Source organism: Cloeon dipterum, chromosome 3 (assembly GCF_949628265.1).
Source record: "Cloeon dipterum chromosome 3, ieCloDipt1.1, whole genome shotgun sequence".
NCBI classification, from domain to species: domain Eukaryota; kingdom Metazoa; phylum Arthropoda; class Insecta; order Ephemeroptera; family Baetidae; genus Cloeon; species Cloeon dipterum.
This window is the reverse complement of record NC_088788.1, coordinates 1-111,214: the sequence shown is the minus strand read 5'-3', so window position 1 is coordinate 111,214 and position 111,214 is coordinate 1. Positions and strand designations below refer to the sequence as shown.

Sequence of the window (111,214 nt, the reverse complement as noted above, 5' to 3'; positions counted from 1 at the left end):
TTCGGTCAATTTCAAAATTCTAATTTTTAATATTTTGATTTTGGAGCATGCAAATTGGTTCAAATTTGCTGGAAAGTTAGAAAATAATATTTAAAATAATGTAATACTGTTTGAAAGAATTACTCTAATACAGTAATTGCCCTAAGAATTTTAAATTTTCGAGTTCGGTCAATTTCAAAATTCTAATTTTTAATATTTTGATTCTGGAGCGTGCAAATTGGTTAAAATTTGCTGGAAACTTAGAAATTAATATAAGGAATTATTTCATACAGATTGCAAGCATGGATTTAATCCAGTAATTGCCCTAGGAATTTATAATTTTCGAGTTCGTTCAATTTCAAAATTCTAATTTTTAATATTTTGATTTTGGAGCATGCAAATTGGTTCAAATTTGATGGAAAGTTAGAAAATAATATTTAAAATAATGCAATACTGTTTGAAAGAATTACTCTAATACAGTAATTGCCCTAAGAATTTTAAATTTTCGAGTTCGGTAAATTTAAAAATTCTAATTTTTAATATTTTGATTTTGGAGCATGCAAATTGGTTCAAATTTGCTGGAAAGTTAGAAAATAATATTTAAAATAATGTAATACTGTTTGAAAGAATTACTCTAATACAGTAATTGCCCTAAGAATTTTAAATTTTCGAGTTCGGTCAATTTCAAAATTCTAATTTTTAATATTTTGATTCTGGAGCGTGCAAATTGGTTAAAATTTGCTGGAAAGTTAGAAAATAATATTTAAAATAATGTAATACTGTTTGAAAGAATTACTCTAATACAGTAATTGCCCTAAGAATTTTAAATTTTCGAGTTCGGTCAATTTCAAAATTCTAATTTTTAATATTTTGATTCTGGAGTGTGCAAATTGGTTAAAATTTGCTGGAAACTTAGAAATTAATATTTAAAATGCGTTAATAGAGTTTCCAAGGTTGAATATAATCCAGTAATTGCCCTAAGAATTTTAAATTTTCGAGTTCGGTCAATTTCAAAATTCTAATTTTTAATATTTTGATTTTGGAGCATGCAAATTGGTTCAAATTTGCTGGAAAGTTAGAAAATAATATTTAAAATAATGTAATACTGTTTGAAAGAATTACTCTAATACAGTAATTGCCCTAAGAATTTTAAATTTTCGAGTTCGGTCAATTTCAAAATTCTAATTTTTAATATTTTGATTCTGGAGCGTGCAAATTGGTTAAAATTTGCTGGAAACTTAGAAATTAATATAAGGAATTATTTCATACAGATTGCAAGCATGGATTTAATCCAGTAATTGCCCTAGGAATTTATAATTTTCGAGTTCGTTCAATTTCAAAATTCTAATTTTTAATATTTTGATTTTGGAGCATGCAAATTGGTTCAAATTTGATGGAAAGTTAGAAAATAATATTTAAAATAATGCAATACTGTTTGAAAGAATTACTCTAATACAGTAATTGCCCTAAGAATTTTAAATTTTCGAGTTCGGTAAATTTAAAAATTCTAATTTTTAATATTTTGATTTTGGAGCATGCAAATTGGTTCAAATTTGCTGGAAAGTTAGAAAATAATATTTAAAATAATGTAATACTGTTTGAAAGAATTACTCTAATACAGTAATTGCCCTAAGAATTTTAAATTTTCGAGTTCGGTCAATTTCAAAATTCTAATTTTTAATATTTTGATTCTGGAGCGTGCAAATTGGTTAAAATTTGCTGGAAAGTTAGAAAATAATATTTAAAATAATGTAATACTGTTTGAAAGAATTACTCTAATACAGTAATTGCCCTAAGAATTTTAAATTTTCGAGTTCGGTCAATTTCAAAATTCTAATTTTTAATATTTTGATTCTGGAGTGTGCAAATTGGTTAAAATTTGCTGGAAACTTAGAAATTAATATTTAAAATGCGTTAATAGAGTTTCCAAGGTTGAATATAATCCAGTAATTGCCCTAAGAATTTTAAATTTTCGAGTTCGGTCAATTTCAAAATTCTAATTTTTAATATTATGATTTTGGAGCAAGCAAATTGGTTCATAATTGCTGGAAACATAGAAATTAATATTTAAAATGCGTTAATAGAGTTTCCAAGGTTGAATTTAATCCAGTAATTGCCCTAAGAATTTTAAATTTTCGAGTTCGGTCAATTTCAAAATTCTAATTTTTAATATTTTGATTTTGGAGCATGCAAATTGGTTCAAATTTGATGGAAAGTTAGAAAATAATATTTAAAATAATGCAATACTGTTTGAAAGAATTACTCTAATACAGTAATTGCCCTAGGAATTTATAATTTTCGAGTTCGGTCAATTTCAAAATTCTAATTTTTAATATTTTGATTTTGGAGCATGCAAATTGGTTCAAATTTGATGGAAAGTTAGAAAATAATATTTAAAATAATGTAATACTGTTTGAAAGAATTACTCTAATACAGTAATTGCCCTAAGAATTTTAAATTTTCGAGTTCGGTAAATTTCAAAATTCTAATTTTTAATATTTTGATTTTGGAGCATGCAAATTGGTTCAAATTTGCTGGAAAGTTAGAAAATAATATTTAAAATAATGTAATACTGTTTGAAAGAATTACTCTAATACAGTAATTGCCCTAAGAATTTTAAATTTTCGAGTTCGGTCAATTTCAAAATTCTAATTTTTAATATTTTGATTCTGGAGCGTGCAAATTGGTTAAAATTTGCTGGACACTTAGAAATTAATATAAGGAATTATTTCATACAGATTGCAAGCATGGATTTAATCCAGTAATTGCCCTAGGAATTTATAATTTTCGAGTTCGGTCAATTTCAAAATTCTAATTTTTAATATTTTGATTTTGGAGCATGCAAATTGGTTCAAATTTGATGGAAAGTTAGAAAATAATATTTAAAATAATGTAATACTGTTTGAAAGAATTACTCTAATACAGTAATTGCCCTAAGAATTTTAAATTTTCGAATTCGGTAAATTTAAAAATTCTAATTTTTAATATTTTGATTTTGGAGCATGCAAATTGGTTCAAATTTGCTGGAAAGTTAGAAAATAATATTTAAAATAATGTAATACTGTTTGAAAGAATTACTCTAATACAGTAATTGCCCTAAGAATTTTAAATTTTCGAGTTCGGTCAATTTCAAAATTCTAATTTTTAATATTTTGATTCTGGAGCGTGCAAATTGGTTAAAATTTGCTGGAAAGTTAGAAAATAATATTTAAAATAATGTAATACTGTTTGAAAGAATTACTCTAATACAGTAATTGCCCTAAGAATTTTAAATTTTCGAGTTCGGTCAATTTCAAAATTCTAATTTTTAATATTTTGATTCTGGAGCGTGCAAATTGGTTAAAATTTGCTGGAAAGTTAGAAAATAATATTTAAAATAATGTAATACTGTTTGAAAGAATTACTCTAATACAGTAATTGCCCTAAGAATTTTAAATTTTCGAGTTCGGTAAATTTAAAAATTCTAATTTTTAATATTTTGATTTTGGAGCATGCAAATTGGTTCAAATTTGCTGGAAAGTTAGAAAATAATATTTAAAATAATGTAATACTGTTTGAAAGAATTACTCTAATACAGTAATTGCCCTAAGAATTTTAAATTTTCGAGTTCGGTCAATTTCAAAATTCTAATTTTTAATATTTTGATTCTGGAGCGTGCAAATTGGTTAAAATTTGCTGGAAAGTTAGAAAATAATATTTAAAATAATGTAATACTGTTTGAAAGAATTACTCTAATACAGTAATTGCCCTAAGAATTTTAAATTTTCGAGTTCGGTCAATTTCAAAATTCTAATTTTTAATATTTTGATTCTGGAGCGTGCAAATTGGTTAAAATTTGCTGGAAAGTTAGAAAATAATATTTAAAATAATGTAATACTGTTTGAAAGAATTACTCTAATACAGTAATTGCCCTAAGAATTTTAAATTTTCGAGTTCGGTCAATTTCAAAATTCTAATTTTTAATATTGTTATTCTGGAGCGTGCAAATTGGTTAAAATTTGCTGGAAACTTAGAAATTAATATAAGGAATAATTTCATAGAGATTGCAAGCATGGATTTAATCCAGTAATTGCTTTAGGAATTTATAATTTTCGAGTTCGTTCAATTTCAAAATTCTAATTTTTAATATTTTGATTTTGGAGCATGCAAATTGGTTCAAATTTGATGGAAAGTTAGAAAATAATATTTAAAATAATGTAATACTGTTTGAAAGAATTACTCTAATACAGTAATTGCCCTAAGAATTTTAAATTTTCGAGTTCGGTAAATTTCAAAATTCTAATTTATAATAATTTGATTTTGGAGCGTGCAAATTGGTTTAAATTTGCTGGAAACATAGAAATTAATATTTAAAATGCGTTAATAGAGTTTACATGGTTGAATTTAATCCAGTAATTGCCCTAAGAATTTTAAATTTTTGAGTACGGTCAATTTTAAAATTCTAATTTTTAATAATGTGATTTTGGAGCGTGCAAATTGGTTTAATTTTGCTGGAAACTTAGAAATTAATATTTAAAATGCGTTAATAGAGTTTACAAGGTTGAATTTAATCCAGTAATTGCCCTAAGAATTTTAAATTTTCGAGTTCAGTCAATTTCAAAATTCTAATTTTTAATATTTAGATTTTGGAGCAAGCAAATTGGTTCAAAATTGCTCGAAACATAGAAATTAATATTTAAAATGCGTTAATAGAGTTTACAAGGTTGAATCTAATCCTGTAATTGCCCTACGAATTTTAAAACTTAGAGTTCGGCCGATTTCAAAATTCTAATTTTTATTATATCGATGGCCCAAATTCGTTTATTTTTAAATCTACGGCTTGTTACGGGTGCAACAACGTGCTTGTAATTTTTATATTATTTATACTAAAAATTAATTGTTACCTTTCGTGTAAATTCGACTCATTTTGATTAATTATAAATTAGAAATAAAAATTCGAGTTTGGAAATGGCCCGAATTCGAAATTTTAAAAATTCGAAGGCTGGTTTTGGCTGTAATAACGTGCTTGCACTCTTTAATAATTGATTCAAAAAATTATTTGAATTAAACTTTCCTGTAAATTTGATTCAATTTAAACAAAATATTAGAAATATAAATTAGAATTCGGATATGGCCCGAATTCAAAATTTTAAAATATCCTAGGCCGGTTTCAGCGGTAACAAAACGTGTTTGCGCTCTTTATTAACTTTTTCTTTAAATTAATTGCTAACTTTCCTGCAAATTTGAACTCTCCAAAATAAAAAAATAAAATATTTGAGTTTGGAAAAGCATGAATTTGAAATTTAAAAATTCTTAGACTGGTATCGGCGGTAACAAAGTGAATGCATACTTTAATAATGATTCTAAAAATTAATTGCTAATTTTCCTGCAAATTTGTACCAATTTGAACTCTCAAAAAATGAGAAATAAATATTAGAGTTCGGAAATGGCCTGGTTTCGAAATTTTAAAATTCCAAAATGCAGGGAAGTCAGCAATTATTAATTTTTAGAAAAAAATATTAAAGAGTGCAAGCACGTAAATACATCCAAAACCTACCTTAATATTTTAAAATTTCGAATTTGAGCCTTTTCCGAACTCTAATAATTTATTTCTCATTTTTGGAGGTTTCAAATTGGCTTGAATTTACAGGAAAGTCTGCAGTTTATTGTTAGAATACATAAATTTCGTTTGCCAGCACGTTCCAACCTCTGAAGACACCGCTAGAATTGTTTTCTTTTAAATAGTTTTGAAATATTGCGCCTGCTTGACGCTTTGCCTGCTGGGCGCTTGCTTGGCGATTGTTCCCTCCCCCTCTCTCGCCGTTCTCCAGCTAGCCGCTTGCCGTGCCGCCATCCCGCCATGCTTTTGTTTTCCTTGATGAGTGGCGAGCAGTGGCGTGTGCTTGCTTTGTTAAGTTCAGTTTAGTTGTGAAAAATGGACTGTTTCGTGCTGTTATTTCATCAAAGTCGAAGATTTGGACCGATTTGGAATGACGCATCGCTTAATTTGGTACGTATTGCATAGAATGAGTATCCTTTTCGGTCCTCGTTGCCCTTTACTTGGCTCTCGACCGCCAAATTCCGCAAATTCCTTCCGGCGTCAGCAATGCATTAGCCAACAAGCAGTTAACGCGTTCACTGCTCGACAGATTTTGCTAAATTTGGTCTCATTTTGATCAGTTTGACTCGGCCGACGTTGTGACCGATCTGTCTGCCGAAATCGGCCCTCCGAATGGCGATTATTTTCGGCTTCTCGGCCCGTCTCTGGCGGAGGAAAGGAGACTTGTTTTTATTTGAACGCGCGGGAAGCAGGAAAGTTAGTTCCATTTTTTGCCATGGGCCACCCTGTGTCCTCTCTTGAGCCGGCACTGTCGTTGCCTCTGTTCTCTGCTTTCAAAAGTCGAATTTTTTTATTTAAGCAGACAACATTTTCTCTCGCCACTCACTGTTCGCGAGGCGCGAAATGCAAATTTTGCTTGTTTTTGGTCGTCGCAGATTGTTCCGCGAAATTGTTCCGGTCGGAAAATTCGTGCACCGATTAATTGTGCGGCGGCCAGCTGCCTGCGAGCAAAGAGAAAAATCTCTTTTAAATATGTATCCACGCGATGGTATTAAATTTGCATAAATATTAATGTGTGTCTTGTGCTCTTGTTTTTAGGTTTTCGACGAGTTGGACCGAGCCGCGAGATGAAGGCGATTGTCAGTGTCGGCGCCACCGCCAACGGCAAGCCTCCGCTGGACGACTTGAGACAATCGAGGACAACAAACCAGCAGTCGTCAACAGGGTGAGTGTTTGCTTTCTCTTTTCATTCGGGGCCGTAATAGGAGTGATCTGGGAGTAAAGGGTTCTTTGAAAAAATATTAAAGTGACCCGTATTCGAGTAACATTGCGGACGGCACATTTTTTTGATTATTTATTGCGTCCGATTATTGTGCGTCGGCGGCAGACGAGACTGCACTTAATGGCTGTCGATGCGTTGTTAGCCATTTCTAGCGTTGTCTCTGCAGCTGCCGCAACTCGGAACATTTTCCTATTCACTCACGCGGCCGTTTTGATTTAACTTTTGTTCGACAAAACTTCAACTTGAATTTTTGTCACTTTTATATTAGTACACGCGGTTCGGATCCGGATCGGCTACATACGCGTATGCCGTGTCCCGGGCTAATTTCTGCGTGTGTTATATGTACATGCAAAAGGGGCAATTAGCCTTGCAGAGCGGGTGAGCCGCACCACAAGAGAGTACGTCTAACAACTAACGAAGCCCTGATTGCGACGCTGCTCAAAACAGAGAGAGGGCACTTCTCAACAAATTAATCCTTTTCACGGTTTTTAAATTTCATTCAATTGTAGGTAGACCCTGCTTGACGAGACGAATCGATCAATCGTGGCATTGTTTGCTTTGCGGAAAATTCCTCAGATATTCTAGACTTTCGCCAGCATAATTAATCTGTAACGTGTTATAATATTATGTGTTGCGCAAGCATAGAATACACCCACCCAACGCAATGTCTTTTTAAATGGAAACTTTGGCAGTGCCGAGTTGTCTGCTCAAAGACACATTCCCGTGAGAGAGCATCGACTTGATCTATTAACAAAAAACCTCAACTTTAATTTAGTTTACCTCTATGGTATTGAAGGTTTCATTATTTTCCAACACAATACTTTCTTTCAAACTCACCTGATATTAAATGGAACAAAAAATGCATCTCTAAACTAATTTTGACGTGTTTATTTATTTAAAACATCCGTGTTTGCTAAAATTGCTTATTCGAACTTGGTTCGCAGCACGCTAGGCCACGCGAATTGAAGTATTTTGATCGTTTCACCACTGTCAGTAAAAAAGCAATTCTTTTTGGTAATTGGTAATTGGTCGTCCCCAGTAAAAAGGAAATTCGCAGGAATTACACGATGGAAATTGAAAAGCCGCGCGCGGTAGATTGCCATTTGAATAAAACGTGCAGTGAAAAGAGAAGAAAAATGGCTATACTCTGCTTGCTCATCTCGCCGCATTATTTCGCGATCATTCGTGCACTTTTCAGCCGCACTGCGAAACGTGCAAATTTAATCAATCAATGCGCGCTGCCATTCTGCCCGCGCCGACAATGGCCTCGCACAATCAACGCCGGCCGCACTTAATTAAAACACAACGAACGCAGAACAGCATTTTTGGGTTTTGGGGGGCACCGAGTTTGCGTTCGTGCCGAGCGCCGAGCCGCCGAACATAGTGCCGCACGGACGGACGGACGGCTGAACGCGCGCCTAATCTAATTTGCGCGAGTGCACGCGCGCTTTGTGCTGCTCTCGCTCTCTTCAAATAAATGATGATGCCCGCTAATTTAGAGGCATGCGCTGCTAATTATCCCCAAGTGCTGCCTCGATTTTGAAGAGGGTGCGCCGCGCTATACGCACATTTATGCTTCGCTCGACATGTGTGTAGCTCTCACTTGATGAAAAATGCTAATTGCCTCTAATAGGCTGAGACTGCTTCTCACGCAATGGCCTGTTTGTTGCTCCGCGCGTGGATGAGCTCTCGCGGAACAATGCCTGCCGCCCAAGATTTTATTCCGCTGCCAAGTGCTTTGAGTGCTTCCGGGCCGACAGATTTAATTAAGGATCGGCCCAAAGCCAGCAGAGTGGCTGTGACGCAATTTTTCCTGCTTACTTGCTTTGTAGTATAATTTCATCCTAATTTAACTTTAAACTCAGCTTATTCTATAATTATGCTATTAAAATTTTCATTTTCACAAAATTAAGTTTAGTATTTTAGTTAGTATGTCGACACTTGCGGTTAATTATTATTCCATATATTTTAATCAAAGGGAGGATTAAGTCCGTTTTCGTTAAAATATAATTAGTATACCAATCTTTTCACTTCTAAAATCTAATTATTTATTACTTTAATGTTCTTGATAATCGAATCTGGTTTCTGAAAAAGAGTTATATCATAAACATGAAATTCAAAACAAAATAATGCAAATAAATGGCAACAGCGCTTAGGTTTTAAGTAGAGTTTACATTTTACACCCTGATAAAGACATAAAAGGTGTGTTCGTCGTTGCTAAAATGCACAGAACACAGATCGACAAGACTAAGTTTAGCTTTGACTCAAAAAACCGGGAAACTTGTCAAGTACCATAATTATATGTGCCATACTGCAAATTCACAACTTTAAATGCCAAAGTTAACTGTGCAGGATTAGTCAGTCAGCAGGACAACATTATTCCACACATTCAAAGGAAGTTAACAATATATTTATATTTGATATACGAACCCAAGTCAAAATAATCGAGCACTTTGATACGATTTGATTAAAAAGACATTGCACCAAGATGCAGAGATGCAGTGTATGAATTTCAGCATCCAGTTTTTTCTGCGTCTTCACGTAGAATGCAGGCATATAAAGAGCACGACGAAGCCCAAGCTTGGGGGATGAAGAGATTCATTGGCGGCATTTTTCTTTCCTTTGTCGTTTGCAGTTATGACCGGCGGAGGGACAAACAGGCTGCAAACTGCAGTAAAGATAAGAGCGAGCAGAGAAATATAATATTTCGCGGACGAAGAATGGTGCTCGCAGCAGTTTCGCAAAATTGGGCCGTTTCTCCTGTGTGTCGCACTATAAATATTTTTTACGGCCGTTTAACCTTCCACTTTTCCGGCCGTACAGAAATATATATTTCAGGCTGAATCACCTGATAAACCATACACATACGTGTGTCTGCCGCGAAACAAAAGTTTGGAAGTAATCAAAGCTGCGAGAACTGCAAAAGTTTGCGGCAGCGCCGGCGGGCGGTGCGGAGTGCGGAGGCCGTGAGAGAGAGAGAGAGAGAGAGAGAGAGAGAGAGAGAGAGAGAGAGAGAGAGAGAGAGAGAGAGAGAGAGAGAGAGAGAGAGAGAGAGAGAGAGAGAGAGACGCAATTGCGCATCGGGGCCATAAATAAATATTTGCCGGGAGATATCGAAATCCACTTTGCGATTTTTGGTCCACAAATCACGCGGGCGAGTGCTGAATTTGCATAAAAGCGACGCTCCCCCGTTCTTTTTGCGCTGACACACACGTGTGCGTGCGTCTGTCTGTTTGCGATATTAAAAAAAAAAACGAATGTGGTGTAGGAGCAAGTGTTGGGCAGGCGAGGGAGAGAAAGAGAGAAGAGAGAAAGGCCAGCCGGCTCGTCACTTTTAAGAGCCACGCCGTCCGTCCGGAATAGTGATTTTACACGCGTTCGTAATAATTTGCCGGTTGCGAGAACGGCGCCAGGCCGCTTTTCTCTCAAGGGAGGTGTAAGTATACGACTCGCCGCCGCGGAACAGCAGTTTCCCTGCACCGCAATGTTGAGCTATTATTTTGTGTGCGGCAACACAGCACAGCTTTCTGAATTACAAGCCTCCTCCGACGCGGCCCAAGATTGCTGCTTTCTCGAGGCAAAGAGAATGGAAAATAAGATTCTAGTCATTAAATTTAATATGACCGATCAGGCGATGACAATAAAATATGTATACAACCAAAGAGAGAAATTAACTGCAATGTTAATTATTACAAGTTTGCACCACAGGAAAAAGAGATGTCGTCATAATATGAAACCCCCTAAAACCTTCGACTAGTTGAAGATGATTAGAAGATGTAAATGAGTAATCTAATTTAAAATAAAAATAAATCTAAAAATAAAATAAACTTATGTAACCAAAAAAGAGCAACTAACCAAATTTTATTCGAAACTATCATTTGCTTGTATTCCACTACCCGCAGCTGCAAGAGATTCCGGGGCTGCTGCTCAATTTATCTCGGCGACGCTGTGAATAATTATGCTCGCACAAAGCGTGGCGGTAGGCGCTACCAAATTTCATTAATACGCTTTAGCACTACACGCGCGTTTAATCTGTCGCGCTGAGCAATTTTGCAATTCGTGCGATACCTGCAGTGCGTATTCGTGCGTGTCGCGCTTCACGCAATTTGATTCTGATTGCGAATGCGCGCGAGGCGAGGCGACGAATTCTCGATTGTCTTTAAGACAATATTCAAAAGCGCAGCGGCTCACAATCAGCTGTGGCGAGGCAATTTGTTGCTTCTAGTAAACACCGGGCTGAGTATTAAATTCTCAGATCCGCATTTATTATTGCAAAAACGAGATATTATAGGAAAAACAAACTTTTATTTTGCTTTCTTTGGAAAAAGCTTTAACTCGAAGGAGTTTCGGAGGAAATGGGGATGCAAAAAATGGTTGAAACCCCGGCAAAGTTACTTAAAATTCGTTCATGTTAAAGAATAATTAATTGTAAAATTGCGTCAGGCAACACAAAAAATCGTGATGGTCTTAACTATTCGATTTGGAGATGACACGAAATTGGAACACACTATTATGTCTCTAGGAAGTTCTGGTAAAAATATTTTTACTCCCTTTTCTTTCACAATCTTTTAAAAAGCAAAAATGGATTAAGTTTGTAAGTTATGATTGAGCACAGCGTGTGGAAATATCTAGCTCTATTTGAAAGCGTCAGCAAAGTTGGCTCGCACCTTTTTGCAGCAATAAATTTACGTGTGGAGGGACACATCGCGGTGCAGTCAAAATTTTACGACGCAAATGCTGCAACACGTGTGGCGCAAAGATGGCAGTTGTAAAAGTGCAATTAATTCGCGCTAGTGAGGCCAACTGTTGACGCACTAAACTGTTCATTATGAATCACCAAAGTGAATTGCCGGCTACAAATCAAACAGAGTGTTAATAATCCTCCTTTAGCGGCGACCGCAGACTCGAACGTGCGATTGTGCTTCTTGCTTCTTTCCTTTCCTTTCCTTTCCTTTGCTTTGCTTTGCTCGCAATTTGCCCGCGCGCAGAAAGAGAATCATGTAAACACTTCACAAGCGCTACGAGCGCTTTCGTTATTACCAGCTTGCAAACGCGGATAATAGTGAGTAACGATGTAATAACATACACACACGACTCGGGCGCGCACAATGAGAATAACGACAGCGCGGAATCGAGCAGACGATTACTCGCTCTGCCTTTATTTGATTGTGCGACTCGAGTACTTTGTTTGCCTCGACGACTTATTTGTTGCTGCCTGTTAGTATCGATGATTGCAAAGAGCGCTTGCACATTGAATTGAAAAAGACGTAATTTCGCTCGTGCTCAAGCATTGATTCAAACTTGTTTGACAGAAATTTATATTGCAAATCTTGTGCATATATTTTAAAGCCTACGCGGTTTTTACGGAAATAGTGTACCAATGCAAAAAGCTTTGTTCACTCCATTTCCATTACGTCTCTCAGCTTGCTGCTGTTTTCGAAACAAAATTGCTACTTGATTTTCAAGAGAAATGAAGTAACGCGCGGTGAATTATTTTTTACGCGTGTATATTTAAAAAAACGTGCTGCAAACAATCTGTTTTGATCAACACTCTGTCCTCCAGCTGTTTGTGAATTCGAAATATCTCTGGCGCTAGCAAAATTAATTATAGATGGCAAAATATGAATAACCAACGCGCGCGCGAGGCCTCTTTTTTGCTGTTCGCAGATACGAGCAAACAAAAACATGCGGCATTTCGTATGAACACGCGTCACTGCCAAAAATCAATGAACTCGCGCGCAAAATTTAGATTTGACGACCAACTTTCTGCCCACAGCTGGAATTAAAACAAAAGCAGAGGAAACTGCGGGCCCAACTTTGGCCTGAGCTAATTTCCTAGTCGTGTTTCTTAATTTTCGTCCACATATTTGCATAATTAATATTTGCAAATGAAGCACGATTCAGCCTGCGGAAACAAAGGAAAAACTTGCCGCAGGTGCTGCTTGATTCTGAATTAAAAAAACCAGGCAGAATTGTGTTAGTTTTGCTCGTAATTTGCAGAGGCGCTCATTTCACCCGTAAATATTTGCGGGCAAAAAGCATAAAAAGAGCTAAAGCAGGGCAAAAGAAGCAAATTAAATATTCATCGTGCGCCTGAAAGCAAAGCTCGGCAGAACCGAAAAAGTCGAGAGGCGAAAAATAAAACTTTTTGTTTTAATCTCGCGCGGGCCGGCGCGGCACATCGCCGGAAACCAATTCATCAAAAGTTTTCGCAGAGAGAAGGTAAAGTTGCACAAGTACAAAGTATCAACGTCTCGAAAGAAATCAAATAAAAAGTTTTATATAAAATGCGTGCTCACTGCGTGCAATAAGAATATTCTTTCACTCGCTTCCAGCAAAGAATTAGAAAATCGCCGGCTCGTAAGAAGATCGGACGCTTCATCTGGCTAAGAAGAAGCCACGTGATCGATGTTGTTTGCACCGCAAAATATCAAGTTTCTCTGTCCCATCGTTCGTATGTGGCATTATGCACTTGCTCCCGCAGCAGCAAATAAACGAAAATACGTCGGCGTGACCGAATCGAGTGTCGCTTTTCACATGCCAAGTTGTGTCCCCGTAGCACAATTTTCTCATGCTGTCGCGCAGCGCGTGGGAACTGCATCCTGCCTGGGACCGGGAATGCAAAACGAGTCCCGACTATCAAACGCGTCAGAGTGCGTGCGTGACGCAACATGCAAAACCGCAAGCCCTTTGAACTTTGAAGCCGCCGCCGACCAGCAATACGGCGCCGGCCGGAGCCACTATTGCTCTAGCCGCTCCAAATTCTTGACCCTCCTCTTTAAAGTGGTGCAAAATTCGGAGAACCATTCCAACGTTTACTAAACACGATCTTTTAATTTGGTAGAACTAAAATTTGTCTGGATGAGTGCTGTTTAAATTTCCAGCAATAATTTATTCAAGCGGGGTGAGCTCTCATTCGCCTTTCATCGCCTTTTACAGAATTTAGCTCATAATTCGTACACCGTTGGACAACGACGAGAAATTGGAAATTTAACTGTCACTTTGGTCTAGATTTTATTGTAATAAATATCGTGGACTTCGTTTTCTAGATTCCAAAAACAAAAAATTCAGTGGACTGCTAGCTACGGCCAAAAATAATAATTAAGGTACGTTGCTATGATCATTGATGTCCTGTAAATATCCAATCAATGATCAATTCCACCCGCGCTGTTCACTGACATTGAGCTCATTATTAAAAATCGAATTTGGTGCATATAGCAAAAGAAAAAATTAATTTTTGCGCAGGCTAAACGTCTTTTTCTCACTTTATTTGCAAGGCAGCGATTTTAAGACGCGCAAGTTCGATCCGATTGGCGCAGCATGGCTTTTCGTCGGCTCGTGTTTCACTCACTCAGTTGTATATTTATATCGACAGCGGACGCTGATATGGCGCTGACAAGGCCCTGTTCATCTTTAGGAAATCCGAGCCCCCAACCTCGCGCTATGGCTCAATTTCACGAGCAAAAAATATCTTTGCCGTAATTTCTATTTCTCACATCTGTTTCATTTTTGGAGGTTAACGACCATCGATCAATAAAACCTTTAAGTACAAAAAGATGCTTCATCGCAATCACCGCATTTAGCTTATTTTTTACTCTGCCTCTCTCTACATTACAGTTTATTGCAAAACGTATGTGATATAACGGACGGAGCGGAGCGGAGCCATCGAGAGCATGTGCGCACGCGGTGGGTGCGGGCAGGCGGGCATGGCGTATCAGCGATTTTTTATCGGCTCGTCGTGTCTCTGCTGCATTATGCCAATGGGCGCCGATGGCCGAGGCCGGAGGAGCGATTTGTCACGCAGAGCGGCAAGCCCCGGCGCCACTTTTTGCCCCAAAGAGGCCTATTTAAATGGAAATTCGCTCGCCCGCCCGCCGGCCGCATCATCAGGTTTCACGCGTGCCCTACACCTGCGCGCTGACAAAATCCGCCGGCCGGCCGCCGTTTTAATTTGGCTATCGCAAAAAGGCGTGTGCCAACGACTGGTAATGCCGGCAGATGCGCTCCCTCGAGGCCGTCGCACACAATTTCACTTTGAATTCATCACGTTCATTGTGTCGCGTGCTACCGATCCCTTTTATTCCATTTAATCTGCGTTGCTTTAATCAATTCGGGCAGATTTCAGTTTGGAAAATTACAAAGTGTGCAGCTCATTTCTCTCATGTCTATATTCGCAGTTGTGACTTGTCCAAGTGAGCAGTCAGAGAGGAAATAATAGTAAAAAGACAATAAGCTGGATTGAAAAATACCTTAGAACAACAATGAGGGTAGTTTAATCTTAAAGAAGCCGTTGCTGTAAGAATGGAAATTAGTTACGCTTGTTTGTCCGAGCTTAGGTGACCACAAACGAAATTTCAGTTTGGACCACCGAGCTACTAAATCAAGTTGTGATGAAGTCTCGCCTGCCAAACAGCAAACCGGCATGCTTTTGCTTTGATCATTTCACAATTTCAAACATTTTCAAGATTCTTAAACCTTACTATGGGACTGATATGGGAAATGGATTAAAACATTTATCTAGATTTAGATAAGGAGAAGAAATATCGTGCATCGAGTGCAAAGTGAATAGTCGTCTGCTCTTGCGGCTCTGAACGCCTGCCAGGAAGGAGAGTATGCAACCGGGAGAGCCTATGTATAGCAACGAGAAACACGCCGAATCCAAGCCCGCAGGTGCTGAAAGCCTCCTCTCACGCTCCCATATGTGGTGGTGAAAAAAACCCGGTGCTCACGTCGTTAAGTGTGAATCCTTCAAAATGTGCTGTCGCGGTTTCCCCTGGCCGAGAGAGTGGTCGGTCGGCTGGCCGTTCGGCCGGCAGGCTGCTGTGGCGGGAGTAAAAAGGGAAGCTGGGGCGCAAAATTGTCGCGCGCTCGCTCGGCCATCCGGCAGAGGCGAGGCACGAGTGCGAAAAAGACACATCTGTACGTGAATTTTACAACGCAGCAGCCGGCGCACCCGCGCACTCTGTCCAAGTGCCAAATTTATTTACTGACCCTTGTCACTCGCGTGTCCACCCAGTGAGTGAGCGATTGTTTTTTATGAGCTCTTTTACGCTGCAGCCTCTTCTTTTCTCACCACGCACCACCGAATTTTTATCAACGCACACACACCTTTTACACGGATAACGCGCTTTTCAGCAATGATTGCACACGTCTCGTAATCTTTGCACTGAATCAAAATATTTTTCGTTCAAATGTGTCTGCACAGAAAATCGTTTATCACAATTCAAATTTAGACTAAGCACATCAAAGCTCTTTTTCTTCGCTTTCGATCGATGTTTAATTCGACACGGGTCGTGCTAAAAAACGAAGCAAAGCATCGAGCCAAGACTCTTGGTGCCAGTCGACACGATAAACAACTTTCTCTTTTTAAAAAGGTGTCAAATCTCGACTTCTTGCTTAATGTAGCTCGAAAAACAGGCCGAGAAAGAAATCAACTGACTGATCCAGTTGCAAATTGACTTTGAATGCGAGCGGCGCTTCATTAGAACGAATTGCCGCACGCGGAAGACGATCCTTTTGCAAGGCGAACGTGCGGCCCGAACAAACAAACGGCGCGTTTATATTATACGTATTGGTGTGGCTGCTCCCTTTGATTGGAGACGGAGCACAAAAGCAAAAAGCGTGCGTCTCATATTGCGCGGAGGGCGAGCGGGCGTTTCAATTTTTCACATCGACAGCGCCTTGTTAGGGTGTTCTGCTCGGCAGCGACTTTCTCATTATGGCCTACTTGTTGCTTCCGCGCAGCAGCCCGGCCCTCCCCTTCCCTCCCCTTCCCTACCCTGCCCGGCCCTGCCGGGTTAAAAGTGCCGCTGCCGAAATGAATGCACGACTCTGAAATCGCGCTAGATGAGCGGGAACGATAAAGGCGGCGCAAAAATTGTTTTACGCGCGTCTGCTGCGGGCGCCTTCATTTATTTTTGCGCATCCGTCCGCCGCCTCGCCGTGCCAAGTGCGCATCACGAGCGAGATAATGTGCGTCGTAATTAGCACGACGGGACACTGCTCCGCCAGCCTCCGGTCTGCTCTTCCAGCACTCGGGATTTGCCCACATTATTACGAGGATTATGCGCATTTCAAAGACTTTTCTCTCCAGCCAGACAGATTCATTAAAATGAAATGTGTGTAGCACTTCACCCTTCGCTCCTCTCCGCTCGGCGCTTTCCCTCTACACTATTTTATACATTAAGCTCGTTTGCGCAACTAGAAAAGGTAACGTGAGCATCAATGCTGCAAAACACGCTATTTTCCAGCGCTTCTATAATTTAAATTTTTCTCAACTCAAGGGCTGCTGCTAAAAGGAAAAGATGCAATTAGTGATTGAGAAACGCCAACTAAGAGGGCTTTTAACTATTCATTTTCCACGCCTCAATTTAATTGATTAGTGTTCGACAGTGCGGCACGAAGATTGAGAAAATTGTAAAAATTAAATTTACAATTATTAGCTTTCCAAGTTGTTTCAAGCCCTGAAAAATAAGACTTAGGGCCCTGCTCGTGCTGCTTGTGTGCCGCAAAGACTGGTGCAAAATTTAAAAACTCTATTAAAAATATCTATAGAAGAAATCTAACTCTTAGAAGTCGTTTAAAGCGTCTTTGATGTGTGCAAGAAACAAACATTCATTAATTACAGCTAGAGCTAACCGCAGAAAAGTGGGTTTCCTGTGTTAACTACATCAAAAGCTGGACTGTTACATTCAGATATTTAAAATAAAAACGCTGGAAAGACTTGTTGTCAATATTCCAGCCTGATATTGGCTACTCCGATATATTGTACATTCATTTCATTAAAACATCCACAGAATTTGAGCACCCAGAAATGGAGTCTCAAAAATAGTAACCAGTTGTTGCTTTTTCAGAAAAGAATAAAGGAATAAATTAGCTGCCGCAACCAAACTAATTAAAAACGTCATAAAATAAATGCAAACAATAAAGCCTGGAACGCGGGCTACAAATTGCAAATTTCCCTTTCGCCTTAAGCTTAATATTAAAAAAGCATGGAGCAGCGATTAAAATGCAGAATCCAGCTCGCGGGGAAAGAAAAGAAGCGTCGTCGAGTTTTTTTTTTACCTCCGTTTCCCTTATTCGCGGGCGTATATAGTTTCTCAGTTGCGAGAGCGTGTTTGCTCTTGTCCTTTCTTCCTCCGAGGACATGTGTATCTATTTGAGTTCGGCTCAGAGCAAATTCGCAGCCGACTGACTGAAAACAAAAGCAGTGCAAAGAAATTCGCGTCGCGTGGCGCAATAAGAGAGCAGCGCAATTTCCACGCTAGAGCCTTGGCTGCTCCGCTCGAGTGGCGTCGATATTTTGCATCGCTTCTGCATTTATGGTAATAAGAGCGCCGCACGCCGAGATCGTCAGCTCGATATTCGCCCGTGCGCGCGCGGGGGTGGGGGTGTAAATTGGAAAGACTCATGCAAGATTTCTCAGGCTCGTGGCATTAGCTGGCCAATAGGTTCACGTGTGTCACACAGCACAATGCAGATCGGCTTCATCTCATTTTGATGACCCGTGTTGCGGCTTACGTCGACTTTGCCTTCGGCCTTCGATATCCGCGCGCCATCTTTGCATCCCGGCGCGCGAGTGCTAAGATTACTAATGCTCTTTTGAGAAGCGATTTATGAAATTCAGCAAAGAAGGAAAGGTCGTCGCGCATGAATGCGGATTAGCTTCAAGCTATTCTATCCTATTTATTCATTTGGTTAACCAAGTAATTTAAAATTTGCAATAACGCCATATCGGTAAAAGATTGTCGGTATTTATGGGAACGAAGGCCAAAATAATAAAAGCACTCATGATTGTCATATTAATTAAATCAAATTAAATTAATGTAGAGCTTAACAGGCAAACAAAGTAAATTATTAATTAAATATTAAAAACTTTGCGATTACAAATAAATGTATTTTAAAACCAATAATTTTTAACTAATGAATTATAATGTCGCATTTATAAATTTGAGCTATCATAGTTTTCAAAAATGAGTTAGAAAAATAAAAAACTTTTATCGCCATAAAAAAATGTGTTTGTTCTTTAACAGTGGCGAAAATTACGTGCAGCTTGACATCCTAAAAGAGATTAAAAGAAAAATTGCTCGCCGGGTAAAGGATGGTAAAACGGCGTTGATACATTCAGCAAACAAGGCTTCCCTTAATTATGTTTGCAATTCTCCATAGACGCAAATCGCATCGCTGCCTGGCAAACGCGACCGGCTTCAAAGCGAGCAACGAAATAAAGAAATACTTTTGTTCAGGCCAAGTTCAAAGAGCGACGTCGTCGTCGGATCGCAAATTGCGCGAAAAAATTAGCTGGGCATCGCAGGCGGGGGCCACGCGAAACCAGACAGAAGAAACAAAGTCGTCTGGTGCGCGCGCGATTAATGCGTCGAGATAAGCGGCGCAGTCTTTGCGCCCGCGATTGAAAAATTGCCCCTCGGCCGACAGAGGCCAAGTGTCACACACAACTCCATTCACTCGCTTTTCTTCCTTTCGCCAAACGCAAAAGCCGAATCAATCATTCGCCGCCACCGCCGTCGCCCTTTCCGTCGCCACCTCCGCCTTGTCCTCTGCTGCCGCTCCTTCCGCCGCCGCCACCTCTGCCGCCGACGAACCCGTCGCCGCCGCCCCTTCCGCCGCCGCCACCTCTGCCGCCGACGAACCCGTCGCCGCCGCCCCTTCCGCCGCCGCCGCCTCTGCCGCCGACGAACCCGTCGCCGCCGCCCCTTCCGTCGCCGCCACCTCTGCCGCCGACGAACCCGTCGCCGCCGCCCCTTCCGCCGCCGCCACCTCTGCCGCCGACGAACCCGTCGCCGCCGCCCCTTCCGTCGCCGCCACCTCTGCCGCCGACGAACCCGTCGCCGCCGCCCCCACCTCTGCCGCCGACGAACCCGTCGCCGCCGCCCCCACCTCTGCCGCCGACGAACCCGTCGCCGCCGCCCCCACCTCTGCCGCCGACGAACCCGTCGCCGCCGCCCCTTCCGCCGCCGCCACCTCTGCCGCCGACGAACCCGTCGCCGCCGCCGCCGCCGCCGCCACCTCTGCAGTCGCCGCTGACTCCGTCGCCGACGAACTCGTCGCCGCCGCCGCCCCTTCCGCCACCACCACTGACTCCGCCGCCGACGAACCCGTCGCCGCCGCCGACGAACCCGTCGCCGCCGCCACGAACTCGTCGCCGCCGCGCTCGACGGCTGCTCGGCCGCGTCTGACCTCGTTCCCTCGTTGATCCGCTCCATCCGTGTCCGGGGTCTTCGGGTCCGTCTCTTCGCTGCTCCTCTCCTTCCTTCAGTCCGCCAGTCCTCCACCTCCAGTCCAGTCCCTCGCGTCCTCCAAGTCCTCCAGATTCAGATCCATTCTAGCCTATGGGAAAGCAGCTCCTTTTATTCATTTAGCCCGACATCTTCATCTAGTTCACAAATACATTCAAACAATCATAACAATTACAATAAATTATAATTAATTTTTCATTCAATGCAAATTCGCTTCAAAAAATTTTTAAAACAAAGATCATCTTGCTAAATTTTATTATAAAGTAAATAAATTTAAATTAAAAAATTTTTAAATTTCGTAAAATTATTACAATCTATAGCTGCTAATAATTTAGGAACTAAATATTAAAGCGAACAAAAAAATATTTATCCAATTGTATTAACCATTTGAAACAATTAATTTTCCTTAGAATTCAATATATTAAAATTCAGAGGCTTAATTGATATTTTGCTGAAATCAAATAAATAAATAAAATATTTTTAATATGATTATAAATAAATAAAACATTAATTAATAAATTAAAACTTTCTTAAAATAAAATGTTTAACATTAATATTAATTCGAAAAATTATAATTCTGTTGAAATGTTTTTCGGTGTTTCTGTGAAGTGCAATTTTCAGTTACCCACTGCCATAATTGCACAAAATTGTTCTTAAGCATCATTTTAAATTCTTCCTACGTAAAATTTAATCTGAAATCTACAGTTATAAAATTATATTACCTTAGTCGGAATTACATTTTTTCCATTTTGAAATCTCCAAGTTATTAAAACAAGATTAATTATAACGTTAAAAACAGTTCTGCGCTCCAGAGGAGATTGAGAAGAGTCTATAGCGGTTGATAGATTTTGAAATTCTGGTTTTTAAATCCCGAGATTAGGAATTTTAAAAGTCACAAAAAGTTAAATAGATTTCTTTTTTGCGCGTTTTTTTAAACTTCGAACCTCAAATCTCAGGTTCTGAGCATCTCAATTACCATATCTAACTACCAATGGACTCGTCTCAATCTCCTCTGATCATTTGGAGGGTTTGAAAGGCGCTTAAACTCATCCCCTTTGATCCCCAATGCCACAATTTTAATAATAAGCGACCGCCGTTCCTGTCGTCGCTACTTTTGTTTTGCATCTTTCGAGCTGTGTGACATCTTATGTGTGGAGAGCAAGCTCCCTAAAACCAATTTGTTGGTTAGAGCAGTTCAATACGAGTGCAACGGTGGGTAATTTCTTCAATTGTGACCCTTAAAACCCGAGTTTTGGAGTTGGAAAAATGACGAAATGAAACAGAAATGTGCAGCTTTTTGAGATTTTTGGTATTTCCACCTACAAATCTCGTGTTCTATTGAACAGACTTGCAGAAACTAACAACCATTGCACTCACCTCGACCATCTCTAAGTAGCTAGCGGGTTAAGGGGTGTTTGGTCTCCATCCACAAGTTGGCATACATCATTAAAGATGCAACAGTGAGCGGTAGGCCCTCTTTTTCTAAATTGTATAGCAATGGGGATGAAGAGGGATGAGCGTTAGCACCCCCTAAACCCTTCTGCTGCTCAGGGGGGATTGAGGCAAGTTATACGGGATGTAAATTTTGCATTTGTGATGCTCAGAACCCGAGATTTGGAGGTTCAAAGTTACGAAAAACGCGAGAGAGAAATCAATATTTTTCATTTTTTGTGATTTGTGCGATTTCTAATCTCAGGTTTTAGCAATCATAATTTCAAAATCTCCTCAGGAGCACAGATGGGTTTTTGGCGTTGTAAATAATATTGTCTAAATAATTTGGAGCTTTCAACATGGCGACAAACGTACTTTCGCCTATAGGAAATAAAATTTTGCGAATGTAGATTTCAGATTAAATTTTACGTAGAAAAAATTTAAAATGACGCTATTGCACTTTTTTGTGCAATTACGGCAAAGGGTTAGTAAACTGAAAATTGCACTTAAAGGATATCCCGAAAATAATTTTACCAGGATTAAAATTTTTCTAATTAATTTTGACATTAAACATTTTATTTCAATTTATATAATTTATAAATGAATCGATTTATATTAATATTGTAGTTATTTATTTTTATTTATTTAATTTCAGCGAAATAATAATTGTGCCTTAGAGTTTGAATAAATTGAATTCGAAATAAATTTAATTACTTCAAATGGTTATGAGAATTGAATAAATGTGTTTTTAGTACCATTTGATATTTAGTTCCGAAATAATTAACAGCTATTGATTTTAATTTATTTAGCGACATTTAAACATTTTTTAATTCAAATTTATTTATGAATTAATAAAATTTAACAGGTTTTTCTTTGTTTTAAAAATATTTTAAAGCGAATTTGAACTGAATGAAAAATATTTTTTGATTTCTCGTAATTTTTATGATTTTTTGAAAGGATTTGTAATCTAAATTAAGATGTCTGGCTAAATTAATAAAAGGAGCTGCTTTCCCATGGGCAAGAATGGATCAGGAGGACTTGGACGACTCGTGGGACTGGACTGGAGGTGGAGGACTGGCGGACTAAAGGAAGGACAGGAGCAGCGAAGACGGACCGGAAGAAGGAAGAACCCGCAGAGAAGGACGGAGCGGATCAACGAGGCGCAGCAGGCTCTGACGAAGACCAGGTCGGACGCGGCAGCGGTGGCAGAGGTGGTGGCGGCGGCGAAGGAGAGGACGGCGGGGAGCGGCGGCGAAGACCAGGTCGGACGCGGCCGAGCAGCCGTCGAGCGCGGCGTCGGCGAGTTTGTGGCGGCTGGTGGCGCCGGTAGCGGCGGCGGCGAAGTTGGCGGAGATGGACGGAGCTGATCGACGAGGCGCAGCAGGCCCTGGCGAAGACACGGCCGAACAGCCGGTCGTGCAGGAGGATGGTCACGACCGGAAATTGTGGTGCGGCAGAGCGAGGGGAAGAGTTTGGCGGCGGCGGCGAGTGAGGCTGGAGGAAGCCGCGGAGGCTGCCACGGATGTGGCGGGCAGCGTGCAGATCCTGAAGGCGGCAGCGAGGCCACGTCCGTCAGCTGGAGACTCAGGAGGCGCTGGACCACCGCGGAGAAGGCCAGCACGAAGAACTGGTGCACACGAGACGTACTCGCCAGTCACCAGCTGCAGCTACGCGCCCTCAACAACACCACGAAATTGCAAAACCATCGGTACTCAAGGAGCGAGATATAAAAACCCGCAATTTAAGTCAAATAATTAATTTGACACCTTGTCAATGCAATTTAAATTAAAAATTCGACCGTTGCATAACCATTTTTTCAGTCTGAACAATTGTCTCACATTGGAAAGCACAAAAAATAGTTCGTCAACGCTTTTGATCCAATTAAAACCATTAGAACCCGCGTACCTGATCCCCGCCAGCCCCATTTTGAACGTATCAAAGGGAGATAATTATGCGACCACTGCGCAAACGCGCGGCCGCTGGCCTCCAGCTACTCGGCAGGCCTCCTGCTTCCAACCGATCAATCATATAGCGGCTGACCTCGCCAGGTCACGCCACCCGAGCCCACGTTCCGCGTGATTTTTTTAATTTGACGATCGGTATTGAAAATTCCAAGGGCCAAACAACAAGAAATGCGTCCCAAAGCCGAGAAAATAAAAATAATGTTAAAAATGGGACAAATTTACAAGATAAAAATTCAAAGAGTGGTTTCTTTGGTGGCTAGTTGCTAGCATTAATGTTTACACTTTGTTCTATATTTAATTTATTGTTTTTAAACTTATTAAGAACGAATGCAAGCACGTATACCCACCCAAGAAGCCAATTTTTATTTTCAAATTCAGCCCATTTTCGAAATATAATTTTACTCTCTCGAGTTAGGGCTTTCGAAAGTTGTTCATATTCACACGAATAATTAAAATTATGTGTTTGAACAGTAAAATTACAAGTTTAAGCTTTTGTTGGACACTAATCGCGATTTGGAAAGCAGAAGTGAGCAACACTTGTCCAACGCGACGTCTCGGGTCAGCGCCAAGACTTGCAAAATTGGCACGGTGGTGCGGTCAAGGCCAAGCTGCGGTCCGGACGAGATTAAAAACCGTCGTTGCGATGCTGGGAACGAGTGTAACACACCGATTTCACCCTTTCGAAATCATCAATTCGGCCTCGTAAGGTCACAGATAAATAATGTTGTATTTCATGAAATGTATGAATTCGTTTATGTTATTTTACTTGAAGTCGGACCAAAAGGATTGAGCATTCTTAGGTTAATATAAGTCTGCATAAAATTATTTCTAAAGATTTGTTGATTTGAAACCGGATTTATTTTAAAAGTATTCATCGGAAAATGCCTTTCATGCGCAAGCAGGTCGGTTTCGCTTGCTCCTGATAATAAGCAGGTCTCGAGTTGCCTGATCGCATGCTTTTCAATTAAAACCGCAACGCTGCAGCACAATGGCCGACGCTAGAACCCTAGTTCGTCCTCCGCGCTTATACACATATTAACCCAATGAAGAATAATTAGAAGTGAACTCGGCAATTTAACCTTCACCTGGGGCGAGAATTTTAGGTACTGTCTGCCCAATAACCTTTATATGGTCGCAGTATTTGTAAAAATTTTTTATTAACTGGGCTAAATTACGTTTGTCTCCATTTTAAAAGCTCCAAATTATAAAAACCTTTCATGGCATCAGAGAAGGTTGAGATAAATCTAACGGGGGTTTGTTTTTGAAATTTTGATCGTTAAGATCCTAGATTAGCATTTGCAAAAATCACAAATTGTAAAAGATTGCTTGTTTTCGCGCGTTTTTCGAAACTTTGAACCTCCAAATCTCGGGCTCTGAGCATCTCAAATGCCTACAGTTGGACTCTCCTCAATCTCCTCTGACCAGCTGAAAGGCTTAAAAGGTGCTTAAGCTCACCCCTTTCATCCCTGCAATGCCACAATTTTAACAATAAGGGACCGCCGTTCCTTTTGTCGCTCCTTGTTGCATCTTTTGAGCATCTTATAGGTGTTGAGCAAGCTTCCCAAAACCAATCTGTTGGTTAGAGCAAGCCAAGACGAGTGCAACGGTCTTTAGTTTTTGATATTCTGATCCTTCAAACCCGAGTTCTGGAGTTGGAAAGAAAGACAAAATGAAAAAGAAGCATTTTTTTTAATATTTCCACCTCCAAATATCGGGTTGTAAGCATCAGAATATTAGAAACCAGCCACCGTTGCACTAGCCTCTTCCAACTCTAAGTAGCTGAAGGATTTAGGGGTGTTTGCTCTCCATCCACAAGTTGGCATATAGCTTTAAAGATGCAACAGTGAGCGGCGCCAGGGACGGTAGCCCCTCTTTTTCTAAATTTTATAGCAATGGGGATGAAGAGGGGTGAGTGTTAGCATCCCCTAAACCCTTCTGCTACTCAGGGGAGATTGAGGCGAGTCCAAAAATAAGTAAATTTTGCAATTGAAATGCTCAGAACCTGAGATTTGGAGGTTCAAAGTTTCGAAAACGCGAGAAAATAATTAATTTTATTTTATTTTTTTGTGATTTTTGCACTTGCTTAACGCCCACGGAAACCTGTTGCAGCATCTGAGCCGATTTTCAATCAGCGTCGCAGCCAGTATTAAAATTAAAATCGGCACGTGGTCGTGTCGGTCGAGTACTTAAAATGCACACACGCGAGTTGCAGTGACCGCGTAATTACTTATTTGTTTGTATTCGAGAGGCCCTCTCGCACACAATAATTAATGCTGGATGATTAAAGCCGTGCGAGTCTTTTAATTAACAAGTTTTTTCTTCTCTCGCCATGCAGTTGCCGCAGTGTGTTTAATTTGGATTTTCTATTGCTTTTCCAGGTACTCGGAGGAGCCCAAGTTTGCGCTCGACCTCCGCCGGCGAGGGTGACACTGTGCAGATCACCACTGCGAGGTGATCGGCGACCCCGCGCCGTCTGGCTCAGGGTGAGTACAAAGTCATCTTTTTTGTTTTCATTCTGCGGCTTTGTCGATTTATTTTGGATCACGTGGCTCGCGAAAATTGCACTAATTGGCGTGTGATATTATTACCTTAGCAGCTTAAACGGCCTGCAGATGGGATCGCGGCTTGCGTTGGCTAATCTTGCGTTTCCGTTCTTGTGAAATTATCGAACGATTTTACGGATTTGCGAAATGCAATTATTGCTGCAAAATTATTTGTGCTATTATCAGAAAAGTTTATAAATTGAATAATTATTTTTTTATATAATGCTTATATCAGGCATCATCTACTTTTAAGAACAATGAACTTCTTGGATCAATAGATTTTGTTCACAATTGTAACAATCCTCTACACAGGAAACGATATAAGTATATCAATCGCATAGGGATATATCAACTAAAAAGCAAAATTCAGCATTGGCTGTCCAGTCCTTTGCTTTTTTTAATTTTTAACTGCATTCAACTCTTAAAAAGGCATATTTTAATAGCTCTGCGCAGTGCTAGCGAAAATAGTTTTCCTCCACATTTATTTTTTTTAGATATTTCGTCCAATCCTCACATCAGGACTTAATTCAATGGTCATTAGAAACTTGCGACTGTCACAGGAATCGACTTTGAGTGCCCGGCGCGCAGCTTTTGTCCTTTTGAAGCGACTATTTTCCGAGCCTGATTGTGAGAATGGCCGGCCGGCAAGAGTGAATTTGAATGAATTATTTACTCAGATTGTGTGTGTCTAGTTGAATGAAGATTTTATTCGAGTGGCTGCGTGGTCGTGGTCGCGGTGCATGCCGGCCGAGTTTCTGAATTAAATTTACTGCCGTGTTTGTTTGATTAACAATTGATATGTGGAATCGGCTGGTGCTGGTGCGCCGTCAAACGAGCTCGCGTTGTGGCGAAAGCGAAATTTGAATACTAATTAATTCGCGGCGTCTCGTTACAAAAGCAGCCGCTCGATTCGCTCTCTTGGCGACGCGACCGAAATAATAATCGAGTGTCGCGTTTTTGTCGCGCCGCATTAGCAGTAATCGAGCGTACGAAAGCCGCTTTTCCGGGTATCCCGGCCGCAATTTGTCTCCGGCTGCGCGCGCGCGATCAATCGTCGTGTCCCCTGGACTGACCTGGCCTTTGCCGACGCGACCAAATCACAATTCGCCAAAGCTGCGGCACGACGAACGGCAAACAAATTTATATTTATACCATCCGTCGAAAAGAACAATAATTGGCATCTGCGTCTTTGATCGGCAAAAAAGATCGAGTCTGCACGCGTGACTTATTGCATAATTCAACTACGTGACGACCCTGAATGCCGCCATCGCTCGCTGCTGTCCAGCCTCTTGCGCACGGAGACCGTACTGCGCATGTGCTTGGGTTTAACGGGCATGCGCAGAAGCTGCTGTCGGAAATAAGAGTCGGAAATACGCGCAGAGCCGTTTCACCAAGTTCACGGACTGATTACTGGCCATTTTTCAGCAATCCCGACGCATGCGCACTGATTGCATCGCGGATGGGGGCCTTGTGGAAGGTCACGGGACGACGACGGGGGTATTTTTTATTCGGCCTGGGGGAATCTAGCGAGGCGGAATTAATTCTGCGGCTTTGGGCCGTGGCTCCCGCGCGGTTTGGGCCTGATGTCTGATTGGCTTTATTACTCACACGCGCAGTGACTCACCTTTCAATATTGAATTTCGCGGTTCAAACTGGCTCTCGCTCGCTATCTCGGTCGAATCCGCGCTAATCGCGCGAAAAATAGGAAAAATAGTTGGGCCGCATGGGAAAGAAGAAAAAAAGTCGTCTCGAGAAATGCGTGTGCAGACGCGTCGAGATAAGCGGCGCATCCATCAAAGTGTCTGCGCGGCGCGGTCGTTGCGCCCCTGCGCCCGCGATTGAAAAATCGCCCCTCGGCCGACAGAGACCAAGTGTGACACAGCTCCATTCACTCGCCTCTTTCTTCCTTTCGCCACCCACACGCAAAAGCCGAATCAATCGTACGCCGCCGTCTTCATTTTCCGCGATTCCCAGCAGCCTCGCCTTCGTTTCCACCCTTTATCGCTTCCTCTTTCATTTCCTTTCTTAAGCATTTTTTTCTTTCGTTGCGTCTAAATGAGTCAAACATTATTATTGGTTCGTATTCAATATATGTAGTTTATGCAGCTTACAATTAGCGGTCGAGAAAATGAATAAACCAATTGTTGGTTTATTACTTCCCAAGCTTTATTTTTACTTTATGCTGGACTGAATTGAAAGAAAAAAATCGCTATCAATTGTTGGAAAGGTAATAGAAAATAAAAAATACCAATAAAAAACAACGGTGAAATATCAGTCAGAGATATATCTGCAAAACGCTCAAACGAACAGAGCAATTTGCGCTTTGAAATTGAAGCTTCTTTGATGCAAAGTGCCATTGACTGCGCCCGCAGATAAACGCAGAGTTGAGTTGTCGCGCGATTTTCGGCCTCTATTTTTAATTTTGAACGCGCAGAGCAGAGAGAGAGGAAGCGAGTATATTGAAATCAGTGCGCGTCCACACTTGGATGCAATCTTTCCGCAGCTCTAAAAATCACGGGCTCGTCGAAAGCGCCTCAAATTTTTCGAATCCACGACTTTTCTCGCCGCAGCTCAAATTAACACTCGCCGCTTTTCATTACTCACTTTCGGCGGCAGTATTTGAGCCACCTTAATTAATGGCATGTTTTGCTAAACTGTTTTACAATGGCTGCAAACATCTTATCTGAAAAATTAAAACTTAATTAATATCTTACTGTAATTCAATTTTTAACCAATATCAGCAAGTTGAAAGAGCGCACACAAAATGAACAGCAAAAGAAAATCAAGATCGCGAGTTGGCAAAAAATAAAATTGAGGGATGTGAGTTGCGCAGGCAATGGACTTCGTGGGCTAATTATGTACACTTTATTGTCACATGGCTGCACATCATACAGTGTGTTTTTCACTCCGCGCGGCTGGCCAATTGAATTTAGTTTCAAAATTTAAGTTTATTATGGGCTGACAGGGCAACTCTGCCCCAAATCAGCACACATCCATAAAGTAATGATACAATTATGTAGGAACAACATTTGGAAGGAAGTAATAATTAATGGTAGCTTGAGAATATTGCTTCTTCAATTTTCTTCTTAAATGCACTTGAATTCTCGTTCATACACAAATTTGGTGAAAGACTATTCCAATGACGATAGCACTGCACTTGGAATTTATTGCCAAAATTAAGCGAAAAGAAGCACGTAGCGCCTGCTTCCTCGCGGATTGTCCGCCACCGCCGCACACACGGCCTCCAAAACGAAAATGGCTGTAGAAGTATAGTGTAAAATAATCAGTTTTTCTTTAATTCGTGGCCAGAAATTTATTTGAAAATATGCTCAAAGTTTGCGGACCCAAATCACCTTAATTTAATTCGTGGTGATGAATTAACTTAATAATAATACCAGTTTGGCCCTAAATCAATGAGAGCATAACGCAAAATTGGCAATCGAGTCACGCGAGGTACGAAGAGCGCGAGAATGAAGTTAAAGAAGCGGTTTAAAACTCTCCTGACCTGATTCGTAAGCGGGCTCGGTCCCTGACGCCCGACGTCACGCCCACGGAGGCCACACTGCTCTTCAGGGACATCAGGGACGCGCAGGAAGTCCGCGCGTTGAAACGTAAAGACCGAATTCTCAAATTCTTTCCGTCAACAATGAACACTCAAATTCGCGGCGACTATGAAACAGATTAATTGTTGGTTTGTTGACTGCATTTTTGGGTATTTGAGATAAATAGACACGAAGCTCCTTTTTGTTGTTGTGATTGTTACGTCACTGACAACAAATGAGGGCAAGCGGGATAAATTTTAGTTTGTTAGCGCTGAATCTGAATGTGCACGAATGTGAAGAGCGTGCTGTTTGTTGTGCCGGGCAGCACGCGTGTTTCGCCGGTTGCGTAACACGCGTCAGTCTCGCCTCGGCGGGAGACTGCGTCCTCTTCTCGTTAAAAATAGAGACACGCGCTCTGGACTCTCCACGTTGCGCTCTTGCAGCAAGTCATTTGTCAGTGTCGGTTTCGGTCTGCTACTTTATGAGCAAGCATATTCTTTTCAAACTTAATTATGCTGGATCGAGGAAGGATTTTTAAATTTAAAGATGACCTGCTCGTCGAAACATTTTCTTTTCTTTTCTTTTTCACAATATCTATTAACGCACACCAAATAATCAAGATTTTTATTTTGCGTTTTCATAAATTAGAACCAATTTAGACTAATTAGTGCCAATGAAACGAGGCATCAAATTAAAAAGCAAACCTGAATACAATCTATAGTTTGTAATGGAGAAAAAGGCTGATAAAATTAAGGATGGTAGAAGAAAATAATTTAAATTGAATTTGAATCTGGTTCCCTTCGACCGGAATGCCGCTGCAGCGAGCCACGAGCGGGGAATTGCGTCGTTTGCGTTGTGGCAGCAGTGGCAGGCGCGAAGGCGCGAGACGTGCGCAAATTCGGCGACAGAGCCGACTACTGCGCCGTCGCCGACGAGCAGCAGCCCGCGCCTTCGCCTGCCTGCTCCTCGGATTTGCCTTCGCCGCTGAAATCGCCGCCAAACCTTTGCACGAACGACTGCTACACCTCGAACAGAATTGATTGTTTGGCCCAAATCTATTACTCTATTTTGATTTATAATAGCAGAAGCCGATTTTGTGTCGTGCGCTGCGTTCAAACGCGCTGCAGGCAAACTCTCTTTCCTGTCGGTCAGCCGACACCGAGTTGCGACTTCGGCCAACGCTTCTGCAAACTTTATTCCGTGCTCTATTTAGTTTGCAGTTTTTTATTGCAAAATATTTGGAGCCGACGAGAGAGCAATGATGAGCGAGAGTGTACCAGAAATGGAGCATTTTCCTGACGTGAATGACAGATTAAATTTATTTCCGTAAAATAATTAATTTAACCGCATTAATATTTATTAAGAAAAGAAAAATTTCCAAGCGTTGGAAATAACATGCGATAGTTCATTGACTGTGATTTTTTAACAGCAAAGAAAACAAAAGGGAATTGGATTTGTTTGCTATTCATGCGCATTTCATAGTTTTTTTTATTTGTATTTTATCCTTTTATCATTTTGGTTGGGCAAACCTTTTTCGAAACGAACCAAAAGGCAAATTTTCGATGAGATATTTATTTTTGTTAATTTTTTTGCCTCAATCTTACCTGCACCAGAGGGAAAAAATTAACAAAATCGATGCGGGTGCGCAAGCAGCGTTTCAAATGGCCTATCTTTTAATTGTAACTGTAACGGTGCCGCACGCGACACGGCTCCAGCAGCCTCTTTCCTCGCTGCTCACGCGACTCACGCCTCCACCAGCAACCGTCTCCGTTTCGACCTCTCCTCTCCCACCGCCTCGAATTGCCCTCTCCGCCTCCACCACCTCCGCCAACACCTCGGCCGCCTCCACCACCGCTCCCTCCGCCACCTCCGCCGCCTCCACCACCGCTCCCTCCGCCGCCTCCGCCTCCACCTCCTCCACCTCCGCCGCAACCGCCGCCAACACCTCGGTCGCCTCCACCACCGCTCCCTCCGCCTCCGCCGCCGCTTCCAACGCCGCCACGCTCGACGGCTGCTCGGCGTCGTCCGACCTGGTCTTCGCCAGAGCCTGCTGCGCCTTGTTGATCCGCTCCTTCCGTCTCCGTGGTCTTCGGGTCCGTCTTCGCTGCTCCTATTCCTCTCCTTCCTTCAGTCCGCCAGTCCTCCAGTCCAGTCCCTCGCGTCCTCCAAGTCCTCCAGATCCAGATCCATTATAATCCATGGGAAAGCAGCTCCTTTTATTAATTTAGCCCGACATCTAAATCTAGTTTTCAAAATCCTTTCAACAATTCATGAAAATTACGCTAAATTAAAAATATTTTTCATTCCATTCAAATTCGCTTTAAAACATTTATTAAACAAAGAAAAACCTGTTAAATGTTATTATAAAGAAAAGAAATTTAAATTCATTTTTTTTTAATTTCGTAAAATAAATTAAAATCAATAGCTGTTAATAATTCAGGAACTAAATTTAAAAGCGAACAAAAAAATATTTATCCAATTCTGATAACCATTTGAAATAATTAAATTTCCTTTGAATTCAATATATTAAAATTCTGAGGCTTAATTAATATTTTGCTGAAATCAAATAAATAAATAAAATATTTTTAGTATGATTATAAATAAAAAAAACATTATTTAATAAATTAAAACTTTCTTAAAATAAAATGTTTAACATTAATATTAATTCGAAAAATTATAATTCTGTTGAAATGTTTTTCGGTGTTTCTGTTAAGTGCAATTTTCAGTTACCCACTGCCATAATTGCACAAAATTGTTCTTAAGCATCATTTTAAATTCTTCCTACGTAAAATTTAATCTGAAATCTACAGTTATAAAATTATATTACCTAAGGCAAAATTCATTTTTTCCATTTTGAAATCTCCAAATTATTAAAACAAGATTAATTATAACGTCAAAAACACATCTGCGCTCCAGAGGAGATTGAGAACAGTCTATAGCGGTTGATAGATTTTGAAATTCTGGTTTTTAAATCCCTAGATTAGGAATTGTAAAAATCTCAAAAAGTTAAATAGATTTCTTTTTTGCGCGTTTTTTTAAACTTCGAACCTCAAATCTCTGAGGTTCTGAGCATCTCAATTACCAAATCTACCTACCGTTGGACTCGTTTCAATCTCCTCTGACCAGTTGGAGGGTTTAAAAGGCGCTTAAACTCATCCCCTTTCATCCCCAGTGCCACAATTTTAACAATAAGCGACCACCGTCCCTGTCGCCGCTCCTTGTTTTGCATCTTTCGAGCTGTGTGACATCTTATTGGCAGAGAGCAAGCTCCCCAAAACCGATTTGTTGGTTAGAGCAGTTCAAGTCGAGTGCAACGGTGGGTAATTTCTTCAATTGTGACCCTTAAAACCCGAGTTTTGGAGTTGGAAAAATGACAAAATTTAAAAAATGTGCAATTTTTTGAGTTTTTTTAGTAGTTCCACCTCCAAATCTCGGGTTCCATTGATCAGACTTGCAGAAACTATCAACTATTGCACTCGACTTGACCTGCTCTGACAAAAAGGTCGGTTTGGGGAGCTTGCTCTCCGTCAATAAGATGTCACACAACTCGAAAGATGGAAAACACGGAGCGGCGACAGGAACGGCGGTGTCGGCGGTCGCTTGTTATTAAAATTGTGGCATTGGGGATGAAAGGGGATGAGTTTAAGCTACTTATAAACCCTCCAACTGCTCAGAGGAGATTGAGACGTGTCCAACGGTAGTTAGATTTGGTATTTGAGATGCTCAGAACCCGAGATTTGGCGTTTCAAAGTTTCAAAATCGCGTGAAAAAACAATTTTTTAATTTTTTTAATTTTTGCCTGATCCCGGATTTTAACAATCAGAATTTCAAAATCCATCAGTAGACTGTTCTCAATCTCCTCAGAAGCACAGTTTTGTTTTTCACGCTGTAAATAATATTTTTTTTATATTTTGAGCTTTCAAAATTGAGACAAACGCACTCGCCTAGAGATAAAAATATTTTATTGCTGGTGGTTTCAGATGAAATTAGAGTTTGAAAATTTTTAAATTGATATAGAGCAATTTTTGTGCGATTACGGAGAAGGGTTAATGAATTAAAATTTGCACTTCAAAAGAAACACCGAAAAATATTTCAACACGATTATAATTTTTAGAATTAAATAATAACAACAATTATTTTATTTAAATCTATATTTAATTTAATAATTAATTTTTTATCTATTTATATTAATTTTCGGCGTATTTATTTTTGTTAACTGAATTTAAGCTTAATAATAAGGACGCCTTAGGATTTTTATAAATGGAATTTAAATAAAATTTTAATGTTTTAAAATGGTTATCAGTATTATATAAATAATTTTTTGGTTAGATTTAATGCTTAGTTCTGAATTAATCTAATGGATTTAATTTTATTGTATTTTATCGGATTTCAATATTTATTATTTATTTTTCTTTAAAATATATTCAAATTTAACCGCGTTTTCTTTGTATTATAAATTTTTATTCAGCGAATTTAAATTTAAAGGTAAAATTCTTGAATTTCAACATAATTTTTATGTATTTTTCAATGGATTTGTAAACTAGATTAAGATTTCGGGCTAAATTAATAAAATGAGCTGCTTTCCCATACGCTGACACGGATCTAGAGGACTTGGACGTGGACTACGAGGAGGACTGGTGAGGACCGCAGAGATGGCCTGGAGGACAACAACCGGCGGAGAAGAAGGAAGGTCTGGTGCAGCCAAGACTGACATGAAGACCCCGGAATGCATCGCAAACGAGAAGTTGGTGCGGCGCCTGGACGCGTCGGAGCAGATCAACGAGGCCGAGATGACCGCGCAGAAGACCCTGGCGAAGACCAGGTTGGACGCGGCCGAGCAGCCGGTTGGGCTGGAGGAGCTGGAATCGCAACGGACACAGCTGGAAGTTGAGGTGCGGCAGCTCGAGGCGACGAGGCAGCAGCTGGAGGCGGCGGCGAGGTGGAGGCGGTGGCCAAGTGGAGGTGGCTGTCAGGTGATGCCGGCGAGGTGCCGGCGGATCGTCGCGCGCGCCTGCTGGAGACGAGGGAGGCGCTGGCCACCACGGAAAAGACCAGCACGACAAATTGGTGCACACAAGGCAGCGACCACGAATTCCCGCGTCTAATTAATAACTGCACTTTGTTACTCTCGTGCAGGCAGGCGGCCGCGTCGGCGGACGCTGGTAGCGAGTGGCCAATTTCCGGCTGCCACTTTTAATCCGAACATCAATCTACTCTCGCCGCTGTTGCGCGACTGCAAGCCCTTTTTCACCAACCTCTATTAGCGAGAGGTGCGGAAAAAGATAAAAAGGGTAAAACAGGAGTTTGAATGCTGGTTGCGTGTCGCGTGTGTCGATGCTTTTCAACCGCGACAGCGAGATTCAAAGGTCCGACGCGTGCCGTGTGTGGCAATTTTTCTGGGGGCTTTTCGCTCATTCACTCGATGTTTAGAATTTGACGCCAAACAGCGCCGATTTTCCCTTCCTCACAATTAAATCAATTAAATGAACTGTTTTGTTTTTTCGGAATTTTTCGTTTTTCAATCGTGCGGTTGCGGTCCTTTTATGTTGTGAAGTAAAAGTTTGTCGTTTGCAACAAACCATAGCGATGCTGTTTCGTGCTCCGCTGTTTGCTTGCATCGTGACGCAAGCACACTTTGTAGTGCGCTTGCTTGTTGACGCGTGCGTCTGTTTGAAATTAGTGTCATTTTTCTAATTTCAATTTTCCTATAGCCTTTATGTAGAGCAGACTTGGCGCGCGCATCCAGTCGCACGCAATGGCGAATCGCAACTCGCGGAAATGAAGTGACTAATAATCCACGCTTGGTCAACCGAATACAAATACACTTTCGCACACTTGAAAGAATCTGCGAGCTGTTGAAACTTAAGTTATTGTTTGGCATTAGGCGTTGCGGCCGCGTGCACGTGCACGTGCTGTCCCTGTTCGAAAAAATAAGGATGGTGCTTGCAGCTAATCGCCGCCGATTGGTTTTCGTCCGATTCCACCGAGATAATGCCCTCCGAATGCATTCTACTTGGCACCGTTCCTTCCGTCCTCATTTTACTTATCGTGTCGGATTGCGGCGAGTGGAAATTCTGTTGGCGGCAGGAATTTCATGTTCAAAGTGATTGCCATTCATTTTCTTATTTTTAAACCAATTAGCTGTCTTGGTATCAGAATCCTCTTCAAGTTAGCTCTCTCTTCGAAATTTCGATTTGCCTATATTCAATCAGCACGGGGATTCCTAAATTAAAAAATAATGCATTCAATATAAATTTGACCCATTTTGAATTAATTAATTATTAAACATTATTTGTATTGTTATTTTATAAAAATAATCCATTTAAAATAAATTCAATTTCGTTAATTTATTGAGTTTGGTGTTAATTCATAATTGATTTGAATTAAATTTCAATGATTTTATAATAATTTGAATAAAATTAATTCACGAGCGAATTTCGGTTAGATCGAACTCTTTGATGAAGCCATCTAGATTTTTTAAATTCTTATGATTTTGTGTTAGCTGCATGAGCAGCGACTCATGATCAATGCAATATATCGGCCACAGATGGTGGCAATAATTGATTATTGGCATAATTTCATCAAATGGCAAAGTAACAAAAAATTCAAAGTGTATATTGTCGCTTTTTTGTCCGCTTTTCTTTCGGCAGCGAACCGCCGCCGCTCCTAGCGCCGCTCCCTGCCGCAACGACACTTTATTGGTGTTTAAATCGAACCAATTTCACTGCGGCACTTTTCAGCGTTTCATAATTTACGAGCGTCACGTCACAAAATATCGCCTCAAAGGAAGTGCCGGTCTGGCCGCGCTTTGCTGCTGGACGAGAGACCGCCTTTTGGCTGCTCTTTCGAGCGAGCGAGAGCGATAAAAAAATGATATTAAGTCATTGACAGCCTTTCTCGCATCTTTGCAACGGTTGAGGTGTTAAAAAAGAACGAGATAAAAGCGCAAAAATGGATTTAATTAAACAGACACAGCGTAAACGGTGCTCCAGAGAGCGGCGCCAGGAACGGCGGTCGCGCATATTTAACCCTTCCGCCTGCAACAGGAGCATGGCCGCACTTCCTGCATCCTCTCTCTCTCTCTCATGCATTGCTTACGTACGCTGGTATAGCAAATTATATTACAATAATTTCATTGCTGCGCGTTTAAGTTGTTAAATAATTTTAATAATAACCGCTGCGTGACAAAAGCGCCACGATCCACAGCCAGAACCGGTGCCGCCTTGTGGCGCTTTTGCAACGCCCGCGTGTTTATTCATATTTAAATGCTAAAAATGGCTGTTAAATTTTTACCACTTTCAATTCTGCGCGTGTATGTAGCTTATATATAATTATAACGTATAATAGGGATGTCAGTATAGAACTCGTCAAATAATCACGGGAGCCACAACGCGGCGCGTGTTCTGGCTGCGGATTGTGGCACTTTTATCAAGCTGCGGCTATTATTAAAACCTAATTAACACGCAGCAATGAAATTATTGTAATATTTAATTTGCTGTACCAGCGTACGTAAGCAATGCATGAGCGCGACCGCCGCTTCCTGCGGCGGCGCTCTCTGTAGGACCGTTTACGCTGTGTGTCTGTTTAATTAAATCTATTTTTGCGCTTTTATCTCGTTCTTTTTAACACCTCAACCGTTGCAAAGATGCGAGAAAGGCTGCGACGACTGTTCTGGCTGAGAAATCAAACCGTTCCGTCCGTTTCAGTCTCTCAGTCAAAAGCGATCGGCCGCTTCTGGAACTCCACTTGCAGCACGCGGCACTGCAGTCACTCTCCACCAGTTCAAGTGCCTCCTTGACCAGCTTCGCGAGCTGCAGTTGGCGTTCCATGTCGTGCTTTGAGACTTGCTCGAGGCATTGGCACTTTCGGTGCACGCCGTCCCACTCGCTCAGCTCCGTCTCAAGCTGGCGCACGTGGTCCACCGCCTCCGCGCACGCCTCCTGCCGCACGCTGCCCTCCGCGCGCGACGGCTGCTCGGCCGCGTCCGACCTGGTCTTCGCCAGGGGCTGCTGCGCCTCGTTGATCCGCTCCGTCCGTCTCGGCGGGGTCTTCGGGTCCGTCTTCGCTGCTCCTGTCCTTCCTTCAGTCCTCCACCTCCAGTCCAGTCCCTTATTGCGTACTCCAAGTCCTCCAGATCTATGCTAACATACTGGAATACAGCTCCCTATATTAATTCAGCCTTTTACCTTAAGCCTTTTTACAAATCGAATCATAAATGAGTCAAAATTATTCTGAAATTCATGAAATTTACCTTAAAATTCCGGTAAAATTCCATTATAAAGGAAAAAAATATGAATTAAATTCTTTAAAATAATCTCTAGTTAATAATTTCGGAATTAAACATAAGATCGAACCAGAAAACTATTTGCCCAATTCTAATAACCAATTGAAACTGTTAAATATACTTCGCATGCAACGTATTTAAATTTTATGCCATTTATTTAATTTAGTTGAAATTCGATAAATAATATTAAAAATTTACAGTATTTATGTAAAATTATAGGAATTTCAATAATAATTTAAAAGTATTATGAAATGAATATTAAGTGTTAATATTTATTCGAATCTATCAAGATAATCCTGTTATCCGGGTTAAGGGGTGTTTGCTTGCTCTCCATCCACATCAAGTTGGCATACAGTTTTAAAGATGCAACAGTGAGCGGTAGTCCCTCTTTTTCTAAATTGTATAGCAATGGGGATGAAGAGGGATGAGCGTTAGCACCCCCTAAACCCTTCTGCTGCTCAGGGGGGATTGAGGCAAGTTATACGGGATGTAAATTTTGCATTTGTGATGCTCAGAACCCGAGATTTGGAGGTTCAAAGTTTCGAAAACGCGAGAAAATAATTAATTTTATTTTTTTTTGTGATTTTTGCACTTGCTTAACGCCCACGGAAACCTGTTGCAGCATCTGAGCCGATTTTCAATCAGCGTCGCAGCCAGTTTTAAAATTAAAATCGGCACGTGGTCGTGTCGTTCGAGTACTTAAAATGTACACACGCGAGTTGCAGTGACCGCGTAATTACTTATTTGTTTGTATTCGAGAGGCCCTCTCGCGCACAATAATTAATGCTGGATGATTAAAGCCGTGTGAGTCTTTTAATTAACAAGTTTTTTCTTCTCTCGCCATGCAGTTGCCGCAGTGTGTTTAATTTGGATTTTCTATTGCTTTTCCAGGTACTCGGAGGAGCCCAAGTTTGCGCTCGACCTCCGCCGGCGAGGGTGACACTGTGCAGATTACCACTGCGAGGTGATCGGCGACCCCGCGCCGTCTGGCTCAGGGTGAGTACAAAGTCATCTTTTTTGTTTTCATTCTACTGCTTTGTCGATTTATTTTGGATCGTGTGGCTCGCGAAAATTGCACTAATTGCCGTGTGATTATTACCTTAGCAGCTTAAACGGCCTGCAGATGGAATCGCGGTTTGCGTTGGCCAATCTTGCGTTTCCGTTCTTGTGAAATTATCGGACGATTGTACGGATTTGGGAAATGCAATTGCTGCAAAATTGTAGGTGCGATTAATAGAAAAGAATTTTAAATTGAATACTTATTTTTGATCAGGCATTATCTACTATAAGTACAAAGAACTTCTTTGATCAAAAGATTTTGTTGACATTTGTAATAATCCTCTACACAGAAATAATTAATTATCATCCTTAATCATCTCAACTAAGTGGCAAAATTCATTATCAGTCTTCCCTTTCCCTTACATTCTGATCTGATTTTGATTGGCTTTTAACTCTTGAAGACGCCCTTTTTAATTGCTCTGCGCAGTCGTAACGAAAACATCTTTCCTCCACATTTTATTTTTAGATATTTCCTTTCAAATCCTCACATCAGGAATTTTTAAAGATCTGAGCTGGTTACTGCTTTTGTTCGTGAGGAAATTAGAAAATAGTACTGTGTCGCGTGAGTTTGCCGGTGCGGCGAGCGTCGCGTGTGGCGTGTTTAGAATTCGGGACGCCCGTCCAAAGTCGGTGTGCCGTCAGTGGCGGACGCGGATTCGAGAGATTGGAGACTGGGCCACGGCAGGCAGGCAGGTAGGCAGGACAGCAATATGTGTCGGCCGGCCGCTGTCGGTGGCTCGGCGGCGCCAAATTGTCAGTTCGCACTGCGATTTCTCCGTAAGCAGAGCAAATCTTTGTGAGCGGCAGTGCCAGTGCACATTCCTTCTAATTGTAAGGCGCACGCCGTTTTCTATCTTAGGCGAGTTCTCGTTACGCGCACGCTCCCAATTGGGATAAATTATCATGTCACGACAGCCACGCAACACGCTCTACACGCAATCCTTTACTTAAATCTCAATCTTCTGTATAGAAAATTGTGCAAAATGGCAGCAACCTGCGGCTTTTTAGAAATATGGCCAGGCCCGTGTACTTCAGCCGAGTGCTCGCTTTTTGGTGACATTTTGCGAAATTGTCGGATCGCGCCTAACTAGCTCTCGCGGTGAGCAAGTGTCGCGCACAATCTGCATTCGGGGCCGACTCTCTTCTGCGTCACTCTGGACAGAACAATTTTCACGAATCGCAATCGTCGTCTCGGTTCGATTCGAGTGCGGAAAAGATCAGGAAATGGGGTTGCCCTTTGGACGCAGCCGTGCACTGGCGCAGAGGTCTCGCTTAGCGCAAAATGCTGGCGCGGGCGGGTATGGTAACCAATTTGCATTGCATGAGCTGGCGAAACCCGAAGTGCGCGCGCCAAGATGATGCATTTTGCCAAACGTTCCAATTGTCTTTTCGTTCCACAGAACAAATTTAATCGAAAATATTCATCGTTGCGGACCCCTGATGAATCATTTTTAACTCAAACTTTCGCAGTCACTGCAAATTAATATTTTCAAGATGAAAAATGCATTTAATTTGCTTTAATCCGTCTCTTTTACATTAATTGGCGTCATCTGACGTGAAATTAAGTCATGTGGAAACACGATATTTTCTCGGATCGCGAAAGAGGAAAGCGATTACGCACATTTTCGGGGCAATTAAGATATATATACAAGTGTGTGCGTCCCACGCGTGCAGCAGCAGGCAGCCGCTCTTTTCGCATTTTCATAATTAACAAGGAGTCAACGCCTTCCGCCTGTCCAAATTCACAAAAAGCTTAATTAAATTCCATCTGGAACGACACACCAATTAAATGGCCTTCTTTACTGCTCCTCTGTTTTTTGAATATTTTTAATCAAATGCAAATTTGGTCCGTTTTCCCTCGTTAAGAGCGTCCAGCATCCGTATTTTTGCGAATTATTTAAATTATTTCTCACGATGTAAATTGATATTTGTTTTTAATTCAAATGAACAGCAAAATAAATCTGGGTTTGAACGTTGAAAGGGCTTTTCAATTAATTTTGATTTTATCTTCAAGCGGTCATGCACTGGTGTCACTTGTTGAGTGTTCGAAGGCGCGTTTCGAGTGTGTTTCCACCTGTTTTGGCGTAAGAGTGAGTCTCGGCTTCTGTTGCCTTTGCTCGCACAGTTAATTACTTTTCTGCTACCGGCGCAAAACACGCACTCGCGTGCGCCGCGTTAAAAGAAAACAATAATAAAATACACACGCACTCGCGTAGGCAGCTCTTGATTATTCCCACGGGTGTTTTCCTCTTTTCATTATCTCTCGAAAGCGCGCGTCCGATGTCACGAATTATAACTCATCGTAAATAAAATGAAACGGCTCCAGTTGTGCGCTCTGGATGTACCTAAATTGAATTCATTCCTCTACAAAAATCTTTTTCCCACTTTATAAAGTGCGTTTTCGACTATCATTATGCCGGGGAGGGCTTACAAAATAACGAGCGTGGTCTGTTAGCTGCTTTTTTTCTCACTTGACGCCGCGACGCCTCTCGCTCATCTTGCGCTGAGGCGAGGCTGAAATTTGGTTTTCGCTCCGCTCTCGCAATCAGCAGCGTCCGTAAAACCGGAGCATTTTCATTCTGCGCGGCTTTCCAATTCAATTTATTGCCCAAATTAAGCGAAAAGAAGCAAGTAGCATAAAAGATATACTTTAACCCCATTATTATTTATTAAGAAAAGAAAAATTTCCAAGCGCTGCACATTTCATAGTTTTTTTTATTTGTATTTTATCCTTGTATCATTTTGGTTGGGAAAACCTTTTTCGAACCGAACCAAAAGGCAAATAAATTTTCGATGATTTATTTATTTTTATTCATATTTTCGCCGCAATATGCACTAGAGGGAAAAAAATTAATAAAATCGGTGCAAAATCGATGCTGGTGTGCAAGCAGTGTCTCGATCGGCCTACTTTTTAATTAAAAACGCAACGCTGCCGCACGCCGCTACTGCCTCCAGCTGCCGTTCGGAGCCTTCCGCCTCCGTCAGCAACCGCCTCGATGGCCATCTCTTCCCTTATACCCGCCTCCAGCTCCCGTTCGTGGCCCGCTGCCGCCTCCATTGCCGCCACTACGCCCTCCGCTGCCAACGCTTTCGCCGCCGCCGCCACCTCCGCCGCCATCTCCACCACTGTCGCCACCTCCGTCGACGCCGAAACCGGCACCACCTCCGCCGCCGACTCCTCCGCCGCCGACTCCTCTGTCCCAACCACCGCCGCCTCCGATGCCACCATCGACTACGCCGCCGCCACCTCCGCCGCTTCCGACGCCGTCACCTCCGACGCCGCCAAAACAGCCGCCACCTCCGCCTCCTCCGACGCTGCAACCACCGACGCTGCAACCACCGCCGCCTCCGACGCCACCACCGACTACGCCGCCGAAACCGCCGCCACCTCCGCCGCTTCCGACGCCGTTACCTCCGACGCCGCCAAAACAGCCGCCACCTCCGCCTCCTCCGACGCCGCCACCTCCGCCGCCTCCGACGCTGCAATCACCGCCGCCTCCGACGCTGCAATCACCGCCGCCTCCGACGCCGCCACCGCCATCACCAGCAGCGGCGACGCGCTTGACAGCTGCTTAGCCGCGTCCGACCTTGTTCCCTCGTTGATCCGCTACGTCCGTGTCCGGGGTCTTCGGGTCCGTCTCTTCGCTGCTCCTCTCCTTCCTTCAGTCCGCCAGTCCTCCTCCTCCAGTCCAGTCCCTCGCGTCCTCCAAGTCCTGCAGATTCAGATCCATTCTAGCCTATGGGAAAGCAGCTCCTTTTATTCATTTAGCCCGACATCTTCATCTAGTTCACAAATACATTCAAACAATCATAACAATTACAATAAATTATAATAAATTTTTCATTCAATGCAAATTCGCTTCAAAAAATTTTTAAAACAAAGATCATTTTGCTAAATTTTATTATCAAGTAAATAAATTTAAATTAAAAAATTTTTAAATTTCATAAAATAATTAAAATCTATAGCTGTTAATAATTTAGGAACTAAATATTAAAGCGAACAAAAAAATATTTATCCAATTGTAATAACCATTTGAACAATTAAATTTCCTTTGAATTCAATTTACTTAAATTCTAAGACTTAATTAATAGTTTGCTAAAATCAAATAAATAAATAAAATATTTTCAATATTAATATAGATAGATAAAAAATTCATTAATAAATTAAAAATATTTTCAAATAAAATGTTTAACATTAATATTAATTCGAAAAAATTATAATCCTGTTGAAATGTTTTTCAGTGTTTCTGTAAAGTGCAATTTCAATTTATTAACCATTTGCCGTAATCGCACTAAAAGTGCTCTGTCACTTAAATTTTTTTGAATATCTTTTTTCATCTGTAATCTCCGGGTAAGACATTTTATTACGTTAGGAGAAATTACGTTCGTCTCCATTTTGAAATCTCCGAGTTATTAAATCAAGATTAATTATAACGTCAAAAACACATCTGCGCTCCAGAGGAGATTGAGAAGAGTCTATAGCGGTTGATAGATTTTGAAATTCTGGTTTTTAAATCCCAAGATTGGGAATTTGAAAAATCACGAAAAGTTAAATATATTTCTTTTTACGTGTTTTTTAAACTTTGAACCTCCAAATCTCGGGCTCTGAGCATCTCTAATGCAAAATCTACCTAACAATGGACTCGTCTCAATCTCCTTTGATCAGGTGGAGGGTTTAAAAGGTGCTTAAACTCATCACCTTCCATCCCCAATGCCATAATTTTAATAACAAGCGACCGCCGTTCCTGTCGCCGCTCCTTGTTTTGCATCTTTCGAATTGTGTGACATCTTATTGGCAGAGAGCAAGCTCCCCAAACCGACCTGTTTGTTAGAGCAGGTCAAGTCGAGTGCAATGGTTGTTAGTTTCTGCAAGTCTGTTCAATAGAACCCGAGATTTGTAGGTGGAAATACCAAAAACCTGAAAAAGTTGCACATTTCTTTTTCATTTCGTCATTTTTCCAACTCCAAAACTCGGGTTTTAAGGGTCAGAATATAAAAAACTAAAGACCGTTGCACTCGTCTTGAACTGCTCTAACCAACAAATCGGTTTTGGGGAGCTTGCTCTCTGCCAATAAGATGTCACACAGCTCGAAAGATGCAAAACAGAAGGAGCGGCGACAGGAACGGTGGTCGCTTATTGTTAAAATTGTGGCATTGGGGATGAAAGGGGATGAGTTTATGCACCTTTTAAACCCTCCACCTGATCAAAGGAGATTAAGACGAGTCCATTGGTAGTTGGATTTTGCATTAGAGATGCTCAGAGCCCGAGATTTGGAGGATCAAAGTTTAAAAAACGCGTAAAAAACAAGCAATATATTTAACTTTTCGTGATTTGGAAAGTAATAAAATGTCATAACCGGAGATTTAAGATGAAATGAGATGTTGAAAAGAATTTAAAGTGATATGGAGCATTCTTTGTGCGATTACGGCGAAGAGTTAATGAAATGAAAATTGCACTTGATAGAAACACCATAAAACATTTCAACAGGAATATAATTTTCCGAATTTATATTAACATTAAACATATTATTTGTAATTTATTTTATTGGTTAATGAATTGTTATTTGTATTATATTAATATTGAAAATAATTATTTTTATTTATTTAATATCAGCCAAATAAGATTTATGCCTTAGAACTTAAATAAATTGAGATCAAAGAAAATTTAATTGCTTCAAATGGTTATGAGAATTGAATAAATGTGTTTTTATTACCATTTGATATTTAGTTCGGAAATAATTAACAGCTATTTATTTTAATTTATTTAGCGACATTTAAACATTTTTTAATTGAAATTTTTATATGAAATAATCAAATTTAACAGGTTTTTCTTTGTTTTAAAAATTTTTTTAAAGCGAATTTGTGTTGAATGAAAAATATTTTTTAATTTCTCGTTATTTTTATGATTTTTTGAAAGCATTTGTAATCTAAATTAAGATGTCTGGCTAAATTAATAAAAGGAGCTGCTTTCCCATGGGTTATAATGGATCTGGATCTGGAGGACTTGGAGTACGCAATAAGGGACTGGACTGGAGGTGGAGGACTGAAGGAAGGACAGGAGCAGCGAAAACGGACTGGAAGACCCTGGAGATGGACGTAGCGGATCAATGAGGCGTAGCAGGCTGTGGCGAAGACCAGGTCGGACGCGGCAGAGGTGATGGCGGCGGCGGAAGAGAGGACGGCGGGGAGCGGTGGCGAAGACTAGGTCGGACGCGGCCGAGCAGCCGTCGAGCGCAGCGTCGGCGAGTTCGTGGCGTCGACAGCGGCAGCGGAGAGGTCGGCGGAGGCGGCGGCGAAGTTGGCGGAGATGGACGGAGCTGATCGACGAGGCGCAGCAGGCCCTGGCGAAGACACGGCCGAACAGCCGGTCGTGCAGGAGGATGGTCACGACCGGAAATTGTGGTGCGGCAGAGCGAGGGGAAGAGTTTGGCGGCGGCGGCGAGTGAGGCTGGAGGAAGCCGCGGAGGTTGCCACGGATGTGGCGGGCAGCGTGCAGATCCTGAAGGCGGCAGCGAGGCCACGTCCGTCAGCTGGAGACTCAGGAGGCGCTGGACCACCGCGGAGAAGGCCAGCACGAAGAACTGGTGCACACGAGACGTACTCGCCAGTCACCAGCTGCAGCTACGCGCCCTCAACAACACCACGAAATTGCAAAACCATCGGTACTCAAGGAGCGAGATATAAAAACCCGCAATTTAAGTCAAATAATTAATTTGACACCTTGTCAATGCAATTTAAATTAAAAATTCGACCGTTGCATAACCATTTTTTCAGTCTGAACAATTGTCTCACATTGGAAAGCACAAAAAATAGTTCGTCAACGCTTTTGATCCAATTAAAACCATTAGAACCCGCGTACCTGATCCCCGCCAGCCCCATTTTGAACGTATCAAAGGGAGATAATTATGCGACCACTGCGCAAACGCGCGGCCGCTGGCCTCCAGCTACTCGGCAGGCCTCCTGCTTCCAACCGATCAATCATATAGCGGCTGACCTCGCCAGGTCACGCCACCCGAGCCCACGTTCCGCGTGATTTTTTTAATTTGACGATCGGTATTGAAAATTCCAAGGGCCAAACAACAAGAAATGCGTCCCAAAGCCGAGAAAATAAAAATAATGTTAAAAATGGGACAAATTTACAAGATAAAAATTCAAAGAGTGGTTTCTTTGGTTGCTGCTTGCTAACATTCGTGTATACACTCTATAATTTAATTAAAACGAAGCACGACACGTAGCACCTGCTTCCTCGCGGATTTTCCGCCACCGCTGCACACACGGCCTCCAAAATGAAATTGGCTGTAGAAGTATATCGTGAAAAATTTTGTGTTTTTCTTTATATCGCGCGGCCAGCAATTTGTTTGAAATTATGCTGAGAGTGCGGACCTAAATCATCTTAATTAAATTTGTGGTGATAAATTAACTAAATAGTATTAATTAAGTTAAGGCACCGACACATGATATTTGTTGCAGGCATTGGAACTGACACATGCGGTGAATATCAGCGGCGGCGCCGAATTTCGGCGTTCTCGCTCGCTCGCTCGGGAGGCAAAGGCCGAAGCAGCGCCGCGGGGCGCTTGCTAATCATTGCGAGTCGCGGCCGCGCCGCTTGTTTGTGTTCATCTTATCATCGGCAATTAAAAATTTTGTTTAAAATGTGCTTTTACAGTATTTTCAAGGAGAGGAAAGAAATTTTTAATAACAATCCGCAACCATTTAATCCTGTATGATTAAATATTCTTTTATTGACATTGACGAAGATTATTACGAATACCAGATTGGCACCTAACCAATGAGAGCATAACGCAAAATTAGCAATCGAGTCACGCGAGGTACGAAGAGCGCGAGAATGAAGTTAAAGAAGCGGTTTAAAACTCTCCTGACCTGATTCGTAAGCGGGCTCGGTCCCTGACGCCCGACGTCACGCCCACGGAGGCCACACTGCTCTTCAGGGACATCAGGGACGCGCAGGAAGTCCGCGCGTTGAAACGTAAAGACCGAATTCTCAAATTCTTTCCGTCAACAATGAACACTCAAATTCGCGGCGACTATGAAACAGATTAATTGTTGGTTTGTTGACTGCATTTTTTGGGTGTTTGAGATAAATAGACACGTAGCTCTTTTTTATTGTTGTGATTGTGACGTCACTGACAACAAATACGGGCAAGCGGGGTAAATTTTAGTTTGTTAGCGCTGAATATGAATGTGCACGAATGTGAAGAGCGTGCTGTTTGTTGTGCCGGGCAGCACGCGTATTTCGCCGGTTGCATAACACGCGTCAGTTTTGCCTCAGCGGGAGACTGCGTCGTGTTTCTCTTGTCGCTGTCGCACGTTAAAAATAGAGACACGCGCTCTGGACTCTCCACGTTGCGCTCTTGGAGCAAGTCAGTTGTCAGTGTCGGTTTCGGTCTGCTACTTTATGAGCAAGCATATTCTTTTCAAACTTAATTATGCTGGATCGAAGAAGGATTTTCAATTTAAAGATGACCTGCTCGTCGAAACATTTTCTTTTCTTTTTCACAATACCTATTAACGCACACCAAATTATCAAGATTTTTTTGCGTTTGCTTAAATTAGAACCAATTTAGAATAATTAGTGCCAATGAAACGAAGCATCAAATTAAAAAGCAAACGTGAACACAACTGCAGCGCGCCACGAGCGTGGAATTGCGTCGTTTGCGTTGTGGCAGGCGCGAGACGTGCGCAAATTCGGCGACAGGGCCGACTACCGCGCCGTCGCCGACGAGCAGAAGCCGGCGCCTTCGCCTTCCTGCTCCTCGGATTTGCCTTCGCCGCTGAAATCGCCGCCAAACCTTTGCACGAACGACTGCTACACCTCGCACAGAATTGATTGTTTGGCCCAAATCTATTGCTCTATTTTGATTTATAATAGCAGAAGCCGATTTTGTGTCGTGCGCTGCGTTCAAACGCGCTGCAGGCAAACTCTCTTTCCTGTCGGTCAGCCGACACCGAGTTGCGACTTCGGCCAACGCTTCTGCAAACTTTATTCCGTGCTCTATTTAGTTTGCAGTTTTTTATTGCAAAATATTTGGAGCCGACGAGAGAGCAATGATGAGCGAGAGTCTACCAGAAATGGAGCATTTCCCTGACGTGAATGACAGATTAAATTTACTTCCGTAAAATATTTAATTTTACCGCATTAATATTTATTATATATATTATTATTAAAAGAAAAATTTCCAAGCGTTGGAAATAACATGCGATAGTTCATTGACTGTGATTTTTTTAACAGCAATGAAAACAAAAGGGAATTGGATTTGTTTGCTATTCATGCATATTTCATAGTTTTTTTATTTGTATTTTATCCTTTTATCATTTTGGTTGGGCAAACTTTTTTCGAAACGAACCAAAAGGCAAATTTTCGATGAGATTTATTTTTGTTAATTTTCTCGCATCAATCTTACCAGCAGCAGAGGGAAAAATCAATAAAATCGATGCGGGTGCGCAAGCAGCGTTTCGAATGGCCTGCCTTTTAACTATAACACTGCCGCACGCGACATGCCTCCAGCAGCCGCCCACACCTCTTTCCTCGCTGCGCACGCAGCTCTACGTCTCCACCACTAGCCGCCTCCGTTTCGATCTGTCCTGTACCACCGCCTCAAAATGCCCACTCCGCCAACACCTCCACCGCCGCCGCAACCTCCGCCGCCGCCGACACCACCGCACCTTCCGCCGCCGCCATCAACACCATCACCGCCACCAGCCACCATGAACTCGTCGGCGCCGCGCTCGACGGCTGCTCAGCCGCGTCCGACCTGGTCTTCGTCAGAGCCTTCTGCGCCTCGTTGATCCGCTCCGTCCTTCTCTGCTGGTTCTTCCTTCTTCCGGTACGTCTTCGCTGCTCCTGTCCTTCCTTTAGTCCGCCAGTCCTCCACCTCCAGTCCAGTCCCACGAGTCGTCCAAATCCTGATCCATTCTAGCCCATGGGAAAGCAGCTCCTTTTATTAATTTAGCCAGACATCTTAATTTAGATTACAAATCCTTTCAAAAAATCATAAAAATAACGAGAAATTAAAAAATATTTTTCATTCAATTCAAATTCGCTTTAAAAAAATTTTTAAACAAAGAAAAACCTGTTAAATTTTATTTTAATTAAAGAAATGTAAGGTAAATAACTTTAAAATGTGGTTAAATCAATAAAAATCAATAGCAGTTAATTATTTCGGAACTAATCATTAAATCGCACTAAAAAAAATATTTATTCAATTCTCATAACCATTTCAAACAATTAAATTTACTTTGAATTCAATTTATTTAAATCCTAAAAGGCATAAATATTATTTAGGTTAAATTAAATAAATAAAAATCAATATTTTCAATATTAATATAGATTAAAAATTCTTTAATAAATTAAAAACATTTTCAAATAAAATACTTAATAATAATACTTATTTGAAATTTTTTAATCCCGTTGAAATGTTGTTCGAAGTTTCTTTTAAGCGCAATTTTTATTTTACTAACCTTTCGCCGTAATCGCACAAAAATGCTCTATCTATATCACATTACATTTTTTTCAACATCTCATTTCATCTGAAATCTCCGGGTATATGACATTTTATTATCTTAGGCGAAATTACATTTGTCTCCATTTTGGAAGCAAATTATTAAAACAAGATTAAATATATAGCGTCACAAACCCATTTGTGCTCCAGAGATTGAGAACAGTCTGGCGGTGGGTAGTTTTTGAAATTCTGGTTTTCAAATCCCGAGATAAGGAATTTTAAAAATCACGAAAAATGAAATAGATTGCTTGTATTTGCGCGTTTTTTTAAACTTTGAATCTCCAAATCTCGGGTTCTGAGTATCTCAATTACCAAATCTCACTACCGTTGGACACGTCTCAATCTCCTCTGAGCAGTTGGAGGGTTTAAAAGTAGCTTAAACTCGTCCCCTTTCATCCCCAGTGCCACAATTTTAATAACAAGCGACCGCCGTTCCTGTCGCCGCTCCTTGTTTTGCATCTTTCGAGTTGTGTGACATCTTATTGGCAGAGAGCAAGCTCCCCAAACCGACCTGTTTGTTAGAGCAGGTCAAGTCGAGTGCAATGGTTGTTAGTTTCTGCAAGTCTGTTCAATAGAACCCGAGATTTGTAGGTGGAAATACCAAAAATCTCAAAAAGCTGCACATTTCTGTTTCATTTCGTCATTTTTCCAATTCCAAAACTCGGGTTTTAAGGGTCACAATTGAAGAAATTACCCACCGTTGCACTCGACTTGACCTGCTCTAACCAACAAATCGGTTTTGGGGAGCTTGCTCTCTGCCAATAAGATGTCACACAGCTCGAAAGATGCAAAACAAGGAGCGGCGACAACAGGAACGGCAGTCGCTTAGTATTAAAATTGTGGCATTGGGGATGAAAGGGGATGAGTTTAAGCACCTTTTAAACCCTCCACCTGATCAAAGGAGATTGAGACGAGTCCAACGGTAGTGAGATTTGGTAATTGAGATGCTCAGAACCCGAGATTCGGCGTTTCAAAGTTTCAAAATCGCGTGTAAAACAATTTTTTTAATTTTTGCCTGATCCCGGATTTTAGCAATCAGAATTTCAAAATCCATCTCTAGACTGATCTCAATCTCCTCAGAAGCACAGATTTGTTTTTCACGCTGTAAATAATATTTTTTAATATTTTTTAGCTTTCAAAATGGAGTCAAACGCGCTCGCCTAGAGGAAATAACATTTTATTGCTGGTGGTTTCAGATGAAATTAGAGTTTGAAAATTTTAAAATTGATATAGAGCAATTTTTGTGTGATTACGGAGAAGGCTTAATGAATTAAAATTTGCACTTCAAAGGAACGCCGAAAAATATTTCAACACGATTATAATTTTTAGAATGAAACAATAACATTAATTATTTTATTTAAATTTACATTTAATTTAATAATTTATTTTTTTCTATTTATATTAATATTTATCATTTAAATTTTTATTTATTGAATTTTAGCTGAATAATAAGGATGCCTTGGGATTTTTATAAATGGAATTTAAATTAGATTTTATTGTTTCAAATGGTTATCAGTATTATATAAATAATTTTTTGGTTAGATTTAATGCTTAGTTCTGAATTAATGTAATGAATTTTATTTTATTATATTTTATCGCATTTCAATATTTATTATTTATTTTTCTTTGAAATATATTCAAATTTAACCGTGTTTTCTTTGTATTTTAAATTTTTATTCAGCGAATTTAAATTGAAAGTTAAAATTCTTGAATTTCAACATAATTTTTATGTATTTTTCAATGGATTTGTAAACCAGATTAAGATTTCGGGCTAAATTAATAAAATGAGCTGCTTTCCCATACGCTGGCATGGATCTGGAGGACTTGGACGTGGAAGACGAAGAGGACTGGTGAGGACCGCAGAGATGACCTGGAGGACAACATCCGGCGGAGTTGAAGGAAGATCTGGATTGGCCAAGACTGACTGGAAGACCCCGGAATGCGTCGCAACGAGAAGTTGGTGCGGCGCGTGGACGCGACGGAGCAGTTCAAGGAGGCCGAGCTGACCGCGCAGAAGGCCCTGGCGAAGGCCAGGTTGGACTGGAGGAGCTGGAATCGCAGCGGGCACAGCCGGAACTTGTGGTGTGGCAGCTCGAGGCGATGAGGCAGCATCCGGAGGCGGCGTCGAGGTTTGATCTGGCCGCAGTGCGGGAACTGCATCTGCCAGTTGCGGTTCGTCGAGTGCTGTAGCAGGAGGTGCTGAGCACTATCGAGTAAATTGGCATGACGCCCTCGACGATTCCTTAAAATGTCAATTCCCTGAGAAAAGCTGCGAGCAGGATATGACACATATGTTGCATGCAATTCATGAAGTGAAGCTGCAACAACCGCAGGCACCGTCTGACACCGATGAAAATTTTCAATCTAATTTCACCGGTCCTGAGCATCAATTACCACTATGCTGTGAATTGTTCAAACAGAAATATTAAAGAGCAGTTGTGTCGCAGAGCGAGATGGTTGGCAAAACACTACCTTAAAAATGTTGAATATCATAATTGGTATGTCAGGATTATTTATAAATTAATAATTTTTGAAAATCACGACGTACTCTGCACTGGCCGCTAATTTCTGCATTAAAAACTGAAATAAAAAATTGCAATCGCCAAGCCAGAGAGCAAGCGGCGATCATAAAATATGTAAATACGTTGCTAGGTGTAACAATTCGAGTGGAAAATAGAGGGCCGAGCTCTGTGCTGTGACCAGCGAGCCTCTTCGGAGCTGGCTCTGTTAATTAATTGTCAGGTCACGCAGTGGGCAAGCAAAAGTTCCGTGTAACAAGCGGTAAATTGGTGTTGCGATTGCACTCTCCCATAGACACGCGCGCACAATTTGATTGAAAAGCAGTTCTTGCTTATCTATGCCAGACCGGCGAGTTTGCCTCTTTTGTGAAATTTCTCTATGGCTGCTGTTTTGAACTATTAGATCTCTGAGTGGAAATGTAATTTTCTGTCTCGCAAATTCCACTCTCAATTAGATGGTTTATTTATATTAGCTCTTTAATATTTCTCAGCGTCATTATCAGTTGTGCGTAGAAAATTTTTTATTTTAAAATAGAAGTTGTACACCATCATTTGCCTCAACTCAAAATCAATTATTATCTTTATCACTCTTGCAGATAATTTAATAGAAAAATTTAATTGATTTGTTAGGTGGTTTAGCGAGTGTGGGCAAGCAGATGGCGCTGCGCCAGTGGCTGAGCGAAGAAGGAGGCGCGCGGGCATCGGATTTGAGATCCCCAGATTGCTTCGTCACGGCGGCGCACAGCATGTCGCAGGCGTGGAAAAGCACCTTCGAGGCGGTGCAGACGGCGGCAAAGCCTTTTTTGGGGCCACGAAGAACCCTGCCAAGTATAAAAAAGAAATTATTTTTAAAATTTGCGAACTATCCAGTTGCCTATCATAGGTTTGTCTTGCTGAAAGGCAAGGAGCTGTCCAATTCCACATATAGGATGGAATCAAAGACGCAAGGACCTGCTCGAGTGGCTGGCCACGCTGACCCATTGCGCAGCGTGACGCTAGAGACGCCGCACGAACGCTTCTTCCAGCTGATCCACATGGACAGCATCGTCAAGGCGCTTGATGCCCTCTAGAATCCACCAACCGCTGAGGAAAACAAGCCCCAACAGTGCTGGCAGCGATTTAAAAGGTTTGGAAAAATGGTTTTCTTTGTTGCGAAAACTGATAGTGGAAAAAAGCTAAATAAAATGTATTAAACTCAAACCAGATAGTCTGAACTACTACGTATATCTGGTTTTTGTCAGGTTAAATGCGGAACAATTTGAAAATTATTTTTTAATAAACCCAATGTAAAAAATCAGACAAGTCTCTAAAAGTTAGTTCTAAGACAGTTTTATGTAATTTTGTTTGTATTTGGTAATTTTAGAGTGGTCATCGCTTGTTTTTTTAATTTAATTTGAAATTAAAAAAGCGAGTTTTTCTCTTAGAAAGTCTTAAAAATGAAAGAGCTACTCTCCAGGATGATTAAGGTCATCGGTTGAGATCAAAGGTTGAGTTTCGTGAACCATTTTTGATATTTAAGGCGTTTTTTTTTAATTTTTATATCTATTACCGTTTTTAAACGTATAAAAAGCACATCAAAAGTGTTCCTATATAAGGCAGGTTTCAAATATGTGAGCTTGAGTGATTCTTTCAGACTAGCCTTTTGAGCCTTCGTTTTTAAGAATATTGCAATTGGAAAATATTTAAATTGAATTAAAACTACTCCTTTGGTCTCTGAACTGATTGATCCAGTTTTTTTTTTAATTTGTCCTGTAATGTGTTTTGATTCGGCTGAAATTAGGAAAATATATTAATTGCACGGTTGGTTCATATGCTCAGAATATGCTTACTGTCACTTCTGAGACACACGGAGATCTAATTACTGCTTGAAAATATTAATACTGCTAGAGTCGCAAGTTTGTATTTTTCACACCGCACAAAGGACATTTTTTCAACTATAATCGTTAAATTTAAAAATGAGTTACTAATTTATTAGAAATTAAAAATTATGCAAATTAAAATTCTTACAAAATCCGTAAAATTAACTAAATATTTATTTGAAAATTTTAATCGAGTTCCTTGAACTTGGCAATAGTTAGAAAAAATTGATCTTGTAAAATTTTAATTAAATTGTCTTGGTATGAGGATGAAAGGAGAGCGCGAGTGTGTGCTGTGCACGCTGATTTCGCGGGCCAAACGCCAACGTGTTGCATGTGAAGCAGGAGGCGGAGCCAGGCACAGCATGCACAAGTGTGCATGCGCGGTTGGCTGCTGGCGGTGGCACTGGCAGTCTCAGTCTTTATTCTTTGTCATCAGTCTGGCAGCGACAACGACTGGAGGATGATGTGCGCGGTGCTAGTCTATGGCTACGTTAAAAAGTGAATAAATTAAAAAAAACGCTGAAATTTGGAACCATTTATAAATTAAAATCGTTGCGGAATTGAAGTCAGGAGTTTCAGAAAAATCACCAATGGTCTAAAATAAATCCAGTGGCAGTCTGTTACAAACATCAACTAATTTAATGCTCATTCCTCTCCAATATTTCAAATTGCTTCCCTCTTTTGCCCTCAATAGTGTGAACCCGCGGAAACAGAGCACTCAAAAGTGCACGCTGCAAAATAATTACAATAAAAAAACGTAAAATTGTTGTTTACAGATCAATGAGCTGTGTCAGAAGGACAAACTCCTGGAGGACCAGCGGAAGATCATCGTCGAGATCCAGATAAAGCTGGACGAAAAGCAGAAGGAGCTGGAGGGGCTGCGGCAGTCGCTGGACACGCAGCACTTGACCGTGGAAAGGCTGGAGGTGGACAAGCAGCAGCTGCAGCAGCAGCTCCTCGAGGCCAACGAGAAGCTGGAAAAGTCGGCCAAGGTACGCGCGACCTTTAAAACTGCCGTTTCTACTCTCCTTACTCATTAGAGTCATTATTTTATTACTGGCAGCGACTGGAGGGTGACGTGTGCGGTGCTGGTCTGCAGCAGTAGTGTTTGAGGGGCCAGCGAGGCGGCCAGCGATCACCAGGTGAAATCGAGGACCACGGCTACATTTTGGGTGTGTACAGTTTCTTCTTTCTTTTATAAGCAGGGCGACCCCGCCTGTGTCTCTGGCGCAGTTGGGTAAAACTCTGCTGTTTCCTTTCTCCTTTAAATTTCCCTTTGACCCACTTGATTCTTTTGGACGCTGCCGGACATAATTCTGGAAGCGTTCTCCTCTGAGACGTCACCGCTGGCAGTTTTTAATTTAATTTCTTCGGTGAATGTCGGGCGTACAAATTAAAAGGGAATAAGTTTTAAACTCGGATTTATTTAATTTAAAATCGTGTAATTTTTCACTCGCTTTGTCCAGCCTGTTTAAATAATTCAAACCGGTCCTATCTTGAAATATCTGGCAGGATATTGTAAAATGGGTTTTAAAAAATTCTCCAACAAATCACATTCTCAACACACGAGCTTTGACAAGGATGGTACATTATTGGAGAAGGGAAAAAAGACGTTACGCAATGCAAAGATTTGCGTTTTCAGAGATTTGATTTATAGCAAGCTCCGAGCACTTAATTTTTTACTGAGGTAAAAGCTATAGTTGTTTGGTGGTTGTTGTTGCAGTGCCCGAGCAGAAAGACGCCCTGTTGAGCGGCCAGCTGTCCCGACCGCCCGGCCTGCTGTATACCGAGTCCGTCCCACGCAGCACCCCATCCAGAAGCAAACCATCCTCCATGCGGAGTGAGTAGCAAATTCCAATAATTTATTTCCAGCACATTCTCGGCTCGAACGTATTTCGTCAAGGACGTTTCTAGTTTGCTTAAAATTCCGAATTTGGTAATTGTTTTTGTTAAATTTTATTATTTTATTGTTGAAATTCCAAATAGCACGTATATGTTACATCGTCGACATCATAATTTCGTGTCGAAAGAGTTGCGGTGAAAGAAATGCACCTCTTACTCTCTAAATGGCTAATCACGGTCTCGAGCACGACTTTCCCGCTTTCGGAGAATACAAATGGCGGTTTAATTAAGAGATATTATTGCAAGCGGCACACGATTTATGCACAAACTAGCGCGCGCGCCTCGTCCCTGCCTTCAATTAACACGAGTGCGCAGCTTTCTTTGATTACCGGCGGGACACTGGTTTTTATTGCCGCGCAGCAGCCTACGTGACGTCATAATAATACACGCGCGAATTATTATGTTCCACTCGGCAGCATAAAGCGAGCGATTAAGTGCAGCGCTTAGTAATCGCAGTTTATTGAAAAAGGTATAAATTGCAGTTTGAGTTTGTTGTTTTTTTATTCAAAGCTCAAGTGCATTCGCCTTAAATGGATAAATTTCCTGTCATTCATGCGTCTGGTGCGTCTCAACTCATTAATTTCGCCATTATACGAAATGCAACTTTTAAATCTTGCCGCGCTATTTGCTGTTAGAGCTTGCGAGTGGGAGTAAAATTAGCGGCGCCAGCGGCAGTTGCATGAAGCTAGATTTGCGAGGCCTGAGGTTAATCGCCATTTTGCAGCTGTGAGTACTGTCTCAATCTGCAGCCGTGATCGAGGATTAAGAGGCCTGCGAGGTGGCCGGCGACCAACAGGCGGCCACCGAGGGCCGTGGCAGGCCACGGACGGCGTGCAGGACAAGTCAGAGGGCCCCGCTCAGCCAGATTCTGATTCGCAGGGTGCGAGGCCGACTTTTCCCGAGTGCATCGTCACGCTGAATTGCAAGGATATCCGCAAATTGAAGCAGCAGCAGCCTCCGCCAGCAGCACATGCAGGTGCAACCACCGACCCTGCGGCCGCCGCCCGTCGCTGAGAGCGATTCTTTCGTATGGATGTCCAGCACAACATACCCATGCCCACCAGCCGCACGAGAGGCTCAATTTTGGCGACAGATTTTTAATGCCTGGCTCTTCCTCCGAGTGGCTTCGGCATCAAGGTAGGAAATTGGAACTATAAACGAGCTTGATGTGTGTTAATTTACCCTCGGCGAGCTCTATTTTCGTGATATCTCCGCTCACCCGATGACCGATTAATTTTTCAGTCCGCTCGCTGGCAGCAACAAATTTTACGCATTATCAGTTGCATCAGTTTTGATAGATTTTGATCCAGTTACTCAATTGGCCAGTTTTTTATTTGTCTGTGTTCATGTTTAATATACCAAACAATGAACAATAATCGGGTCTATAAATCAAGCCAAAAGAGCCTTCCTTTTTGTTGCCGTTGGTGGTCGGCGGTCGGGTGTTCGGCAAAGGTTTTTGGCCCGGAAATGATCTCAAACTGACGGCTGTGCTTCTCCGAGTAAAGAAACTGTTCTTTTTTTGTTAATCCCGTTTTTCAAGCTTAAGTTATGAGTTAAAAACCACCGCGAAAGAATTTTTTATTTTTTAAATAAATGAGATGTATTGCCACCGCTGATTCTTAGCATTGAATTTACAAGGTAAATGAGACGTTTTCAACAAATACTTCACGAGCATTGACTTAGTTTAAATAATCGGTTGAAATACTCGTTAAATGTGGTTTTTATTTTCTCAGTTTAGATTTTGAAGATTTTCTTCGTTTTTTGCGGCTAAACTGCGTCTGTTAATAATTAAAATTGTTGTCGTTTAGGTGCTGAACGTTGAGTGGACGGACGATGCGTTGTTCGAGTTCGCAGTTGAGGATTACGTGTTTACGTGCGATTGTCCATCGCCAACTTCGTCTGTGTCTTCGACATCGTCGGCCAGCTGGTTGGAGCACTGGGCTGCATCCTCGGCGCTTGCGGCATGGCGGCGCACTTCTCACCCGCTCGGGCGATTGTCGGCAACCCCTTAAGCAGCCGGAACGTGGCACCTTCGCGCGATCTCATCCCCAACAGCGTTCGGCAGCACGTGCAACGCGTCAACGTCAGGCCGCCTCCAAGCTAGGCCGACGCCCTGAAGAAGCCTGAGCCGCCCAGCATTCAGGTTACGCCCGCCACCAGGGTTCCTCCCAGGTGAGACTCTTTACTTAACTCTAAAATTTCAGTTTTTCTATTATTCCTTTAAAAAGTTGGCTTTCAAATTGATGGTGCAGGGTTTGTATAATACATCTAAAATAATATAAAAAATTCAGGACCAGTTACGATTTGCAAAAAGTGCGAGCAACAATTTTCAATTAAACGAGACATTAAAAATACATACTTCAAAAATGAGAAGCAGAAAGTTAGAGTTTGGAAATGGCCCGAATCCAAAATTTGAAAAATTCTGAGAGGTGTCGTTTGTAACAAAGTGATATCTCACTTTTCTCTAATTATTTCTAAACGTTAATTCCTAACATTCCTGAATTAAAATATGATTCAATTTGAACTCTCACAAAATGAGGAATAAAAATTCGGAAAAGGCTTGAATTCTAAATTTAAAATTTGTAATGGTGGTTGTTGGGGCAACAACGTGCTTGCAATCTTTATTAGTTAATTTAAAAATATATATTGTCAACTTTCATCTACAAATTACCACATTGTGACCAAAGAACTGTTAAGATTTAGGGCTTGAATGCTCACTAAGTGTCGGCATGTCGTCTTGATATTTCCCTTTCCTAAAAAACGTGCGAAAATTTAAAGTTTTGGCTTTGCACCCCATTCTTGAGTCACGCACATTGCAAATTATTATTTTTTCTGTTTCAGCGACTTGAAGATCGCCCTGTCCTACACTGAAAAGCAGCAGAAACTGATAGCACTGCGCAAATTGATTCCTTTCACTGACGAGTAAGTGAATCTATTAAATCTCAATCCCTTTTCTTTTTTATCATTGTTATATCTCATTTTTTTTAAATTTAATTTGATCTCTGACAACTGAAATTTTGTTAATTTATTTCAAAGCAGCTGTTAGATCCCTGACCAAGTAAATCGCCAAAATGCGGTCATATTTGAAGGATTTTGGCTTCAAAATTAATATTTTCACACTGCAGCGCTTTCTTAAACAATTGGCTTATTTGCTGACCTATGGCCAAGTTTAGAGTGTGGCTGGCTATTTCTATGTAAATTGTCATTCCCCAGCAGTGCCCCTTATATTTTTAATTGCTAATAGGTGGTATGCCTTTTACAAGAGACTCATCGCTTAAATTGGGGATCAATTAAATTTATTAAATTCACGTCGCTGGGAGCACATTTTATCCAGATTTTTTAATTGGTTTTATATTATGATGTCACCAAGCATAATAATTTTGGAACTATCAAGTAGGTAAAAATACTTGAATTTGACTATTTTATACTCAAATTACCGGTGAATTTAATTTATCAACTGCCAATTTATCTTCAGTTTCTTGGTTTAACTTTATTTTTTTTTGCGTCAATTATCAAATTATTAACTTACCATTTGAATCGATAAAATGCCCCATAAAAGATATTTTTTTCAACTACTATAATCGTGAAATTTAAAAACGAGTTACTCATATATTAGAAATTAGAAAATTATGAAATTATAATACTAATATAAACCGCTGAATTAACTAAATTGTTTGTTAGAGAATTTTAAATCGAGTTTCTTGATCTTGCCAATAGTTTGAAAAAATAAAACTTGTAAAATTTTAATAAAATTGTCTCGGAAGGATGATGGAAAAGCGGCGAGCGCGAGTTACTGCACGCTGATTTAATTGTCCACACGCAAAACGAGGTGCATGGGAATAAAGAGGCGGAGCGAAGCACAGTATGCACAAGTGCGCATGCGTGGTTGGCAGCTGGCACTGGCACTGGCAGTCTCCATCCTCCATCTCCAGTCTGGCAGCGACATCGGCTGGAGGAAGACGTGCGCGGTGCTGGTCTGCAGCCGTGACAGGCGACTATCGAGGACCATCACATTTTGGGTGAGTACACTACTTTTTTCATATTTTGCTGTTCCTTTTTTCTTGTCCCCTTTTCCTCTTTCCCTTTTCCTTTTTGATTTTCCCTTTTTCCAGCAGGGATGGTCGTCGTAGCTTTACACTAGCCAATCAGATTAGCTCCAGGCTAAAAATCACCTCATAAATATTCTATAAAAATAAATTTCTAAGCTTTAGTCCTTACATTATTTATAAATTAAATTAAATAGTTTGACTGTAATAAAAATTCATTTTGTTAAAAATTAATAAAATCAATATTAAGAAATTGTGGTTGTTGTTGTAGTGTAAGGTCGTCGAAGAGGGCGCGACAGTGCGGTTCCAGTGCGCGATCGCCGGCCACCCGACGCCCTGGGTGACCTGGGACAAGGACGGCCTGATCCTGACGCCGTCGCGCAGACTGACCATCAAGGAGAAGGACGATTTGCGCATCGTCGAAATTATCGAGGTTACCGTGGAGGACGCCGGCCTCTTCAGAGTCACCCTGGAGAACGACGTCGGCCGCGTCGAGGCCAGCGCCAGGCTGAACGTCATCGGTGAGTTTTGTACTTTGTTCAATCCCCTCGGCACTTGAATTGATTAAATTTATTGCGTTCAATTGCGTCGGTGGAAGACGAGACGGCACGCGATGCCTACTGATGCATTTTTCTAGTCCTTTCTTTGCGTCACAAGCATATCGTGTGAATAATTCTGGCAGTTGACGCAATTCGGAACGTTCCCTATTCGCTCGTAGGGGCCGTTTTGATCTTCTAAATTTTGTATGAATAAGACAAAGTGTTTGTCTCGAAAAGTAGACAATTTTTTTGATCGTCCCAATGAAATGATTTATTTTTTTAAAGAGGAATTACGTATTGAAGCAGGGTTGTTCAAGTAAATTGACAAAATCTCAGGAGGAGGGAAACGAGCTGATAATCATGAAGCCAATTAATAAAGCTCTTAATTATTTTTTGGCTTAATCTTATGTGCACTGTAGAGGGAAGAAGGCACGTAATAAAATCGATGCGGGTGTTCAAGCAGGTCGGCTTTGCTTGCTTGAGACGTGCAAGTAGGTCTCCAGTGGCCTGCCTTTTAATGTAAAGCGCAAACGCTGCTGCACAAAGGCCGACGTTCAAACCCGCGGGAAATGAAATTTCGAGTTTTCCACGCCGCGTACTTGGTGTGTGTAAGTTTCGTTAGCTGACTCGATGATATATTCAAAGCGCTTTCCGAGAATACAAATCGCGGATTAATTGAGAGATTTATTGCGGGCGGCGGACGCACGATTTATGCACAAACTAGCGCGCGCGCCTCCTCCCTGCCTTCAATTAACACGAGTGCGCGGCGTTTCTTTTATTACCGGCGGGACACGCGTTTTTATTGCCGTGCAGCCGCCTACGTGACGTCATAATAACACACTCGCGAATTATTATGTTCCACTCGGCAGATACAGATATATTTCCTGTCATTCGTGCGTCTGGTGCTTCTCAACTCATTAATTTCGCCATTATACGAAAAATAAAACTTTTAAATCTTGCCGCGCTGTTTGCTGTTAGAGCTGTCGATCGGGAGCGAAATTAGCGGCGCCAGCGGCAGTTGCATGAAGCTAGATTTGCGAGGCCTTAGGCCAGTCGCCATTTTAGCAGCTGTGCTTAGAATTGTTTTTGGTCTGCAGCCGTGCCGTGATCGAGGATTAAGAGGCCTGCGAAGTGGCCGGCGACCAACAGGCGGCCACCGAGGGTCGTGGCAGGCCACGGACGGCGTGCGGGACAAGTCGAAGGGCTTGGAGGCGGTTTGGAACTCGCTCAGCCAGATTCTGATTCACAGGGTGCGAGGCCGACATTTCCCAAGTGCATCATAACGCGGGCTTGCAAGGATATCGGCAAATTGAAGCAGCAGTAGCCTCCGCCAGCAGCACATGCAGGTGCAACCTCCGACCCTGCGGCCGCCGCCCGTCGCTGAGAGCGATTCTTTCGTATGTGGATGTCCAGCACAACATACCCATGCCCACCAGCCGCACGAGAGGCTCAATTTTGGCGACAGATTTTTAATGCCTGGCTCTTCCTCCGAGTGGCTTCGGCATCAAGGTAGGAAATTGGAACTATAAACGAGCTTGATGTGTGTTAATTTACCCTCGGCGAGCTCTATTTTCGTGATATCTCCGCTCACCCGATGACCGATTAATTTTTCAGTCCGCTCGCTGGCAGCAACAAATTTTACGCATTATCAGTTGCATCAGTTTTGATAGATTTTGATCCAGTTACTCAATTGGCCAGTTTTTTATTTGTCTGTGTTCATGTTTAATATACCAAACAATGAACAATAATCGGGTCTATAAATCAAGCCAAAAGAGCCTTCCTTTTTGTTGCCGTTGGTGGTCGGCGGTCGGGTGTTCGGCAAAGGTTTTTGGCCCGGAAATGATCTCAAACTGACGGCTGTGCTTCTCCGAGTAAAGAAACTGTTCTTTTTTTGTTAATCCCGTTTTTCAAGCTTAAGTTATGAGTTAAAAACCACCGCGAAAGAATTTTTTATTTTTTAAATAAATGAGATGTATTGCCACCGCTGATTCTTAGCATTGAATTTACAAGGTAAATGAGACGTTTTCAACAAATACTTCACGAGCATTGACTTAGTTTAAATAATCGGTTGAAATACTCGTTAAATGTGGTTTTTATTTTCTCAGTTTAGATTTTGAAGATTTTCTTCGTTTTTTGCGGCTAAACTGCGTCTGTTAATAATTAAAATTGTTGTCGTTTAGGTGCTGAACGTTGAGTGGACGGACGATGCGTTGTTCGAGTTCGCAGTTGAGGATTACGTGTTTACGTGCGATTGTCCATCGCCAACTTCGTCTGTGTCTTTGACATCGTCGGCCAACTGCTCGGAGCAATGGGCTCTTGGAATTGGGGTGGTGCAGGTGGTGCAGACGCTGGTGTCACGCAACCAAGAGCTGGCGGCGGGCGCCGAGCCATGCAGCACGACAAGACAGAGCACCTGTGTCGCGAACTGGACGAGCGCCGGCGCCAGGTGGAGCAGCTGAGCCTCGAGAAGGCGGACCTGGAGGCGAGGACGGAGCGGCTGCCCCCAGAGGGGGCCTCAATGCTGGCCGCCTTCCTGGCCGCCCTGCTGCGCCAACCGCTTGACCAGAGACGCTCCCTCGATGCCTTTGCCATGTGAGCCTCCGCCACCCCCGACAACTCGCTCCTCGACCACATCCACAAGTTCCTTGACGCGCCGCATCACTGAGAATTCATACACGAGGCAAGTTTCATCATATTTAATTGAGAACGGTGGCCTTAAAACTGCATTTTTGAACTTTCGCACCCTCTATACGAATAATAGATATAGGCAAAATGAGGCTATAGATATAACGAAATTCCAGGCCGAAACGCGCTAAAATCTGACTATCAGTAATTGAAACGAGGTTTCGTAGCACTCGTTGACTTGAATGGGATGACAAAAAATCTGACTGCATCAATTATTGGTTAGAATACAATCCAACTGTGGCTCCAAATGAATTTTCGTGAATTGTTTCATGATACGGAGCATCATTAGAATTTTTATATCAAAAATTGTCAATTTCGTGTTCAAAGGCATAAATTAATTTCTAGTTTTCTAATTCATTTCTTCTGCGTTGCATTCTTCGTGTTAAAGTATTTATTGATTTAGATAGTTGCTGTAGAATATTTAAAAATACATATTTAATCAAGACAAAAAAAAATGCGATACTGATTTTGGTTTTTTACATGTCGAATTTCAATTTTGTACGCTATAAATGTATACAGAAACAGGATTAAATTTAAATTCGCAACGGAAGTGCGCAAAAGAGATGTTAATAAACGGTGGCACCATTTGTTGGCGACTACCAAACTTAAAGCAGGATATTTTTTACTAAAATTGCAAATTGGCTCTGTCGAAAAATTGAAGACGCTATATAGAAGTTGGAACCATAGCTAAAATCTACTGTTTGACACACCCTTTTAATTTTATTGCTGCTAAAGGCGCTGTCTTTGTGACACTCTGGGTCTGGAGAGGGGGTCAAGTGTGTGGGAAGTCAATCATCAATATTATTTCATCTAAATTATCTGATAAATTTATTTTTTCCGATCCACTGACTCCACGGCTATTCCTAGCATTATTTATTAATGAATGAATTGCAGATGGAGATCCACTTGGAGCGGATGTCGACAGATTTGAGCTCGGTGAGTGTGAGCGAAGAGCTGGACTCTGGCAAAGGTGAAGCCCGGAGAAAGGCCAAACGACAAGCAAACCGCCGCGACGCGCCCTCGACAGCACCAGCAAGTACCATCGCCCCGAGCAAGCCTCCAAGCAGGACATGCAGCGCAGCCAGCAGCTGGCCAAGCAGGTCGATGAGGCGGAAGTGCAGTGCCGCGTGCTGACGCAGCAGTGCAGCAGCTCGAGGCAGCGCGCGCCTCCGACAGCGACAAGCACTCTGTCAGCCGGCACACGCTCTCCTCGCCAGACCTGGGCATAAAGAGCGATACTTGCCGCAGCGACGGTGACGAGCGCAGCCGACTCAATCAGGAGAGTTGGCAGCTCAAGCAGAAGTTTACTGAGAGCCAATCCATCATGGAACGCTGCCTTGAGGCGCTCTACAAGAACCACGACCGGCTGCGCGTGCAGGCCTCAATAGAGAAAAAGCTGTTGCGCACGGAGGAGGTACTTCTCAAGGCCTCGCACAACCTCAAGCTGCTGCCCAAGTCGCCCTGACCCCGACTGCCGCCACCACGGTTACAATTTGTGATAAAAAAAAACAAAGAAAATATTTTTCGAGTATTTCGCCACCCAAATCGTGCATTTTAATTTCTACAAGCCTTCCAACAGTGACACACTGCATCATGCATCATTTTTACTATTTAATCGTGCAAAATTACCGAAAACTACCGCTAGAATCCGCGAATTCCTCTCGCCAATAGTTTAAAGAATTTAAACTCGTAAAATTTTAATTGCTTGTGAAGAAGGAGGCGGAGCCAAGCACAGCATGCACAAGTGCGCGTGCGTTGTTGGCTGCTGATGGTGGCACTGCTAGCCTTGCAGCTGGCGGTGGCACTAGCAGTCTCTACTCTCCTTACCTTACTCCAGTCTGGCAGCGACAGCGACTGGAGAATGACGTGCGTGGTGCTGGTCTGCAGCCGTGACAGGGGACTGTCGAGGACCATCACATTTTGGGTGAGTACATTAAATTTTTTCATATTTTGCTGTTCCCTTTTCTTGTTCCATTTTTCCTCTTTCCTTTTTGCTTTTTGCTTTTTCCAGTAGGCTGACCCCACCTGCGTCTCTGGCTCAGGTGGGTTTTAACCTGCGGTTTCCTTTGTCCTTTAAATTATTTTGTCCTTTATATTCCTTTTACTTTAAATTCTCAGCATTTAATCATTGAATCAATTATTTATGATAAAATTGAAATCAATGATCATGTGATTGTTAAATAGCAATGAACGAACATTAAACACTCGGAAACAAGCGGAAACGAATTCACGTGTTTAAAATATTCTTTAAAGCTGGCGCGGTGGAATCGATCTAAAAACGAAAGGTTGTCGTTTAATCATGGCGAGTAAATTGAATCCCACTTAAGGTGCTTCAGTATATGTAACGACTAACGACAAAGAAGTATAGATGGGCAAACTGTTGGGTGTCGCACGCAGATTAAATAAATTGAGACGAGATTTCGGAGTGGGCTCCGCGTGCCTTATGAGTCTGCCTTTCGCAGCTCCAGCTCCAGATGGCCGGCTGGCCAGCTGTAAAAGGCGTGCGAAAATATTTGCATTTGCTTGCGTCACGCCGACTCTTGGGCCTGGAGAAGCATTTTATCCCGATCGCGCAGCTCGGGCAATTGGCAGCGATGATTAAGTGCGTATTGTTCGCGAGAGCAGGTCTAATCGATTTCTTAATTAAAGGTGACGTAAACGATAAAATATTTTGACGCTTGCCCGTCCGTCCGCCTGCCACTGCCACTCCGATTGTTTCGAGCATTAAAATTCAAATCTTACTCGGTGTGTTTCTTAAATTAAAAATATTGAATTTTTAAATTTGATTAAATTTTTGGCTCAGTGTGGCGGGAATTGATTTAGTGTAATTGATAGTTTTTTTTTTCAATATTCTGCTTGCTCTCTTTACCGTTTCTTGCATTATTTTGTTTGAATTTTTAATTTAAAATTAATTGTGACTGTTTGAACAAAAGAATAAATTTACGATTGCGTTCCCAGGTATGATTAATAATAAAACTTTTATTATTGAAGAGAGAGCATTTTCTTATGAAGCACCAATATTTTCGATAGACTAATTCCATTAGATGAAGAAAAAATCAATGAAAGAGATGAGTAACAATGTGTGATTTTGGTGTTGCAGCCGGAGATTAAGGATGCGCCTCACTTCCGGCGGATAGGTGACGGGCCCGAGTACTGCCTGGAGATCCTGTGCGCCAAACTCGACTTCACCGGCGCCTATTCGGTCATCGCCAAGAACTGTTATGGCGAGGCCAAGGCCGTGATCTCGCTGCAGATCACCGCCAAGGGTGAGTTGCACCAACATACCTCATGTTCGCCTTTTTAGCTTCCAATTCAAATTGTTTGGAAATCAAATCATTCTCCCGCGGTCAAAGCGACAAACTGCGATGGCTTCAAATTTTCTCTGCACAAATCTAGAAAAGCTTTACAGATTTCCCCGGGACTGAACCAAATTTGCTAAGAACTGTTTGCCCATAGTAAAAATAAATTGAATTGAATTATGTTATTTTGCCTGAAAGGAGAATTATGTCCCTTAAAAGCTTTCTTTTGTAAGCTCTGTGCCAATTTTTGAATATTTTTTTCTAGTATTCGTGATTTAGCAGTAAGAATCAACTACTTGCACCATGTGTGGTATATTTTTGTCCTTTAAATAGTTGAAATGAAATGAAATGAAAAATCTACAAACACCCATTTCGACTACCTTAGTATAATTCCGGTTGTTAAAAAAATCTCACGACTATTTTACACTATAATTATAGCAGTTCTTGAAATTTTGCGAGTTAAATAAAGAAGGAGATCGGGCGAGTCGACTCTCTGGCTTCGCGAATCCCGCATCGGCGCGGCGGCGGCGAAACGAGTTTAGATTTGGAGAGATGAGACTTACACAATTTCTGTGCTGGCTTTTGGCACGGCCAACCCGGCGTCCTTGCTGACGCGAGCGAGGCGTCCTTTGCCGAGAAAGAAAAATTGCTTGGTGCTTTCATCTCCTTTTATGGCAGATATTAAAACTATTTCTCGGAACGTTTACCATGTAATTATACGCGGAGAGTGACGCGCGTCTTTGCTCGCTCGCTCAGCGCGACCGACACAACAAATCGTGGGCGGCTTTATCACACCGAGCCACATCCAACATAAATCGCCGCACACACCACACACACAAATTTGGAAGCAAAACACAAAACACAGCGCGTAACGCGTGTCAGCAGCTGCGTGTCCTTGCTTACTTTCGCGGCGGGATGCTCGTAACTTATTCACTCCAGATCCAATCTCATTACAATTGCTATCAAACGCAGCTCTAAAAATTAAAAAGCGCCGTCCGTATTAAAAATAGGCACTGCATATATGTCAAATGCGCGACCTGCCTCCTTCCACGCATAATTCGTGCATTTCTGCATTGTTTTTCTACATTTCTAGGCTTGCCACGACCGTGAGCAGCGCTAGAGACATTTCAGAAATGGGAAAATACAATTCATTGTCAGCATTTCGCCTCTGTCTTGTCACACGCGTGCGAGAGTAGTCGTGTCGCAATTATTGTCAAAACGGTTTCTGTCTCTCGCTGGTCTGGTCGTGGGATTGCGCGCAGACAAAAGCCAAAAGTGCGAAATGTTTGGTTCTCGTATACCACAGTGGCTGGCTGACAAGTCGCAGGTGGTGGGCCCGGCCTGACAATTTTATTGAGAAGAAGAAAAATGGCCGTTTGTTGGCGATCGCGAGCGCCTCCGCCCATCTGCCCCATGGTAGAATTGATGGTATTATAATATGTATGCGTTCAGCTTGCGCTTTTAAGAAGCACTACTTCTATTTTGATAGAACTGCTACAAATTTTATTTCACGATCGTGCACTACGATAAGAAATATTTTGCTGCATTAAAAAGTGAATAAATTAAAAACGCTCAAATTTGGAACCCTTTATTAATTACAATCATTGCGTAATTGAAGTCAGGAGTTTTAGAAAAATCCCCAATGGTTTTAAACAAATCCAGTGGCAATCTGTTAGAAACATAAACTTATTTCAAGTTTATTCCTCTCCAATTTTTCAAATTGCGTCCCTCTTTTGCCCTCAATAGCGTGAGCTAGCGGGAACAGCACACAAAAGTGCACGTTACAAAATAATAATAAACGTAAAATTGTTGTTTACAGATTAAGGAGCTGTGTCAGAAGGACAAACTCCTGGAGCACCAGCGGAAGATGATCGTCGAGATCCAGATAAAGCTAGAGGAAAAGCAGAGGGAGCCGGAGGAGCTGCGGCAGTCGCTGGACACGCGGCACTCGGCCGTGGACAGGCTGGAGGTGCACGCAAGCAGCAGCTGCAGCAGCGGCTCCTCTAGGCCGACGAGAAGCTGGAAAAGTCGGTCAAGGTACGCGCGACCTTTAAAATTGCGGTTTCCGCCGTTTGACATTGGAATTGGGGTGTTGCAGGTGGTACAGACGCCGGTGTCGCGCAACCAAGAGCTGGCGGCGCGCGCGGACCAAATCAGCGCGATACAGCACGACGAGACGTAGCACCTGTGGCGCGAACTGGACGAACGCCGGCGCCAGGTGGAATAGCCGAGCCGCGAGAAGGCGGTCCTGGAGGCGAGGAGGGAGCTGCTGCCCCCGGAGGTTGGCTTCGTGCTGGCACGCCTCGACGAGCTGGCCGCCCTGCTGCGCCGGCCGCACCTGCTCGCCAGCTTTTCGGTTGCCAACCGCTGCTCCCTCCTCCATCTGCTCGACCAGAGCCGCTCCCTTGATGCCTCCGCCGCCCCCGACGACTCGCTCCTCGACCACATCCATAAGTTCTTCGACGTGCCGCAACACTGAATTCATTCACGAGGTAAGTTCCATCATACTTAATTGAGAACGTTGTGGCTTTAAAACTGCAAAATGTGTTGTTGAACTTTCGCATCCTTTTCGGATAATGGATATAGGCAAAATAAAGCTAGAGAGAACGAAATTCCAGGCCGAAACGAGCTAAAATCTGATTATCAGGAACTGTAACTATAGGTTACACAGCTAGTTGACTGGAATCGGACGGTAAAAAATCTGACTGCGTCAATTATTGGTTAGAATAAAAGCCAACTGTTTATCCAAATGAAATTTCTTGAATTGTTCCATAATACGGAGCACCATTTGAATTTATTTATCAAAAATTGCCAATTTCGTGTCCAAAGGCTTAAAATTTAGAATCTAGTTTTATTCATTTTTTCCGCTTTGCATTCTTCGTGTTAAAATAGAATCCGCGAATTCCACGAATTCTCTCTCCGCCATTAGCACGCGCCCTACCTCCGGCCCCGCAGCCGCCACCGCAGCTGCCACCGCCCGTAGTGGAAAGCAGGACTTTCTCGTGTTGACCTATTTTAAATAATAAATAAAAATGCTCCTTAAATGTAGCTTGTTCCTCGGTTTAAATTTTAAATATTTAATTTTCTAAATTGTTGTCATTCAGATGCTGAACGGTGAGGGGACAATGCATAGCTCGAGTACTCGAGTTGAGGATTACGCGCGATTGTCCATCGCCGACATCGTCCGTGTCTTCGACGTCGTCGGCCAACTGCTCGGAGCACTCGGCCACATCCTTAGCTGCGGCCGCGACCTTGGCCTATTTGGCTGCGTTGCGGTCCACTTCGGGCATGGCGGCGCATTTGTCCGCAAACCCTTAAGCAGCGGGAATGGCGGGAACGTGGCACCCTCGCGCGATCTCATCCCCAACAGCCTTCGGCAGCACGTGCAACGCGTCATTGTCAGGCTTCTTCCCAGCCTGGCTGACGCCCTGAAGAAGCCCGAACCGCCCAGCATCCAGGTTACGCCCGCCACTAGGGTTCCTCCTAGGTGAGAAACTTTTCTTGCTCTAAAATTTCAGTTTTTCTATTTTCCTTAAAAAAATTAGCTCTCAAACTAATGGTGCAGGTTTTGAATAATCATTTTAAAATAATTTAAAAAATTCAGTCCTTTTGCGATTTGCATTGTTTAATTATCCATTTAAAAAATTAATTGTCCCCTTTCCTGTTAATTTAATCTAATTTGAACCCTCAAAAAATGAGTAATAAAAAAATTATAGCTCGGAAATAGCCCGAATTCGAAATTTTTGTAATTGCAAAAATTCTAAAGGTGTTTCTGGTTTAAAAAAGGGCTTGCACTTTTTGTTAATCCAATCTAAAATCTAATTGTCACCTTTCCTGTTAATTTAATTCAATATAAACTCTCAAAAAATGAGAAATTAAAAATTAAGAGTTCGGAAATGGCTGAATTCGAAATTCTATAAATTCTAAGGGCGATTTTGGGGGTAACAAAGTGCTTGCACTCTATCAATCCACTCTATTAAATTATTTTAAATATTAATTTCTAAATTTCCACCAACTTTGAACCAATTTGCATGCTCCAAAATCGAAAAATCAATAATTAGAATTTTGAAATTGGCCGAACTCGAAGTTTTAAAATTCTACAGGCAGTTTACGGTTAAAATTCATGCTTTCTATTTTATTAAATTATTCAAATTTGATTGCAAGCGCGTAGAAATACTAGAAACCACCCCTCGAATTTTTATCTATTTTACTGTTTTGAAAATGGCGCCTGCTAGAAGCATTAGCTCCTGCGTCTGTGCGTCTGTTGCCTGCCGCCTGCCTGGCGATTGCTTTCTCTCACCAGTTTCCCCTCTGCCCCTTCTCCCGCTGGCGCTCGCTTGCGCTTGACATGCCGCCATTACGCCATTCTTTTGTTTTCCGTGATTAGTGCGCTTTGTTTACTTTTGTGAATCGTGGATCGCTCTCGCTTTTCTTGTTATTTATCGTCAAAATCGAAGATGTGGACCGACTTTGAAAGACGCATCGCCCTATTTGGTACGTATTACATAGAATGTACATCCGTTTCGGTCCTCGTTGCCCTTTTTTTGTGCTCTCGGCCGGCAAATTCCCCAAATTCCTTGCAGCGTCAGCCATGCATATTATTAGGATTTTCTGGTTTTCTGCGCCAGTTAACACGTTCACTGCTTGACGCATTTTGGTGAATTCGGTCTTATTTTGATCAGTTTGACTCGGCCGACGTTGTGGCCGATCTGCCAGCCGAAATCGGCCCGCCAAATGGCGATTATTTTCGGCTAATTTTTGAGGATTAAAAATTCTAGGATTGGCTCCTGAGGGGAGTTCGATCTTGAAACCATATTCAATTCATTCAGATCAACGAATACTGTATTTCCTGCGACTTTGAATCAATTTCATCGTTCCTAACTCGAAAAAATTAAATAAAACTCCGGAAAAAGGTCAATTTTGAGGGTTTAAAATTCGAGGGGTAGCTCCTGAGGGGAGTTCGATCTCCAAACCCTATTCAATTCGTAAAGATCAATGAAAGCAATATTTCCTGCGAGTTTGAACCAATTTTATCGTTCCGAACTCGAGAAAATTAAATAATACTCTGTAAAAGGGTCAATTTTTTGGTATAAAAATTCGAGGGGTGGCTCCTGAGGGGAGTTTGATCTTGAAACCCTATTCAATTCATTTAATCCGACGAGAGCAATATTTCCTGCGAGTTTGAACCAATTTTATCGTTCCTAACTCGAGAAAATTAAATAAAACTCCGTAAAAGGGTCAATTTTTTGGTGTAAAAATTCGAGGGGTGGCTCCTGAGGGGAGTTTGATCTCCAAACCAAACCCAATTCATTTAAAACCGATGAAAGCAATATTTCCTGCAAGTTTGAATCAATTTCACCGATCCTAACTCGAGAAAATAAAAAAAAACTCCGGAAAAGGGTCATTTTTTTGGTATAAAAATTCGAGGGGTGGCTCCTGAGGGGAGTTCGATCTTGAAACCCTATTCAATTCATTTAATCCGATGAGATCAATATTTCCTGCGAGTTTGAACAATTTTGCAAGCTCCATTATCGAAAAATTAAAAATTATAATTTTGTAATTGTCCGAACTCGAATTTTTAAAAATTCTTAGGGCAATTCCTGGATTAAATTCATGCTTGCAATCTCTATCAACCTATTTTAAATAATATTTTATAAGTTTCCAGCAAATTTTAACCAATTTGCAAGGTCTAATATCGAGAAATTAAAAATTAGAATTTTTTAATTAGCCGAACTTGAAGTTTTAAAATTCTTAGATTAATATTACTGGATTAAAGTCATGATTGCAAACTCTACTATCGCATTCTAAATATTATTTTATGTTTTTCCTTTAAATTTGAACCAATTTGCATGCTCCAAAATCGAAAAATTAAAAATTAGAATTTTGAAATTAGCCGAACTCGAAGTTTTAAAATTCTAAAGGCAGTTTACGGGTTAAACACATGCTTGCAAACTCTATTAAATTATTTTAAATATTATTTTCTAAATTTCCAGTAAATTTGAACCAATTTGCTTGCTCCAAAATCGAAAAAATAAAAAATTAGAATCTTTAGGCAGTCCTTGCCGCCTGCCGCCTGCCTGGCGATTGCTTTCTCTCACCAGTTTCCCCTCTCCCCCTTCTCCCGCTCGCGCTCGCTTGCGCTTGCCATGCCGCCATTACGCCATTCTTTTGTTTTCCGTGATTAGTGCGCTTTGTTTACTTTTGTGAATCGTGGATCGCTCTCGCTTTTCTTGTTATTTATCGTCAAAATCGAAGATGTGGACCGACTTTGAAAGACGCATCGCCCTATTTGGTACGTATTACATAGAATGTACATCCGTTTCGGTCCTCGTTGCCCTTTTTTTGTGCTCTCGGCCGGCAAATTCCCCAAATTCCTTGCAGCGTCAGCCATGCATATTATTAGGATTTTCTGGTTTTCTGCGCCAGTTAACACGTTCACTGCTTGACGCATTTTGGTGAATTCGGTCTTATTTTGATCAGTTTGACTCGGCCGACGTTGTGGCCGATCTGCCAGCCGAAATCGGCCCGCCAAATGGCGATTATTTTCGGCTAATTTTTGAGGATTAAAAATTCTAGGAGTGGCTCCTGAGGGGAGTTCGATCTCCAAACCGTTTCCAATTTATTTAAAACCGACGAATACTGTATTTCCTGCGATTTTGAATCAATTTCACCGATCCTATCTCGAGAAAATTAAATAAAACTCCGTAAAAGGGTCAATTTTGAGAGTTTAAAATTCGAGGGGTGGCTCCTGAGGGGAGTTCCATCTCCAAACCGTTTCCAATTTATTTAAAACCGACGAAAGCAATATTTCCTGCGAGTTTGAACTAATTTTACCGTTCCTGACTCGAGAAAATAAATTAAAACTCCGAAAAAGAACAAAAATTGAGGATTATAAATTCGAGGGGTGGTTCCTGAGGGAAGTACCATCTCCAACCCTATTCAATTCATTAAGATCAATGAAAGCAATATTTCCTGCGAGTTTGAATCAATTTCATCGTTCCTAACTCGATAAAATTAAATAAAACTCCGGAAAAAGGTCAATTTTGAGGGTTAAAAATTCGAGGGGTGGTTCCTGAGGGGAGTTCGATCTCCAAACCAAACCCAATTCATTTAGACTGATGATTGCAATATTTTCTGCGAGTTTTGAACCCTCAAAAATTACATTTTTCCGGAGTTTTATTTAATTTTCTCGAGTTAGGAACGATGAAAACTCGCTCGCAACGAAACCACACTCATTCACGGCTCCATTCCACGCTTTTTATAAACAACCACCGGCATTTCTACAGTCATTTCGTACGTGGCCCGATTAATTTTCAATTAAGCGCTTATCAGTTGGCCCTGTTCCGAGCTGCAAACAAAAAACCTGATTGTATTTGCAAATATTTTTGCTAAAGAAAAATTTCGCTAGAAAAAAAATCATCAGAAAAAAATGGTTAACACTTTAGAGGGAAAACTTAACACCTGGAAAAAAAATTCGCGAGCCGGCACTGTCGTTGCTTAATAAAAGGCCAAAAAACGCGCAAATTTGCTGGTCGGTCCGTCGGTCGGTCGGTTTCAAATCTGCTGCAAATTATGCTCATGCTCTTTGTTATTTGCTCTGCACTCGCTCGGACAAACGTACGTAGGCCTGATTTTATTTATCTTTCCGGGAGGCGCGAAATGTAAATTTAGTTTGTTTTCCGTTTTTGCATATTGCGAAATAGTCCCGCTCAGAAAATTTGTCCGCCGATTAATTGTGCGGCGGCCAGCTGCGTGCCCTTCGAGCAAAACCTCTTTTAATTTGATAAGTGTCCACGCGCTGGTGTTTGCATGAATATTTATGGTATGTCTTGTGCTTTTGTTTGTAGATTTTTGACGAGACTGGCCGAGCCGCGAGATGAAGGCGATTTTCAATGTCCGCGCCACCGCCAACGGCAAGCCTGCGCTGGACGACGTCCGCGTCATCGAACTGAGACCATCGAGGACAAAGCAACCTCCTACAACAGGGTGAGTAATCTCCTTTTTATTCGGGGCTGGAATAGGAGTCATCTGGGAGAAAAGGATTTTTGAAGGGTGGAAAAAATATGAAAATCGACTCGTATTCGAGTAACAGTGCGGGCTGCATTCGAATTGCTCAATTTTATAAGTTTTTAAATTCATTTAGTCACAATCTAGTCACCTATCGTTGCAAACATAAACAATTTTGGTATTTTAACGTCATCACCAATGACGATTTTTTAAAAATGCAATTTATGTGGAAAATCGAGGCAGGCTGGCTGTGGAGCGCGAAGCAAAGCGACGGCGGTGAAGCTCGCCTCTTGGCACAAACGCGGCTTTCAATCAGTTTCAATTTCGCCGCTGCCACACTACGATTTCGCGCGTTTCCAACAGAAATAATCCCTCCAGACTGTGTCAGCTCGCCCTGCCCATCCTCGTCGTCTGATCTTTCCAGTAAATATTCGCGCAACTTCTTTTCCATACAAATTTATTTTATAATTTATCGTTTTCTATCGCGCCAAGTTGTAAAAAAACAATTTCTTATTGCCAATAATACTTCACACGCGCACCACACACTCCGTCTCCTCAATTGTCCCAATTTTAAAAGACATTTTTACAAAACCATCCAATTTGTGAAAAAATTTAATGCCAGACGAATTTGGCTGCAAAATTTTAACTTTTTCGAGAGTGTGTTGATTTTCTACCCGCTGGAAATCGTAAAAATTAATTAATTAATTTACACACGTCTTCAAAATTTTGGACTGATCAACCCAAAAGTTTTTTAGCAAAACAGTTTTTTGGTGCTGCTGTGATTTTTGCGCCATGTTACGTATTTTTAATTGATTTTCCAACAATAAATTTTCTCTGATGTTCTATCGTAAATCAAGAAACGATTATTTCTAGAAAAGCGAACACCTGTTTTAAATGTGATAAACTCGTGCGATGTCAATGGGCTGCGTGTTAAACATGCTGTTTTTGCGTGCGGAGATGAAACGCAGAGAAAAAAGTGACGGCTGCTTCTTTTTTCCGTCGTCCTTTAGTTGGTTTTTGCTTGTGAAAAGAAAGAAGCGATTCGAATAAGTCGCGTTTTGTTTATCATTTCAGACGTGCAGGCAATCGCCTTAATGCTTTTTGTCTAACTCGAGCTATGGCACTTGTCTCTCGCTCGATCTCGGCGGGAAAGCAGCGAGAAAAATCAGCCGATTAATCATAGCTTTTGCAGCCAGCATCCGAGAGCGAGTGACGTCACGCTGAACGGCTCTCGCTCGCTCTGCACTGCAGTTCGCTCGGCAAATTCAATATGCGCGCCGCGAAACCAATTAGACAAATCGATTTGTTTACGCCGCGCCGATGTGTTTGTTTTCGTCCCGCCACGCCACGCTTTGTCACTCGTCCACTCCCTGATTTAGTCCGAAATTTCAGTTTACGGACACTTTTCATCCTGATCAATTGATGCGAGCCAAAAATTCCGTACGTAACTGTTTGGAAAATTTAAAAAATTGGGATATATTTTTAAAGCCAGTGTTTTAGTTGAATTTCTAGTAGAATATTTTGAATATTATCAAGTCAGTCGCACACCAACAGTAAAATTGTGTGTTTTTGCAAACCACCAATTAAATAATTTGAGTCAATAGTAGAGAGGGAAATTTATTTACTTTAAATCGTGTGTTAAATCCTATGCTGTGGAATAATTGAAAGCAGAATTGTTAATTAAAACACGGCAACTCCTTTTCCCTTTGTTTGTTTCGGCTGATTGCAGTTTTGCAGGATTCGGAATGTACAATTTAAAATTAAAAATGTATCCCAGTTGATAGTCGGGATTTGAAATCATCAGTCTTTCTCCCAATTTTATTTTTTTCCATTTGTACATTTTGCCAGAGGTAGGAGCTAAATAAAAAATAAAAAAATTTGGCAATATTTTAATTAAAAAAATTATGTTCCGCATGCAATAATTTATTTGCCTCTGCTCTCTGGCGTCACATACTTTATTTCTCATAATTCATAAAGTTATTATTTTTTATGTAATAAATTTTGCTAATTTAAGTCAGCAAAGCGTCACGCGAAATGCGGAGCGGAAAGATGTCGGAATTATGAATTTTTGTGCATGTGGCCAGACTGGCCGATCGTGACGTCATCGCTCTTTTTCTCCTGCTGCAAAATTGGCTCGTTTCCCCCTCTTTCCGTCTGCGGCCTTGAAATTCTTATCCTCGTCCAGGGAATTTGAACCGACCAATCAGCGTCGTTGTTTTTCCAGTGCTGGCCAGCTCTGGCCGGCGAACGCGCGGCCACCGAAAGGCGAACGTAAGGAGAGTACTCTACTCTCCTTAGGCGAACGCTCGGCCGCCGCCGCCGCAACAGGTCCCTCTCTCTTTCTCGCTCGCGCTCTCTCTCTCCCTGCCGGCCGCTTCTCCGCGGCAGCAGCAGTGTGCAGTGCTCAAGTGCCGGCCGAACCGAACCAAAGGAACCAAGCCGAAGCATTCGGTCTGTCAGTGCAGCAAAGCGAACTCGCTCGAAACGAAACCACACTCATTCACGGCTCCATTCCACGTTTTTTATAAACAACCACCGGCATTTCTACAGTCATTTCGTACGTGGCACGATTAATTTTCAATTAAGCACTTATCAGTTGACCCTGTTCCGAGCTGCAAACAAAAAACCTGATTGTATTTGCAAATATTTTTGCTAAAGGATAATTTCGCGAGAAAAAAATCAGCAGTAAAAAATGGTTAACACTATAGAGGGAAAACTTGACACCTGGAAAAAAGATTCGCGGATATAAATTATACTCTTTACAATTGGCACAATCTTTGAGAAGGCTCATTGAAAGATATTTGCGGGAAGAGATATTTATTTTTTTCAATGTTTACACGATTTGAGGGCTGAGCATAATTCTCTCAAAGTATTATTCTCAATATTCGTCTTGGAATTGGCCCTGGAGTCGGCAAAAATCCGGTTTATATTGATTTTAAAATTTCTCAAGTAAAACTAACAACTGCACTCACTCGGTTGCGGGAGCTCGTTGTGCCGAGAAATATGCGAGAGCACCGCAGCCTGTCTATATCTATCTTCTTACGAGATGGCTGGCTGCATTGTTATCTTTCATAGTCTTCAGAAAATAATTAGTCACATAATATTTATCTAGTTAAATTAAATTATTAGCCATCGATATTTCATTAAAATACAATCGTATAATTATATCACAAAAATGGTAGATTGTTGATTTAACTTTTTTTTATTGCACCTTTTTGAAATAATCCAAATAGGCAATAGAAGACCAAATCGTGAATTCCAAATAATTTAAATTAATTTTCTGTCAATTTAATTCCGAAATGTATTGCCTATCCGCGTGGAGCACAAAACCCGGTCGGTTTGAAGTAAATTAGGCGGTCTTGAGCGATGCTTCTAGGATTGGAAATAGCCGGCGTCCTGAGTTGAGGAATTTTTAAGATACTATTCAATGACACAAAAATTGTCTCTCCCAGCTAAACGGTGTGATTCAAAGAAACGAATAAGCAATACGAAAAAATCACAGTTCTCTCAGATTTAATTTGCGTGTTTAATTTCACACTTGGCGCATTCAGATGAAAAAGCGTTGGCACAATCGATTATTCGGTAATAATAGCTCCCTCACTCAGAGATTTTAGCAACTCGGTCGCACAACTCACCGAATTACTCGATCAAATCGAGTGCAATTTAGCACATTAGCGCGCTTTCATATCGGACACACGTCTCTTTCCAAATATTTAGCACCTTTTCCTTGTTAGTCGGTTTATAAAAATTAAATTGAGTTGGAAACATCGGTCGGATGCGATGGTGATAAAAAACAGTGTCGAGTGGATGCAGTGCAAGATGTATTTTTCGTTTCGGAGCGAGCAATCGCGAGTGCAGAGATGGATTTCCGCGAATCGATAAGCGCGTATGCTGCGTCTCAGCTTGTGATAAGCACTCATACACGGGCTCAAATTCGCGGAAATGCGCGCGCGAACTATCAGGGCGCACGTGCAACGCTGCGCAAAGAGAGAAGATGAATGAATATTTTGACTGTGTTGTTGTCTGCAGGGTGATGCGAGCGGCTCAGCCCGGCGGCGTGGCAGCGACATGTACCCTTGGTACCGGGACGCTGGACACCTCGGACAGTTCAACCCGCCAGACCATGCCGGCCACCATCAAGACCGAGAGCGGCTACAACGACTGCATGCTCGCCCTCGACTACGCCGCCCAGTCAAAGGTCAGTTCAATATTATTTTTTCTATTTTGTATGCGAATAAAATTGGAAAATTTGGGAAAAAAAGGACACAAAACGACCGACAACACGCTTGTCTCGCTCGGTCTCGCCAAACGAAAAGCTGCGGTCCTGAGGCCCTTGTTAACAAAATTGTGCTAAACCTCAAATGTGATATTTAGCCAATGCTAAATTAATTTGGAGTAAGAAAGGTGCCTAAGCATTTTATACCTGTTTCTGATCAAGTAGTTGGGAAATTTTATTAAAAAAAAAACGAAAGTTAAAATATTGGTAAAAGATAATGCGCAAGATTTTAAATATCACGTGTGACTGCACGGTATTTGATTTAAACTTATTTTCTAATCTTTAGCAGCTAAACTTAGCTTGACAATGCGAATTTATAAAGTTATTGTCGTGCTTGAAATCCTTAGAACTTCGAAATATTTTGAAAATATTTCCCGCGATGGGAAAGATTCTTTGTGAGATGAGGATTTGTTTCATTTGTCCGCGAATATATTTTTGCCAAATCCTAAATAAACTTTATTTGCCAAGCAAAGGCGAGGTTAATTATGCCAGATCTTAATTTAATGGTCCGGTGAAACGTGCGACTGTCACACAGGAATCGACTTTGAACTCCGAGTGCCCGGCGCGCAGCTTTTGTCCTCTTGAAGCGACTATTTTCCGAGCCAGATTGTGAGAATGGCCGGCAAGAGTGAATTTGAAGCGGAGCGAATGATTTATTTACTCTGATTGTGTGTGTCTAGTCGAATGAAGATTTTATTTGAGTGGCTGCGCGGTCGTGGTCGCGGTGCATGCCGGCCGAGTGGCCGAATTAAATTTACTGCCGTGTTTGTTTGATTAACAATTGATATGTGGAATCGGTCGGTGCTGGTGCGCCATCAAACGAGCTCGCGTTGTGACGAAAGCGAAATTTGAATGCCAATTAATTCGCGGCGTCTCGTTACAAAAGCAGCCGCTCGATTCGCTCTTTTGGCGACGCGACCGAAATAATAATCGAGTGTCGCGTTTTTGTCGCGCGCCGCATTAACAGTAATCGAGCGTACCAAAGCCGCTTTTCCAGGTATCCCGGCCGCCATTTTGTCTCCGGCTGCGCGCGCGATCAACCGTCGCACCCTGATCTGGCCTTTGCCGACGCGACCAAATCACAATTCGCCAAAGCCGCGACACGACGAACGGCAAATTTATAGTATACCAGCCGTCGAAAAGAACAATAATTGGCATTCGATCTGCGTCTCCGATCGGCAAAAAAGATCGAGTCTGCACGCGTGACTTATGGCCGTTTCGCTCGCCGAGTTGCCTAGTTAAATTACGTGACGACCCTGAATGCCGCCATCGCTCGCTGCTGTCCAGCCTCTTGCGGGCTGGAGATCGTATTGCGCATGTGCTAAGCGAGTCTAAAGCTACTGCGCATGCTTGGGTCTCATGGGCATGCGCAGTACGTCTGAAAACACGTTACACATGCGAATTAACGTGAAATAAAGAATAAAACTATATTTTTATCTCTGTACACCAACTGCGCATGTTTAGGTCGACGTGGTAGCTTCTTCGCAGGCTCGGAAGGCCACCGGGCATGCGCAGAAGCTGCTGAAGAGTCGGTTTTACGCGCAGAGCCATTTTATCCTCATCACCAAGTAATATTTGAGTTCACGGACTGATGAATGACATAATAACGTCAGCTAGCTGCTATTTTTCTCACCTGACACCGCGGCGGCGCGCTCACCTTGCGCTTAGGCGAGGCGGAAATTTGGTTTTCGCTCCGCTCTCGCAATCAGCGGCCGTAAAACCGGAGCATTTTCATTCCGCGCGGCCGGCCAATTCAATTTATTGCCCAAAACAAGCAAGATTGTCCGCCACTGCTGCACAAATGGCCTCCAATATGAAAATGTCTGTAGCGGGAGTGAAAAAACAATGTGTTTTTCTTTAATTCGTGGCTAGCAATTTATTAGAAAAAATGCTGTAATTAAATTCGTGGTGATAAATTTAGTTAAAACGTGTTAACTATAACTATAATTAAATAAAAAATTTCTCCTGACCTGATTCGTCCCTGACGCCGGAAATCACGCCCACGGAGGCCACACTGCTCTTCAGGGACGTCAGGGACGCGCAGGAAGTTGGCGCGTTGAAAGGTGAAGACCGAATTCTGAAATTCTTTCCGCCAACAATCGAACACTCGAATTCGCGGCGACTATGAAACTGATTAATTGTTGGTTTATTGACTGCATTTCTGGGTATTTGAGATAAATAGACACGTAGCTCCTTTTTGTTGTTGTGATTGTGACGTCACTGACAACAAACGAGGGCAAGCGGGATAAATTTTAGTTTGTTAGCGCTGAATCTGGATCTGCACGAATGCGAAGAGCGAGTTGTTTGTTGTGCCGAGCAGCACGCGTGTTTCGCCGGTTGCGTAACACGCGTCAGTCTTGCCTCGGCGGGAGACTGCGTAGTGTGCTCTGCCGAATTTCAAATTTTCAACAATGCTGATGAGCAACGAGACAAGTAACCGTTCGAACGCAAAAATTTTCGTATGCATCAGTCAACAATGAAACATAGCAAGAGTAACAATGGCATCGCGCCTGTTTGAAGATTGTTTAGAGCTCTATTTCGGTTTGTGTCAGCGGCCTTAATTTCGCCTGAGGGCCTGCGGTCTGTGTGGAGTGAGGAAGTCTGGAGGTCTTTCCTTGGCCGGCAAAATGAGAAGAAAATTCTAATGTAAGCAGTAACAACTGCGTCCGCGTAGGGCCCACACGTGAAAGAACAAGAGACTCAAGCGCTCAACTATGTAACCAACAAAATGTTTGCCTATTTAGAAACGGGTTTAATTCAGTCGCGATTGAGTTCCCATAATTTTTAATGCACGTCAACACTTTGCAAATCATTTGTAATCTTTGGTTATGTATTATGCACTCATTATGTCCCTGAAACGCGAGTCGATGTCATCGGCGCCCGAAATAGAAACTCGCAGAGTTTGCAACCTGCGCGACGTGCGTGTAATCCGATGTTGCCTACTCTCGCGACGCGATGTCTGTCCAGTTTACCTCTCGAGCCAACAAATTCCCTCAAAATACATTTTTTGTTATTATTTTTAATCTGTGTAATTGATTGGCTTTGGTGCTTTTAGTCTTTTAGTGTTCTCATTATTTCTCATTAGTTCTCATATTTTGCATGGCACCCTGAGTTCGACTTTTCAAATTTTGTCCAAATTAATGTTCTCTCTTATTAAAATTGCAATTTATTGATAGACTGGTCCTCACTGGTCAGAGGTGAAAACTTGAAAATTGAAATGTGCGTGTGCTGTTTGCTGTTTCAGGGACGGCGAGCAGCTGGGGTGGCTTCGGAGCATCCGCGTTGGACGGGCAGACGTCGCAGTTGACGCTGGACGGCCAGTACTCGTGCGAGGCGCGCAGTAAGATGGGCAGCGTCGTGTGCTGCGCCGGCTCGAGCTCATAGACGCCCAAGTTGGAGCGAGGAGCACAGCGCCGTCCAACCACCTTTCACCGTCTGACTCGCAGGTAAGGCCAATAATCTCACATTTTACAATTCCCATGTTACATAAATAGTGATTCATACAGAGGATTTAAAATGCCTTGAAAATAATTGCAAAATACATGGGAGCTAAAATTATAAAATGTTAAACAAAGTCGATCATCTATGTGAGTATCGTTTGAAAAATCAGGCTAGATGAAACGAAATTCTAGGCCAAAGCGCTCATAAATAGAACCTTCGGGAATTGAAACTAGGTTTCGTAGCACTCGTTGACTTGAATGGGACGATAAAAAATCTGACTACGTCAATTATTGGTTAGAATACAATCCAACTGTTGCTCCAAATGAAATTTCGTGAAATGTTTCATAATACGGAGCACCATTTGATTTGTATTTCTAAAATTTCCAATTTCGTGTCCAAAGGCATCAAATTTGAAGTTTTCTGATTCATTTCTGCTCTGCATTCTTTGTGTAAAAATGTTTAATGATTCAGATAGTTGCAGTAGAAAATTTAAAGAACATATTTAAACGGGACAAAACAAACTGCGATACTGTTATCAGTTTCCCAGTCTTTTTGCAATTGATTGCTTTACTGATTTTGGTTTTTTGCACGTCAAATTTCAATTTTGTTCGCTAGAAGTGTTTACAGAAGCAGAATTAAAATTAATTTTGCAATGGAAGTACGCAAAAGTTGATAATAAACGGTGCCGCACAATGCGCGCATACAATCCGCACAGCCATCTCAAAATTAGCGAACAAATAGATTTTGACTCTCTCTTGAACACAACATGATATTTATAGCCTTTTTGCTTTTTAAATTTTAGATTATTTATTTTATTAATTTTGGCGGCGCAGGGGTCAACTAGCTGGGCTGTGTAGCCGCGCGCTCGGCAATACATTCAGGGCTCCTCCTTTTTTCTCGATTTTGTTTGCTGATAAGCGCGCAGCACTCACGCGAACTCATATTTCAGCGATTCCTCTTCTCGGCTCTGAGCAGCGTCGTTAAACGACGAGATAAATCGCAGTTTAATGCCCGGATCGGGTTTGTCCGAAATTAATTTGAAACACAACATATCGGATATCCTCTGCAATTGCTGCGCGCCGGTCGAGAAATTACAATTTATTCTAACTTTAATTTCGATAGCGCGACTCATTGCCCGCCAGGCAAATGTACTTACTTTTCGCAATTTTTATTTATTTTCGCCTGGCAACCGGCAAGGGCGTCTCTGCAGTGCGACCTTTGGCCGGCGTCGCGTTTAGTTTAGGTGTGTCGGCGTCGGTTGGTTGAATGCGAGCCGAGAGAAACGAAATAATTTGTGCATAAATCTGCGCGGCGGTGCACTCGAGGAGAAAGATCACGATGAAAACGGTCATTTTGTCGGCGAATTAATATCCGAACGCCATTTTTCATCTGTCACTGCGCAGCACACACACACAGAAACATTATCGAGAGTGCCGACGACTCTCGCTGAATATGTGTGCGAAAGCCAGCTGAGCGAGCCGATAAATTTGTTTCGAATAAATTTGCTCGCCGAGAAAACAAACCCCGGTATCGCACGCGCGCGTCTCGCCCTCGCGTGCAAAAAGGAAATGAAACAGCACAAAGCATGGCACACAGAAAAGCATCTTCCTCGCCTGCCTGCGCGCTGACAACTTTGAATTAAATTTTGGATGCGTGAGACATTCGCACCACCAACTTGATTCTTTTGGACGCGCTGTTGAACATATTCTGGATGCGTTCCTCTTTCACCGCTGGCAGTTTTTAATTTAATTTCCTCGGTGAATGTCGTGCGTACAAATTAAAAGGGAATAAGCTTTAAACTCGGATTTATTTAATTTACAATCGTGTAATTTTCAATTTAAAAATTAATTCCTGAATATTCAAAATAAGTTTTTGAGTTACTGTCCATTTTAAATAAATAAATAAAATTCAATCACTTTTTACATTTGCACGAAAAGAATTGATTCGCTCATTGGGACACAGAAACGGGACCCTCGCTTTCCGCGCAGGTTGCTGCCATATAATTCAGTTGCTGGCCATTTGGACACCGCGCGTTCGTCGCATTATGTTAACTGGAAAATTCGTTTGTATCTCGAAAACTGTAAGACATGTCGATTTTTGAAAGAGATAGTTTTTCAGACACTGCTCGGGGACTCGTTTTAGCTCGGAATTGGGAGGTTCGAAAACATTCTTTGGTTGCTGTGGCTGCTGGCTGCCGGCAACAATGCACACGAACGAGTTAAATGCAACAATGAGTTGTAGTGTGTGCCTGTTGCTGGCAGCGAGCGGTCTACGCGCACGCTGATGGACACCGCCCGTCATCGAGCGGCCCGGAAGGCGGCCTGTGGCCGCCAGGCGGCCACAGAAAACCGCGGCCGACGGTCACTTCGCCAACTGGCCGAATACCCTCATTTTGGGCAAGTACACAAATCCTATGTTTTGGGGGAGTTGAGAATTCGCGGCTAAGAATTTTTTCAAATTTTCGTTTGATTTCTCGCAAACTCCTTTCCGGACTGGAGGTTTTTCGGTCTCAATTTGACAATGCCGACGCGGCCGACACTGGCCGACTCGACAGCCGGCCGACGGACCGAATTCGCCGTTTTAGCATTGGTTTCAATGGCGAGATAGGTGACGGTTAAGGTCAGATGCAGGTTAGAGACAGGTCAGAAAGAGGTGCGGTATTGTTGCGACTGAACATTTTGGTAAATTCGCGAATTGCTTGACGGGTTTTGGTCTCATATCGACCAGTTCGACTCGGCCGACATTTTGGCCGAACCGCCGGCCGAATTCGACGCGTGGTTCTAGGCAAAAATGTACATATAATGTGCCGCAAGACCGAGTTCATCGACCCTCGACATTGTTGTTTTAATTTTGTAACAATAACAGTCACTTTATTTTATAATTAGATCTTATTGTTAGGCTCAGTTTGGAATAGCATCATTAGAACCGTTGATTAATTTGCGTCAAATATTGTGACACCTAAATTAATCAGTAAAATCGCAATTCAAAATTTGCGCTACGTTCGAATCCCCTCATTTAAAACAAAATAATATTTTTTATGAAAAATTAAGAATTTATAAAAAAAAGAATTTCAGCGCAGAGAATAAAAGCCTTTTTGTAATTTATTAGACTTCAGTTCTCGCATGAGGATTTTTAAATATTTATGATTCTCAGCTTGCTTAAGTGCGCATGCGTGGTTGGCAGCTGGCGGTGGCAGTCTCCACTCACAATCTCCAGTATGGCAGCGACATCAGCTGGAGGATGACGTGCGCGGTGCACTGCAGTCGTGATTGAGGGGCCGGCGACCACCAGGCGACTATCGAGGAACACGGCTACATTTCGGGTGAGTACACTAATTTATTATTTCATATTTTGGGGGCTAAGATAAGAAATTCAAAGGGATTTCGTTTAATTATCGCGTGCTGCTATGTAGCATCTTTGATTGGGTCGCCAACGACCTGCAGCAGCTCTACAAAACCATGTACAAAGTTCAGTTCCTGAGTTTTCCGCCTGCTAGGGTGACGGAGGCGAAGCCGCAGCCTCCGCCGCCTACCATTTGTTTGCAAGACCAGTTCTATCAGCATCGAGGCAGATTACATCAGTACAGAGTTCCGAAAAGTGCTCGTGGCTCGTGGCTCCCATTTACAATCCCAATGGGACGGTCGGTCAGCCGGTGTCCAAAAAGGAAAAAACCTTGCAAATACTTAAATTGGAGGAAATGGTCGAGGTGAAGGGGAAACCACGCGTTGCAGCTGTTAAACTTGCGCCAAAGTGTTTGTCGTCTGTAAATTTGTTATATAGTGCACCCCTCGAGACTATAAAAATATTGGAATATTTTCAAAACTAAATGATAGAATTGATGGTATTGTAATCTGCCTTCAGCTTGCGCTTTTAAGCAGCCCTACTTCTGTTTTGATAGAACTGCTACAAATTTTATTTCACGATACGAAATATTTGGCTGCATTAAAAAGTAAATAAATTAAAAAACACTGCAATTTGGAACCCTATATTAATTACAATCGTTGCGGAATTGAAGTCAGGAGTTTCAGTAAGAAACATCAACTAATTTAAAGTTCATTCCTCTCCAATTCTTCAAATTGCTTCCCTCTTTTGCCCTCAATAGCGTGATCTAGCGGGAACAGAGTACTGATTTTGTTACTGATTTTGGTTTTTTTTGCACGTCAAATTTCAATTTTGTTCGCTAGAAATGTTTACAGAAGCAGAATTAAAATTAATTTTGCAATGGAAGTACGCTAAAGTTGATAATAAACGGTGCCGCACAATGCGCGCATACAATCCGCACAGCCATCTCAAAATTAGCGAACGAATAGATTTTGACTCTCTCTTGAACACAACATGATATTTATAGACTTTTTGCTGTGTGTCGGCCGTTGTCACACGCACTCGCGAGGCAGCCGCGCGCGTTCGCCGCCGCCTCGACATCGACATTCGTTTCGTTGCCCAGCCAGCCAGTCAGTCAGTCCTTTTTCCTTTCCTCTCTTCTTGTCGAATAATTCCTTAATAATTTAAATTAAATAGACAGACCATCTTCAACAATAACTGCTTGTTAATTGTCATCCTTTCGAAAGATTTATTTCTTTAAATAAGCATTTTCCTTGCGTCTCTTAACTATTTAAAACCAAGGCCTGAAAAATAATGAAAGGCATGTTCAAATAAGAAAGCATCGACATCAACAGGAAAAAAATTAGTTGCCAATGCGTTTCTATCTAGTAAAATTTTTTTGGGCATCGAATAATTTATTCGTGGATTGTGACCTCGAATGGCGATTGCGTTTGCCGCACACGTCCCTGAAACGCGAGTCGGTGTCATTGACGCCAGAAATAGCTGCTCGCCGGGAATAGAGAGACGGGCATGCTATATGCAACCTGCGCCGCGTGGGTGTTCAAGCATTGCCTACACTCGCGAGATCCAGTCGAGCTTCAGCACAATTATCCTCAAACCAAAACTCCATCAACTAACCATTTTTAATTTTTAATATTTTTGTGATCAATTGATTTTGTTTGTTTTAGCGTTCTCGGGTAATTTCAAATTTTTATCTTTTTTCCTTTAATTGAAAAAATTTTAATTTAAATTTAGTTCAAATGATCCCTCATTTAAGTATACAATTAATGATGAGGTAGTTGTTGGTAATTAGGGTAATTAGAAAATTTGGATGTGTGTCGCAGGGACGGCGAGCAGCTGGTGGCTTCAGAGCGGCTGCGGGCGTCGATTGACGGGCAGACGGCGCAGTTGTTTGCGGTGGATGGGAAGAAGGAGGCGGAGCCAGGCACAGCTTGCTGTGCGCATGCGTGGTTGGCAGCTGGCGGTGGCAGTCTCCACTCACAATCTCCAGTATGGCAGCGACATCAGCTGGAGGATGACGTGCGCGGTGCACTGCAGTCGTGATTGAGGGGCCGGCGACCACCAGGCGACTATCGAGGAACACGGCTACATTTCGGGTGAGTACACTAATTTATTATTTCATATTTTGGGGGCAAAGAAATTATATGAGTTTTCGTTTAAATTATCGCGAGCTACTATGTGGAATCTTGATTGGGTCGCCGACGACCTGCAGCAGCTCTTCAAGACCATGTAAAAAGTTAAGTTCCTGTGAACGAAATTCCATGCCGAAACGCGCAAAAATCTGATATATCGGGAACTGAAAATAGGTTACACAGCATTCGTTGACTGGAATCGGACGATAAAAAATCTGACTGCGTGAATTATTGATTATAATTCAATTCAACTGTTTCTCCAAAGGATTATTCGTGAATTTTTTGAAAATACGGAGCACCATTTGAATTTTTATATAAAAAATTTCCAGCTAGTTGCAGTAGAAATCTTAAAAAACATTCAATCAAGCAAAAAAAAACCGCGTTACTGATTGCTTACTGATTTTGGATTTTGGCACGTCGAATTTCAATTTTGTACGCCATAAATGTTTATAGAAGCAGAATTAAATTTAAATTCGCACTGGAGGTGCGCAAAAGTTGTTAATAAACGGTGGCACCATTTGTTTGCGACTCCAAACACCAAACTTAAAGCAGGATATTTGTACAAAAATTGCAAAATTGGCTTTGTCGTAAAATTCCCGACACTAGAAGTGGGAATCAGCTCAAATCTGCTGCTTGACACACACCCTTTTAATTTATAGCTGCTAGAGGCGCTGTCTTTGCGACACTCTGGACTGCAGAGGGGGCCAAGTGTGCCGAAAGCCAATAATTCAATATTAATTTCCCTAAATTGTCCGATAAATTAAATTTTTCCGAGCTACTGTGATTCCACTGCTATTCCTATTATTATTTATCAATCAATGAATGAATTGCAGATGGAGAGCCAATTGGAGCGGACGACGACGGAGACGACGGATATTTGTGCACGGTGAGCGAGGAGCTGGACTCTGGCAAAGGAAACGGAGCTGGCGCGGTGGAGCACGGAGAAAGGCCGAACCTCGAGCAAACCGCCGCGGCCGCCGCGCAAGCATGAGCTGGAGCAGGACCAGGAGCAGGAGGAGGAGCAGCAGCCAATTCTGTCAGAGTCAGAGGCCTGGTCCGAGCCGGACCGCACCGTCTCGCTCGCGCGCATCAGCCTGCCCGAGAACAAGACGCCCGTCAACCAGACCGTCTCGTCGCCAAACTCCTCCGAGCTCGAGCACTCGCCCCGCACCCCAGGTATTTCCAACGCTGATACTATGAGATCTTCAACTTGTTTGGCGTCGACTTGCAGCTTAAAGATGTTTTATCGCGTTAAAATTGCGAATAAGAAGGCACAACTCGGAGAAAACAGTTCAATTAAAATAATACAGACCCCTTTTTACTAATAGAAATGGTGGTTGCAGGCAAGAAAGCGTCGTACAAGAAGCTGTTGCAGCGGCTGCACGCGATGGAGCAGATCATCGAAGCGCTGCAGGCCGAGCTGAGCGCGCACAAGGCCCTGGCCAAGGCCGAGCAGCCGGTGGGGCAGGAGGCGGCGCTGGAATCGCAGCGGGCGCGACTAAGTGGTGGTGCGGCAGAGCGAGGCGACGCGGCAGCAGCTGGAGGCGGCGGCGAGGCGGGCGCCGAGGCCTAGCGGCAGCTGGCGGAGGCGGAGGGCCGCGTGCGGCAGCTCGAGGCCAAGCTGAGCGAGCGGGACGGCATGCAGCGCCACCTGCAGCTCGTGCAGCTCGAGACGCAGGAGGCACTGGCCACTATGGAGGCGGCCAGGGCGGCCATGCACGACGAACTGGCGCACACGAGGCTCGCCTGCCAGCAGCTGGAGCGACGTGCGCTCGACGCCACCAGCAAGTGCCAACGGCTCGAGCAAGCCTCCAAGCAGGACATGCAGCGCAGCCAGCAGCTGGCCAAGCAGGTCGATGAGGCGGAAGTGCAGTGCCGCGTGCTGACGCAGCAGGTGCAGCAGCTCGAGGCAGCGCGCGCCTCAGACAGCGACAAACACTCTGTCAGCCGGCACACGCAGTCTTCGCCGGACCTGGGCATAGAGAGCGACACCGGCCGCAGCGGCGGCGGAGGCGACGAGTGCAGCCGACTCAAGGAGAACTGGTAGCTCAAGCAGAAGCTTACCGAGAGCCAATATCCATCTTGGAACGCTGCCTTGAGGCGCTCTCCAAGAACCGCGACCGGCTGCACGTATAGGCCTCCATGGAGAAGAAGCTGTTGCGCACGGACGAGGTGCTTCTCACGGACGAGGTGCTTCTCAAGGCCTCGCACAACCTCAAGCTGCTGCCCAAGTCGCCCCAAATTGCTGTCGTTAAGGTGCTGGACTATGAGAGGACGATGCCTAGCTTGAGTCCGCCGCTGAGGAATATACCATCGCCGACGTCGTCCGTGTCTTCAACTGCTCGGAGCACTCGTCTGCATCCTCGGCGCTTGCGGCCGCAACGTCGGCCTTTTTGGCGTCGCTGACGTCCACTCTGAGAAAAAGAAGGAGGCGGAGCCAAGCACAGCATGCACAAGTGCGCATGCGTGGTTGGCAGACCCAGACACCAGTCGTCCAGTCTGGCAGCGACAGCGACTGAAGGATGACGTGCGCGGTGATGTTCTACAGCCGTGATTGAGGGGCCAAGCGGCCACTAGGCGACTATCGAGAACCATGGCCACATTTTGGGTGAGTACACTACATTACTCGATATTTTGGGGGCCAAGATTTTCTTTGCGTTTTCGTTAAATTCTCGCGCGCCACGATGTAATAATATTGCGTCTTTAATTTCAGAAAATTGCGCATTATCTCAACAAACACGAATTTTTTATGCTAGAAACAGTAGAAACGGGCAACAATCGATATGTCATTGAGTTTTTTATTTTGATTTGAAGCTCGGGCGCATCCCTCTTCTTAAACGGATAATTTTCCTGTCATTCGTGCGTCTCAACTCATTAATATCGCCATTTTACGAAAAATGCACAAACTAGCGCGCGCGCCTCCTCCCTGCCTCGCTTCAATTAACACGAGTGCGCGGCGTTTCTTTTATTACCTGCGGGACTCGCGTTTTTATTGCCGTGCAGCCGCCTACGTGACGTCATAATAACACACGCGCGAATTATTATGTTCCACTCGGCAGATACGGATACATTTCCAGTCATTCGTGCGTCTGGTGCGTCTCAACTCATTAATTTCGCCATTATACGAAATGCAACTTTTAAATCTTGCCGCGCTATTTGCTGTTAGAGCAGGCGACCGGGAGCGAAATTAGCGGCGCCAGCGGCAGTTGCATGAAGCTAGATTTGCGAGGCCTGTGGTCAGTCGCCATTTTGGCAGCTGTGTTGAGAATTGTTTCTCGGTCTGCAGCCGTGCCGTGAACGAGAATTAAGAGGCCTGCGAGGTGGCCGGCGACCACCAGGCGGCCATGGAGGGCCGTGGCCGGCCATGGACGGCGTGCGGGACAAGTCAGAGGGCCCCGCTCAGCCAGATTCTGATTCCCAGTTTGCGAGGCCGACTTCTTCCAAGTGCGTCGTCACGCTGGCTTGCAAGGACTTCCGCAAATTACAGCAGCAGCAGCCTCCGCCAGCAGCAAAGGTCCAACCTCCGACCCAGGCTCACCCGCGGCCACATACCGGGTGAGTAGAATTTATTCTGCATTATTTAATATTTTGGGGGCAACATATTTATACACGTCATCGTTAAAATTTTGCGAGCCACTATGCAATAATTTGCATCTTGATACCGTAAAATTGCGCATTTTTCAATAAATAATCACAATTTTTATGCTAGAAATGGGCAACAATCGATTTGTTATTGAGTTTTTTTATTTTGATTTGAAGCTCGGGCGCATCCCTCTTATTAAACGGATAATTTTCCTGTCATTCGTGCCTCTCAACTAATTACTTTCGCCATTATACGAAAAATAAAACTTTTAAATCTTGCCGCGCTATTTGCCGTTAGGGCAGGCGATCGGTAGCGAAATTAGCGGCGCCAGCGGCAGTTGCATGAAGCTAGATTTGCGAGGCGTGAGGCCAGTCGCCATTTTAGCAGCTGTGCTGAGAATTGTTTTTCGGTCTGCAGCCGTGCCGTGATCGAGGATTATCAGGCCTGCGAGGTGGCCGGAGACCAACAGGCGGCCACCGAGGGCCGTGGCAGGCCACGGACGGCGTGCGGGACAAGTCAGAGTGCCCCGCTCAGCCAGATTCTGATTCCCAGTTTGCGAGGCCGACTATTCCCAAGTGCATCGTCACGCGCCTTGCAAGGATATCGGCAAATTGAAGCAGCAGTAGCCTCCGCCAGCAGCACATGCAGGTGCAACCCCCGACCCTGCGGCCGCCGCCCGTCGCTGAGAGCGATTCTTTCGTTTGGATGTCCAGCACAACATACCCATGCCCGCCAGCCGCACGAGATGCTCTATTTCGGCGACAGATGTTTACTGCCTGGCCCTTCCTTCGAGTTGCTTCGGCATCAAGGTAAGAAATTGGAACTAATAACGAGCTTGATGTGTGATAATTTACCCTCGGCAAGCTCTATTTTCGTGATTTCTCCGCTCACCCGATGGCCGGTTAATTTTTCAGTCCGCTCACTGGCAGCAACAAATTTTACGCATTATCAGTTGCATCAGTTTTGATAGATTACGATCCAGTAACTCAATTGGCCAGTTTTTATTTGTCTGTGTTAATGTTTAGTACACCAAACATTTCAATGATCAATATTCGGGTCCTTATATCAAGCCAAAAGGGAAATATTTTGGTTCCTTGCTTATTGTTGCCGTTGGTGGACGGTGTTCGGCAAAGGTTTTTGGCCCGGAAATTGTCTCAAACCGACGGCTGTGCTTCTCCGAGTGAAGAAACTGTTCTTTTTTTAATCCCGTTTTAAAAGCGTAAATTATGAGTTAAAAACCTCCGCGAATTTTTGGTTTTGTTTTTTAAATGAAATATTTCCATCGCTGATTCTTTGCATTGATTTAACACGATACTCTAGACGTTTTAAACATATATTTCCCTCGCATTGACTTATTTAATAGATTGACATGCTCCCATTTAAATGTGGCTTGTCTCTTCTCAATTCTGATTTTGAATATTTAATTTTCTTCGTTTTTTGCGGCAAACAACTGCGTCTGATCATAATTAAAATTGTTTCCGTCAGGTGCTGAACGCTGAGGAGACGGACGTTGCTTAGCTCGAGTTAGACGTTGAGGATTACGTATACGCGCGATAGTCCATCGCCAACGTCGTCCGTGTCTCTCGACTTAGTCGGCCAACTGCTCGGAGCACTGGGCTGCATCTTTGGCGCTTGCGGCCGGGGCGTTGGCCTTTTTGGCAGTGCTGCCGTCCAATTCTCATCCGCTGGGGCGATTGTCGGCAACCCCTTCAGCAGCGGGAACGACGGGAACGTGCATCCGTCGCGCGATCTCATCCTCAATAGCCTTCGGCAGCACGTGCAACGCGTCAATGTCAAGCTGGTTTCCAGCCTGGCCGACGCCGTGAAGAAGACGGAGCCGCCCAGCATCCAGGTTACGCCACGCCACCAGGGTTCCATCCAGGTGAGACACTGTTCTCTACAGTATTATTCTCCATATTTTATTTATTTCAAAAAAATCGCAGAACTAAACATGTATGTGTTGCACTCAGTTGAAATCGACTAATTTATTGGTTGACAGACGCTTTAAAAGACTCGTGATCTGCGCTCCTGTTATTTTCATTGCCATTGTGTCTCATGTCAACAGAAAGTCAGACGCGATTGAGTCTCTGTCCAAGAGCGTGAAGCAGTTTGCAAACAAGGCTCTAAACTGTGGTGACGCGGAGAGCAAGTTGGCCGTTCCCGAACCGACGCTAAGCCTGGCTAAAAAGCTGGCCAAGCCTTCGGTCGCCGAGAGGAACTCGTTCGGTGACTCCGCGCTGGCCGACCTCACTCTATAGTCAGACCAGCGTTGGCGTTCACTCCTTGAGCGCGTCTCCTTGTCCTCGCTCGAGAAGCAGATCTCCGAGCTGACCAATGCCAAGTCAGCCACTTTCACAAATCACCGTCAGACTCGCAGGTAAAGCCAAAAATTTCCTTAAAACAGTTTTTGCATCACAAACAGGAATATAGATTGTTGAATTTTCCCGCATCACTTTGTTGCTCATGTCGGCGCCGCACATGCGTGACAAACTGCTCTAATTTCGCGGTGTTTTAAATATTGGGAGTGTCAATTAATCGCACTGTGGGAGTGTAATATCGCGCGTGGCAGGAAAAGGCCGCAAATAATATGATATATTTTAAAAAAACCAACAGTTATAGTTTATAAAGAAGTGAAAATTCAACACATTTTACTTATAAAGTTTTTGAATGAGTTTGCTGCTGTCGCTAGCAGTAAAAAAATTCCATTTGCTAATTTGAAGTATTATTTTACTCGTTTTTATTCTGTGGTTAAATATCGAGCTGGTGAATGCGTGTGTGCGCACACACGTCGCCATGCCAAACGCAGAACTTTGTGTTTAGAAAGGAGGCGGAGTCAAGGGACAATAATTTTTATTGAGCTGGCGCTAATGCGCATGCGTGTTGTCGTTAGTTAGCAACTTAGCAGCTGGCACTGTTATTGTTGACAGGCATGGCTCTGGCAGATACTGGAGGATGTGTGCTCTGTTGGCCTGCGGCCGTAATTTAGTTGCCCGGGACCCGGCCAACGACCATTTGGTGACTGTCGAGGACCACAGCTGACCCGCGGCCACACACAGGGTGAGTACAATTTATAATGCATTAATAATTATTTTGGGGGCAACACAATTATACACGTCATCGTTAAAATTTTGCAAGCCACTATGCAATTATTTGCATCTTGATAACGTATAATTTTTCATTTTTCATAACAAAAGAATTCCAACTTTATTTTTTGCAAGAAATGGGCATTGATCGAATCAATTTTGAAATTTTGAGTCTGTTTAGCGATGCGAAATTTTACCGCACAATTCCAAGACGAATTCGAACTTTTAAGTCTTACCGCGCAATTTTCTATTAGAGTAGATGATTGGTAGCGATGCCAGCGGCAGTATTATGAAGTACGTGGTGGACGGTGTGTCGCTGGCGTTGCTTGTCGCTTGTTTTTTGAGGCCACATTCCATGCCGAAACGCTCAAAAATCTGATTATCGGGAACTGAAACTAGGTTACACAGCATTCGTTGACTGGAATGGACGATAAAAAAATCTGACTGCGTGAATTATTGATTAGAATTCAATCCAACTGTTTCTCCAAAGGATTATTCGTGAATTTTTTGGAAATACGGGGCACCATTTGAATTTTTATTTCAAAAATTTCCAGCTAGTTGCAGTGGAAATCTTAAAAAACATGTAATCTAGCAAAAAAACCCGCGCTACTGATTGCTTACTGATTTTGGTTTTTGGCACGTCGAATTTCAATTTGGTACGCTATAAATGTTTATAGAAGCAGTGAGTGTGAGCGAAGAGCTGGCGCGGTGGAGCACGGAGAGAGGCCGAACGTCGAGCAAACCTTCGCGACGCGACCTCGACTCCGCCAGCAAGTACCAATGCCTCGAGCAAGCCTCCAAGCAAGACATGCAGCAGCTGGCCAAGCAGGTCGAAGAAGCGGAGGTGCAGTGCTGTGCGCGGACGCAGCAGGTGCAGCAGCTTGAGGCGACGCGCGCCTCCGATAGCGACGAGCTCTGCCAGCCGGCACACTGTTCTCGCCTGACCTGGGCATAGAGAGCTACACCGGCCGCGGCGACGAGCGCAGCCGACTCAATCAGGAGAACTGGCAGCTCAAGCAGAAGCTTACCAAGAGCCAATCCATCTTGGAACGCTGCTTTGAGGCGCTCTACAAGAACCGCGACCGGCTGAGCGTATAGGCCTCCATGGAGAAGAAGCTGTTGCGCACGGACGAGGTGCTTCTGAAGGCCTTGCACAACCTCAAGCTGCTGCCCAAGTCGCCCCGAATTGCTGTCGTTAAGGTGCTGGACTATGAGAGGATGATGCCTAGCTTGAGTCCGCCGCTGAGGAATATACCATCGCCGACATCGTCCGTGTCTTCAACTTCGCCGGCCAACTGCTCGGAGCACTCGTCTGCATCCTCGGCGCTTGCAGCCGCGACGTCGGCCTTTTTGGCGTCGCTGACGTCCACTATGAGAAGAAGAAGGAGGTGGAGCCAAGCACAGCATGCACAAGTGCGCATGCGTGGTTGGCAGCTGGCGTTGGCAGACCCAGACTCCAGTCGTCCAGTCTGGCAGCGACAGCGACTGAAGGATGACGTGCGCGGTGATGTTCTACAGCCGTGATTGAGGGGCCAAGCGGCCACTAGGCAACTATCGAGGACCATGGCCACATTTCGGGTGAGTACACTACATTACTCGATATTTTGGGGGCCAAGATTTTCTTTGCGTTAAATTCTCGCGCGCCACGAGGTAATAATATTGCGTCTTTAATTTCGGAACAATTGCGCATAATCTCAACAAACACGAATTTTTTATGCTAGAAACGGGCAACAATCGATTTGTCATTGAGTTATTTATTTTGATTTGAAGCTCGGGCGCATCCCTCTTCTTAAACGGATAATTTTCCTGTCATTCGTGCGTCTCAACTCATTAATATCGCCATTTTACGAAAAATGCACAAACTAGCGCGCGCGCGCCTCCTCCCTGCCTCGCTTCCATTAACACGAGTGCGCGGCGTTTCTTTTATTACCTGCGGGACACGCGTTTTTATTGCCGTGCAGCCGCCTACGTGACGTCATAATAACACACGCGCGAATTATTATGTTCCACTCGGCAGATACGGATAAATTTCCTGTCATTCGTGCATCTGGTGCGTCTCAACTCATTAATTTCGCCATTATACGAAAAATAAAACTTTTAAATCTTGCCGCGCTATTTGCTGTTAGAGCTGGCGATCGGCAGCGAAATTAGCGGCGCCAGCGGCAGTTGCATGAAGCTAGATTTGCGAGGCCTGAGGCCAGTCGCCATTTTAGCAGCTGTGCTGAGAATTGTCTGGTCTGCAGCCGTGCCGTGATCGAGGATTATGAGGCCTGCGAGGTGGCCGGCGACCAACAGGCGGCCACCGAGGGCCGTGGCAGGCCACGGACGGCGTGCGGGACAAGTCAGAGTGCCCCGCTCAGCCAGATTCTGATTCCCAGTTTGCGAGGCCGACTATTCCCAAGTGCATCGTCACGCGGGCTTGCAAGGATATCCGCAAATTGAAGCAGCAGCAGCCTCCGCCAGCAGCACATGCAGGTGCAACCTTCGTCCCTGCGGCCGCCGCCCGTCGCTGAGAGCGTCTCCGCCTCCCCTGTCAACTCGCTCCTTGGCCACATCCACGCAAGTTCCTTGACGCGCCGCAACACTCGGAATTCATTCACCAGGCAAGTTTCATCATATTTAATTGAGAACGGTGGCTTTAAAACTGCATTTTTGAACTTTCGCATCCTCTACGAATAATAGATATAGGCAAAATGAGGCTAGATATAACGAAATTCCAGGCCAAAACGCGCTAAAATCTGATTATCAGGAACTGAAATGAGGTTTCGTAGCACTCGTTGACTTGAATGGGACGATAAAAAATCTGACTGCGTCAATTATTGGTTAGAACACAATCCAACTGTTGCTCCAAATGAAATTTCGTGAATTGTTTCATAATACGTAGCAAAATTTGATTTTTTTTCAAAAATTGCTAATTTCGTTTTCAATGGCATCAAATTTATTTTGAAGTTTTTTGATTAATTTCTTCTGCTCTGCATTCTTCTTGTAAAAATATTTATTGATTCACATAGTTGCAGTAGAAACTTTAAATAACATTTTGTTGCAATCGATTGCTTTACTGATTTTTGTTATTTGGCACGTCAAATTTCAATTCAGCCAGACGACGAAACAAAATATTATTATACTATGTATTCGAGCTGGCTCTTATGCGCATGCGTGTTGTTTAGCACTGCTAGCAGCTGGCACTCTTGGCACGAAGAGAAGATTGCTGCTGGCGGTGGCACTGCTAGCCTTGCAGCTGGCGGTGGCACTGGCACTGGCAGTCTCCAGTCCAGTCTCAGTCTTTAGTCTGACAGCGACTGGAGAATGACGTGCGTGGTGCTGGTCTGCAGCCGTGACAGGCGAATATCGAGGACCATCACACATTTTAAGTGAGTAGACTATGTTTTGCTGTTCCCTTTTTCTTGTTCCTTTTTGCTTTTCCCCTTTTCCAGCTTTCCCCAATTTTATCAAATAGCTGAATTGGCTAATTTGGGCCTTTTGGTGAGGGGACGGTCGCCTTAGCTTTGCACTAGCCAATCAGATTAGCTCCAGGCCAAAAATCACCTCATATATATTCTCTAAAAATAAATTTCAAAGCTTTCGTCCTTAAATTATTTATAAATTAAATTAAATTAAATAGTTTGGCTGTAATAAAAATTCATTTAGTTAAAAATTAATAAAATCAATATTAAGAAATTGTGGTTGCTGTTGTTGTGGTGTAAGGTCGTCGAAGAGGGCGCAACAGTGCGGTTCCAGTGCGCAATCGTCGGCCACCCGACGCCCTGGGTGACCTGGGACAAGGACGGCCTGATCCTGACGCCGTCGCGCAGACTGACCATCAAGGAGAAAGACGATCTGCGCATCGTCGAAATCAGCGAGGTGACCGTGGAGGACGCCGGCCTCTACAGAGCCACCCTGGAGAACGACGTCGGCCGCATCGAGGCTAGCGCCAGGCTGGACGTCATCGGTGAGTTTTGTACTTTGTTCAATCCCCTCGGTACTTCCATTGATTAAATCTATTGCGTTCGATTACGTCGGTGGAAGACGCAATGACTTGCGATGCCTACTGATGCATTTTTCAGTCTTGTCGTTGCGTCTTTTTCTCTTAGAATTAGTATCTCATGAGAGTAGGCAAGACTTGGAATTTGGGAAATTCAGTATGAGATGAGACAAAATATTTGCCAGCTTTCGGAAAATTGCCGTAAATATTATGCTCCTTCGCCAAGGGTTAAAAAATTCTTCGTCTGTCTTTTTCAACTATTTTATCAATTCTTCGTGGTTGATCCAGTTTAAATTCCAAACGGGTGGTAAAAATCGTTTTTATTTTTATATATTGCTTCGCAGAGCGTATCACACAGTTTTGACAGTCAAAGTTACGTTTAAAATTGAATATTTTTAATATTATCCTTCCGTATGACTTTGGTTTTAAATTTTCTACCAGGCCATATTGGCGCGGAGACAAAATATTGTGTTAATATAATCCAAAATGTATTTGAGCCAGTATTTCTGGATAAAAGATGCGTTTGGGACTCGAGGACTAAATTTCCCAATAGAAAAGCTTCGTTTTTTCGTTCCAGTTTTAAATTTTTGCTGTGAACTCTAGAAAAGGCGAATATTTTTACTTTTAGCTTCCAAATCACCACGGAATCATCAAACAAAGCATTAATAATTGAGTTTTAAACTATTTGAACCATATTTAAGTCGTTTTTTGTAAAATATTTCGGTTTCTTCCTTATTGTTGCCGTTGGTGGTTAGTGTTCGGCAAAGATTCTTGGCCCGGAAATGGTCTTAAACCGACGGTTGTGCTTCTTCAAGTGAAGAAACGGTTCTTTTTTTGTTAATCCCGTTTTAAAAGCTTAATTTATGAGTTAAAAACCACTGCGAATTTTTATTTTTATTTTTCAAATGAAAAATTTCCACTGCTGATTCTTTGCATTGATTGTATACGATACTCTAGACGTTTTAAACAAATATTTCCCTCGCATTGACTTATTTAATAGATTGATATGCTCCCATTTAAATGTGGCTTGTCTCTTCTCAGTTTAGATTTTGAATATTTAATTTTCTTCGTTTTTTGCGGCAAACAACTGCGTCTGTTAATAATTAAAATTGTTGCCGTTCAGATGCTGAACGCTGAGGAGACGGACGATGCTTAGCTCGAGTTCGACGTTGAGGATTGCGTGTTTTCGCGCGATTGTCTATCCCCAACGTCGTCCGTGTCTTCGACATCGTCGGCCAACTGCTCGGAGCACTGGGCTGCATCTTTGGCGCTTGCGGCCGTGACGTTGGCCTTTTTGGCAGTGCTGCCGTCCAATTCTCATCCGCTGGGGCGATTGTCGGCAATCCTTTCAGCAGCGGGAACGACGGGAACGTGCATCCTTCGCGCGATCTCATCCTCAATAGCCTTCGGCAGCACGTGCAACGCGTCAATGTCAAGCTGGTTTCCAGCCTGGCCGACGCCGTGAAGAAGACGGAGCCGCCCAGCATCCAGGTTACGCCACGCCACCAGGGTCCCATCCAGGTGAGACACTGTTCTATACAGTATTATTCTCCATATTTTATTTATTTCAAAAAAAAAAAATCGCAGAGCTAAACATATATGTGTTGCACTCAGTTGAAATCGACTAATTTGTTGGTTGACAGACGCTTTAAAAGACTCGGGAGCTGCGCTCCAATTCTGTTATTTTCATTGCCATTGTGTCTTTCATGTCAACAGAAAGTCAGACGCGATTGAGTCTCTGTTCAAGAGCGTCAAGCAGTTTGCAAACAAGGCTCTAAACTGTGGTGACGCGGAGAACAAGTTGGCCGTTCCCGAACCGACGCTAATCCTAGCTAAAAAGCTGGCCAAGCCTTCGGTCGCCGAGAGGAACTCGTTTGGAGACTCCTCGCTGGCTGACTTCACTCTAAATAGTCAGACCAGCGTTGGCGTTGGCTCGTTGACCGCGTCTCCTTGTCCTCGCTCGAGAAACAGACCGCCGAGCTGACCAATGCCAAGTCAGCCGCTTTCACAAGTCACTGTCAGACTCGCAGGTAAAGCCAAAAATTTCCTTAAAACAGTTTTTGCATCACAAACAGGAATATAGATTGTTAAATTTTCCCGCATCACTTTGTTGCTCATGTCGGCGCCGCACATGCGCGACAAACTGCTCTAATTTCGCGGTGTTTTAAATATAGAGAGTGTCAATTAATCGCACCGTGGGAGTGTAATATCGCGCGTGGCAGGAAAAGGCCGCAAATAATTTTATATTTAAAAAAAAACAACAGTTATAGTTTATTAAGAAGTGAAAATTCAACACATTTTACTTATAAACAGTTTTTGAATGAGTTTGCTGCTGTCGCTAGCAGTATATAAAATTCTATTTGCAAATTTGAAGTATTAATTCACTCGTTTTTATTCTGTGGTTTAACATCGAGCTGGTGAATGCGTGTGTGCGCACACCTGTCGCCATGCCAAACGCAGAGCTTTGTGTTTAGAAAGGAGGCGGAGTCAAGGGACAATAATTTTTATTGAGCTGGTGCTAATGCGCATGCGTGTTGTCATTAGTTAGCAGCTTAGCAGCTGGCACTGTTATTGTTGACAGGCATTGCACTGGCAGATGCTGGAGGATGCGTGCTCTGTTGGCCTGCGGTCGTAATTTAGTTGCCCGGGACCCGGCCAGCGACCTTTAGGTGACTGTCGAGGACCACGGCTGACCCGCGGCCACACACAGGGTGAGTACAATTTATAATGCATTATTTAATATTTTGGGGCAACACAATTATAGACGTCATCGTTAAAATTGTGCAAGCTACTTTGCAATTATTTGAATCTTGATAACGTAAAATTTTGCATTTTTCATAAAATAAAAGTATTCCAACTTTATTGTTTGCAAGAAATGGGCATTGATCAAATCAATTTTGAAAATTTTAGTGTCTAGCGATGCGAAATTTTACCGCAATCAAATCCATGACGAATTCGAACTTTTAAGTCTTGCCGCGCAATTTGCTGTTAGAGAAGGTGATTGGCAGCGACGCCAGCGGCAGTATTATGAAGTACGGGGTGGACGGTGTGTCGCTGGCGTCGCTTGTCGCTTGTTTTTGAGGCCAGTCGCCATTTTGGCATTGGTGAGAACTCCGTATCAATCTGTGGCCGTGTTGTGTTCAAGGATAAAGGGGCCTGCGAGGCGGCTGGCAACCACCAGGCGGCCATCGAGGGCCGTGGCCGGCCATGGACGGCATGCAGGACAAGTCGGAGGGTCCCGCTCAGCCAGATTCTGATTGTCAGGGTGCGAGGCTGACTTCTCCCAAGTGCGTCGTCACGCTGGCTTGCAAGGACTTCCGCAAATTACAGCAGTAGCTGCCTCCGCTAGTAGCACAGGTCCAACCTCCGACCCTGGCTGACCCGCGGCCACAGAGTGGGTGAGTACAATTGATATTTTGGGGGCACAGTATTTATACACGTCATTTGTTGAAATTTTGCGAGCCACTACGCAAGAATTTGTATCTTTACACCGGAAAATTTCGCAATTTTCAGTAAAAATACGAATTTAAACTTTTTCTTTACAAGAATTGGGCAAGGATCAAATCAATTTTGAAAATTTGAGGGTCTGTTTAGCGATGCGAAACTTAACCGCAATCAATACCAAGCCAAATTCGCCAAATTCAAACTTTTAAGTCTTGCCGCGCAATTTGCTATCAGAGTAAGTGATTGGTAGCGACGCCAGCGGCAGTATTATGAAGTACGTGGTGGATGGTGTTGACGGTGTGTCGCTGGCGTCGCTTGTTTTTTAGGCCAGTCGCCATTTTGGAAGTTGCGTTAACTCTGTCTCAATCCGCGGCCGTGCCGTGATCGAGGATTAAGGGGCCTGCGAGGCGGCCGGCAACCACCAGACGGCCACCGATGGCCGTGGCCGGCCATGGACGGCGTGTAGGACAAGTCGGAGTGCCCCGCTCAGCCAGATTCTGATTCCCAGGGTGCGAGGCGGAATTCTCCGAAGTGCATCGTAAGGCTGACTTGCAAGGACATCCGCAAATTACAGCAGCAACTGCCTCCGCCAGCAGCACATGCAGGTGCAACCTTCGACCCTGCGGCCGCCGCCCATCGCTGAGAGCGATTCTATCGCATGGATGTCCTACAGAACATACCCTTGCCACCAGCCGCACGAGGGGCTCTATTTTGAAGACAGATATAATGCCTGGCTCTTCCTCCGAGTGGCTTTGGCAACAAGGTAGGAAATTGCAACTAATAGCGAGCTTGATGTGTGTTAATTTACCTTCGGCAAGCTCTATTTTCGTGATTTCTCTGCTCACTTTATGGCCGGTTAATTTTTCAGACCGCTCGCTGGCAGCAACAAATTTTACGCATTATCAGTCGCATCAGTTTTGATAGCTCTTACGATCCTAGTTACTCAATTGGTCATTTTTTCAATTGTTGTCTGTGTTGATATTTATTTTACCACCAATCATTTCAATGAACAATAATCGGGTTCTTAAATCCAGCCAAAAGGGAAATAATTCGGTTCCTTCCTTATTGTTTCCGTCGGTGTTCGGCAAAGATTCTTGGCCCGGAAATGATCTCAAACCGACGGTTGTGCTTCTCCGAGTGAAGAAACGGTTCTTTTTTTGTTAATCCCGTTTTAAAAACTTAAATTATGATTTATAAACCTCCGCGAATTTTTATTTTTATTTTTTAAAAGAAATATTTCCACCGATGATTCTTTGCATTGATTTTACACGATAAATTAGACGTTTTAAACAATTATTTCGCAAGCATTGACTTATTATAAATAATCGATTGAAATGCTCCTTAAATGTGGCTTGTCTCTTCTCAGTTTAGATTTTGAATATTTAATTTTCTTCGTTCTTTGCAGCAAACAACTGCGTCTGTTAATAATAAAAATTGTTATCGTTCAGGTGCTGAACGTTGAGGGGACGGACGTTGTGTAGCTTGAGTTCGCCGTTGAGGATTACGTGTTTACGAGCGATTGTCCATCGCCAACGTCGTCCGTGTCTTCGACTTAGTCGACCAACTGCTCGGGAGCAATGGGCTGCATCCTCGGCGCTTGCGGCCGTGACGTCGGCCTTTTTGGCAGTGCTGCCGTCCAATTCTCATCCGCTCGGGCGATTGTCCGCAAACCCTGAAGCAGCGGGAACGTCGGGAACGTGCATCCTTCGCACTATCTCATCCCCAACAGCCTTCGGCAGCACGAACAACGCGTCAACGTCAGGCCGCCTCCCAGCTTGGCCGGCGTCATGAAGGCGGAGCCGCCCAGCATCAAGGTTACGCCCCGTCACCAGGGTTCCATCCAGGTGAGACACTGTTCTTAATTATTCTCCATATTTTATTTATTTCAAACAAAAAAAAAATCGCAGAACTAAACATGTGTGCGTTGCACTCATATGAAATCGACTAATTTGTTGGTTGACAGACGCTTTAAAAGACTCGGTAGCTGCGCTCCAACTCTGTTATTTTTATTGCCATTGTGTCTTTCATGTCAACAGAAAGTCAGACGCGATTGAGTCTCTGTCCAAGAGCGTGAAGCAGGCTCTAAGCTGTGGTGACGCGGAGAGCAAGTTTGCCGTTCCCGAACCGACGCTAAGCCTGGCTAAAAAGCTGGTCAAGACTGCGGTTGGCGAGAGGACTTCGTTCGGCGACTCCGCGCTGTTGTCCGACCTCACTCTATGGTCAGACCAGCGTTGGCGTTGGCTGCAGCACTTGCTTGACAAAGTGCTCAGCAAGTGCAGCCGCCACTTACGTTGGCTCCTTGAGCGCGTCTCCTTGTCTTCGCTCGAGAAGCAGGTCGCCGAGCTGACCATTGCCAAGTCAGCCACTCTCACAAATCACCGTCAGACTTGCAGGTAAGGCCAAAAATTTCCCTAAAACAATTTTTGCATTACAAAGTGGAATATAGATTGTAAAATTTTCCCGCATCTCTTTTTTGCTCATTTCGGCGCCGCACATGCTCGGCAAACTTCTCTAATTTCGCGGTGTTTTAAATATTGTGATTGTCAATTAATCGCACTGCGGGAGTGTGTAAAATCTCATGTGTGTGCATTGCACGCGGCAGGAAAAGGCCGCAAATATTTTGATATACTTTAAAAAAAACCAACAATTATAGTTTAAATGGAAGTGACAATTCAACACATTTTAAAAATACGAATAAGTTTGCTGCTGTCGCCAGCAGTTAAAAAAATTTCAATTCGCAAATTTGAAGTATCTTTCTCGTTTTTATTCTGCGTTTAAAGATCGAACAGGTAATTCGAGTGTGTGAACACACCTAGCCATGCCAAACGCAGAGCTTTGTGTTTAGAAAGAAGGAGGCGGAGTCAAGGGACAATAATTTTTATTGAGCTGGTGCTAATGCGCATGCGTGTTGTCATTAGTTAGCAGCTTAGCAGCTGGCACTGTTATTGTTGACAGGCATTGCACTGGCAGATGCTGGAGGATGCGTGCTCTGTTGGCCTGCGGTCGTAATTTAGTTGCCCGGGACCCGGCCAGCGACCATTAAGTGACTGTCGAGGACCATAGCTGACCCGCGGCCACACACAGGGTGAGTACAATTTATAATGCATTATTTAATATTTTGGGGCAACACAATTATAGACGTCATCGTTAAAATTGTGCAAGCTACTTTGCAATTATTTGAATCTTGATAACGTAAAATTTTGCATTTTTCATAAAATAAAAGTATTCCAACTTTATTGTTTGCAAGAAATGGGCATTGATCAAATCAATTTTGAAAATTTTAGTGTCTAGCGATGCGAAATTTTACCGCAATCAAATCCATGACGAATTCGAACTTTTAAGTCTTGCCGCGCAATTTGCTGTTAGAGAAGGTGATTGGCAGCGACGCCAGCGGCAGTATTATGAAGTACGGGGTGGACGGTGTGTCGCTGGCGTCGCTTGTCGCTTGTTTTTGAGGCCAGTCGCCATTTTGGCATTGGTGAGAACTCCGTATCAATCTGTGGCCGTGTTGTGTTCAAGGATAAAGGGGCCTGCGAGGCGGCTGGCAACCACCAGGCGGCCATCGAGGGCCGTGGCCGGCCATGGACGGCATGCAGGACAAGTCGGAGGGTCCCGCTCAGCCAGATTCTGATTGTCAGGGTGCGAGGCTGACTTCTCCCAAGTGCGTCGTCACGCTGGCTTGCAAGGACTTCCGCAAATTACAGCAGTAGCTGCCTCCGCTAGTAGCACAGGTCCAACCTCCGACCCTGGCTGACCCGCGGCCACAGAGTGGGTGAGTACAATTGATATTTTGGGGGCACAGTATTTATACACGTCATTTGTTGAAATTTTGCGAGCCACTACGCAAGAATTTGTATCTTTACACCGGAAAATTTCGCAATTTTCAGTAAAAATACGAATTTAAACTTTTTCTTTACAAGAATTGGGCAAGGATCAAATCAATTTTGAAAATTTGAGGGTCTGTTTAGCGATGCGAAACTTAACCGCAATCAATACCAAGCCAAATTCGCCAAATTCAAACTTTTAAGTCTTGCCGCGCAATTTGCTATCAGAGTAAGTGATTGGTAGCGACGCCAGCGGCAGTATTATGAAGTACGTGGTGGATGGTGTTGACGGTGTGTCGCTGGCGTCGCTTGTTTTTTAGGCCAGTCGCCATTTTGGAAGTTGCGTTAACTCTGTCTCAATCCGCGGCCGTGCCGTGATCGAGGATTAAGGGGCCTGCGAGGCGGCCGGCAACCACCAGACGGCCACCGATGGCCGTGGCCGGCCATGGACGGCGTGTAGGACAAGTCGGAGTGCCCCGCTCAGCCAGATTCTGATTCCCAGGGTGCGAGGCGGAATTCTCCGAAGTGCATCGTAAGGCTGACTTGCAAGGACATCCGCAAATTACAGCAGCAACTGCCTCCGCCAGCAGCACAGGTCCAACCTCCGACCCAGGCTGACCCGCGGCCACACACCGGGTGAGTGAGTACAATTTTTACTGCATTATTTCATATTTTGGGGGCAACGTATATTTTTTATACTTTTGCGAGCCACGAAGCAATAATTTGCATCTTGTTAGCGGAAAATTGTGCCATTTTCAATAAACAAACGATTGCCAACTTTCTTATTTTGCAATAAATGGGAGATATTCAATTCAACGCCGAAAATTTGAGTGTTTGTTGAGCGATGCGAAATTTACCGCAATCAATAACAAGCCGAATTCAAAGTTTTAAGTCTTACCGCGCAATTTGCCATTAGAGTTGGTGATTGGCAGCGACGCGAGTGGCAGTATTATAAAGTACGGTGTGTCGCTTGGGTAGCTTGTCGCTTCTTTTTTGAGGCTAGTCGCCATTGTGGCATGTAGGCAGGTGCAGCTGCAAGCCAATCGCCATTTTATTAGCACAGTACAGTGATGCGGTCGTGATTTAGGGGCCTTCTGCGGTTGCGGCCATCGGCCACACCGACCTTTAAGATGTGCTCTTTAAGATCGTGCGAGTTTGCCATCGCCACTTCGCCGCGGGGAGCTATGCAGTATGCAGGCAGGGCCTGTTGAGCGCTTGCTCGACTTTGAGGAAGATGGCCGCGCAGTCATCACGATTTTTGATTCGGACCGGCGTGAGTTGGCGGCCGCAGCCATCCTGGAGATGGATGTGCTGTTATTGGTGAACTGCGGCCGTGGGGCTGGCAGGTTGCCCGCGACCTTCAGGCGACCCGACCAGCGGGTACCACGGCCGATTCGCGATTGGGGATTTCTGGTGAGTAGATGTTTGATTTTTTTATTTAACCCGGATTTTCGGCGATGTGTAATTGTCAATTTTTTACTACTTCATACAATTTTCTTGTTGCTGGAATATTTAATTCAACATTACGTCATTTTTAGTTAATTTTAAAACGCTGGTGCAACATCTTTTGATAAATTTCCTGCAGTTTGTCCCGTCCGCGGTAAAATATTCCATCGCCATATTTGAATCGATTAAAATAGCCGTTTTCTCGAATCAATGAAATTCGCGAGTGATTCAATTCAAACAAACATCAAAAAATGTTTCCACGTCTCATTTATTAGGAATTAAAACACAACATCCATTCCAGTTATGTATATGTTGCGAAACTTTTAATTATTGCCGCGCCAGGCGTTTGACTTGTTTGGCGGCCACCTGGTGGCAGCACTAATCGTGCGATTATATTGCGGCTTTAGCGACATTAACGCCAAGGAAATTCCGAAAGTTTACGAGCCAAGCCGAACCTGGTCGAAATGCGCGTCACTAGACGCCATCTTCATTTATTTCGTGTTTGAGTCTAAGGCGACAGCGGGCGACAGTCAAGATGTTTTAACATTCTTGAAAAATCTTTGAAAATTGGAAATCTGCAGTAAGTAACGAAAATAAGTTGTTTTGTTTATAATTTTCTGATTATTATTGGCCGGCTGACTTTCTATGATTTTCATAGCTGTCCTTTTTACTATTTAGCACGAAAAATCTGAAATTCAGCTTGATCAAAAATATTTTCTGCAGTAATACCCTTACGAATTTAACTTCTTTGCAGCTTTTTTAATACAACTCGATCTATTCATTGTCGAATCATTCAATTTCCTCAATAAGTTATGTTTGAATTATATTTTTTAAGTTAAGCTTCGAATTGTTGGCTGAGAAATACGATTGAAAACTAAATTCTAGCTAGCCGATCCGGTTCAAGTGTAAAGTCGTGTCACTGGCGGCCATTTTAGGTTTCCGTTGTGCCACTTTCAGTCTGTTATGTACAGTTTTACCGAAGACAATCGAATAATATTAAAATATTTTTTTCCATCGCCAGTGATTTTGTGCTCTTAATCCATTATTTTAAGTTAAACTTGAATACTATGACATATATTATCTTAGGTGTCTGTTGGTTCATAATTTTTCTGAGTTGCGCATGAAAACTTTAGTTTCAAAATTTGAATGAAAACTTTAGTCGTATTTGGTTCAAAATTTGCTTTCCTTGCTTTCTGCAGATGCAGCAGTGGCTGCCGAAGCTGGAGGGCGAGCATCGGCAGGACGGTTACAAGGTGCGCAGCTCGAGCAGAAATGGAAGCTTGGCCTGCAGTTCGACGTGGCCATGCTCATCTCCGAGGGCGTCATCCTCAAGACCAGAAAGACGCAGCTTTACGACCTGAGACAGTCTACACGCCTCCCAGGACAAGCTCGTCACTGTCAAGACTGCCAGGCCGCATGGCAACGCCCACATGAACGAGCTGCAGTAGCCTTACCTCGAGTAACACGTATCGATAACTTTTTATTAACGATTTTGATAAAATGGTTTAAATTTATTTTAAATTAGCGGTAGTTTGTGACAGTTGCTGTTAAGCATTAAAAAATTTATTGAAAAATCTCGGACCTATTACGCATAACTACATAATTTTGTCGAAAGAATTTTGTTTGTCGACAGAGTGAACAAGACACAGACGCAGGAGCTGCATGAGTAGCTGTAGGAGGGGAGATAACAGCCAAAACAGCTGCTGTTGGAGGAGGAGCGGAAGTGAATGGCGCATCAGCTGCAACGCGCTTGCCTACTTGATCGCCGAAGCCGAAGAGATGGTGGCCAGCGTCAAAAAGGACATGGGCATGATGCAGTTTCAGCCGAAGGACCTGCCCGCGCGGTACAGCGCTAACTTGGAGGAAGATCTTGCTGAAGATTCAGCTGCGGCAGGAGCTGAAGCCAAAGGCCGTCAACAAGCTGGCCGAAGTCGTCAACCGCAAGGTCATGATGTGCTATTGACCGATCTATATACACCACACAGAGAAGTGGTGCCGAATGTCGCAGGTAAAGCTCACTCATATCCGCCTTTTATATCTACCATTCATACCTGCTTTGTTTTGAGAAGATGTAAAATGTAATCAATTGTTGGTATTTTTGTAGGAGAAAAACACGTCTAAAGTGTGATCTTGGGCAAGAATCATCGCCAACAGCAGCAGTGGTGAGGGCCCGGGGATCCTGTCACACTGTCGGCTGGGTATCTAAGCAGAAAGCTCCTGTGATGAGAGCTTCAAACTTCTGTTTTTCCTACGTTCTGCCATGAGTCTACGCGATTGGCTGGCAACCAGGTGAAGCTTGGAGAAGGCTGCCTTGGAGACGACGAGTAGATGCCCCCGGAGTTGGACCTCATGGTGAGGCGCCTTGACGTCGACAAGTTGGCCGCCCTGCTACGCTGGCCATGCCTCATTTTCATCTTTTTAGCCGCCAATCGCCCCCTCCTTTCTCAAGCTGCTTGACTGGAGCCGCTCTTCCTGGTCTCTGGACGGCTCTGCCCTTGACAACTTTGTTGGTGGACCACATCCTAGGTTGCATGAGGATCACCGTACACTTGTATTCCATCACAAGGCAAGTAACGCTATTTAAAGTCGAGAACAGATGCTGTAATGCACAGAAGGTCCAATTATAAATTTAGATATTTGCGTTTTTTTTACAAATATTATCGAATTAACGCTAAATATTTTGTGAAAATTGTTTGAAGTGTACGTAAATCAGTCAATTGGCAAAAGAAATTTGATTTCACTGCTTTGAAGCTATTTCACATGGTAAATGATTTTGCCTGTGTGAATAAGGTACAATTATATATTGCTTTTACATTTGAATGCTGGAATTGTTTCATATTATGTGGCACTTCCTGAGCCTGAAGGAAATGCTGGGGTGGCTGGAGGCGAAGGCTATCGTGAAGCTGCCGTCAACAACGTCGGCAAAGGTATAAATCGTTCTTGCAAACGTTGTAAATGCTAGAGTCGCTACCGTTTTTGAGCACGTGATTCCACTGTTAAACAGTTTTGTGCATTTAGTTTTACCCTTTTTGCATTATTTTATTAATTTGTTGCAGGTGGTAAGCCAGTTGGATCCGACAACGATGGATCGTTTCCGGGGTGGAGCCTGGCGAGCGAGCTAACTGCCGTGCAAGCGTAAGCCGGAGAAGCAACTCGCTCGAGGCCTGGTAGGGGGAGGACTTCACTGTCCATTATGCGTAGCGGCCTGCCAGAGAACAACTCTTGTTGGACATAGCAACCCTGAGGTCTTTGAAGAGGACGAGAGCTTGAAGGAGAGCATCCTCTCGCAAAATGGCGTTTGTCGGCAACCACTCTTCCCGGATTCAGCAATTTCAAAGACTAGTTATGTGAAGCCGCGTTTGCTGATGGGTTAAGGGCGCAAGATCTGCTGAAGTTATCAGTTCAAGTGTTCCCGCGTAGTGATTGTTCTCAACTCTTCACTATTGTTGATGTGTTTTGTTGTTGAGCGAGCTGTTTGAATTATCTTTGGTTATTTATTGCGAAGTGAAATTGTTGGGTGTTTTGATTTAAAGTCAAGGAAAATTCTTGCTTTGCATATTCTATGCACTGAAGTGTGTCTACTTTTGAGGTATGTTATTGTTATTTTGTAATATTGTCAATGTTGTCATATTAAAGATGCGAATTGAATTGGTTGTGGGCGGGTTAGTTTCAATTTATTTTGCAGGTTGTCTTGATTGCCTGGAGAGGATGACTGTGGCCTGGATGGTGACTGGTGGTTTGATGCCTGGTTGTGGAAGGTAAGCTGGGCGTAAGTATTTCCAGGGTTTATGTAAGTGCATGATTCTTCTGTTCCAGCCATTTTGACGTGACAAATGACCGGAACCGAGGAATCCTGCGCTTCTAGCGTGAATTCTAAGGTCCAATCCTCGCGGTCAAATGAACTATCCTTTGCAATCCAATTCTCATGAATCTTAAGATTAATGGGTCTGGTCATGTTAATTCTTTTCTAATTTGCTTTCATTTGAATACTGATTGAGATTCTGGGTTTTCTTAAATGATAAACATTTAAGGGCTTGAAATTCGTAAGTGGACTCCATTTAATGTAGCGCGAAGTGTCCTTTAATGTATAATTTCAGATGTGAGGCGGGAATCTGTCTGGAGGGCTGTATGGAAAAGCATGGTAAACTTTATTGCAGGTTAAATTTAAAATGGTCACACTGCCTTGTGTGAATGGTAAGAAACAGGTCCCCAAAATTACGGTGATCATGGGTTGTGATTAGGTAAGTGCATGATTCTGTTCCAGCCATTTTTTGACGCAACAAATGACCGGAACATGAATCCTGCGCTTTGAGCGTGAATTTTCCAGGTCAAATCCTCTCGGTTAAACGATCTATCCTTCATTCTCAAGGTCTTTTATATTAACGAACGGTAAGATGAATGTGTCC

At 42.8% G+C, this 111,214-nt stretch overlaps 3 protein-coding genes and 2 long non-coding RNA genes across 11 annotated transcripts; all 5 read left to right on the top strand.

Annotated features, from left to right (window-relative positions):
• The first annotated feature begins 6,645 nt into the window (after positions 1-6,645).
• Positions 6,646-19,996, top strand: LOC135940631 (uncharacterized). The gene is made up of 2 exons (XM_065485602.1): positions 6,646-6,743; positions 19,297-19,996. The coding sequence occupies exons 1-2, from the start codon at positions 6,646-6,648 to the stop codon at positions 19,994-19,996; spliced, it is 798 nt and encodes a 265-aa protein (XP_065341674.1).
• Positions 19,997-56,422: 36,426 nt separating this feature from the next.
• On the top strand, positions 56,423-60,290 carry LOC135940432 (leucine-rich repeats and immunoglobulin-like domains protein 3). The gene is made up of 5 exons (XM_065485305.1): positions 56,423-56,816; positions 57,488-57,851; positions 58,521-58,601; positions 59,444-59,698; positions 60,003-60,290. Exons 4-5 carry the CDS (start codon positions 59,513-59,515, stop codon positions 60,282-60,284), a joined length of 468 nt encoding a protein of 155 aa, XP_065341377.1. The 5' UTR covers positions 56,423-56,816; positions 57,488-57,851; positions 58,521-58,601; positions 59,444-59,512; the 3' UTR covers positions 60,285-60,290.
• Positions 60,291-66,055: 5,765 nt separating this feature from the next.
• Positions 66,056-68,655, top strand: LOC135940433 (uncharacterized). The gene is made up of 3 exons (XR_010574863.1): positions 66,056-66,215; positions 68,068-68,285; positions 68,347-68,655. It is a non-coding gene; the product is annotated as an uncharacterized LOC135940433 (long non-coding RNA).
• Positions 68,656-72,425: 3,770 nt separating this feature from the next.
• LOC135940431 (uncharacterized) lies at positions 72,426-96,709 on the top strand. 2 transcript variants are annotated; one of them, XM_065485302.1, is made up of 15 exons: positions 72,426-72,540; positions 74,096-74,234; positions 78,285-78,453; positions 81,776-81,977; positions 85,126-85,294; positions 87,138-87,410; positions 88,280-88,622; positions 88,790-90,054; positions 90,733-91,001; positions 91,447-91,838; positions 92,515-92,911; positions 93,095-93,406; positions 93,957-94,086; positions 94,790-95,690; positions 96,356-96,709. In XM_065485302.1, the coding sequence occupies exons 8-11, from the start codon at positions 90,040-90,042 to the stop codon at positions 92,526-92,528; spliced, it is 690 nt and encodes a 229-aa protein (XP_065341374.1). In that variant the 5' UTR covers positions 72,426-72,540; positions 74,096-74,234; positions 78,285-78,453; positions 81,776-81,977; positions 85,126-85,294; positions 87,138-87,410; positions 88,280-88,622; positions 88,790-90,039; the 3' UTR covers positions 92,529-92,911; positions 93,095-93,406; positions 93,957-94,086; positions 94,790-95,690; positions 96,356-96,709. The 2 variants fall into 2 exon arrangements, with proteins under 2 accessions (XP_065341374.1, XP_065341376.1); XM_065485304.1 differs by having other exon boundaries at positions 88,775-90,054.
• A 549-nt stretch (positions 96,710-97,258) lies between these two features.
• Positions 97,259-111,208, top strand: LOC135940423 (uncharacterized). Of its 6 annotated transcripts, none has more exons than XR_010574860.1 (18): positions 97,265-97,483; positions 97,818-98,061; positions 99,218-99,615; positions 99,811-100,124; positions 100,676-100,805; positions 101,240-101,492; positions 102,047-102,301; positions 102,987-103,382; positions 103,575-103,931; positions 104,494-104,623; positions 105,058-105,310; positions 105,865-106,002; positions 106,450-106,775; positions 108,008-108,816; positions 108,913-109,160; positions 109,258-109,735; positions 109,865-110,566; positions 110,906-111,208. It is a non-coding gene; the product is annotated as an uncharacterized LOC135940423 (long non-coding RNA). The 6 variants fall into 6 exon arrangements; XR_010574859.1 differs by having other exon boundaries at positions 109,865-110,577; XR_010574856.1 differs by lacking the exon at positions 110,906-111,208 and having other exon boundaries at positions 97,259-97,483; positions 105,865-105,998; positions 109,865-110,465.
• The last annotated feature ends 6 nt before the right edge of the window (positions 111,209-111,214 follow it).

Excerpts from the sequence above, each read along its gene's own strand:
- LOC135940631 (XM_065485602.1), top strand. The coding sequence starts at position 6,646 with ATGAAGGCGATTGTCAGTGTCGGCGCCACCGCCAACGGCAAGCCTCCG. Across the intron at positions 6,744-19,296 it reads AACCAGCAGTCGTCAACAGG|CCGAATCAATCATTCGCCGC; the intron begins GTGAGTGTTTGC and ends CAAACGCAAAAG.
- LOC135940431 (XM_065485302.1), top strand. Across the intron at positions 91,002-91,446 it reads CACCCGCGGCCACATACCGG|CCGTGCCGTGATCGAGGATT; the intron begins GTGAGTAGAATT and ends TTCGGTCTGCAG.
- LOC135940432 (XM_065485305.1), top strand. The coding sequence starts at position 59,513 with ATGGGAATAAAGAGGCGGAGCGAAGCACAGTATGCACAAGTGCGCATG. Across the intron at positions 59,699-60,002 it reads CGAGGACCATCACATTTTGG|GTCGTCGAAGAGGGCGCGAC; the intron begins GTGAGTACACTA and ends TTGTAGTGTAAG.